This window comes from Paramormyrops kingsleyae, chromosome 19 (genome assembly GCF_048594095.1).
Source record: "Paramormyrops kingsleyae isolate MSU_618 chromosome 19, PKINGS_0.4, whole genome shotgun sequence".
In the NCBI taxonomy this organism is placed as follows: domain Eukaryota; kingdom Metazoa; phylum Chordata; class Actinopteri; order Osteoglossiformes; family Mormyridae; genus Paramormyrops; species Paramormyrops kingsleyae.
This window is the reverse complement of record NC_132815.1, coordinates 24,216,947-24,351,108: the sequence shown is the minus strand read 5'-3', so window position 1 is coordinate 24,351,108 and position 134,162 is coordinate 24,216,947. Positions and strand designations below refer to the sequence as shown.

General features: G+C 41.5%; 1 protein-coding gene across 11 annotated transcripts; it reads right to left on the bottom strand.

Annotated features, from left to right (window-relative positions):
* Positions 1-48,545: 48,545 nt before the first annotated feature.
* LOC111836252 (leucine-rich repeat and fibronectin type-III domain-containing protein 2-like) lies at positions 48,546-127,141 on the bottom strand. Of its 11 annotated transcripts, XM_023797336.2 has the most exons (6): positions 126,448-127,141; positions 113,307-113,392; positions 112,877-112,996; positions 72,495-72,592; positions 56,223-57,623; positions 48,546-50,967 (listed from the first exon to the last, which is right to left on the bottom strand). In XM_023797336.2, exons 3-6 carry the CDS (start codon positions 112,982-112,984, stop codon positions 49,995-49,997), a joined length of 2,580 nt encoding a protein of 859 aa, XP_023653104.1. In that variant the 5' UTR covers positions 112,985-112,996; positions 113,307-113,392; positions 126,448-127,141; the 3' UTR covers positions 48,546-49,994. The 11 variants fall into 11 exon arrangements, with proteins under 11 accessions (XP_023653104.1, XP_023653108.1, XP_072558917.1 ...); XM_023797340.2 differs by lacking the exon at positions 112,877-112,996; XM_072702816.1 differs by lacking the exon at positions 112,877-112,996 and having other exon boundaries at positions 72,532-72,592.
* Between the last annotated feature and the right edge of the window lie 7,021 nt (positions 127,142-134,162).

Here is a 134,162-nt window from a genome sequence, read left to right as displayed (position 1 = left end):
ATTGACACTTTCTGAGCTGAGCCCCTGATATCTTCAGACCAGAGAATCGGCCTTGTGGGAAAGGAACCTGAAAGCAACAATTTAAATGGGAATGTACATTGTTGTAGCTCATTGTTATGTAATATAATGATGAATTTTATATTTTGTCACGATATCCCAGAGCTTTGGCTAGTACCTGACACATTCACATAGCTGATGTAGTACAGTAACTATCCATTTTCTTATAGCTTATCCAGGCCGTTACCACGGGTGATTACTACCAGTTTTTCCCATAAATATAAATTAATTTATGACTGAAATTTTTTTGACCTTCCTCAAGAAAAATAAGGGACGTAACAACAATGCACCGATCAACCACAACATTAAAACCACTGACAGCTATAGGTGAAGTGAATAACATTGATTGTCTTATTTCAATAGCACCTGTCAAGGGTGCAATTATATATTGGGCAAATGAAAAGTTAGTTCTTAATGGTGATGTGTTGGAAGCAGGAAAAATGGGTAAGAGTAAGGATGTGGGCCGGTATGCATAAAACTTCTCAGAGTAAAATTTCACTCTTAAATGCGTCACAATCCTAAGAGTGACGTGATTTTGCTCCTACTCCCAGACTTAAGAATAAGTGGCATGCATAAACATTCTTAAGTGTTAAGACTTTGTCTCAGCTCCTAAATTATTTAAGAGAGCTGGAGAGGACTCCTAAGCCAGTTAGGAGTTCAATGATGGCAGCTCCAGACGGAGACCGCGCACTTTCCGTCAAAGAAAGGACGTCCTGCAGACGTACGACAATAATGAATTGATAAAAAGGTACAGGCTCGATCATGAGGGCATTCTTTTTGTTACCGACCTAATTAGGAACCAGATACAATTTCCTACGTCACCTAAAATGCATTTACAGTTGAACTGAAGGTGATAATGAAGCTACGTTTTTGACAACTGGAAACATATAATAATAATATCAATTATTATTATTATCATCATCATCTATTATAGCGAGGGTCGTACGAGCAATATAAGTAATGACAGAAACCTGTAGCTTGCATGCTTGCTTTATAAACTGTGATTTCCTTTCGCGAGGTCGATAAAACATTATACCACCCTTTTCACGTTTTCTTTTTTCACGTTTTCTTTTAGAATCTAATGTCTTGCTATGAGTTTTGGGTTTGACCCATAATTGATACAACATGTGCATCTATTAGTGGAAATTGATTGGTGATGTGCTAGGTAGATTTTCGTACAATCAATTAAAAGTATGATCACAGAAAGGTATGTTGTATAAAGCTCTACATTAACGGTTTAATGTCAGTAATATATTTACCGTGCAGCTCCTCTATTGGTTGAACTTAGTATTTGGGGCGGGATTTTATTTGTAGTCCTCTTTTCACGATACTTAAATGCTGGCTCCGTCAGCACTTAGGAATTGGGCTTAGACTTTGCTGAAAGTTACTTTTAGCAGCTTTATACAATGCTCTTAGGTCCTACTTTTTGCTAAGATTTTTTTTAACTCTTAAGTCCAAGTGTACGACCATTCTTAAGACCATTCTTAGGAAGTTTTATGCATACCGGCCCTGAGCTAGTTTGATATTCATCCCTCTCACCAGCCACCTCCTCCAGCTCCTCCGGGGGAATACTAAGGTATTCACAGGCCAGCCGAGAGACATAATCTCTCCAGCATGTCCTGGGTCTGCCCTGGGGTCTCCACCCGGTTGGATATGCCCGAAACACCTCTCCAGGGAGCTGTACAGGAGGCATCTTAGGTAGTTGCCAGAACCACCTCATCTGGCTCCTTTTTATGCAGAGGAGCAGCAGCTCTACTTTGAGCCCCTCCCAGATGGCTGAGCTGCTTACCCTATCTCTAAGGTTGAGTCCAGCCATCCTGTGAAGGAAGCTCATTTCAGCCGCTTGTATCCACGATCTCATTCTTTCAGTTACTACCCAGAGCTCATGACCATAGGTGAGGGTAGGAACATAGATCGACCAGTAAATTGAGAGCTTTGTCTTCTGGCTCAGCTCCCACTTCACCAAAACAGAAGGATACATCGTCCACATTACTGCCAATTAATGCTGCAATGATCCATCTGTCGATCTCCAGCTCCCCTTTTCCCTCACTCGTGAACAAGACATTGAGATCCTTCTTCTGAGGAAGGCGTATTAGTGGGATTTAGGAGATCCTCTAAATATTCCTTCCACTGCCCAACTATATCCCCAGTTGAGGTCAACAGTTCTCCATCCCTGGTGCAAATAGCATTGGTGAAGCCCTGCTTCTCCCTCATGAGTTGCCTGATGGTTTGCCAGAACCTTTTCGAGGGCAACTGAAAGTCCTTCTCCATAGTTTCACCAAACTCCTCCCACACCCAAGTTTTTGCCTCAGCAACCACCTGAGCCACTTCCTACTTGGTCTGCCGGTTCCTGTCCACTACTTCTGAATTCCCACAAGCTAACCAAGCCCTGAAGACCTCCTTCAGCCTGATAACTGAAGCAAAGGCTAGCCCATCTGGTCTGATCCCACAGGAGAGCTACTTTAGCACAAATTGCTGAAAAAGTTAATGCTGGCTATGATAGAAAGGTGTCAGAACACACGGTGCATCACAGCTTGCTGTGTATGGGGCAGCATAGCCACAGAATGTGGATGGTGACCCCTGTCAACCACCAAAAGTGCCTACAATGGGCAGGTGAGTGTGAGAACAGGACCATGGAGCATTGGGAGAATGTAGCCTGGTCTGATGAGTCACATCTTCTGTTACATCATCTGGATGGCCAGGTGCATGTGCGGCGTTTACCTGAAGAGGAGATGGCACCAGAATGCACTATGGGAAGTAGGCAAGCCAAGGCAGTGTGATGCTCTGGGCGATGTTCTGCTGGGAAACCTTGTGTCCTGGCATTCATGTTGATGTTAGTTTGACACGTACCACCTACCTAAACATTGTTACAGACCAAGTATTCCCCAATGGCTGTGGCCTATTTCAACAGGATAATATGTTCTACCACACTGTAAAAATTGATCAGGAATGGTTTGAAGAACATGCAAAAGGGTTCAGTGTGTTGACTTGGCCTCCAAATTCCCCAGATCTCAATCTGATCGAGCATCTGTAGGATGTGCAGGACAAACTAGTCCATTCCATGGAGACCCCACCTCAGAATTTACAGGCCTCAAAGGATCTGCTGCTAATGTCTTGGTGCCAGATACCAGAAGACACCTTCAGAGGCCTTACGGAGTCCATGCCTCGATGGATCAGAGATATTTCGGTAGTACAGGGGGACCTACACAATATTAGGCAGGTGGTTTTAATGTTTTGGCTGATTGGTGCATAAGCGACCCCAATAGGGTAAGGCATTCATGAAATCCTACAGGATTTTTCTCCTCTGATCTGAAGTACTAAGATTGTTTTGCTGCAACTGGCCTGGTGTTTGGTTTGGGCTGCTATATTAAACTGATTTCAACCCTGAATGTGTTTTCTTCCCCCTTGCTGTATTACATATAAGCATAAGCTCCATCACTCGGGCCCAGTGGGCACTAATTGGCTTTTCTCGGTTACAGATAAAGAAGTGACGCTCCAATCAAATTGCCTTGTAGAACAGTTTCTTGAAGATATCTCAGATGATATTGCCCTGAATGCAGGGAATACTTAATTTCTTTGCACAAACACCAAAACACAGTGTCTGAATTAAGAGAAGATTGCCTGGTGATGTGAAGGGAATTCATAAGGAAAGAGTGAATGACCATCCTAAATACATAACCCCATAGTAGCACTAGACACACTATATTGATTGATTTTTTATTTATATATGGTTCATAAGATGTAGCCCTACATTGTGCCCTGTGCTGGCTGGGCCCCCCACAGACCCTGAACATAATTTCTGGATGGATGGATTGATCGATGGATGGAATATTTAATGCAACATGTGATAATGTTGTTATTTGTTGTCTCATTTTATCGCCTGGGCTCTCACTCTGTCCCCATGTCTCTCTGTTGTTTGGGGTAGCTCATGATTTTCATTTTCTTTCACTTCCATTGCTGCCATTTAACAGCTGTTTTCCTTTCCTATAAAAATATAACGATAGCAACAGTAGTATAAAATGCAGACCTTACACTCAAGATGTCATAGAATATCTTACACTCATTCTTACACTTAATCTTTGTCTATCTGCTGTCTTTATCTTTTTCCTTGCTTTCATTTTTCTCTTGTCACATTCACAGGTTTTGGTTATTCTGTTGTTTTAAATTCATCCCATTCTTTCTCCTTTCCCCCCTTTATCCTCTTTTCTTATGTTTATGCAATGTAGTCTTCATCCTCATCCTCATCCTCTTTCATCCTCCTGCTCTCTCACCCATTGGAACCATCATCACTGTTTGTAATTCTTTCAATCTCCTGAATTATTAAGGTCTTTTGCTCTTCATTTTTAGAATTTTTAAGACTATGGGTAATTTATAGATACTGTGACTTTACACAGGTTGAGGTACAGTATACAGAGCCCCTTGATATTCCCAGTAATGACCACTAGATGGTAGAATTTCCTTTGTTGTACACCAAAAAACATACCAAATATAAACACAGCACGTTTGGTTTTGCTCACATTTTGCAACAGTTTGAAAAAAATTTGGCACTTTTGTAGGCACACAAAAAGTGTATGCCTTTCAAATTTTGCCAAATAAAAAAGTTTTAAATTTTGTTTTCAGTTTATTAATAATTCATCTACTGTATAGGTGTGGCATATCGATTCATTGATTGAGCAGCAGGATATCTACACAGGTGTCATTTTATGGAGACAATAAAATGCCACTTTAATATATGTGCAGTCTTTGTTGAGGATGGATGGCTGGGTGCAGGATTGTCCACTAGAGCTTTCTTCCGAGTCATGAATGTCCATTTCTGTAGCATAAAGTACCCTCATGCGCTTTTAAACCTTTTGTCAATATGTCCAACCAGCTTCACAATCACAGATCATGTGACCTGCCTACTCTGGATTGACTCATACAACAGCATGCTCAGTCCACAATCGACAACCTGATCAGCTAAGGAGATGTCGTGCTGCGACAGGCAAAAGGTGGCCATGCCAGAAACAAATGCAGGAAGTCTTTTCAACTACCCACCTTGTGTTTACGTGTATCTATGACAAAGAGAGCCTAAGGAATTTATTTCCACCATCAGATTTCCATGTCTTAATTTCTTTTCAATAAAATCACTGAAATGGTTGAGTGTTGCGAGTGTTGTATCTATGCTTTTGTGCAGTATACATATTTGTTATAGCAGAATCTTGTTGTGCTGCACCATATTTTCCCAGAATACCCAGCAGGTAACCGGGTGCTTATGCGAGGTACCGAAGCCCACTCATTACTGAATTTACATATCTCTACATAGTGGGCCAGTTTGGCTCTGCTGCAATAGGTTTGGCTCTGCTGCAATTATAATTTTTTATTTATATACTATTAATATTTATGTATTAACGTTCATGAACTTATGTTTGGTTTTTTTCTGTCTTAATCCATTTCTGTGTCAGATTTGTTTGCTTTGTGGTGCCATGCTATGTTTCTTTTTCTTTTTTCCTATTTGATATGTTTTCATTGTGTCAAATTGTACTGCACTATGGTCAGCTGGGGATGTTGTTAAATGTGCTATATGAAGAAATACTGCCTGTGATAGTGGGTTGGCTGATTATATAACTGCATAATAGAAGGTGTATTTGAAATTTCTGAATTCAGCATACATTTTTAATTCAAGTTTAAACTTTGTCATTTCAAAAGGATTATATATGAAAATTGCTGATGTGATTTATATGAAATTGTAATGGAGTAATGTTACTGTGACTCTGTGGGTAGCACAGCTATGTCAAGTCTGCAGGCAATGGGGTTTGAATCCTGCCGTCTCTTTTGGAGCCTGGAGTGATGTAGCTTTCCTCTGATTACCCTGGAATCCTCCCAGAATCCAAAGACAAGCCATATGTGATTTGATGCTTCTAAATTGGCTGTTAGCAGGGTTTTTGTGTGGCCTGCAATGGGTTGGGATCCTGTCCAGTGTGTATCCCTCTACAGGTTCTCCAAGAGCAGGTAGGATAAGTGGATGGAAGTTGATTCACAGATGAATGGATGAAGTATGGGTTCATGCTTTATTTCATATTTTACTCATTTGTTCCTCATTTTTGCTCACAAATTTTTGTTTACTGATTACATAATGGGACAGTGTGGTGGGACAGTGGTCAGCGGTGTTGCCTCACACCCCTGGGACCTGGGTTTCAGCCTCTGCTATGGCTCCATGCGTGTGGAGTTTGCACGTTCTCCCTGTGTCGACATGGGATTCCAGGTATTCCAGCCCCCCCAGTCCAGAAACAGCTTTGCTGAGATGAATTGAAGTTGCCAAATTGCCCATACAGTAAGTGTAAGTGGTATGTGTGTGTGTGCCCTGCAATGGGTTAGAACCCTGTCCTGGGTTGTTCCCTGCCCTGTGCCCATAGGCTCTGGGATAGACTCTGGACCCCCTGTGACCCTGAATAGGTCACACACTTACAGAAAATGGATGATTATATAATGTAACATGGATATCTATAAACATCAGAACTCATTGTAATTGATAGTGATGTAATATAGTTGATGAATAAGAAAAGAACACTAGAGCAGTAAGCTTGAATGGTCTGCATGTCTGTAGCTCTAGATCATGGGGGCAAATTATTGATGCGATTGTCTAACTTGTGATGACCAAACTACTGTTTTATTCCTCTAGGGAAATCACTCTTGCAACCTAAAAAATCAACAGAGGTATGGTCCTACACAGATGTCTCTCAATACATGCAAAATGTTGGTTCTATGTTAATCTCTTTCATAACTTCATGGCAGATGGATAGTTAGTAGTTGAAAAAATGCAGTTAATTGCAAGTTTGCCAGTATTTTTTTCTTTGCCACAATGATTTTCTTGTAGAGATTCACCTTAGTCATTTTTCAGAGTGGAATCCAGGTCAGAACAGAGAAGTACCCAGACAGAATGGGAACATTAATGTTTGTTTAGCAAACAGTTTTAATTTAAGCAACGCACAAAGTGAAGATCCAAAGGCAGGGTCAACTGAGCCCTGGAGCAATTGGGCTTAATGACTTTGCTCAAGGGCCCAATGGTGATTTTTCAGCAAGTCCCAGGATTTGAACCCACAGCCTTCCCAACACGGGCACCTATCCTGCGGCCAGTCAGCATGAGTGATGCCATGATCTATTTTGGACAAAACAGTCATGAGTTTAAATCCATTGAGTCAGACTGTTGCAGCTAATGTGAACTAAAGCAAATGGATGTTCATACAAGTTGAATTTCTGTGCATGTTTACTATGTGTGAGTACTTTTAGTTTTTTGAATGGCCATTTTTGACCATGTATGACAGATGTTATGAAATTTCATCCATATAATATGTATAATTTTGCTCTAATAATGTATAACAGGACTTTTTTGAAATACTGTAATATGATTCTGATACAGGTTGTATTAAATATGTACAGTACAGTGCAAAAGTCTTAGGCGGCCAAAGAAAATGAAGTTTAAATGATCTTCTTGTTAATGTAAGACTATGCTATTATGCCCGTTAAAGTGTGTTAGCATGACCAGTTTGTAACCATCTTCTAAAATCACCCTAGTATTTGCAGTGACCATCCAACACACCCATGTATTTTTTTACTTGAATATTAGCACATCACGTATAACTAATCAATATCTCATTGACTTTTTAAACTAATTAATTATGTGAGCTGGGGGTGAAATTTGATAAGTAAGTGAAATGGCTGAGGTGCCCCAGAAGAGAGGTTAGGAATCTGAAGTGGTGCTCATCTAGTCATCCAACAAGATACAGTGGTACCTCGGTTCTCGAACTTAATCCGTTCCGGACTCCGGATCGAATCCTAAAAAGTTCGAGTTATGATCGAATTTTTCCCATAAGAAATAATGGAAAACCAATTAATTGGTTCCCGGCCCACCAAAATTACACCTAAATTAAACACAAAATGAACAGGATAAAAAAAGAAGAGCATTTTTTTTTAATGGCTTCCAAAACGATAAAGATCTTATCCCAACATTACCCCTGTCCTGCCCCGATCGTCCGCTCCTTCCGTGTGCCACGCCCCCTTTTTAACCTCGTGTGGGATCCCCATGTGATCAGCTGTTTCTGGTTGTTGTCATTAGTCCTCTGTATTAAGTCCTTGTTTCAGTTTGTTTCCCCAGTCCGGTCATTCGGTGCGTTCGACTTGCTTACAGCGCTGGTTTAAAGCAACGCATTCTGATCCTGACGCAATGCATTACGGTTAGATGCATTGCGACCTCTCACCTGGCTGCATAAACTGGAACCGCCTCCGTGACGACACACCTTTGCCCTTATTGGCTGAAGAGTTTAGTTACACGCATGACGTTTGTATCCCAGGCAGTTCCGATGCGTAATCTGCTATTTCTCCCGAATATTACGTAAAGCAGTGAGAACTGGTTTTCAGTTAATTTACCTGGTAAAATAAAGTTTAAATAAATGACATAAATGCTGTAATAGTACACGTAAGTTAGTGGTTTATTTATTGTTAGTTACTGTAATGTTGCGCTGCTTTATTTGGTTAATCGTCCAGTCTGTGAAGAAGGCATTCAAGTAAGAATTGCTTTGTAGTATCTCGTTTCATGGGGCGTACAATTTATATTAGGTCAGCGTTCACGGTTCGACTTCTGATATTCAGATCGAGTTCTAGGTCAAACTGGTTTGTTCGACTTTCAAGAAATTCGAGTTCTAGTCTAACCGAGGTACCACTGTATCAGTAACTTTGCAGAACGTAATGATTCTTACTAGTTTTTATTGTGTTATTCTTAATTTGCATGTGTTCTAATGCTACGTTTTGTTTTTTTGTTCTGAGGGAAAGTGCACTTGCTACCCAAACAAATAGCTTTGAACATTTCTTTTGACTGCCTTAAGACTTTTGTACAGTACTGTATATGCATTATGCAATGTTTAGTTACAAAATACATATAACATAAATCATTAATCAGATTTGTCTGCTGCATTGCAGGCTGTGTGACCACTTCCTCTGTTTTAGGTCAAAGTGTTCAAAGTGTATCTTCAATAGGTAAATGATTGTTGTGATATTATATGTGTTATAGTAGTATTATAGATACTGTTGTATTAATTTATTTTTACAGAATTGTTTCACAATGTGTAGATAGGTGTCTTAGGTTTTGTTATTCAGACACTTCAAGAGAGGTATTGCTTTTGAATTACAACTTCTTAATTGTGTGTTTGCAGTTTTAATAATAGATAAAGCAAATTCTAGTACCTTCTGTACTGAAATTGCATCGACCTGTGAATCCAAAACTGAGGTGTTTACTGAACCTTGAATTTTGTGTACCATTACATACCTAATTAACAGGCAGTGCAGGAGGTAGCTTGGTGATTGAAGCCTACTTAGGTGTTCCAGACTCAGACACAGGGGGCTCTATGCTGTGGTGACCTTGAGCGAAATGCTGGCCGCGATAAAAGTGTCTGGCTAAATAAGTTGATATAAATAGTAAATCACTGGATAAAAGCATCAGGCCTACTTCAAACCCAGTTAATGAGTGCCGCTCTCAGTGTCTTTAACTGTTCTTGGTAAATTTGCTGTCATACAGAATGCCCCTCACAGCCCTGCAAGTGACACGTTTTAATGTATTTGTAGAGCGACAGGCTTTATGTAGAATTGCACGAATATTACATAAATACTGAATCAGTGATAAGGAAGCTTGATGGCAGAGTTGTTGGTTGTGGTGCATTGTGGATACAAACCTACTACAGCTCCATTTAGTTTGCATTTTCTCTCCATTTTGTATGGATTTCCTTTTGGGATACACAGCTCATTAAAGTGCACTGGTGCCTCTATAGCTTGGTGGGTGAGTCACGGGCAGCTACCTAGGCTGTAGCATGCTTCTATGTCAAACACAGCCCTAGCTGTATACACAGTTATTGATTATGAGAGATGGAAGTTAGATTTATCACAAAGGCTTATTGAACCTCTCCTGAGACTTGAAACCGGCAGCATCAGGTTAGCGACCAGAGTCTTTAACAACCATGATCTGTCCTCTGATCACAGTAATAGACTCAGAAGGTTGCAAAGTTAACACATAATAATGAGACATAATTAATGGGTTACTCAGCTATAGCAACAAATACTGGGTAGGAGAATGCTAGGGAAAATAAACAGTAAACATTCAACTGCAGGCATCAGAGATAGGCAACAAGAAAGTCACATTAAATAATATAGTTTAATTATGTGATTCCTGACCAGATTTGTGTCTAGCAATGAAACTGTAGATCTTTATCTGCAGGTGATTTGACATTTTAAATTGTCTTTGAATGCTGTGTGCAATATGTTAAATGCTCTGTGTTATATAATTTACAAAAATGCGTGATTTAAAGTAGAAGAACACAGACTAAAACAGTTTGTAACATGACCTTACAAATACTGAGGCATTTCTGAAAGTAGATTAAATAAATAAGTAAATAAATAAATAAATGATTATACTTTATAATGGCCAAGGGGACTGCGATGAAAACAAAGGATCTGAATTTGGGCTTATGTTCGATATTATTCAGGGTAAGAAAAGCTGCTAATCCTTTAGTTCCACTAATCTGTAATCCTATTACACCCTTCATCAGTTTCTTTACAGTTGCTAACCATGGCCTGACCCATAATGCAATACTCTGGGAGTGTCCGATTGGTATCTCTGAGAGTTTGTTGCATGTCACACAGCTCCTCCTCTCTGACTGGTCTGTACTCCGACCTATCAGTAGAAGAAAAAGGAGGGGAAGGATTAGGTAAATGGGTCACATTTGTTAGCAGCAGGTTGAAGGCAGAGACTGAGCTATTATGGGCCGGGAATAATCTTGGCATGATTAGCAAGACCTATTATCTATTCTCAAATTTTATTGATTAATGCTTTGAGAGCAGCAATGCATGGTTATGGTACTGGCATCTGTGGGCTGTCTGCTAGATCTTGCACTGCTTCTGAAGCTGTTTTCTTCTGGGGAAGACAGAAAGAACATGTCTTATCCATTGCCACAGCACAGATGTGATATCTATTAGGTCATTATCTTGAGGAGAGGTATAGGCCAAAAACTGTAGTGACAAAGTTATATTACCAGCTGTTTTATTAAACAAAACAGGATTATTTAGGAAGGTGTAAGACAGTCAGAGACAGGAGACTGCTCTGTGGATGTAGACAGACACTAGAAACCGAGCAGCGAGTAGTGAATCACTGCCGGCTGGTATCGTACATACATGCTTTAAACATTGTTTTGTGGTTATATGACCAAATACCATTTCATCAACTTGCAATTAAGAATATACTGGAAAGCCAATTATATGAGCCATTACTCAGTTCCTGGCCTGTCTGTCCCTCTGTCTGTTTCTGTCTCTCTGCTCTTCACTTTCCTCCATTTCAGGCTTGCTGTACACCTGCTAAGTTATGGAAAGGTAACTGGATAATTTCTTGCCATAGTTTTAGTCAATTATTACGTACAAATGTTTTTCGTGAACAAAAACCCTGAAAGCATATTTTATGCACATTTTCTCAAAAATCAAGGATCATTAAAAGCTTCCAGTCTGTGAAGGAATGCAATCATTGTTGGCCATAATTACAATTAAGATTTCAAGATGCAAGATGCGTGTAGACATGAGACAACAGATGTCTGTTCATTGTACAGAAAATAATGAGTCACAAGTTAATGAAATGTATGATTCTGATTGAGGCAAGCTTTTAATTTACTTTTTGTCATTTAAAATATCACCCTCAGTGACTAAGTGAGAAGAGGTACCTATAATTAAAAATATATGAAATTATATCTTTGAGATTTCAATATATGCTGCAACATTTCTACAAAGACACCTGTAACCAAGTATATAAAATGGAATGACATGTTGCTTCTTCATACAAACAAAACCTTTGACTATCTGGAATGGCCAGATCTGAACCCCAAATTATATATTATCACTGCTGTTCACAATTATTTTAATTTGCAGTTCCATGCTACATGAGAATGCTCCTTTGTGGCAAGAGTCTAATTCTTCATGTAACTTACAGGCAGAGTACCACTAAACATAATTTTTAATATCCAAGGGATGTTGCCTTTATTTTATGAATTTCTCACACTCTGTACAGGTTATGGCTGTTCTTGACTGCACTCAACCATGTGTTTCCACACTGATAGGGAATAACAGTGATATATAAGAGACATGCCTGAGACATAGACTGGGGATACTGTGTATTGTTGTCAACCCCTAGTTCATGTGTCATTATATACTTTAATGATAATTAGTTATTACCCAAAGATCCCACCACGGTTTGTAGACTGTGTATTTAAGTTGCAGGCTCAAGTAATTTGTGAGACACTGGGACATCATCTGTAAGAACTTCATTCGCCGCTTACCCCAATGCAGACTCTCTGCTCTGACTCTGGTTAACTTTGGACAAAGCCGTCAAGGACATCCTGGCTAGAGCACTGCCGGCAGGCTTGCGGTCTGAGAGGCATCTTCGTACAAAAGGCTGGGGGCTATATGCAGACAGGGGGAGCTTAGTACGAGGGCTTTCACCCCAAGGCCGCAGGAGTGTGGGGCTCTGGGAGGTAATCCAGGTCTCACGTTCAGCTGCATCCTGGAAGGACATGGACTGCACTGGTACTGGGGCTCTCCTGTCCTCATGGCTGACCTCATGGTTCCAACTTGCACTTGACACACTCTGTGTTGAACTCGCAAGGCTACTGAGCCCTGTCTGACCTGAGGGCAGCAGGGGAAGGTTGAATGGGGCAGAGGAACTAACTTCAGGTGAGCCTATAGCCAGCTGGCTCACAACTAGGGTTCTAGGTAAGTTTTGGGAAGAAGATTTCAGCTTTCTTGAGATAGGGGGGTTAGTTACTGGTTGTCTGATGACAGGCAGAATGGTGGTATCTCCATTGGAATGACCATCACTGCTCCCTTGAGTTCCTACTCTAGATCCAAGGGATAGAGGAATTTTTCGGTCTTGCCCAGTCTGGACAGTGTTCATAGAAGACTCAGCAGAGTCTTGCAGATGTATGATTTTGTGATCCCGATGACAGAGATCATCAGCCTCCTCTTTCTCGGGGTCACGCTCGGATTCCTGCAAGCTGTCAGGTCTGGTCCAGGACCCTGCCACTGTATCCTGGTGGTGCAGGCTGCAGCAGCTGGATGGAGAAGTCACCTTCTGCCGAGATGCGTGCAGGTGTTGGGAAGCTGCACAGGCCCTACTTGGCACGCCATCCTTTCCTTCACTGCCTGGTGACCTGTCTGTCCGGCTAAATGAATTGTCCATCAAGACCTCAGGAGGTGGTGGTGGAAGGGGGTCCACATCTGAGTCCTCAACTTTGATGTATGTCCTACAGCCCATCTGCCAATTGTACTTAGAAATGGTGTCACAGCTTTCCGTTTTACCAGGTTTGTTGGGAGCACCATATTTTCTGGCTCCTTGGGAAATAACAGATACATTAGATGGGTTATGGCTTTGATTTGAATTTTCCCTGCAGTTAAAAGTGTTAATTAGCCTTTTTACAGAACTGTTGCTATATAATTCTGAGGTTTTGTGTGCTGGAGATGGGTGTGGCCTGGGTGGAGGCATGACCCGTAGAGCTCCTCTGTCTCCTTTGCTACCTTTCGTCCTTCCTTCGACATCCTCCTTTTTCTCTTTTTCGCCCATCTCCAGCTCCTGTGAGGAATGCCTCCTGAGACGTGCTCGAGAACAGTGGGAGGTTTTCTTCTGGGAAGGGATACAGGGCAGAGGCACTGGCTGCTGGAGCTGTCTGCCTTCTTCTTCAAATTTCTTGTTGAGCTGGCTGCAAACTGAGTAGCCTGCAGCCGCCCGACTGACCGCCTCGCCCATAGTCCTGCTTAGCTGCTGATGGTGGCACTGCTGAGGCAGTGTGGTGCCCCCTATCTGGTGGCACAGGGACCCCACAGACCACGAGCGCCGAAGCACACTAATTACTGGTGGACTCCTTTTTGTCCCAGTGGAAGTCACCATTTGAAGACTTTTGGGCTTCTCTTCCATTCCCTGCTTTAGCCAGTGAGGGGCAATGTTCCCCAGGCTGGTTGCCCGCATAGCCCTGTTCAAAGACCTTCCATCACCTGCACTGCTGCAGTTGCTGTTGATGGAAACAGATTGATTGCATTCTTGATGGTTGTGCTCAAATCGGTTGAGTTCACTGTTGTCGGCATGACGTTGGGGCCTTTCAAAACCATTCAGCGATTCGCTCTCTGCCCCAATTCCGCTGTCCTCGCTATGCAGGGAACCATCCTCCGGAGCATGCCTTCTTTGTGGGCCCATTGCCCCGACTCGGGCGACTACCTGTGCCAGCCGCTGCTCTGCCGCACGCTTGGCTCTCAGCTTCTCATCTAACAGCGTGGAAAGGGTAGCAAAGTAGACTACCACATCCTCCAGTGCCGAGTAACCCGACCCCCCTGCTGAGTCGACCCCCAGCATTGCCTTCGCAGATGTGCACTGTATCACGTGCTGCAGCTGGTCTGCAGGCTGGATCCTGGCTAAGTTATTTTCGTGTTCCCTGATCATCGTCTCTCCTTCTTCAGCCATGCCCTCCAGCTGCTGGTTTATTTCCTCATAGCGCCGTGCCATGAGGTCTGTCATGGGCTGAAGTGATCGGTGAGTCTGGGTTACTTGATGCAGCAAATTCTTCAGGGCCTCACATTTGGAGACGCTAGGGCTAATATGTCCATCAGCACCGGGATTAGCCTGTGCCAGATCTCTGTCTCTGAAGGACAGTTCCTCTGCTTCACTGTGTCGGCCTTCTTCGCTCTTCCTTGACCTCGTTTCTTCAGCATTTCCTTGCTGTTCCTCCACAATGGTATTCACCTGGGTCCTCCTTTGCTGAGACACTATCCCATCTCCCCCTTCCTGGGTCTCAGAACTGTTCAGTAGCACAGGAGTCAGCTCGACTGGAGATGGACTTTTCTCCTGGCAGGTGACTGGTAATTTTGTATCTTCACATAGGTGACATGCAGAGTCTCCATTTCCTGTGTTTTCCTCTCTTTTGGGCTGGGAGTCCTCCTGGTCGTCCTGCAGCAGCCACCTTGCATTGCTAGAGGGTTCCAAGGCTCCTGTGAAACGTTGGCCCTTGGAAGGAGAGCAGCCCATTTCTGTGAGTTCTGAGAAATTTCAACTCTACACACAAACAGGAAATACACTGGAGCTCCAAACCAGTGTTGAATAATGGGACCTATAAGGCTGCGTCGAGGTATAAGCATTTATCCAAAAGCCCCATCACTTGTTTTGTGGTCTGAAGGCAATTTGAAATCTTCAACAGCATAAAAAATGTCAAATCCAATCCCAAGGTTCCCTTTCCTCATTCCCACTGTATTATCTATGAAAAGTTTCATGTAATTCCTTTTTTCTGGACTCTCTAAAAGCGTTTGGTGTCCTTCCTCTGGAAGAATAGGAGCTGCTGAGAGCATAAAGAGGATCAGAACTCTCCTCCCCTATCTCACAGCATGTGCAGATGGTCACATTAAAGAAAATAAAACCTGGAGCCTAATAAGATCTTAAGCTCATTCAGGTAATCAGCAAGCTTGGCCCTGAGTATTTATAGCCGGCAGTGCCAGAGTGCAACCCTCAACCAGACTTTTGGCTGATTGAGTTACATGTAAATTTAGGTAATTTGCCATGTAGGAAAAAATATATGTAGTCTTTAGTACATTTAAAGTATTCTAATTTAATCCAAAATTTGAAGGAAAATTATGGCATATTTACCAGCTGAGAAAAAGTCAATCATAGGAAAAATAAGAACGTACACAGATTAGTAGATTTGCATAACAATTCTCATTTTGGTACAAACCTTCACAGTTGGGTACAATTTCTATACAATTGTGAAAACAGAATGTGTTTTTAAATTGTTTATTATTAAAACAACAAACAGAATTAGAAACATCTGTAAACCAAACATATGACAATGTGTCTGTTGACATGTCTGCATAACAAAATCTAAGAGATGCTCACTTGCACATTGTCAAAATATATAAAATAACTGAAAATTGAAATCATAAACAATCATAAACTAAGTCCCTTCTAAATCCAGTGTTTGCTGTTACCGAGTATGGCTGTATATCTGTAGCAATAAACACTGATATAGACTTAGGTGTTTTTAGTGCAGCCTGAATTTCCTGGCAGAAGACAAACTTGCAGAGGCTGCTTCTGCTTCTGCTTGCTCTGGTTGTACACAAACACTGATGATGTCGACTCAAACGAGTCAGCAGGTTGGCTCTGTTTCCAGTCACATATCCAAGTTCAGTGTAGCAGAGCTGACACACAATTTTGGTCTTATCAACCACAATATCTCAAGAAGTGTACGTGTAACTTATTGGAAAACCGAAATGTTCTCAAGGGTCTTTGAGCTCTCATTTGCCGTTATGACTGACAGTAACCAGCACTATTTGTAACTAACTTACAGCCACAATAAGTGTCATGTTTTCTGTGCTGAACTTTTACTTGGTTTCTTGGTGCGTACCAAACCAGACATGATGTAACCAAAGGGCACATAATGAATAAGTGTACTGTTATAGTCCTAATAACAATCTTAACTTTTCTCAATTATTATAAACCTATGTGTTTTATTATGTGTTTGTTTTGTATTCCTCTGTGACACTTAACTACTACAACCCTAAATTAATTGCAAATTATTGATGCAAACATTAGAAACATTTTTACTTTTATACCAATGATTTTAAAACTTCACCCAGTTTATTGCCCATCATTCTGTACTAATGCACTGAAACATTCACATAATTTGTCCTGTTTGCTCAGAATACTTATTTAAGAAAATGACTTGGTCAACATTTATGTTACATTTTTCATGGCACAAGTCCTATTAATCTGCTTCCAATATCAGCCAATATCAAATTGCTACTTTTTATGTACTTTATTATTTTTGTACAATTTCCCAGACTTTGAACGTCTTTTTTGTTTGTAGTGTACTGTCCTCTGTGATGTACAAATTTTAAACATGTCAAATGATGGTTAGATTAGCTACAATGTATTGTTGCTAGCTGATTTTAATGATCAGTTTTGTCCAGAAATCTTGCATCTGGACCACATTTTTCATGACTGGAGTATAGACCATGTCGCTATTGTTGCCTACTTGTTTTTTTAAAGATTTGCGGCTGGCAAACTGAGTGTGTGTGTGTATATATATTTTATGTATATAAATCCCCTTGAACCACCCTGTTACAGACAGCTGGAGCTGGGCCTGGTTTTGGCATTGCAAAAGTTAAATTGATCAGAGAAATTCAGGATAATTTACTTAACACAAGAAAATCCAATTAACATTAACACCTGCGTAATAGTCTAAAGCTTTGTTTGGTAATCTCTTACCATGTAATGGCTATCTACAGTATAATTAAATAGCAGTAGTACATTTAACATTTTTGCTTTTTTTCCCTCGCATACAGGTGATTTCCTTTGGCCTGTAGGATACCACCTAGTGAGGAAAACAGTTAACAGTTTCTATTTGTAAATGACACAGTTAAGATCGTATAAGTAACACAGTCTGCCAGCCATTTCCAATCTTTCTACAGTCTTACCATTAGGCCATATTTGGGCTATTGGATTTGTAACTGGAGGACGGCCAATAAGGTAGAGAACAGCAGGGTTTGAATTAATCAAAAAAAATTACTGGACAACAGAAAACCAATATTTTCACAATCTAAAAAGGTGTGAAAACTCCAAGAAAAGTTAAAAGTTAATCATTACCCTCACAAATCCATACACCCTTACATAGTTTCCCAGAAAAACACCTCAGAGTCCCTTTTCTCTGCACAATGACCCTGTTTATCCTCATTAAGGTGATTAACCCAGTCATGGCCAAGTGTGGTGTCTGTACCCGAATGGCTCTGATATCACTCACTATGCTAGCACAAGAAGTCATATTTAGGTTATATTTATTTTGTTAACAGGAATAGAAGGATCAAATTAAGATGATTTAGGAATATCCTGTTCTTTGCATTTTACAGGAATTTTAACAGGCATACTAGGTTATGCAGCTTGAAAGTCTACCGATTGGTGAAGTCTATCAAAAGGGATCGCATCTTATATATGCGCTTCTATGCCAACCGATCATTCGGCCAAAGGACAAGAGATCCCGAGCTACTGGCTGCTGCTGACTCAGACGCTATTCTGCCCTTTGAAACCTGAGTTTAGTGCAGGGCACAAGTTGCTATGGTAACTCAGCCAAGCTCATTCTGATCTTGGTTTCTGAAACAGAAAATCTCAAGTTCTGAACCACTGTATTTCAAGTCAAAGCAAATATACAGTCTGGGCTGGATTTACCTTTTCAGGGGCCCTAATTTTCTTGGTGAAGTCTATTGAATAAATTGATTTCTGGATACAGACCTGCCTAGAGCCCAGGCTGTATCCTTGCTTTGTCTTACAATAAGTAGCTTGTTGCAGTACAGGGTGGAATAGTGTCTAAGTCTGAGTAGATCAGGATCTCATGTCCTTTGGCTGAAGGATCGGTTAGCATAGAAGCGCATGTATAATATGCCGAACACGTAAAGTATGTGTAGCACTCAAAAGGCACTGCATATTTGTTACACAGTACTGTGCACCATAACACTCTAGTAGCAAAACAAATGTGAAGCACCCACAAAATTACCACTACGAAATCACCATATACTTGATGGACCTAGCAAGCTACCTAAAGAGCACATTTCTTATACTGCACTGCTGATGGGGACACATTACAGGTTTCCATTACAGCTGTGATTGAAATACTTCTGAGAAATACGGAGAATACAGAGAAAACAAATCGGTAGCTATGAATAACCTAAACTCAACAAAAATGTTTCTATAGCAGACAACTAAGCAATGCCTGCAGGAGGATGTTACTGAGGCTAGATGCCAAATGTGCATGGAGTATTTGAAAATCTTTACTATCCACAAGCAAAGTATGTGGAACAGCGAGTTGGTTCCAGTAATGTCAGACAATTATAGTGATTGATTGTTCTTGATATAAAACATCACCCTGTATGATAATATTATTATTTAGAAGAATTTACTATGATGTAACTTGAGTAGTAGTAGTGCAACAAACAAATAAAGCAGAGTTTAAAACTACCTAGTTTCAGCAGATGGTTTAATCTTAGCTGGTGCAACCCACTGGTATAGAGCGAGTGTCCATGAGTCTTGGCTTTCCACAAGGGGCCAGTTTTAAGGGTAACAGTAGTAACACAGTATAGCAGTAATAATCCTTCTACACGTCACTCTGTAATCAGTACATCCATAACTTTAGTAGCACTACTATGCTTATTACATTTTTATAGACATCAGTGCTCAGCAGCATACAGTTACAGAGCACACCTTGTGTCCCTAAATTGCCCTTTGTGTGTGTCTATGTCAGTTATTTGTCCTCTGTTGTACTGGGTGGACCCCTGCATAACGCCTATGCTGTCTGGGATAAGCTCCTGCCCCCCCACTGTAACCCTATATTGGGCTGACGGGTGGAAAATGGAATGGCACACGGGAACCCCCCCGCCCCATGTTCTGTTTACACACTCCAGGCCAGTACTTCTCCAGGCCAGACAGGACTGAAGATTCTGCTCCCAACTACACAAACATCACTGGTGTGTTGATATCTCCCAGAACAATGCACAGGCGCGCGGTATTTTTTTTTTTACATGAACTGTGCTCTCCTCCATGGTCCTGTGGTCCTGACCTGCTTTGTAGTCTGGTGCAGATCATGCCAGTGAGCTGCAGGTATAGCCATACTGTTACTAACTGAGAAACAATACTGGTTAATACTTCTCTAATACTTAGCGATAGGAAGAAAATCCATGCGTTGTCCATAAGCACTTCTCTAGTACTGGGTCACAGTCAGCCTGAAGCATGTCTCAGGAAGCACAGGGCGTGGCGGAAGCCCACATGAAACAGGAGAACATGCAAGACTCCGCATACTCAAAACCAGGAGTGGGAAGTGATCCCACAGCCATGATTGGTGAAAAGAAAATCATTATGGTTTTTAAATCTACAGTGTAATTTGGTGTCAAGTTAGGTCGAATTATGGGGGCCCCTGGGTTAGAGACATTTTTGGGGGTGTACCTATACAAAATATTTTGGAATATACAAAATACTAAGTGCTATATGTACAGTATCATTCAGCGCAGCCTTCTTTCATTGACAGCACTCCACTTTGATTTACTGACCCAGACCACACCATGTAGGCAGTTCATTGAGTGTATGGGAAATGTAGGGTGAATCTCAGTACCAAGATCGCAAAGACCGTACTTGTGGTCTTGGCAAGATCGGACTTGCTAACTCGCCTTCCAAGAACAAATGTGGGGTACAATGAATCATGGGATTGGTCTTGTTTGGTGAGGATACAACCGATGTATCCTTGATATTTGGGGCAGAGCAAGGCCAACATCCAGGGATATTTACCATCCCCTAACTGTACTTGTGTTCTTAGTATTGGACCTGGTCTTCGGCAAAGGAAGATGACAAAAAACAGGTACATCAGAACACAAGTACAGTCAAGTACGCATATCGAGAATCACACATAGTTAACTAATCTACTACAGCAGCGTGAATGTAAACATAAAAACTTAGGCAAGATCACAGCATGTTATATTAAATATTAGTCCTGTGTGTCACTATAAGCAAACTATTAATTTTCTATTTCCAAATAATTCCGACCTCTTTTATGGTCTTCTTTCAGTCCTTCCATCACTTTCCCCAAATGTTTGTAAATCTTTACTGAGAATTACAATAACCTTTAGGGAAGCAAATGAGAATGTGTTATTTTTTAGTCCCTGCACCACCTCCTCAGAACTATTGCTGCACGATAGGCTTGTGCATCACCATATGTGATATTTCCACTAGTAATATTGTGATATTTATTCAACAGAAGAGAAGAAATTACCTGAAAAAATATAACCAAATAGGACTTCTTATCTACCTATAGCATGTGCCAGATAAGTTGGTGGTATTAGCGTGAGTTGTATAAATAGGCACAAAGCAGTACCGATGACTGTGATGTGAGTATTGCACAATGAAGATGCTGAGGCAGATTTATCGCGCAGCACTACTCAGGTCATTTGCGGAACTTTAGTAACATTACAGGGGTTTTAACAACATTTAGGTGACCAAAAATTTGGTATCTGGAATACCAGAGCATGTTTAAACTATAAAACAATCATATCCAATGCAAGATATTCTCAGCATTTCAGAACTTATAATTTCTTTTATTGTTCATAGTTCGTAGGAGTCAGAGGGAATGGGGGGGGGGGGGGGGGAATGAGATCCTGAAAGTCTTTTGGGTTTGGGCCAAGAATACCATACCATACCAACTTTATTTATAAAGCACTTTACAAACCCACACTGGACCAAAGTGCTGTACAGAATAAAATAAAAACATAAAAACTAAAAAGCTTAATAGCACATACAGTATAACAGAAATAAACAAAAAACATCAAACAAGGTAGGAGCAACAACTGTAGAATACGAACAAATAACGCAAAAATAGAGTAAATAAAATAAATGAAATAAGACAAATGAGTCAACTGAATGACTCAGATTATGTAAAACAATTATTTTAACAAATTATTTATATTAAACAATTATTTCAGTGACTGTAGTAAGATCTAAAATGTTCTTTTCTCAATTCAGCTGGAATGATCCAAGAAGAACCATCAATAAAAAAAGAAAAGAAAGAAAGAGGAAAAAAAAAGAGAGAACTCAATCACTGTCTTTGATGTGATCTTCTGCAGATGCCCCATGGAACTTCTTCTGCTGCCTGAAAACCATATATAACAATATTTACCAGTCACATCAATTACATTTTAGTTGCTTTTAATTACACTTCGGTGTACTGGCAATGAGGGATATAGCATATTACCCAAATGTGTCCGCAATGTAAAGTGTGGATATGAGAGAAAAGTGAGGTTTTCACTGGTTAGACCATTAACAGATGTCCATGAATCATAAGTGGTAGAAGCAAAGGTTTATTAGAGAGATGGTGAAGGGTAATAAAAGTAGTTACACTAATGTTTTGTATGTTCTCTCTGAGTTGCCATAAAATGCTACACTACCTTGGCTTGTTTAAGTGGAATGAATTTAAAATTGGCATCAATGTGCAGTGCACTTTTGGGCATTAACTGCTCAGAAGAAAAACAAAAATTTACAGGTATTGGCTGGACCTTGGCACGGTGAGGTGCGTGCTTTAGGGCATCCCCGATACAATTTTTTATGTCCTTCTTGCTTGCCCTTGAAAATTGTGCACCAGAAGCTCCTAGAAAAAATGTGGTATTTAATGACTTCTGTTCGAGTACCACTACCATATTATATATATACACACACACACACACACACACAATCTGGTCAGAAGACCAGATACAACAAAATGATCAGAATTGCATGAAAAGAAATTTAGAAAGTGTTTTGTTTAACATACTAGGACAGCACATATATACAGTAGTGTATATAGCATCCTGTCCTAACAATGTGATTTTGTTGTAAATATAACGATGTGGGTCTAAGGAACTAAATACTTAGGTATTTATAAACCAGAAAGGAGTTCATAAGTAAAACAAATCGGTAGTTCATAAAGCCCTCTAGGAGTGATTTAAACAGCAAGATGAAAATGATTATCATCTAGCCTTATAATATACTACATCCAGTTTTAGAATTCAGTACAAAATACCTCGTGCTGTGTTGTCATTCAGCGTTGGTACCAGTGGAAAACCAGCATCCTGAAGCACCATACTTTAAGTACTTCGAGAAAGTTCTAAATGTATGGTACAGTACCTAGTGAGGTGGAAAAGTGCAGTAATTGTTCAACATGGCAGGTAATTCTTTTAGCAATATAAGTGTACACACATTGTTTATGATTTTCTCCTTAAAACAGAGGTATGATTATAAAAGAAAGTGTCTTTTAGAAGCTAACTTAAAACAACATGGTGGAGTGTTGTTCCCATGAAGGGCAGCTTTCCCTTTCTGCCTTTCAAGCGGTAATTTGATCAGGCCTCACTTATAGCTAGATTTCTGAGGATTCTCCTCACGGTGTCCCCAATGCTGCATCCACCCAAAATGGATCAATACCACATATGAAGATAGATATTTAAAAACAAGCATTAGTGCTGCAGTTAGACGAATCCTTTTAAATAGCAATATAGCATATCAACATACCATTTTTTATTTTTGTTTTGGGCCCTCCAACTGTAATCTGAGTCCCTCAGGCTCCTGCACTGTTCTGCAGGGTTACTCAATGCCAATGTTCTCCAGTGATGCCAGGTGATTGTCTTGAATGGCTTGGACCAGGCGTTCAATGCTGTTTGAAATGTCTGCCTGCATCCTTTCTATTGCCATCGTAATTCTTTTTTCATGCTTTATTAATTGATGGAGGTCTGACATACTGAGATAAGAAAAAGATGTTTTAACATTCAGTAATTTGGTCAGTGGTATTCAGTCATAGATGTGGCATTCCAAAAGAAAATGCAAACATCAGCATGACTGTTGTAAGATGCATTGCTATGGCCTAAGGCAACACAGTTCTTTTTTGGCGAGGACTGTGAATAGTAATGAAAAAAGTGCAACCATACATTTACTGCATCCACTGCAAGGCTGGTTTCAATTCTATGGTCTGTCTGTGACACAAATTTGTAAGATAAATTTTATTTTATTGCTATGATTATTGCATGTTACGCAAATTTTGTGACTGAATATTGTCACAGCCTCATACATAAGTCAAATTCTGGTCACAGCCAATTTTATTTAAGGTGCTCACGTTACTCAATATGAAAAATATTTAATGCTACTCAATATTAAAAGTATTTATTACACTGGTCTACAAATTTTTGGAAGTTGTTTGCTTCGGGAATAATTCTGCCAATTCTGATGCATTTTGGTGTGCTGATTTCAAATATAACAATAAAACAGGCTGATTGGCTACCATTCAAAAGATATTTAATCTTTTCAGTTATGTGATCATACACATTGTCAAATACACTATATGCATATTGTATAGTGGCTCATATTCATTTAAATACAGACCCTTTAACTTTTTTTTACAACAATTGGTTTATTATTATTAACATATGTCATGATTCAAAAAGCAAACGCCATCATGTATTACTACGTAATTATTATTAATCAGTCACTGTAGTTACTTATGCAGTGTCGGTGTTAATCGTTATTCAGTGTCTAACCGTCGCTTCTTAGCTTGCCTCTTGTATTCATTAAATGGAGCATCTCCTGTCACTGTCCAGCAATAGTCAACAAGTATTGATTGACTCCATTTGCCTTGATATTTTTTCTCCATGGCTGCAGTGTCTTGGTGAAATCGCTCACCGTGCTCATCACTCACTTCCCCACAGTTTGTTGGGAAAAAATCAAGATGGCTGTGTAGAAAGTGAACCTTTAGTGAAATGTTGCATCCAAGTCTTTCATATGCTCTGAGAAGTTTCTATTCCAGCTCATAATAGTTGTCTGCTTTGTTTTTTCCAAGGAAATTTGTTGCCACTGACTTGAAAGATCTCCATGCAGCTTGTTCTTTGCCACACAATGCACTGTCAAATGTATCATCTCGAAAAAGTTCTCGAATCTGGGGACCAACAAAGACCCCTTTCCTTTATCTTAGCTCCACTTAACCTGGGAAAACTTTTCACTTAGATACTTGAAAGCTGGCTTTGTTTTGTCCAGAGCTTTGACAAAGTTTTTCATCAAACCAAGTTTGATTGCAATGGTGGAAGCAAAATCTTCGTTGACTCCACAATTGGAGGATGCTGAACACTTAATGTACCAGGCTCTAGTGACTGTCTAACTGGCCAGTCTTCCTTACTGTAATGCAGATCTCTTGCCCTGCTATCCCATTCACACAAGAAACAGCAGTACTTTGTGTATCCCATCTGCATACCTTGCAGCAAGGCAACAACTTTCAGGTTGCCACAGAGCTGCCATTGATGTTGATCATAGTTTATGCTGTTGAGTAGTAGTTTAATGTTTTCATATGTCTCTTTCATGTGGAATGCATGGCCAACTGGAATTGAAGGCAAGACGTTGCCGTTATGCAGTAAAACAGCTTTAAGACTCGTCTGTGATGAATCAATGAATTGTCTCCATTTGCTTGGGTCATAGTCGATGTCGGGTGCAGCCATCAGTCCATTGACATTGCGGCAAGCCACAAGATCAACTTTCATAAAAAAAGAATGGTACAAGATGATTTTGACGGTCACGGAACACAGAGACCCTAGCATCCAAAGCCAACAGATTCCACTCCTGCAACCTGGAACCCAATAATTCTGCCTTGACAGTTCCAAATCCCGGACAAGGTCATTCAGTTCTGGTTGTGTTATGAGGTGTGGTTCTGAGAAGGAGCAAGGAAGAAAATCTGGATCATGTGACGTTGATGGCACGGAAGCAGACGGTTCATCCTCATCCTCATCTGACTCAAGTGTGAATGATTCTGGTGCAGTCAGAACTGGCAGCCCTTCTCCGTGAGGTACTGGGTGTCTGGCTGATGGAATGTTTGGATACAATACAGTCCGTTTCTTCTTCTTTGTCAAACCTTTTCCAACAGGAGGCACCATACAGAAATAACAATTGTTGACATGATCTATAGACTCTCCAAACCATGGGTACTGCAAATGGCATTAATTTTCTCTTTCTGTTCAGCCAGTGACGAAGGTTAGTTGCACATCTGTTGCAGCAAATGCGTGGATGCCAGCTCTTGTCTTGGTCACCAACTTTGCAACCAAAGTAAACATGATATGCTTTCTTTACATCAGCAGTTATACTGTGTTTCTGTGATTTGAAGGTAACTTCCCCGCAAATATAGAAAAACTGATCGCCGTAGTTCACACATAAACGAGGCATCTTTAGTCACTCTGAAACATCGGCCTGTATATATAACAAGACTTACTGATCCAGTACCGTACAGTACCATGTCACCCCCTAACATAATAATCATATACTTTAATAATGTAATATCTGTATGATAACATATATGTGTGTGTACTGTTATGTGCATGTATATTTTGCATTGTTATACTTCTAGTTACTGTCTGTCTGCAGCATTCAGATGTAAACAAGCTATGAATTTCATTGTGTTGTCACTGCATGCACAATAAGGGGGCAGTGTGTGGCTCAGTGGGCTAAGCCTGTGTGTCTGTAATCACAAGGTTGCCAAGCTCAAACCCAGCCTCAGCATGTCTATGAGTCCTTGAGCAAGGCCTTTAACCCCCAGCTCCCTGGGTGTCCCAACAGGTGGCTGCCCTTTGTGGACAGCTTACTCTACAAAGAGCAAGTTGAAGGAGGCATAAAAGGAACTTCCCCTCAGGGACAATAAAGGATCAATTATTATTATTAATAGAAGCCATGAGGCCTGAACTGCACAAGGGGCGATAAAAAAAATGCTGAAAAGTATCACCTATCTATGCATGTTATATCACACTTAATCCTATTGATATTCCATTTGCACGTTCTGTACATATGCTCTATATTCCAAACAAAAAATGATATTTATTAATGCTGCACACTTTGACAACTTCACCTTGTCATTGTGTATTGAAAGTTTGATATCAGAAAACATATTTAACTTATTTCATATTATTATATTATATTATTTCACTGTCTTATCCAACATTCATTTCCATTCTTTTACAGATTTATTGTTTTTATGGCACTCCTTCGACTCCATACTGCTCGTTTAAATGAATCTACGATTCGTGGTGGGGGGGGGGATACAATTATTTATATGTCACTCAGGGACACACGCTAAACACGCGAAGCCGGGGCTTCCAGCTCTCGGGCATCCGGCGTGACACTCACGTAATCTTACGGCAAATATGTATAACTGTAACGTCCAACGTGCGGGCAAGCAGACTAGAGAGCCGTAAATAGGACGAAACGGGGTTTATTTTGAGCGGACAGGACAAAGGAGAGCACACGGCAAACCACGTCAATGATAGACCTGGGGAAACAGACCTGAACGCGGACTAAATACACAAGACAAGCAGGAAGTAACAGGCAACAGGTGATCACAATCGGGAATTAACACGAGGTAACGAGGGGGGCGTGGCACACAGGAGGCTCGAACTAGCAGGTCATGACAAAAACAGTACATCCAAAACTCTCGTATTTGCAGCCATCTGTTCCCGTTTTTTGTCTAGACCCTGAATATAAAACGACAGCACTTTTCAGGCGCATTTTGAGGAAGAATCACTCTTATATTCGGCTCAAAACTGCATGTATTAAAATCTTATTTTCATTAAAGTTTTGGTCATTTCCAATAGACTTGCGAACATATATCAATCGCCTCAGGTCTAATTAAAAAAATAACAATCACATAAGCAGGCTTTAATGTTTTAAATAAAAACGAACACCTGATAAAATCTTGACTACCTTAAGAAATGTGCAAACATATTTTTTCTTCTGAGGGGTTGCATCCTTGTCACCTTTTCACCTCTAATGAGTTTGCATCCCTGCTAAATATATTAGTCGCCTCCCCCCAAAATCTTGTGAACCTAACTGGGAAAAAGGAAAATTCCCAAAATTTTAGCCATAGTAACTTTCAAAATAGCAGTTGCATACACACGTATTTCGAGTATACAAACTGATTCTATAATTGGTCAGATAAAGGTTAACTACTACTTACTGTACTACTGTAGTAAAAATACTTCGATTGGGGTAGTAACTAACTTCACCACTAGGGACTCCCATTATGTCATAATAAACTTTTATTGTGATATTTCAACCTGTATGCCGCGGAAGTATATGGAGATAGATTTATGTCTAAAAGTAATCGTACTTAAATGTCACGATGAAATCGTAATTATATGAAACGTACATCCATATTCAGAGTTCAAAATATGTACCTGTGGCTACCACTTAAATTTCATAAGTACAATTCTCATTTTACATTTACAAATCTTAATTTATGAGTTTATGATGTTCAGGTTGCGATTACAAATTTTAGGTTACATTTTTACAACTTCAGCAATACAAGTTACATTGCCAGTGGGGACCAAGCAGACCAGGGCTGAGGACATAGGGAGATTTTTTTTTTTTTTAAGAAAATATCCTTTTATTACAAATATTTACAAAGATAATCCAAAAATAAACTTAAGATCAGACTCAAGTCGAACTATCAAAAATAGTCTTAAGCCAGCACAAAAACTCTGAACTAATACTGACTGACAACTAAGAAAATGACATAGGTATATACTGTATACACAGGCCAGACAGCCTTGGCCGGATCATCAGAAAAGGGGATACAAACAACCAATTAAATCAAAGTAAATCATAAAATCAATAAAGCAAATGTCCAAAAAATATAATCACCAACACTCAACCAAATCAATATCATTGTATATTCAAAATAATAATAATAAAAAAACCTTAAAACTCCATTTGGAGCAATCCAAATTTTTATATTTGGGATGACTCAGCTTTTACCCTACTGCCCCATTTAGTGCCCCCCCCCCCCAACTTAATGTGTACAAAATAAACGACATTGCAGAATAATCAAAATATATGTGCCTTCATCCAGAAATTTATGCTATGAAAGTGTCAATAAATATAATAAAGTGAATGCTAAGAACAAATGTCAAAATGCACTAATTAATAATAACTGCGAATAAATAATAACCAAATAATATTTAAAGAAATTACAACGGAGAGCGAAAGCTTTAATACTGTGTGGCTGGTAGAGCAGTCATCAAGTTCTGATAAGATCCACCCGTCCATCCATCCATCCATCCATCCATCCATCTATTGTGTCCTTCAATTAGTTGATATGCTTCAATTAGTTAATATTAGTTGATATATGTGCAGGTAAGATTTGATGCTGAAAATGTGCCATATTCGCTACCAAACTGATGAAATATAAACTTTCAGTATGACATTTCACTCACAGATGGTTACTATAAGTCCCAAGGGCTTCCTCTAGAATCAAACTGACTTGAAGAACTCTCATGTGTTCTGTCATGCTCTGCCATCTTGGAAATTGTAAGCTAGGAAACAGCCTTCTGCTCCCTTCAGCCTTCTGCTGGCAGAACCAGGTGTTGTGTTCAAATTCTGAGCATTGGTATTTCTTAGTTATGTACAGGTAAGTAATGTCCACTAGAGGGCTCTGTCAGTCTTGTGCTTGTAAGTAGTAACTAGAAGAATTTGGAAGACATTACTAGCCACGGCACAGATTTGTTAGTGATTCTTGCGTTGCGGAGTAAACTATGATGTTGTTCCCTATCTGAGCTGTTTTCATTTTGCCCTCCTCCACTACACCAGAACAGCAGCTTTCTTGTCCTCACTCAAAACTTTCATCTTTAGCAGAGTCAGTTGTCGTAGCATAAACATAGAAAAATATATTTTTTTACAGTTGTTTTAAATGTATTATTGGGAATGTTTTGCCTGGCTCAATGTGTGGAGTTTGCATGTTCTCCCCACATTGTCATGAGGTTTCCTCCAGGTGATCTGATTTCCCCCCCACAGGATAAGAACCTGTTGAGGTGAACTGGAGTTACCACATTGCCCATAGGTGTGCATGTGTGAATGAATGGTGTGTGTGTGTGTGACCTGCGATAGGTTAGGGCCCCGTCCTGGGTTATTCCCTGCCTCGCGCCTGTAACTTCCAGGAAACACTCCGGACCCCCGCAACCCTGAATAAGAGAAGCAGGTATGGAATGGATGTTTATTATCCATTTGGTCCTATTTAAGTCCCCAGGAGGGGTCCAATAGGCAATTTGACAATATTATTGCTAATCAGCAATTATGGACATGTAACACAGTGTCTGAGTCTGACAGTGACTGACTGACAAGCATCGCCTTTGCCAGGGATGTAGGCTTTGGTCACACACAAAATAAGATGGCAGAATGATTTCATTCTGAAAACCACCAAAATCCCTTTCATCACTTCTAAAGGAATTTGATTATCCTATGTGTTGGAAAAGGTGAATGGACTACTGGTTTTGGATTTTAGATTTCTGTGGGTCCCAATCAATTTTCACATTTTAATTTCTATATTACAAATATTCCAAACTTTCGTCAGTATTTAAATTTTATTGGCAATGTTCATTTTAAGAGATTAGGTAACATTTTTGAACTTTAATTACAATTTAATCCCAAAGACTATACTATGATGTATGATCTGGTGCATTTGAATACTTACACTTATACACTGATCTGCATGCACCACAATTGAATTGATTCACTGATTATTTTGAAAGACTGAGGGTGTTGAAGGCTTCTTACTTATTTGTTATAACTTGGTCTCGTGTGTAGGAGCCAAAATTCCATCCATCCATTTTCTGATACCACTTATCCTATTCAGGGTCATGTGGGGTACAGAGCCTATGGCCACAAGGAAGGGAACGATGCAGAATGGGGCACCAGTCCATCGCAGGGCACACTCACATACCATTCACTCACACACTCACATACCATTCACTCACACACTCACATACCATTCACTCAAACACCCATGGGCCATTCAGTAACACCAATCAGCCTGACCATGTTTTTGGACTGTGGGGGAAAATCAGAGTACCCACAGCGACATGGGGATAACATGCAAACTCCACACACACTGAACCCCAGTGGAGACCCAAACCCAGGGCCCAGTAGTGTGAGGCAACAGTGCCAACCACTGCACCACCATACCACCCTGGAGCTGTAATTAAGTTTGCAAAGAATTCTGGAGAATTATATTTTTTCGTTGTATTTTGTAGTTGTGTTTTTTGTTAATTCACTAAATTCACCAAAGTGGTTGGTTTTATACCTATAAATTTTCAGATATCAGATACTTTTATTTTGATAGGACAATAGGAAGTCAGCAGTGTAGATGAAGATGATGTATCCATCCATGGGGATTGGGAAACTGGAACATGTTTTGGAAACCACTGACCGCTTGTAGTTCTTTCCCGCTTTTGCCTTCATCTTTGGATTAACTTTTCTGATTTACTTTTTAATTGTTTCCTTTTGCATGGCTACTTCATATCTACCTCTTTGCTCCCTGCTCTTGCAGGCCTCTCACCCGCCTACCTTGCCATCTACTCGCCAAGACTCACCTGGATACTTAAGTTGTGACCTACATTGAACATCATTGCACATAAGCACCTAAACGACAAGTCAGCACATGTTGTTTGTTGGGATATCATTTGGAAACTGGCATTACAATGCGTTTCCATAAATACTGTGTTTGCTGGATAATGGTTATGGAGCTCATGGTTATATTGAGCCTAACTGCTTTTGGACAGGGTGTCTTGTGACTGTGAAAGCTAGATATCAACTTTTAGAGCCAGTAAAATGTTAATAAAACCAGCTGTGTGGTGGCGCCCAGTGGGGCACTGTGGATCAATGGCAATCCCAGAGCATATGGCTCTTAACTTCCTGTTATAACTTACATGCTGGACCTCTAACTGCCAAGTTTTAGGGAGCCCTGGCACAGCGATTCAACAGATGGATTTAGGAAGATGTGTAATGATGAAATGAAATGATGCTTCACACATATCCCATCATGCTCTCCTTTGAGACGTACGCATACATGCAGGTGAGAATGAAGCTTGGCGTGCAAGCAAAGGGTCAGAAATATGTCTGGTGTCCTTGGAGTGATTTTTTGGGGGGATTAAGGACCATGCTCAAGGGTCCAACAGGGATGTAACTATTCTGCTGTATATGGGAGTCCCATCACTGCTCTGTGCACGTTCATGTTTGCCAAGTTGGATAAACATATTAAGCTCACCAAAATCTACTGGCCCCAGCAGATGAAATGATGTTAAAGTGAAGCAATAATGTATAATAATGCACTTTTAATTTAAAATAAGTATATAAATCATTAAATGTGAAATTTCTGGCAATGCTTAATTAGTTAAATAGTTAAATAATTTTGAGGTATTTATTAGCCAAATATGATGTGCTACTGGTCAAGTCAACAAATACCTGGGCATATAGGATGATGAGTACAAAAATAAGCATTCGCATATCGATACATGTAATATCAGTTATACACCAACATGAAGATGGCTGTTTTAAACTTTTGCACAGTACTGTACGTGTTGTTTGGGCATCTGCTCAAAAGTTTTATCACATGTCGCTCTCCTAGGTGTGTGAAGAGACCATGCAGGGTACCTACATAATATGGGGGGCTGGGGGGTGATGTAAACATATCGTTTTTACTTCCAGTTATCAATGGATGTTTCAGGTCTGTTCAGAAAATAATTAAATCGGTATTCAACATAAATGAGATTTGAATAGTTTGAACAGCAGCGGTTTTTCGTAAAAAATATTAATTTGTTATGTTTTCAGATACAACTCATTAGTTGCAACATAAATTTGTGTATTACCTTCATAATAACATGACATTGAAAATGTTTCTGCATTTTAAAAATATATAGTAATATATAATATATAACAGCTGTTCCTTAAGAAGATGGAAATGTAATATAAAACTACAAAATTTGATATTAAATAGTTTAGTGAAGGATGTTTCTATGACTAATATGCTACTTATGTTCTGTAGCACCTTTGTTATGTTTCTAAAACAATCTTCTAATTGAGTTATAACAATTTCTCGATATCAAGTTCATCATTATGCTATACACAGTTTTTAACATAAATTTCTTAATTTGCAATAAGTAGTAACATTCACAATCAGCCCCCCACCCACCAAAATATCCCAAATTTTCAAAGGTCCCTTGCTGAGCACGATTTTCAGCCAGCTTTCAAAATGGTCGGCAGTGAGTGTGAGCACAAATATGACCGTACAGTATCTTGATGTGCAGTTATCTGATTATCAATCAATCAATCAATCAATCAGTCACTTCATCTATAAAGCACATTGAAAGACACCACATGTCAACCAAAGTTATGTACAAAATATACATTGTGACGCCCTACTTCACTTCCCCCTCGTTCTCTCCCATCGTACGGCTCTAACGAGCCACACCTGTTGCCTGTTTAATTTTACCTCTCCTTACAGCCCTCGTGTGGATCACCCCAGGTGTCTCTCGTCTGCTCCCTCATCTGCCCTGTATAAAGCGTCCTTCAGTTCTGCAATCCCCAGTCCAGTCATTGATGATACTGCCTGCATGTACTCCCCAGTGTGTCCTGTGTCCTGTGTCCTGTGTCCTGTGTCCTGTGTCCTGTGTCCTGTGTCCTGTGTCCTGTGTCCTGTGTCCTGTGTCCTGTGCTCTTGCCTGATCCTCCCTACCCCGTTTTGATCCCTCATGGTCAATTTCCTTTGCCCAGCCTGTATTGGACTTTTTTTTAATAAAGCCCTTTTTGGTCTTCCCCCACGCCTGCCTTTGCCTCCGTCCTTGCCCTTGGCATGACATCAATAAGCACAAGAATAAAATAAATGAGTAAAACAATGACATTTTAACAATCAGGTCCTTCAAATGCTAATAAGTAAAAATATGTTTTCAATTTTGTTTTAAAAGCAGCGATCGATGGTGCAGCTTTAATGTACGTTGGTAGTCCATTCTGCAGGGTTGGTGTGCGTACTGCAAATGCACGGTCTTGGTTTGGTTTGGTTAAAAGGAGCTGACTGGAAGATCACAGTCATCTAGTGCTAGCTTGGAACTGAAGCAATTCTAGCATGAAATTGAAGTAGATATGTAATAAGACATTAAGTTATTGATTAATACATCAAGTCACAGACAAGGTTTTTTATTAATACTATTTGAGAACAAAGATGTAAGTGTGCCTAAAGCATATGTGGGGGGTGATGGTCCCCTTTAATAGGTTTCGCTGACCAAATGAGGGAGTTCCCCTCATTGATTTTGCTGATCAGGGGGTTCCCCTTGGTAGATTGTGCTGGGGTCCCCTTTTGCCAGTCAGGTTCCCTTTCTGGCGATCGGGCCCTAGTTTGCCTATGGCTATATCCAACCCTGATGTTAACCCTATTACACGGGTTTCTGTAGTGTAGCCTGTAGTGTCTGTGTGTGTATACTGTATATATATATATATATATGTATTCATCCAGGGTGCACCTTATCCTTGTGCCCTGCACTGCATAGGCTTCAGGTTTTAGAAATATACTTTATTTGCCATTTGTATGGTATATAGAAATTCTTTGGTTACCACATACTCAATATTGCGTCTTCAAGATTCAAGAGATTCAAGATTCTTTATTTGTCACATACAGTACATAGTTATAACAAGTACAACATGCAGTGAAATGAACCCTGACCGATCCAAAGACTGTGCAAAAAGAGAAAGAAAGAGTATAAAAAAAAAATAAATAAATAAAAAGTGCGGATAAGATAATATAAATATAAAGTGCAGACAATAAGAATAAAAAATTAACAAAATATCCAACATATACAAAATACAAAAAAGTGGCAAGTGGTGACGCCTAAGGTGATGTGCAAAGTGCAGTGTGCATTGAAGTTGCCTTAAAGAGTGGGAAAAAAATATCATACAGCAGTTTACGTATCTGCTGTATGATATTTGAGAGGTAGTGGTGTCATGTCCTGGTTGAGAAGTCTTACGGCATGAGGATAGAAGCTCCTCCTGAGCCTCTCTGTTTTTGCCGTAATGCTTCTAAAGCGCCTGCCTGATTTCAGCAGCTCAAACAGACTGTTACTGGGCTGAGTCGTGTCTTTGATGATCCTGATTGCTCTGCTCCGGCATCTCCTGGTGTATATGTCCCGCAGAGACGGCAGAGCAGATCTGGTGCAGCGCTCTGCTGCCCGAATCACCCTCTGCAGTCCCTTTAAGTCCTGGACACGGCTATTTCCATACCAGGATGTGATGTTCTGGGTCAGGACATTTTCCACGGCACCGGAGTAGAACGACTTCAGGATCCCAGTAGAGACGCGAAATTTCTTCAGCTGTCTCAGGTGGTAGAGACGCTGTCTTGCCTTGCTGCACTGGCTCCGGATGTGTTCTGTCCATGTCAGGTCCTCAGTGAACCTGTAACTGCTCACACGCTCCACTGCAGCCCCGTTGATGTAGATGGGGGAGTAGAAGTGCTCCGTCCTCCTGCTGAAGTCCACTACCAGCTCCTTGGTCTTGCTGACGTTTAGTTGGAGGCAGTTCTCCTGGCACCATGATGTCAGGTATGGTTACTCTCCACAAGAGACCCAGACACAGATGTATAAACAGTTCAGAGCAAGTTTTATGGTAAGACTGTAGAAGTCCTGGATCAGCTGAGGGTAAAGGCCTCACTCAAGGGACCAATGGTGATATGATTACCCTTCTGGCTATAGGATTTGAACCCATGACTTGACAGACATGGACACAGAAAACACCAAACCTCTTGAGCTGAAATAGGATGGGTAGTTTTGATCTCTGATTACAGTCATGATCTTTTGCTGTATTAAATCACAATTACGCTGATATTTACTGTAGCCTAGACTCCTGCAGAGCACACATGAGACATAGCAGCATACTGGTACCCAAAAGATGCAACAAAGTAAAACCTTCTCTTTTGCTGAAAAAAAAATTGATTCTAACTGGTCAATTACATGTTGTACCACCTTTATTACTTTGTGATATTATAAACTGGTGCGGTGTATATGCAGTAAAATTTTGCTAGGTTTAGTTTCACTTACAGTGAAAAGACTGTGGGCTGTATTCCCCCATATACTTAAATTTAAAAAGTGCGTAGCTACATGATTTTTTTCACTTAAGCGTAATGTCCCATTTACCCTACTTAAGGGGAAGTGCATGGAGATACACATTGTGGTGACGTATGTTGACACAAGACACAAAGTGCGTAACTGTATGTGAAGTGCACAGGGATTTCTTAAAAGCAATGGGACATACTTGATACCTGAAAATGTAAACAAGAGACACGCTGTAACTATGTTGTATTTCATGTTGTTCTTCACTGTAGCCTAGGCTTTTTAAAGATTCATTATATATCTTTGCGTATTTAGATCTAAACTTCTTTGGAGGCATGTTGGACTGATTAACTGGCAGACTTCCTTGTGTTCAATTTAAACATTAGTCATTACTGTTGCGGTGTATTGTGGTCTGTATACTTAGTCAAAGACCGTTTTCATACAGTATTTGCCAAAGTGTGGATAAAGTGCACTTGGCTTATTTGAAGAATGGGACATCCTCGAGTACTTTTGCTGTGCACATGAACATGCACGTCAGGTGTGGTAGTGTGTGAGTGTGGAAAAAGTGGGGCAAATCATTGGGCGACCTCCACTGTGGGGCTGGAAATCACCTGAGCTCCACATCTGGCCCATACATGATGCTACTAAAGAGACCTCAGTAGGTTGAACACGTGGAAAGATACCACCTTGTTTCCTTTAAAATTATGAAAATGGATATTTCTCATAATGTCTTAAGCTACACAGAGGTGAGAATTTCACACCTAAATAGCAAATTTAAGTTAGACTATTAAATCCATTCCTGTAGATTTAAATGAGATTAAAGTATACTCCTGATGTTGCACTAATATCACCGAAATAGCAAATATATATTTTAAATGAAACTATTAAAGTTAGTTCCCAATGTTGCGCTAACATCATAACCAGCACTGTTGGGGAGGTCATACGGTTTTGAGCCTCCTAGTGGACATTTCGCCTCAGTTTCTGAAGTCTGCATGACGACAGATCTTGGCCTTGGTGTGGAAGTCATGTGATTTCCTGCCTCACAGTGGAGATCCTCTAAGCTGCACTCAGGGAGATACTGTATGCACTTTTGGAGGAGAAATGCCAAAACATGGGCATGTCACATGTAAATGACCCTTATGTGCATTCTGCCACTGACTTAAATGCACTTAAATGCATTTTTCACTACAGTACGTGCTCTCGAGGGCTGTATTAAGTCATGCGCCTCTATGTGACCAAACACAACATTGCAGTGGTCAGAAAGCTGAACATGTAACAAAACTTTCTATTGCATCATACATTTGCAAACAAATGTTACGATCCAAAATGCATGTGAATAATTCATATAATTATATAAAATTGATATAACAATTTTATATAGGGTGCATCATGTGGTTCCGTGGGCTAGGCCTCTGTGCCTGTGATCAGTTCAGTCTCCCTGCACACCGCTATGGGTAGAGAGCAAGATGGGGGAGATGAAAAGACAAGTATCGATGGCAGAGGGATCAATAACAAGTATCAATCAATATAACACAATAGAATACATAAGCATATACAAAGTATATTACCATTTGCCAGGATTCAAGTGACATCTGCCTTGTCAACAACTAGCAGATAAATCAATTAGGCTAAACAACTGGTCGATTAGAGAAATAATTCTTTGAATTAAAATGAATGAAAAATTGGTTCAATGCAAGTTGTGCGTCCTTGTAATCCCAAGCCACACTGCATGTTCTTGCACTCCTGTGAGCCTGGGACGGACAGAGATGCCCTCATCTTGATTTACTTCAACTGATCAATACTGAATGCATCGCATCTGGATCACGAAATTGTCCTTATTGGATTACGATTCATCCCATATTTTCGCATATATACATGCACTTCATATAAACACAACATACCGCTGGAGTCAGGGGTCCCCAAAGGAACTATATGATCAGGACACTCATCTATTTAGTAACCCTTCTACACTTAATGGGGTAGATGTGTGAGTTTTAGTGACAGGGACTAGCATTTGGAATAAAACGTCACAGCCTACGCTGTAGCATATAAGCTTGTTCGGATTTTGCAGCTGGTTTTATTATTATGTTATCAGCAATGCATTTCAGTCCATGCTACTAATAATAGCCTCCTAACATTTACACTATATCTATTGGTTAGGCCAAGGCCTATTTACGGTCCTGAATGAAGAGGGGAAAAAATCTGGCCTGTAAGGCACAATACTGGGCATTCTCACAAACTCATTACGGTAACAGGCCCATCAGTTTTCTCAAATTTTTTAAATTAGTTTGATGACAGACTCACATTATAATATTGGCTAAAGTGTAGATTTTTTGCCTCTTGTAGTTAATTGGTCGTGGAGTAAAACAATTAACAATACAAAACAGTTGAAGAAGTGAATGTACCCTGCATCTTATAGTGATGATTGTCTATTGGGGTACGGTGGCCGAGAGAGCTCAACGCGCTGCAACTTCAGAAAACACATGCAAACAGAAAAAAAACACAACAAATTAAGAAAACGTCTCCATCAGTTTGACAACACAGGCGCTGCAAATACGGAAACGCGCTGCAAACACACGAACGCGCAGCAAACACACGAACGCGCTGCAAACACACGAACGCACAGCAAACACACGAACGCGCTGCAAACGCAAACGCGCTGCAAACACAAAAAATTTCTCCAGTAGCAGCTTGCAGATCCTCCCAAGGGATTCCCAGTAAACCACTCAAAAGTGATCTGGAAGTCAAGGCCAAAAGATTGCAGTTCTCCACAAACAACACTAACTCCTTCATGCAGGACACCCTTTCATGCTGACTGGAATATAGTCAAATTAAAATCTATGCATTTAATACTTATTTATGACCCAATGGCATATTACAAGGCAGACCAAAAAGAATGTAGTGGTGTGTGATGATATAATGATTTTACCCCTTCTCTTAGTTAAGGGAGGTGACTCAGTGACTCCCTTTAATTCGTTATGGGGGTCGTTCAGTATCTCATCTGCCTTGGCTGCTTAGAAGTAGTATTTTGGCTCTCTTCCCCTTGCAATACCATTTTCTGTTGGAAAAGTTGTACCATTTTTTCTAAATATTTTATGTATGTATCCATGCGGTGGAGATGAAAAGAATGTAAAAGCAATTTCCTGAAATATTCATCGACTTTTTATGATGCTGCCTAGAAGCTGATTTTGCTGAAAACAATGGAAATGCAACACAGAATAAAATTACAGGATATGCATAGGGACAGAATAATGTCACCTGTATTCTTGTAGAGATGGAACTCTCACTTACTCTACACTGGATGAGGCACATTCTGTTCATTGTGAATCTAATGGAGACAATTCACACATTTTAACATATACTGTATATCAGAGTTGTTAACTGATAATCATGTAGCACTCTAAAGTTTTAAAAGCAGCAATGAAAATCCTGATTCAATCCTCAGTCACAATAAATCAATAACTACTGTTTGTATACATGTCTAGAAAAGATGACCATGAAAGCTGAGAAAATGAGCCGCGATGAGTCATCTGGCCATCTGGCATTGATTTTCCAAATGGCTTATTCAGGTGATTGCTCTGGATACAACACTTTTAATATTTACTTGCCAGTCTGTAATTTTCCACCTGGATTTTGGACCAAAGAATATAAACATGCTTGTTAGTTGTTGACTTTCCAGTGAGTATTTTTGTTAATCATAGCTATGTTACCTCAGTTTCTGTTTTCACTGGCGTTACCTTTTAGCATACTAACTGACCTATTAGTATACTAACTGACCTTTTAGCATACTAAATGACTAAACAGAGTATGTTTTCTCAGCAGACACAGGTCAATCAAGCTGCATCTGGATTCATTTTATCATTTTTATTATTTTGTGATCTTATTACAATGTCCATTCCATACATGTTTCACAAGCAGTGATTATTTGATTTTTGAGCAAATACATTTTCAAGAATTATTTACACATTTTAATATATACTTTTCAGAACATAGCTGCTATTGTTTTGCTATTCAAATATAATTAATTTTATCAGTTATTTCATCGGCAGATAGCTATAAAGGTATATTATGCATTACTTTACCTGTGATGTTTGAAGTGAAACAAAATCATTATCTTAACTAATGAATCTTAAGAAAAATACCACTAAATATAATGCAACATTATATAAATACATTTAGTTGCAATGTGATAGAGATTTTGAATAGATAATCATAACATCTAAGGCATTTTGCTCTAACATGCCATCTAGTGGTTGCTACTAGCTAACACTGAAAATGAGAATCAGAGGAATACTGTAGGTACAGAGGTTCGGATTATTCACAAATTCAGGAAGAACAAATAAGTGGGCATCATTAACATGCACACATTTTGTGCTAACAGTAAAACTACAACTTGGTGTTTTATTATTAAATTGTTTGTATACAGAGACAGGAAGAGTCTCATCACAGTGGAGCAAAACAATGAGTCTGCCAACATGGTGCTCACAAATACAAATCACATTTATCACTTTCTATATGAGAGAATCTTCGAAAAGCCAGAAGCAAACCATATGTGAAGACATGGAAGCATCACAAAGTGTACAGGCAACCAGTGTCAGGTGGTCCTTGGTCACTATGCTACACCTGGTCTTTACAACACAGGACATCTTATACCTTTCTTTTATGTACTTTTGGTATAGAAACCATGCATCCAGCCTTCTACAGTGCTATATATAGCTGTGTGAGATTCCTTCCACTAGGGGTTGAAACTCACAATCAGATGATTTTGTTTTGTCCTGTTTCCATTCCTGTATTCAAATAAGAAATCTTTTTCAGTTTGATGAGGGCAAAAAATTGAGAAAACTCAATTGTGAGGGGTTTTTCTTCAGGTAATGGAGTATACAAACACAATGGCTCAGGTGACCCTAATACGGCGGTGTTACACTCCGGTCCTGGGGGGCAGAGCCCTGTGTAGCTTAGTTCTTTCCCTGTTCCACTGCAAATGATTCAGCTCAAGAGCTGTGTGCACATGGTAATCAACATGAGGAGGTACAAGGAGTCGAATCAGGCGTGTTAAATGAGGGGAAACCAAAAATGTGCAGGGCTGCGGCCCCCCAGGACTGGAGTTTGACACCCCTTCCCTAATAGATGCCTTTGCTCCACCATGTGGCCAGGCCTGCATTTAAGGAAGTTGCTAGACCAAAAGGAGATTTTGATATGATCCAGGATGTGTGAAGTTTTCTGCAATTATGATCTAAATATTATAGATGTTTTGGGTAAGATTTTTAAGTGTAATTTAAATGTCTATCTTCATTTTGCTCCTCTTGGAAGTCAAAACATCTGCGTTCAACCATCTGTATATAACTTTTTTTCACTGCTAATTGCAATTTACTGCAGTGTCATTCCAATTAGCAGTGACTAGTGTCACTTGCAAGGAAATATTATTAATGATAGAGCAGCTAGCACCATGTAAAAACAACCTAGTAACAGTGAGGGAATGCATGAATGCAACAGCAGACCAGTGTAAAGGGACTGTTTACCTTCTTGTGATGTTTTAATGGTAAATTAATGGAGTCTATAAAGAAACTGTGAGGATAATAATGAAGACATGGATAATGACTATTTCATTTCAATGAATGTCTGTTCGTTAATAAGGTAATTTGGTAATATCTGTTCTTAATCAGTTAGTAATGGAGGAACTTAAATGCTGTGTTCCGATGTAAGATTTAAGAGGATATAAAATATCCCAAGATCCATTTCAAGCATTTTGTTGGATTAGTTCATGGTGCTTTCGAGATTTGATTTTAGAGTTGCGGTATTGCTTAAATTTTAATATCTGTTTCATACTTAAGGATTTGATCCTATACAACTGCAGTCATTTTTAAGTATTGCAGCTATTTTTTTTGGCAAGTGGCCTAAGCAAAGTAAAACTAAGCAGAGTTTCTGAAATGCTATGTGTGTGTGTGTCTGTGTGTTTGTGTTTATAGAGCAATGTAACTGTTTGTCCTGGGTATGATGTTAAAATGTATCAGGCCCTGCAAGCCGTCCTCGAAATAGCAGGGAAAAATTTGTGGGTTGGTGGTGGGATCGACACTCCAGCCACTGTAAAAACTTCATGCAGCTCTGACAAAAGAGACTGGATTAATTTCTGCTCTCTGTGGGAGTAGCTCTGCTGCAGCCGCCTACAGCAAGGTTGCACACATCATGAAGGGGAGGGGGGATAGCCCCCGAGAGCCTCATCCCCGGAAGGTTCAAAACTGTCAGAGAGCCAATGGGGTCAGGCCTGCTGGGGACCGGAACTGGTGTGGTGCTGAGGCGTCGCCCGCCGCACAACAGCACTCGGATCTTAATCTGAGGAGGCCCATCTGGAAGGTCTTGTCTCTCCAGCATGATGACCATCTTCCTCTGCTGTCAGAGGAGCTTCGTACACTCTGAAATTCAGTGGCAGCACCCTCTGAAGTACGCAGTCCGGAGACTGGCCAGATCTCTGCAGGTGGGTATACCTACTTTTGGTCTGGTCGGTCTGATGGCTGCAGTACTGTTGCTGTGGTAGAGAGGCTCCCCCCGACGGTGTCTGATGTCACTCTTTTCAATGAGTATATTATGAGACTCAGGCTAAGGCACTCTCTGGGTGTCCTGTCTGTTGTCTCAGTCTATGCTCTGAGTGTGGTGCAGGGTTTGTACGGGTACTTGAAATCCTTGAAAATACTTGAATTTTAATGTTGGGTTTTTAAGGTTTGGAAAATGCTTGAATTTTGGATAAAGTGCTGAAAAATGCTTGAAATATATTTCACGATATACAGCACAGTGATCTAAATCAATAGATCACTTATTAAATGGAGAGAAAGAAAATAATTCGGATTAAAAAATGAAATTGCGCCCCCTGACAGGCTTTGCGTCTGGTCTGTGTCACACTGCCCCACAGAGGGCAGTGCGGCGAAACAAGACCAACATGCCAAGAGGATCCTGGGGAGGATGCCGGTTTAATAAGCTTCGGCTGGATACGGTGAAATACTAAGCATAGATAACACTTGGGCCAAATCCACGTTTAGCCTGCCGCAAAATATGCAGAAAAGAAATTCAACCTTTCACCATGGGAGAGTCTGCACTCTCTAATCACATGAAAGGTAAATCACAGCCTACACCTACGTTAGCCATACACCTTATTTATGCTATCCGCTAGTTACATGCTAATGTAAAAACACTGTGTGATATAAATGAGTAATGGTGTTAGTATTGCTTGTCAGTTACGCATTATCATTTATTGGGTATGTAGAGAACAAAGTCAGCTTTTCTAAATGGTAAACTTTGTTAACAGTAGCACAGTGGATATTAGCCCAGTACATAACTAGCAAATGAGTTATGGATAAGTGCCCGTAAATATGTACTGTATGTGAATGGAGCGGTGAGAATTATTAAGGAAGTCCATAGAGGATTCACTTTATTTTCCTTTTCATTTTCCTTAACAAAACATGGCTACGGCCTTGTTCACAACTGTTTTACAGTAGGCCTACTGGAAAAGTTTGAAAGTTGACTTTGAATGTACTTAAAAAGTGCTTGAATTTGACTGTGGAAAAGGTGTACAAAACCTGGTGGTGAGTGTTGTCTTGATGAGAGAGACATTGTATTTGTAACTTTACTCAGTGGTTGATGGGTGCCCACGAGGAGACACTTCTTTGGTCATGGATGACTTTAATGTGACCACTGGCACTGACAGTACTGGCTATGAGGAATTTGTCGGTCCCTACAGGTTTATCTATAGTCTAGCGACCCACATCCTGCTTACAGAGGAATTGAAGCATTACGCACATCCAAATCTGTGCCTCGGAGAGTCGCAGCCAGGGCAGGTAATGAAATGGTCCTTACGGATTACACACTAATCTGTGCCGACCTATAAACTAGTACTGTGAGTGCTGTGCGGAGTGGAGGCAGAACCTCTGTGTTCTTCCCAGTTGATTCTGGGGTTCGTCAGGGGTGCGCTCTTATTCCTACTCTGTTCAGTGCTTGTATGGACTTTTTGTTGGGCAGGGTCATAAGGTGCAACAGTTGTGGGGCATCCTTTGGTGAAGAAAGATTCATTGATCTTGACTTTGCTGATGATGCTGTGATCTTCACGGAGTCAATGGAGGCTCTGATCTGAGCTCTCGAGAGACTGAGCGAGGAGTCTGAGTGTCTGGGATTGCGAATGGCCTGGATACAAACTAAGATCCAAGCCTTTAATGACCTCTTGGGCACAGCCATCAGCAGTGTTTTTGTCTGCAGAGAGAACGTCGACCGTGTTGAGAAGTTCACTTACCTCGACATCAACATTCATGTCTCTGGTGACTCTTCCTATGAAGTCAGCAGATGGCCTGGAAGAGCATGAGGTCACTGGAAAGGGGTGTGTGGTGCTTCCGATATCTTTGTAAGAGGACGGAGGTCTAAGTCTTTAGTGTCCTGGAGCTCCCTGTTTTGCTGTATGGCTGCGAGACATGGATGCTATCCAGTGACCTAAGATGAAGACAGGATTCCTTTGGTACTGTTTCTTAGGAGAATCCTGGGGCACCGCTGGGAAATGAGTAGTTGCTCTGGGAGTCCTGAATGAGGCACATTACCTGCCTTGTGAGATAGCATCAGCTATGGCACTACGGCCATGTGGTGTGATTTCTTGAGGGTGATCCAGCTCGCTGGTTGCTTATTGTTGAGAAGCCAAGTGGCTGAACCAGGCAAAGGGGATGTCCGTGTAACACCTGGCGGTGGCAGATAGACGACCATTTCTGGAGGGTGGGACTGGACCCTGTATCAGCCTGGGGGATTGCCAGCCGGGATGCCAGGATGTTTCGTTGTGTGGTGGGTGCAGCAATGCACTGCAGTGCATGATCCCAAACCTGAACTGACCTAACCTGACCTTACCTGTACCTGTTTGTGTGTAGGTCCCTCAGCACACTTACAGTAAATGTTTTTAACTGTAGCTTACTCTAAATGTGTGCTCAGTGTCACATAAGAGCACACACTTGCATTACAGAGAGATAATGCAAGAAAAATGCAAAAGTGTATTATTGCATTGTTCGCTTCAAGCAGGTGATAATAGAGGTTGTAAATGTAGCATGTTATTAAAAGTTAATTAAATTTCTACTATGAGTGCCTTATAGTTCCACATAGAAAAGCTCCATAAGCAAGACAGTCGACATGGTTGTGAATTATTGCTGTATACAGCTTTAATGGTTTGTTTACGCAACTAGGCCCTTATTATTCACATAGTGCATCATGTCTGTGGTATGAGAGCATCTCAGTTTTTCTTGACTTCTATTAGTGATACACAGATCTGTCTTGTTCTTCATACTTCAGCGGGTGACTTGACTCAATAGCAGACCCAATGGTAATGGTTTGGAGGGTCAGAGAGTTTACACAGGGCTCAGAGGCACACCAACAAAGTAACTACCTTGTATAGGAAGTAGTGGTTTCCCTCCATTCACAAGCCAGGATTCTGTAGGTTTGCATGTGTGGGTGGGTCCTGGCAGCTGGGTTTTCACCGCCTTACCTTCCCACGATGCATTATGCCATATGGTGCATCCATGTCTCATGATTACCAATGAAAACCTGAAGACACAGCCAAATATTTCAGCAAATGTAACAGAAGTATTATAAAATAATCTCTTCTCGATTGTTTTTATTTTACATTATTCTAGAAGGACATTAGCTGAAATATAATATTGTCTGGCTCATCAGATATATAAAAATCATCAGGTTATTATTCTGCTTTTACAACTACTAGATCTACATAAACAGGTAAATACAATAAACACTGAAGCTCTAAGGAGTGTCAGAAATACTTTAGTTTTCCACCAATCATTTCTTCAGCTTCACAAACACCCCCTACCATACCCCCACCCCTTCCTCTGGAGTCTCGTTTTTATGTCTTAAACTGACTGGAGCCTGCAGATATCTCTCCTCCATGGAGTCCTGGGTCCTAGCTCTCCCTTTCATAAGTCCTCCAGCTTCTTTCTTTGTTTCTATTGAAAAATCCCTCTTCATAGATGTATCAGACTCTTTCAGTTCCACTTGACCTCCTAATAACCAAGTTCTAATTGAGCTTTTAATGGCATTTATGAGGAAGCTGGCAATCAATCCACAAAAGAAGGTCTGAAGAGAATTTTTGAAAATGTTGATGGCATCAGTTAAAGGCTTAGTCATGGCCTCAGTACGCCGCATTCCTCGTCACTGGTTTCTAAGAAGCTCTGAGGTTGGTTTATTTAGACGAGTTAAGTCCCAGTGTAATGTGTATTATGCAATCGTCTCCTTATACTCAATAACTAGCGGTGGGGCATTTAACAGCAATGCTTCCTGTAGGTAATAATTCAAATTCCTCAACATCTACAGGGGTCGCACAACTTGAGTGTAGCTTCGATGTACAGTATAGTAGATCTGCGGGGTTATGGATATATATCTTTGCTTCAGAGGTAGACAGGACTCCAGACTAACTTTTCCACCAGTGGAACCAGTTTTCTCAGTTATTCGCACCAGCACATGATTTGGTTGTACCCACTTTTTTAAATTTGGTATTACTGTATGGTTGAAAGTGAAATTATTTCTTTTTCGCTGGCTCAGTCAGTCTCTCACTCTCTGCACCTGTATTTTCACTTGTGTCTGCCTTGGGACTAGGGTTGGGCTGATGGACGATGCCACCATCCATCACAGATGGCTGACAGACATTACCACCATGAGCCAGTATGTTGAATGTCTTTATTGTCACAACCTGGCTGTTATCATCCAAATTTTCCATGTTGCATATGAGTGGCCCTAGTTTAGGCAAACTACCTGTCTAGACTTCAGTGACTTCAAATAATTCATAAAGTTTTTCTGATCGGTTAAAAATTGCTATGAAAGGCTAATAAAACGTTACTATGAATCAAAATTAAAAAATGAAGTTGTTCCCGATCACACCTTTGTTTAGAAAAAAACAAAACAGCATGTTGTAATTATATTTGTGTTTAATCAATTTATAAATGGTCATTTAAAAAGTGTAACAGAAACTATATAAAAATTTACAGTACTTTTTCAAGACGACCCTCGATTTCATCGTCCATCACGATGTTTCACTATAGACATCGTCACATGCCAATTAGGTAGATATGGCCCAGCTCTACACAGGACCTCCCTCCGGCTCTCGCTCTCCACCAGCCTCCTCCCCTTTCTTCTCATTTTGTTTCTTTTAAATAATCAGCTATAGATGGCTTTGTTTTTGGAACCACAGTTAAAGGGATTGTTTTACCTGTTCTATCATGAGTGCATGTATACTTGCATACTCCTGCATGCAGGTAGGGAGAGACCAACTGAGGAAGAAAAAAGCCACAGTGAGCCAGGGAAGAAGAAAAAATATATTTCAATCACAATTCATTAATGCAGTACCTGTGCAGGAGCAAAACATCCTAATGATTACCACATGCTGGCACAGATGTGACCACGTGAAATTTTAACTCACACACTCTAAATAAATGGCTGCATATACAACCATTTCCATTTCAGTCTGGAACCCTTGTGGGTCTTTTTTTTCTCCAACCGTTCTAATGTAGACTGGCCAATGTGTGATCACTGTCTGTTATGTGCAGCTTATGGATGGGTGGCCAGATATTTTATTGTGCAGTTCATAAACTATTGTCAAACTCTCTGCAATGAAGTGATGTTATCCAGGTCCAAATGCAGCAAAGTATTCATAAACCATGAGTACTACCACCATACTTGTTGGCATGAGCTTCTTAATACCAGATGTAGCTCTTGATTTTTACCAGGCATATACAGTATGGACAAAAGTCTTGGGACCTATTCATCCAGAACAGCATTTGTGAGGTCAGGCACTGATGTTGCATGTGAAGACCTGGCTCACAATAATCCATTCTAGTTCATCCTAAAGGTGTTTGATGGGGTTGAGGTCAGGGCTCTGTGCGAGCCAATCAAATTCTTCCACACCAATCTCCCCCAACCATGACTTTATGGACCTTGCTTTGTGCAATGAGGCACACTCATGCTGGAACAGAAAAGAACCTTCCCCAAACTGTTCCCACAAAGTTGGGAGCATAGTTCCAAAATGTACCAGAAGCTTGCCCTAGCCCAACCCCAGAACAACAACCCCATACCCTTATCTCTCCTCCACCAAACATTACATTTGGCACAATGCAGACAGGCAGGTAACGTTCTCCTGGCATCCATTGAACCCAGACTCATCCATCAGGCTTCTTGTCCCTCCACAGAACATGTTTCCACTGCTACAGAGTCCAGTGACAGTGTGCTTTACACCACTCCATCAGTTGTTCGGCATTGCTCTTGATGATGTGAGGCTTGCATGCAGCCGCTTGGCCAAGGAAGCCCATTCCAAGAAGCTCCCGGTGCACAGTTTTAGTGCTGGGGTTAATGCCAGAGAAAGTTTGGAACTCTGCAGCTTTTCAGTCAGCAGAGCGTTGCCGACTTTTACGCTCCTCAACACTTGGCGACCCCACTCTGTTACTTTACATGGTGCCTGAGTTTTTGTTGTTCCTCAATGCTTCTACTTTGCAATAATACCACTTACAGCTGACTATGGAATATCTAGCAGGGAAGAAATTTCACAAACTGACTTATTGCAGAGGTGGCATCCTATGACAGTACCACACTTGAATTCACTGAACTCTTCGGAACAACCCATTCTTTTACAAGTGTTTGTAAACTGATTGTATGTCTAGGTGCTTGATTTTATACAACATGGCAATGATCCATATAGTGTTACTAGGCTCATGTAAGGTAAAAAAAAAATCTACTTGTAGGTCATGTACAAATATTGTTCCCAAGGTGCTAAGCATCAGGTCAGTGAGGAGAATGGAAAGATAGAAACCATAAGTGGATGGAACATGTTCCTTCTGTGTACACTTACCTGATTTGTAATCATCCCATCTCTTCTGCTATATTACTGTTCTTACATTTTTTGGCATTACTAACTAGGCTCTTTAAAACACCGCATTACACACAACAGAAAAAGTTATCTATGACATCAAGACATAAATAAAACACCCAACACATTTTAGAAAGTCTTGATATTTATCGTTTTGTAGCAAAAACAAAACAAGAACAAAAAAAGTGTTTGACCACAGAAACATTTTCAACATGTCCAAGATAGGAACGAACACAAGTGTGTTATAACAATCCAAATCGGGCACCTTCTTCAGGTCTGCCAAACTGAAATATTAATAGTGCTACTGTACAGTAACTTCAGCCTTAGTCTCACTTCATTTTTACACAAAGTCAATATACAGTGCTGGGAGTAGCAATGAGTTAGAGAGGCAGCATGAACAGAAGGAAGTGTGACGAGCAGATTGGGGCCACAAGAGCTCCGATGATTCAGCTAAGAATTTCACACAGTCCCATGAAGATGCCACAAGCAAACCCTCAAATGGATTGTGCTGAAAAAGAGATGTGTGATATGGGAACCGGTTGCATCGTCTGAATCTGTAATCCCATGCAAAATCCTTCATAGTCCAGCTGGAACAGCACTGAAATAAGACATTTATTATTCCCATTCTTCCCTCTATTCAGTGTATTCAGTTACTAATAGCCTGTCAGAATGCTGACACCAACTGTATTAGCTGCTATCCATTCCCTTCTGCATTCAAACTAAAGAAAGTGTTCTGCAAACTGGGTAGTGCAATAAAAATAGCTTCACAGAAAAAAACAACAAAAAAGACATGTTTGGCATGAAATTGTGACAGGAGACACAACTAAAGGTAAAAGAAAATGGATGAAGATGCCTGTCTTTGCCACATGCTCTAAACCCCTTCAACAAGGGAAATAACAGGCTGTAACAGAAATGTCTGACCTGAAAAGAATAAAACATAAAATAAACATATCAGTATGTCAGTTACACTGGGGGTCCAGAGTCTAATATTCAGGCATTCCCCTCCATCGGCGCAATCTGTTCAGCCTGACGGATGTGATGGCAGAGGTGGTGATGTGCAGCAGCATGCCTGCCTTGACCCTGTTTATTCACTCTCCTCTTCCGAGAAGCACCTGTCCCCTACTCAGCATTGCCGCTCACGTGTGGAGGCCACAAAGCTGGGGGAGAGTGTTAATCCCGCACTGCCCACCGTGTCGGCAGCAGTCTTACACGTGTGGGTTAATGTTCCTCCCCCCCGCCCCAACCCATAATCTTATGGCTAGTTATCATCTGGCGACGCCTCCTGACCCCGATGAGGATGGATCATGGATGTGACATCAGTCACGCGACTGAGAGATCGTGAGGATTCTCACGGTGTTTCCGTCCAGTACCGGAGGAGGAGGCCGGGTTCGTGTTGGCTGACTGCTCCTCTTCCCGCTCTGCTCTGGAGTATATTATGGCACAGGGTGGAATCACCCTTTACAGTGTTGTGACGAGGCTGAGATGCGGATTCGGCAGCCCTCCCCTCTATTTGGCTCTCTGGGAAATGGTCTCCTTGGGGTCAGGAAGGTGGCCTTTAGGGTGGGGCACTGTGCTGTCAAACCGTGCTCTCCAGGACCCACTCTGAACCCTCCAGGCTCCCCTTGCCCTCCTCTGCATCTTCATCGCATTGCAGCAGCATCCCGTTCACAGAGAGGCTCCTGGTCCAGACGCTCCTCACCTTGCGGGGGTAGGGCCGTGCCTGTGTACTGGGGGCAGCCGCCGCCTCCCCACCCACATCCCCCATGTCAAAGGACTGGCTCCTTCTGGGCCTGTTGCTCTCCAGTGGGAGTGTAAGCAACCGACTCAGCCGGGAGTCCGTCGGCGTGCCTAGCAGAGGCTCCCGGTCCGTGGAAGGAGCCACGGGAAGCACCCCTGCGGCAGAGGAGCCCGGGTCTCTTCCTGCAGCCTGACCCCTCAACTCCAAGGAGGTGATGGCCCCCAAGAGGTGGTCCAAATTGGGTCGCACCTTGGAGTGGACTGGCTTCCACCTCCTTCCGAGCGAGGTGCCCTGGTTGTGACCATCTCCATTTCGGCCCCCCAGTGAGGAGGAGGACGAGGAGGTAGAGGAAGAAGAGACTGTGAGGTTTCCTTGCAGGGTGCTACACCTGAACGTCACCACCTCCTCCCGCAGTGTCACCTTGGGCTTGGGTGGAGTGGGTGGCGCTCCATTCTGCACCATGCGACTCCCATTAGTCTGCGAGTAAGTATCGCTGACGGCAGACAGCTTGACTGTCACCTCCTCAGCTGGTCCTGCCTTGTAGCGCACCATCAGGATGACGATGAAGACCAGCAGGGTGGCCACGATAACACCACCCACCACGAGGATCATGGTGCCGCCCAGGAGCTGCCCGCGCAGTGCCTGACACTGAGGGTAGTCATCGCGCGTGAAGAACTGCACGCAGCCCACCACATTGGTGGCAGTGAGGGTGGTGGCCGTGTCCTCCCAGGCGGCCAGGACACACAGGTCATAGCGTGTCCCGGACACCAGGTTTGTCACCAGGAAGGCTTTACTGGACGCGGGGATCATCCTTCAAGACCAAAAAACCAGAGAGAAGTCAGCTGCAATGACCACTTTAACACCAAGATCTCAATGGGCGGATGTAACTAAAAGTCTACGATTAAGGTCTAAACACATGCATTTTACACCAACATAAGCTCTGAGTAAACCATTTAACATTCCTGTTCATTCCCTGAACGCTATGAGTGGTCACTCCAACAACCAGCATCAACGAGATTCTGCAATCAGACTCTGCTCTCCGGCATTTTTTCTCAGCCTGGTTTTTAACTGACAGCCAAGGTCCGTGAACCATCTGTGCTGGAGTTCGGCTTAGCTGTCCTCATCACATCTCAGAGTCACGCAACAGAAAAATAAGGAAAAATGGGGCAAGGTGAGTGCTTGTTATAATGTCTCCAAGATTACGCTTTTTGGCAGGTGGAAATTCTCTGCTATACATTTCTCTGCCCCTTGGTCCCTTGTGTCATATACATGTCCAAGCTGATGTTTTCCTAGGGGTTGAAGGAAGGTCATAGGCTGAATCACGGCTTTTTAGAAAGGAGACAAGTTTTTACTGCAAATGAAATGCAGTCTATACAGTACAGGGCTATAAACTTGGGGTCCATCTTTTCAATGTTTGCGGCTCTTTCCGCCCCCCTCCTGTCTAACACACATTCTTTCAAAGTTGACGTGTCTGGGTACAAATAACAACACTGTCACCAAGTCAGAGAAGATTACTAATGACATTAAATGCAGTTTGCACTGAGGGTGGAAGTTTGTGCCGCCCCCAGTGACCCAGTCCTGTCAATCAGATGTGTCGGGAAAAAGTGTGCCTGACGTGCAGTTAAATAGATCAGGGAAGTGTGTCCAGAGACTATAAAGGGGTGTAGACTGGGGGGGGGGGGCTTTATGCATCACCATGACTCCCTGGATGACAGAAACAGAGGGGAAATCCTGTAATGAAACTGACTGCAATTTTAAACCAGAAAAACAATCCAATAAATAATAAATAGGCCAAAAAAAGTCTTCAATGTCTAAAAATGCGGGAATTAATATTTAATTCATGTAAAAAAAACAATCTACAGACATTGCGAAATGCAGCAATTCTTTTTTTTCACTCATGCCTCCTCTGATCGCGGTCATGACGGATTTCAGGCTGTCTGTGTTATTAGATTCATCCCGTTAAATTCAAACACGCTGCCACAAAGCGACACTCAAGAAAATGGCTGGTAAGCCTTATCATAAATCAGATAAAAATGCAGAGCGGAGTGTTTCCCACATAGGGGAGAGCAGGCAGTTCAAAGATGCTCCAATGAAGTTCAGAATGAGCCCAGTTTAAAGTACAGCTTCGGGGGCTGGAGTGGATATGAATTACCAGTCGGAAAAAGGGTTCAGGGCTTTGCCAGAAATAGCAAAATGAGGAAATATAAGATTTTCCATCCAGGATGCAATAAACTGGATTTATAATTACCTCTTTAAGTGACGTTTTCACACATTTGAAGAAAAGGTACAGAAAAGTTATAAAAAACATGTGAAGTCAATCATTTACAAGTTGTCAGTGTTCTGGCACGTTAATCAGGAAGCCTAATGCGGAGCAGGACAGAAATATATTTCAATGTGTACGTTCTTTTGTGATCTCATTTTAAAACTATCCATCCATCCCTCCATCCATTTTCTATACCCACTTGTCCTATGTGGGGTCACGGGGGTCTGGAGCCTATCCTGGAAGCTACAGGTGCAATACAGGGAATGACCCTGGGTGGGGCAGCTACCCGTCACAGGGCTACCATTCACTCACAAACCATTCACTTCTACAGACAACTCCAGTTCATCTTAGCAGGTTTTTGGTGTCAGAAGGGAAACCGGAAGAAACGCAATGAGGACGCGGTGAGAACATGCAAACTCCACACACAGAGAGCTGGGTGGAGACTCAAATTGCCCTCCAACTAAAACTGCAATATACGTTCTATTCCATGCTGTTGAGCATGGACAGATTTTCTTGCAGGCACTTTGAAATATTACATTAAAATATACTTACAGAAGCACAATAAGTAAATGTAATAAGTAAGTGCCTGCACTTTTGAGAAAGTAGAACATGAACAAGCCACTGCAGTTACCTTACAAAGTGTGCGGGATTCTGGGGCTTCTGCCAGATGAACTCAATAGTACCGGAGCCCACTCCTACACCAAGATATTAATACGCAAGTGAATGCACCGGGATCTACTGAAACTATATCACTGTGTACATAGCCTGTTCAATTCATAGACATCATTGACGATGAAGAGATATCAATATGCATCCTACCCTAATCACATCCTTATCACATACACTTCTTTAGAAGGAAAGTACAAAATACTATATATTATTAATAACTGCAAAAATAAATTCCAGTTCTGGTAAACTTATGTACAGATGGCCTACATATGTACTTAAATTCACATTATGACGTACTGATTTTGATGACTATATTTATCTAATCAAAATGTTATTTAATAATTTGATTCCAATAAGATGTTGCTACTGGGAGCTAATAATTAACAGCCCTAATGTCGAGGAAATGGGGCATCATTTGTGAATCAGATTACTGTGTGGGATTAAACAAGAAAACCCCAGGAAATGTAGCACTTGGAAAGGCTACAACACAGCAAATCTGTAGAACCCGCCTGTAGCTTATTTAGCAGCCTGGCTGACAGCCCAATCAGAGCCCTGTACGCCCCTTCCTTATGCTGCTAACCCAAGACAGACCCTTCTGCTGTCCTGCTATAGGCGGACCGCGGTCCGGGTCCGGACCCAGAACCTGTCCCATACGGACCCGGACTGACAGCCAAAACATTTAGTTATTATTTAAAACCTGACGGGGCGCTTTTATTTTAACCGGCGCAGCGTTTGTAGTCTTTTCGGTAGTGGTTTTGCGGTAGTGGTTTTGCAGTAGAACCTCCGTTTCCCACGCCAAGAGAAGGGTCCAGCTGCAGACGCCTGTAGAGTGGAGCTCCACCAGAAATACGTCACCTCCACAGGAAACACGTGGCCTCAACTCTGTGTCACAGCGAATAAACCCTAACCTTAACCTTAACCCTAACCCTATTCATAAACCTAACCCTAACCGGAGCTCCACTTTACGTCCTTAAAGATCACGTATTTCCGGTGGAGCTCCACTCTACAGGCGTCTGCAGCTAGACCCTCTTGCACGCCAATGAAAATCAAACGCCTTTGACCGCCAAGCAAGACGTTTATAGTTCGGCGTATGCAGCCCTTTGTCTGTGCTAATGTGCCTTTCGTGTTAATAGCAGCAGCAAAGCTAACACCCGTAACCAAAAAACGTAATGTTCCTAACAGAGTGGCTGCGCTCTCCTGAAAACGTAAACAATATGTATTATGTAACACGTTGGATAAATAGACGTAGTTTATTGTTGATTTCATGTTTGTTGAAGTTTCTGCATTTTAACATATGTATAAAGTAATGTTATCTGTTATATAAATAAACTCGTGAAACAAAAAATGTACGTTTTCAGGGTTGCCAAATCTCAAGCATCTGGCATGACACTCACACTTTCAGACTCATGCTGGAAATCTTACGGCAAATCTATATTATTCCATTATAAAACCTAAAATTAGCTACGTCAAAAGTGTATTTACACGGCTAAACACAGAAGCAGACTATTTACAAGGTAAGAACTGTCACATGTGTGCAGACATCTCGAACTGAAAATCTCACTCCAGCCAGCTGGCCGAAGTTCTATGTCACGTGACAATAAATAATGTCAAAACGTTTTTGAATTGTACTGAATTAATTTGATTTGACAGTCAGGTACTGATTACATACAATGTTGATGCAACTAATAGGCTACTTAAATATATATCAAACTATTAAATAGTTAGACATTATGATCTTCCGGACCTTTGCTTCAAGAATTTTTCTCTAACTGGACCTCTTTAAATTTTAATTGAATACCCCTGGTGTAGTCAGTCATGACAACCAGGAAACTGGAAGATGCTGGGTGGCAAAAGCCAAAAAACTGTGCCTTCAAGCCTCAGCATTGGTCCAAAGTGTATTCAGACAGTTTGTTACTGCTGTAGCTCGCAAAGTGAACCACCCTTTTGTTTTGCTTGTGTCCTTTAAACGATGATTTTTTTTCCAAATACATGCTTGGAGCGTACAGAGAGCAGAGTCTGCACTCTCCCCGAATGGTAAGTACTCTGTCTGATCTTGCAGTCAACACCTGTCATGTTATCCTAGTATTTGTCTGTCAATAAGCATTGCTTACATTTTTATACAGTAATATTGACACTAAAATTCATTTTCATGCTTATAACTTTGTGATTGCTAGTACTAAGCTTGTCATGGATCGCTGGTGCTATGAAAGGATAAAGAATAATCTAGATATAATCGAGTGAGTAAACTGGGCTACTAGCTGCAAGGAAATAAAATGAAAATTCTGAAATATACGGTGTTCTACCACAAACTTGAAGTATTCATAGTCTTGACATGAGGGAAAAACTAGTTTTGACGCTATCAGAATGAGAGTTGGTGATTCATACTGTGGGAACAAGAGACTCTTTCAGTGGTTGTGACTAGCACTTGATCTGACATGAACGTGTAAAAATCCAGGAGCTGGGAAATTTGGGTTTTTCCTCATAACAAGGAGGATGTTGACCAAAATGAAATACAGCTATGTTCTCTCTGCAGGAGCAACAGAAAGCTGGAGAACATGGACGGATGTACTTAGCTCACTGAATGCAGGAAGCGTGTGTTTGATCTGTAGGTTTTAGCAATCCATTTTCTGGATGTGCTCTGATTAAATGAAATCAACAGAAAAAAGCAGAGCATGAAAGCTTAGGTTACAAATGGGTTAAATCCACCAAAAGTACATTCTTCAGCTGACAGTGGACAATCCATGCATTATGTTGTTTTACAGACAGTATTAATCACCATGAGTTATACTTTGTCATTATCTAATTTGCTGCTTAGTAGAGGCTTTTGTCTAAGGCGACTTAGTGGTTTTCATTTTGTATTTTTTTCTATTTTTCGCCTGGATGCACACAGAAAGCAATTTCACATTAAGTACCTTGCTCAAGGGAGCACAACAGTATTCATGCCAGAAAGGAAACTTTTAACCTTCTGCTTACAAGTCAGGTTCCTCGCCCACTAGTTCACATCACTGCTAGCAGCAGAATTTTGTTAAACCATGTTTGTCAGCATCAAATACATTCTACAAAGGCTCGGAGACGAGGTTCACTGTGAGGTTGGAAGAAATGAACACGAGTCAGTGTCCTGCAGCTTCTCTTACCTGTATATTAGGACTTCATCGTCAGAGCAGTTGTATTGTAGCTGGTACATCTTGACTCTCGGGGCACCACCACTGACGGACCAACTGACTAGAGCAGAGACAGCGGTCACTTCAGACACAGACACCGACCTCTCGGGTTGGCTTTTTCCATCGTTTTTGCCAGCCCTGTTGGAGCTAGTGATGTCAGAAAGGCGCGATTTGGGCTGTGTGGCGCGGTCGGTGCCATTGCTGAGATGGGGTAGCTGGACAACGGACAGCTCCGCCACAGCGGTCGCCTCGCCAGCCACGTTGGCCGCAATGCATGTAAAAGCACCTGAGTCCTTGGTTGTGGTGATAAGGATTTCAAGAGTGCCATTCTCATAGACTACAGCTCGGGTGGAATTACCCACCAGGCGCTCATCAGGAGCCACCCAGTGGACGGAAGGCGTGGGGTCCCCTGCAGCTACACACTTAAGGCTGGCACTCTGCCCTTCTAGCACGAGCAGCTTGTGAGTGTGCTGGGTAATGAGGGGCTGCTCACAGATGAATTCCTCCTCAGCAACGGACCAAAAGTAGCGCCCCTTGAGGCGTGGAGGGGAAGCGCAGGTCTCTAGGTCATCGTCCCTCTCGAGGCGCCGCAGCCAAAGCATCTCGCAGTTGCAGTGCAGGGGGTTCCCGCCAAAGCTGAGAGAGAGCTGCGGCGCATATGGAGTGACCGGCGCCACGCTCTCCTGCGCCCGTGCAAAGATGGGGTCAGGTGGTAGCTTCTGCAGCCGGTTAGAGGTGAGATCCAGGCGGGCAAGGCGCTCGAGGTCAGCGAAGGTGCCCTCGGGGATATAGTCGATGAGGTTGTGGTCAAGGCTGAGCTGGTGCAGGTTGACCATCCGTCGTATGGAATACCATGGCAGTCGGTGTAGGTTGTTGTACGACAGGTCCAGGTCCTCCAGGGAGGGCACGAGGTCATCGAGGGCACGATCAGAGACACGGCTCAGCTGGTTGTTGCTGAGGATGAGGTGCTGCAGGTTGAGCAGGCCGCGCAGGTCGTCAGGCCCAATCTCCGCCAGCCGGTTGTTGTCCAGGTGCAGCGCCCGTAGGTTCTCCAGGTCGGCAAAGGAGAGCGGCTGGATGGAGCTGATAGTGTTGCGTGACAGCGTCAGGTCCACCAGGTCCGTCATGTTGGCAAAGTCCTGCCGTGACACCTTGACAATGTAGTTCCCGCCCAGCCTCAACTCCACCGTCTGTCGGTCCAGGTCCGGTGGCACAAACAGCAGCCCTTTGGATGGGCAGAGCGTGCCCAATGACTCGGACAGGTTCTGGCAGACGCAGTACTTCGGGCAGGCATGGACCATCATCACCGTGGTTCCCAGGAGGAGAAGGTGACGGAGCACTTGGTCCATGGTGAATTCACTCACGCACAGGAACCTAGTACGCGGAGAAAGAGAGAGACCGACAAACATCCAGTTTAAAATAAATTTCACTGTACATTAGATACTTTAAACATGTAATATTGTATTACTGAAACTTTTCATGGTATTATTGCAAGCACAACCACGTTTTAAAAAAGGCAGTTAATAGTCATTCATTTACTGTAACCGCTTATACTATTCAGGATAGTGGGGGGGGTCTGGAGCCTATGGGCACAAGACAGGGCTTAACCCAGGGGGCTAGAACCCATCACAGGGCACACTCACCCCTATAGACAGCTTGGTAATTCCATTTAACCTCAGCATGTTTTTGGACTGTGGAAGGAAACAGAAGTTCTTGAAAGAAACTCTATGATGGAACCGGAAGAACATGGGAACTCCACAGAAGTAGCATTGGTGCTGAGACTCAAACCCAGGCCCCCGAGGTGTAAGGAGACAGAACTAGCCATGGCACCACAGAGCCATATGATTTGGAAATGCTTTCTTTACAAATTTGTGCTAATGAATCTATTCAGAAAATAAACTCCCCTGATTGGGAGGCAGGTAGGAGGGGGTATCACTCTGCCGCCCACCCCCCCAACCCTCTCTGTCCTATTCATCACAGTGGCCTTCTTCGGAGGCCACACACTTGCACATAGAGCTTTTACTTGGCTCTGCCCGGCCGCAGACTGACGCGTCTCGGTCGAGCTGCGCAGCGACCCGGCACACCGTCGACTCTCCAAACTCACTTTCGGGGTGAACAGTCCTGACCGCGGCTCTTTGGTGTACCGCTAAGAGTATGTGTGCACACGTCGGAACACCCGAAACGCCATACTGGGGGCAATTAAGCAGAATTTAAGGAAACTGCTGGAAAAACCAGTGGACATACATATTTCAGAGTGTCCTGACAAGAATGATGCCTTTATACTGCAGAGCCACCACTTTTAAAAACAGCATTCTGGTGCAGTCCTTCAATATATGTGCACAAAAATAAACTTGGTGAGTAGCTGCCTATTTTTCTTACTGAAAAAGGTAACAGTCTAGTGGGAAAAATGCAGCAGGTATATAAATATATATTTAGATACCTCAAATATCACAAAAACAGCAAGAAATCTGGGGCTGGAAGCCAACGGTATCCAAGCTTCTGTTCTAATATAGGTGACAGCTTTTTGCATCTAGATTATACATTCCGTGGGTTGCAGTTTCAGTACTGTGAAGCATATATATCTCTACTTCATAATGTTATCAAAACATCAATTTTTTTTAATTTCATTATTATGGCATGATGTGTGAATTGTGTTATTTGCAACTTGATTTCAGGTTTATTTGCGTGTCAGAGAAATTTCATCTAAGTAGAAGTGGCCCTTGAATTATTTCCAGTGCAGGTGACCCCAGAGTCACAGTGCGGATGACGCACATAAACGACGGTCACCTTCTGTGGAAGTCATGCATTTTTCCAACCCTGTGAGAAAGCAAAATCAACTCTGAAATAAGAATGAACTCTGCACTGAGCAGACGCACAGTCTATGATTAACTATTAATAGACCCAGACCAAATATATGAGCAATTAGCCACTGACGAGATGTTGCTAGTTTTGGCTGACATGACTGAAAGTGAGCTACATCAGCACATCCCTGACATGTGAAGGTGCCTCCGTGAATCACTCCAAATGCCTGACAAATGCCTGACAAAAACAGCCGGGGATCAGTGCTAGCACCCACCGATCTGCCCCTGATCCTTCGTGATTTCCTTTCGCATTTCTCTCCATAACATTATGGCTCGGAATTCACTCATTTAGACATTAAGACCATTCATACAGCACGGTATAATTTAATGCTATTAATTTATCTCTGTAATTAGGTACTCAATTGTTTTACACCTTCAAATAGTTCAATGTGCTTTATCTCTGACTAGATCTACAGCTGTAAAAAGGGTCTGAATAATGAAACTTACAATCTGGACAGAATCTTAAAGAAAACAACATTCTGGGTGCCCAGGTGAATGCAAACAGGCACGCTTCTTCTAAATTGGTCGATAAAGACACTTCTTCAGTTGTCCTGCAGAACCGCTGCTCAGTCAAGCACTATATTAGATGAATGCAGCATGTCCATTAAGTGAGCCACCTGAAGCCCTTTCAAATGGCTTCATTATTATTATTTTGCCGCTTGACTTCCTGTTTCACACAGAGCCAGTTAGGATCTGTCCTTTTATACAGCCGGAGCAGTTCAACACTATCCTATTTGAAGGTGGGAACATGAACATCATCTGTGGGTTCTTAAACAAGCAACCACCCGGTTACAAATTGGTGTCTTTAACTAGCCTTAGTGCTTAAAGGAACTGCACTGTAGGTTTTGCTGGTGTGACAATGAGCCATGTGTATGACATGTACTGTAGGTACATTTAAAATGTGAAATCTGAGTAACACCATGGTGATTATGAGCCTCTTACACGTCCACTACAATGTTACAATGAGACCTTAAAAACAGCCTGAAACCAGCTTTAGTATCAGTCTACATACAGAACAGGTGTATGCCTGCATAAAGTGGAATAATCTTTATATTACAGTATGTATGATGTACTGCAGTGAAATATTACAATAGATCTTACAGTTAGATTATATAATATCTGTGTGTGTGTGTGTGTGTGTATGTGCTTGCACGCGTGTGTTTCTGGGGTTACATTATATACCACTCTGACAGAAAACACACCGCAAGGCAATAAAAAAAAAACCTGAAACTGAAAAGCTGCGGATTTGTGGAAGTCCGTCATATTGGCAGTAAAGATCTGCAGAAATATATGGGGCAAGGAGGCCTGGAATAATGGAACGAGGTTGGGTAGTGAAAATAGATAGATTAGAGAAGATATAGTACAGAACTACATAAGAGGAGGAGTGCAAAATGTAGGGAGAGCCATTCTGTGCAGCCCTTCTAAATTCAACATTTGCAATGTCAGAGGCTGCCTAAGAGATGACGCGAGTGCAGCATGCATTTCTCACCGCAAGATGGGAAGGCTGAGGGGCCCATGTGGCAGATCTTGGAAAAAGCATAATGTCATTGTGTCCTTGTGCCTCGCACCTCTCAGAAATGGAGAACCAGATCAGATGAAATCTCCACTACAGCCTCTTAGCCAGAAGAATGCATTTCCTGCTCATTGCCAAGGAAGTTCATTTCTGATGAAGCCCTAGTACATTAGTCAAAGGGTCACCTTAAATAAGCCTGTTCCTCAAAATCTATTAATATCAAAATTCAGTGCATCAAAAGTCTTCATACAATTATCAAAAGGAGTACAGAAATACTAAACCAGAACATAAGAAATATACATTTCTGAACACACACACACACACACAGGTTTGTAATTATATCGCTGGTCCCCACAATGTAGTCATGTAAACATGACTACACCACATTTTAAGGCTTTCATCCACTACCTTAATCATAACAATAATTAAGGATAGTAATGATAAAAAGTTAAATATCAAGAATACTAATCACCAAAAAGTCATAGTGGTATTTGCCAGTGGAGGTAGTGGTAGTGAGTGCAAGGTGAAGTGCAGGAAAGATAAATTACTGCATACTGTAAGCACTACAAATACTATACAAATGTGAAGGTGATTGGTAGATAAATATATAATTGAAAGTACAGAATACAAGTAGTATATAAGGGCTATAAGGACATAACCAGTGAACACCAGTCCAGCAGTTAATGACAGAGTGAGTAAAGAAGAAGTCAATTTAACAGCAAAAGTCTATTAGAACCTCATCACTGGAAGGAGATTTATAGTCGTATGACCTGGGGGACAAAAGACTTCCTCAGTCTGTCGGTAGAGCAGGGGTGGGACAGCAGCCTGTCGCCGAATGTAAAACTCCTCTGCCTGGTGAATGTACTGCATGACCAGCTGGTCCAGCCGCATAGTGTCCCTCTTCTTAATGCTGCCTCCCCAGCAGACCACAGCAGAGAAGAGAACACTGGCAGAAGATCAGCATGAGCTTCCTACAGATGCTGAAGGATCCCAGCCTCCTAGGGTATAGTGTGTTGGTTTTGGCTGAGCTGTCCAGTCTATCATCCAGCTGCCATCCCAGGTACTTACCCTAACCACTCTTAAAGTCCACCACCACATTAGTATTATTAAACCAAACATCAGCTATGTGTGCATCTACATTAATACCTCTTTGGTGTTAATAACCCTCAATTTCACTGATAATTATATAATTATACATTGACGGCTTTTCTGTGACTGCTTCTGACAGCTCCAAGTCTTACCTCGTTCTGTATTATAATCATTCTAATTAATTCCTCTTTTTGGAATCAGGGGCTACGGAGCAGACTGGTCCCTCATTGTGTGGCTAATTAAGCACGATGCCTACTGTCCCTCTTTATGATCTCATCGCTAATCATCTGAAAATTTTCCTTCAGGAGGATCAAAAATACTAACCACAGCACACACATATACCCAGATCGCAAATACACATGCCTGCATGAACATATGCATATATGAATGCTAATTTTCCAAAACATTGATCCAATACAGGAATGCTCTAAGTTTGGAGGCTATCCCAGAAGAACCCAAATCGGAGCCACCTTGGAAGGGATCCAGGCAATCATGGGGCACCCAAAGACACACACTCAGTCATGCACTAAAGGTAATACAGAGATACCGATTCCCCTAACCGCAAGACTCTGGAATATCGGAGTAAACGTGAGTACCTGTAGGAAACTTACAGTACATACATCACTTTGTAGATGTTACCCACAAAACCAGTATACTACCCACCATAAAACCCCAGTATTTAAATTACCAAAGTGAAACATGCAGTTAAAATTTCTTCTAAGCATTCAGTGATCTTATTATGATAATGTAAAAGATGAAATATTGTCCGCCAGGCATTAAACACAAATCCATGGAGAGCGTTTGTTTAGAGAAAGTGTTGGTGACGGTAATTATATTTCAGAAGTCTCATTGTTTTACCAATAAAATCCTGTGCTACACAGGGGAAATTAGCAGCAAGCACGAATATATTTTTTTTACATTTTTATTTAGCAGAGGCTTTTGCCCAAAGCATCATGCAAATGAAGAATGCTTGCGGTTAGAGAGCAGACCCAGCCAGCATCTAGCTCTCCTGGAGCAGTTAGGGATTAGGGCCTTGCCCAAGGACAGTGCCATTACTCTGCCTTCCACAAGACTCTAACCCGGGACCTTCGAAGCACTGGTAGCACCCCCTACCTTACAGATCTACACAATACACAACTACAAAGAACAATTATGTCAGTATTTATAAAGAAGATGTTTCCAAAAAGATACCATCCATCCATCCATTCATCCATTCTGCTTATTCATTATAGGATTACAGTGCAGTAACCAAAAGAATAGAATTTAAAAGAGTAGTGTTTATACTTTATTGATCTCCGTGGGGAAATTGCCTTTTCACCTATCCCATCTTACTGTCCAGGAGACACACAGACACATATGGAGAACAAGCTTGGGGGTGACAGCACTGGGCAGCCAGCAGCAGGGCTCATGGAGCAAGTGGGACTAAGTGTCTTGCTCAGGGCCTAATGGCGGCGTTAGTCTTCTGATCACAGGCATAGTGTCCTAACTTGCTGAATCATCCCACCCATCCCATACAAGGACTTGAATTATTTTCAGGACTTGAACAGCTAGTATGCAAAGTTTTTGCGCCATAGGGAACGCTTTCAGGGCTTCAGTCAAAGGTTTTCAGTTAACATGCAGAACTTAAACAACTGGAACAACAAATTTATAAAGTGCAAAGGGTTTAACTCACAACTGCACACACACACACACACACACACACACACACACCTCAATATATGCAGTGCTAACTATCGGCAGCAATATTTCCGGAATTCAACCATCACCAAAGAGCCATCAGAACCCTCCTTTCAATCCAAAGTCAGCAGATGGTGTCTATCAGTCCATTAAAATGACTGTCCCTGAAAACCACGCACCACCATCTTCTGTAAATGCTGATGCAAGTGAGGAAAATCTGGAAAGCTGACGACTGGTGCGAGCAAAATATATCGAAAATATCAAGAGAATAATACTGTCTGAAGTTTGACAGTAACTGCGCAGTTGGACTCTGTATTGGATGCGTTTGTAAGATGGGTGCATGTATAGTCTGACGTAAATTGTACCAGTTCATAAAATGATCCAAAAATAAATTGCATATAAATGACTTTCAGCCCGCAGGCCGACTGGGGGTATCAGGCTGGTCTGAGTCACAGTACGACTGAGGTCTGGCCCCTCAGGCGACTCAGAGATCTTCCCCAGAAAGTTAATTAATAAGGTAACAAAAGAATCACACTGGGGGCATGAGGCCAGGGAGGAGAGGAAGCCGCGGGAAGATGGAGCAGAGGCGTGACAAAGCAAGAAGTGACACGGCGGATAAGCTTCCAGTGCTGAACAATCAAATGATGGGGAGACATTTCTGCTGGTTGGGCAGAGAGAGGGAGAAAGAGAGAGAGAAAGAGAGAGGGAGAGAAAGAGAGATCCTCCTCCCCTGACAAGTCGTTCTTAGTCACTCAGCCTCACTCACATGCTATTTTTGCCATAGTGCATTTAAAGTGAGCTGCAGTCTTATTGTGGTGTAGGTGGGGTGAGGAGGGGAGCACCACTAATAACAGTGACTGCCCCCCTCCCCTGTCAGCCCCCCATTTTGCTGCCTGCCTCCCTCCCTCGCCCTCGCAGTCTGCGGAAGAACAGCGCACCCGAGGCCACACTTCAAACGACAGCCTCCCACAAGCTCTCCACGTTATTGTTAACTCCTCGGCCGCCCCCCCCCCCCTTGCTGCACTGCTTATGCCGCCGCTTCAATGGGCCTTATCCGGGAAGAACTGGCCCGCGGCGATCCCCTGCACTACCACAGGATGTGGGAGAGATGCAGAGTCCCGGTTTTTATCAGTCACCACCAGGCTCCTTCCTCTAGCCTCCCGCACAAAGCGCCACAGGCCCCGGTTTATAGCACGGATTCGCTGATGAGGATTCGGCGAGGAGATCCCGCAGCCTGACTGACACTGCGATTCTTTTAGAGATCCGAGCCAGATCTCCGGTGCCGTCTGCGATCGTAAAGTTAACACGCGTGTTTTTCACGGCACTAAAACGGCTACAGCTTGCGACGGCATGATCGCAGAATGTGCGCGGTAGGAAATTAAAAGGCTTTTAAGTTAAACGGTTGAAAACCGAAAATGAGCGCGTGGAAGATTTAAAGGGGTGAGCGAAACGCTCTGCTGGAACCGCCTGCAGCTGCTGCCAGGACTCATAAACGAGGTTCTCGCTCCGCCTGCTCAAAATCACTCCCAGCGAGCTCGGCAGTAGTGGAGCATCTGCAATATTTACATGGAGGCGGCAAGTGGCAACGTGAGACAGAATCGGGTGGGTATGCTGTGCGCTGGTCCACAGAGAAAACAGCTTTTCATTTTCAGGCACAGGTGCAATAGGCATAGCACTGGTGGAAGTGACAATACCCGATTGCACAGGCACTGCAGAGAGCCATTACATTCTATCCTCAACACTACTCTCACAAGGCCGCGCCATATTACAGTGAGTAATGCAGGAGGAAGATCTCCTCTCATGTGAATCATTTCATACCACTGAGCCTAAAATGCATAACTCTCCCTGCAGCAGAATTCAAAGAATTAATTTTAATCCTGAGGAAGGTGATTAATTCAACTGGGTCAACAAACTGAAAATACATTTGAGTTCAAATTGCACAAGCATCTGATTCGAAAAACAGAACTTTTGAGAGTTTGATCACAATGTAGAAGCCGAAGACCTGAAAATGTAGAAGGCCTAACTGACTAACTTAATGGCTTCTCAAAGTGTCCATGGCCTACTTAGCGAATCCAGATAATACCAATGATGAGGACATCCATCACATCCCAGAAGAGCCTGAGTAAAATATGGAATGTTCCACGGGACACAATGGAGGAATGAATAGACTGAAATAAAGCTGTTTTAAAACAAAATTAATTATTTTCATGAATAAAGTTAAATTTTGTCATAGCTATTCCCAGTGTTGGGGAGTAGCTAACTACAATTAGCGATGCTACTAACTTAATTACTTTTTTCAGTAGCTTATTAGTAGTGTGGCTACTTTTAAAACACTGTAGCTTTTCTGCTAATTATTTTTTTTCGTTTGTACAAATTGCAATGTAGCGTGACAAAAAACGCATTCCCGTAAGATGCTCGTTCACTAATCTACTGTTTGCGGTGCTTAAAGTACAGTATACATTTGTAAATATAAAACATAACATGTACATATAGAAATCTCTTTTTTATTGTAACCCTTCTACTTTTCACACAGCAATTGTGAAGTACTCCTGGTTTACACCAAGCAAAGAACCATTTTTGAAACCTTATTTTGATTTGACAGTACATTGTTAACCCTATAAAGCCTGCATTATTAAATAATTGCCAGAAAATTCTAATTTTCTGAGACTGAACTGTTTTCTGGATGCTTTTAACAAAACAAAAAAAAAATTGAAATATGACCTGGATAACCCATTTTTCTTTTTGTATCATATTTGATACAACAGGTATTTCTGGACATGTACAGATCATATTTTGTCAACCATAAAGATACATTTGTGTGCCTTTACAAAACACTTGGCATACTTAAACATGTTTTACAGCATTTGACAACTTTTATGAGTATTTTGCAACATTTTTGGGCTTTCTTTCTGTCTTCCTGGGCAGTGCTTGTATCTCTGTCTTGTTTCCTATGTTAGTAAATGGTCAGTGGCCATCTTTTCTCACATTGATCACATCTAGAGGCATGGCAGTGGTTCATCTTTTGTGTGGGGTGATTTCTCATGCTTACTTTTCATGGAAGGCCAAAAATTTCTGTTTTTGCTTAAACCAGGGGTGGCCAATCTTATCCGCAAAGGGCCGGTGTGTATGCAGGTTTTTGGGATAACCTGTAGGTCAGCTGTTCAAACCCAGGTGTGAGGACTCTTCAGCCAATTAGTCCTCTAATTAGTAATCTAATTAGGGAGTTGCAGCGAAAACCTGCATACGCACTGGCTCTTTGCGGATAAGATTGGGCACCCCTGGTTTAGACAAAGGTTGACTTTGGATCTTGCACAGTAGATATGTGAGAAGTGGCTTCCTGGGCATATCTGTCTTGTTTTACATGTTGGTAAATGGTCAACACAATCCTTTCTCATGTCAAGAGGCACAGCAGAATTTCCTGAATCATTTAATCAGTAATAAACTGATTAAAATACATGCAGGGAGTCCATTCTGAGACATCAACATATCCATCAAACTCAATATTTGGAGGATCAAATGGCACTTTTCTCCACCTGTACTCTTTCTTTTTCACTTTGCCCTGCTGACTGCTCTGTTGTGCTTTGTTTTGACTGTACTGGTGTGTCTGATTCTTCTACACTTTCATCACTCATATCTTCATCACTACTATCTGATCCCTCTTTATTAGGCACTCCCTTAGGACTCCATTCTTCACTACTGTCATCATCTTTCTCCCCTAACTGCTCCAGGTTTCCATCAATTATCATATTCAAGATATCTTCTACACTGTACTTTTTTGCTGTCTAAATATACAAATCAGAATAATACAAAGAATACATCGTTACGTTTACAAGCTATATATTGACTATTTGCGATCAGCATAAATGTCAAATTCTTCTCAAAATGTGTACTAGAAGAAATACTCAAGCTTAAATTGAGTAATATATTAGTTGTTGTTTGTATTATGGTATAAATAATACAAATTTGATCACGAAATTGACTAAAACAACAATTGATGCACTGACAAATAAAATACATTTACATACCCATAGTATCATATTTGATACACAATTTTCACCAACGTTTTTCAATAAAATATTTCATGATATATTAAGTTATTATGAGTTGTTTCACACTAATAAAGGCTAATTTTGAAATATAATCAATTTTCGCTAAATTGCGCATACGGTAACTGTTCCAAAAATAGGACTTCTTATCCCGTGAAAATCCTGCCGGCTACAACCTGCGTGCAGCCGTCTTTGATTCTTTAAAAAAAAGAGACGTTTTCCACCTGCAGTACATAAGTCATCCACCAGGGGGTAAAAGACAGGTATAGGATTATATACAACGGGTTTTTGAGGAAAGGGGTAATCCTATTACTGACGTAGAGGTCTTAGAAATATTTGTATCAAATATGATACATATGGCGCTATAGGGTTAAAAAAAATATAGATTTTCTTATTATTTTTAACATCATGTTTTACATTTTTTTCTAATTAATGTGCTTTAAGAGTATCCTACAGCACGAATATTAAGTATTACAGGGTGAAATAGCTCTGATATAGTTAGCTACTTTTTCGCTGTAGCTTGTAGTGTAGCTAACTACTATAATAAAGTAGTAGCTTGGCGGTACCTTAGCTACTTTTAATAAATAAATTGTAGCTTTAAAAGCTACCTTTCAAAAGTAGCTTCCCCAACACTGGCTATTCCTATGTTGTAGTGCACTGTGTATCATATATGCTCTATTATTGCTCAACCAATTGAATGATAGAATAATTGGTTAATTAATTAAGTGGTTGATTAATCAAACTGATGTTATTTACTATAATGCATCATAGATACATTGATAATGCATTTTAATGATCGGTATACAAATTAATAAAGCGTTGCATAATCTTAATGTATATTGACAGTCATAAGACATTATAGTGTTGACTATAATACTTCATAAACTCCAACAAAGCTTTCATCTTTAATGCTTTATAGATACCTTCATAATGCATTTTAATGGTCGGTATAAGAATTAATAAAGCATTACAGCATCTTCTGTTGACAGTCACACGGCATTATAGTGTTGATTATAATACTTCATAAGCTCCAATGAAGTTCTCATCTATATTGCACTATAGATCCCTTCATAATACATTATAATAGTTGGTGTAAGACTTAAGTATGCATTATACTACATTATGAAGGTATTTATAGTGCATTACAGTATAGATGAGAGATTCATAAAGTTCACAATGCACAATGAACATGGCTGTAATGTGTTATATTTATAATGCTTCACGAATGCATTATAATATGTTATAAATGTGTTCATAGATTTTTATAGACATGGCATTCATAGACAGTGTTATCATGTTATCAATTATTGTTAATCTAAAAATGGATAAAAATATATTATCTATCTCAGAAATACTATCTCAGAAATCTCAGACATCTTGTTATTATTCGACAATGCAAGTATGCCACATGTATTATGTAAAAATAATTTAGCTTTTTAGAATTTCACTTTCACAGACGAGTGGTAGTGTCCAGGGGAAATTAGCTCTGAACAAACCTAACATAAATAAATGGATGCTGGTGGCGTGAGCCTGTTTTTGCAAAGATGCTACATGGACCATTGAGGTAAAGTTAGATATGGTGCCCACTGGGTTTCTAAGTCATTAACTGTCCCATTGAACCATTATCTGCAGCACACACAGCATTCTCCTGGTAATAAGAGCAATTAAACCCAAATAAAATATTAATAAGGACCTTTATAGCTTTACTGTAGTATGCCTAGTCAGTGAATGTAGTAAAAGACCACAGCTAAGCACTTTCGAGATAGAAAATCACTTAGTAATATCTGAAGAAGAAATCACTGGTTCAGGCCTGATATGCTAACATAATTTAAGTAGATAATTGAAAAATATACATGAAGAAACAGGTATTAGCGATTGAGATCCATGTGCGATATAATACTGTGCAGTATAATAATGTAATATAATAATAATATAAATCAGCCATCCATGATTTTTTTCCCCAGTCTTGCCCAGTGGCACAGAAAGGTTACTGTATGTATTTTGTGCATATAGGGTGGGTGGCGCAGAAAAACGGAGTTGGGTGTCAGGTCACATCTCACAGCACATTGTCAGTAAGACCCAGAGAGACACAGGCAATGTCAAGCCACCAATCTTGACACTAAAAGGAAACAATCTGTACGGTGTGGGGAGAGTATGGATGTTTCAGGGAGGGGCGGCGGTGGATGAGGTTGGGTGACAAGCCCGTTTACTGACATGTAATCATCAGGTAATTGTGTGAAGTGAGTTTGCTCTGTAGCTGTGAGAGAAAGAGCCCCAAAAGAGCAGTGGGGGTGGGGCTCTCTGGGTTTCCTGTTTTTGGTTAGAGAGGTAAGGAGTTTCTTTGTATGTTTGCTCGATTCCACCATCCTTCAGGTCCTTGTGTTTGGTGGATCTATTTCTGTAAAGAAACTAAAAGGTACTCCAACTTTCTTGTGATATCCTATTCCTAAACAAATTATGAAAGGAGTGTAATGATTTTTTTCATCCTCCATATCCATCCAGCCTTATTCTGGGCACGGTCGCAGGGGGGTCTGGACCCCATCCCAGGCAGCAAAGGGCACACGGCTGGGGTATAGCACAGATGGGATGCCAGTCCATCGCCAGGCACAGACACGAGGTATGGCATTTCAGAGATGCCAGTTAGTCTACCTGCATGTCTTTGGACAGCAGGAGGAAGCCCACATGATGCAGGGAGAACATGCAAACTCTGCAGCAACAGAGTGGGGGCGCGGTCTGAACGCCCAAACTTGGACGTGGGAGGGAACAGTGCCACCAAGTGAGTCACCACGTCACACCAGGCTACCTTACCCTAGGAGTGCTTGAGTTAATTACAAAGAGAAAGTTTCTTGGCTGCCTCTCTTCAGATGGGGCAAACGAGCTGTACATGGAAGTGGCAGTGCGCATAATGTCTGCTTCCACTCACTCCAGCTAAACTGTGGTGTCACTGTGACTGGTTCCTTCTGCCCCGGTCACAGAATGGCTTTGATAGCCTCACTTTCATCTCTGGTGTGTCTAATTAGCCGCCGGAGTTGATACTGGGCCGGATTCCATTGCATTTAAAATTTAAAAACAACACATCTAATGCCAGTTAGTGTCTTTCTTTGAAAAACATCGTTTTGGACAGTGCAATATATATAGAATTCCAATTAAATGTTCACTTCCCTGTGCAATGTAATATAAAATGAACACTAGAATGCAATGGCTTACATTTAAATTCCGGGCAGTGAAGGGCACCTAATCCTATAAAATTCTACTCTTTTAAGATGGCTTTCATATGAAGATCCGGCTAGATAAATCTATAACCAGACACAATAATTCCTGGAAATAGAAATGTGTATTACGTCCATCCATTCTCCATAACTGTTTATATGGCTGGAGGGCGTCCTGAGGACTATCACAGGAAGTACAGGGGGCAGGGCTGATGGGATGAGATGCCAGTCCACCCCAGGACACACACTCGCATACAAACATACAGTAAGGAAATTCGGAGATGCCAATTAGCTACATTTTGCGAACTGTTGGAGAAAGTGCACATGAAGAAGAGGACAATGTGATAACTGCAGACATGACAGCAAGGCAGGAATCCGATCCACAAGAAGAGTGAGACCTCTGTGACACACAGAAATGCCTGTTTATGAGGGCACTGGAATGTATTCAAGACAAATTGCAGATACACATAATTATCAATAATTTCTGGTAAAACAGGTTTCTTTGTAGGGATTTTACACCTCAGAGACTGATCAGATACCAGCAGTTAATACTACACAGTATCCAGTATCAGAGACATTGGATACCTCAGACATGTGCTTGCAACAATCTGTCTTCTTATACAAGCAGACAACTGACAAACGAAATATTGCAGGGCAGTGAGTCTATGTGACATATATCTCGATATATTTTGATTCACTATGGATGTGAAATTGAAGCATAGATTTAGTTTGGCTGCACATGTATAGAAGATGCTAGAGTTTTCCTGCTTTCATACTGTATCCATCCATCTTCTAACTCTTCATGCAGCCAGAATCGCTCCTGGACAGCACAGGTTAAGCTGGAAGGGATACCGGCCCAAATAACCTGCACACTGACACACACACACACACACACACACACGCACATGTAGGGTAAACATATCCTTATGGGGACCGCTCATTCATTTCAATGGGAAAAATGCTAACGCTAACTACGACAATCTTAACCCCTACCCTGCCCTTATAAACTCTTATAAAATAGAGTTTTCCCTTATGATGACCAGGAAACCGGTTCCCATAAGGAAAAAAAAAACGGATATTTATCACGTTATGTGGACATTATGTCCCCATAAGGATAGGTAAACCCGCTTGCACACACACACACGCACACCTGCACATGCACATGCACACACACACACACACACGCACACACACACACACACACACGAGTTTGTGTTGATATCTTTGTGGGGACTCTCCATTCAGTTATATTGGGAAAACTCTAATCCCAACTTGACGACCTTAACCCTACCCAGCCCTACACCTACAGATAAGTAACTAAACTAAATATGAGACTTGTCATTTTTTCGATTGCGTTCAATTGCAAAAATGGTCCTCACAACGTCAAAATAACAGGTCTTCATTACATTGTGGGGACATTTAGTTCCCACAATGTAACATATACATAACACACATACACACGCACACGTACACAAAGCACAAATCAGAGATGCCACTTAGCCTGACTGTAGGTCTTTAGACAGCAGGAGGAAATCTGCACAGTACAGGGGAAACAGGCAAACTTCATACAGATGGGGGGGTATTTACGCCCCCTTTTCTGGAGGCATGGGGCAGCAGAACAAACCAGTGACCCAATAATGAGCTTCTGTCCCACCCACCTTTATAGATGGTAAGGCATGGGACTGTCCCAAGGTGTTCAATCATTCCCAGTTACAGATCCACAACACAGTAACGGAGAACACATGCCACCTGGAGTCTTTGGAGAGCAAAGAAACTGCCTCTATCCATTAGTGGTCATTTTTCCTGTCTTTCCTTTCCTGACTCCTCTGCTCCTCATGATTTATACCTACCGGTATATTTCTGGATTTCTGCCATAGGTTCCCTTACTTGCAGAGACGTGTCTCTCTTGTTCTGTTAGTTCTGCACATCCAATCACGGAGACACCCCCCTGGGGCAAAAAAAGAACAACAAACAGAATGGAGAAGTGTTAATGCTAAACTAAAGCTTTCACACAGATTTCTGTGATGCTAGGGATCTGACTTAAATAAAGTTATTCGATAGGTGTCTTAGATCAGACATAAACAACGTAATATCTCAAAGCGCAGCAACAGTAGGGATGGGATTATAGATTTTTACTTAATATCCCTACATTAACATGCAACAGAGGTACTTCAGAGGTTTTTCAAGTAACGGAAACACCTGCTTATTTATTTGGGTCTCCACAGTTTCCCTCTTTGATGATGCTCTTTAATAACAGCCATGCCCCGAGACTAAATTCTAGAAAAGCCAGAAATCTCCAAGAGCTCACAGGCCATTTCCGTAAAATGTTGGAAAGGAGATTAGACTGATTTATGGCATTTGAGGAACCTAGAATGCATCACTATCCACATAATGCTGTCTAGTTTAAAAACATCAATGTTTCTATGCATCTCTTACAATAAAATAGATTAGAAACACAAACACCAACAAATGGAGGTTACACACAATTTGTTCCAAGGCCCTCGTGACATTCACTTAAATTTCTGCTCATTTCTGGGTGGCCTCTTCATATATCACTTATAAGTTTTCTGGGCTCCGGACTCAGCCTTGTAACAGAGAGAATTGCACCCTAAATCTCCTAGAATGTGACTGGAAGCCCTCGCTGCCTCCTTTTTCACGTTTTCTTGAATTACATCATTTTTGTGAATATATGTCTTGCATGTGACAAGATGGGTGTATCGCTAAGATCCACGGGCATTCATTGCAGTCTTTTTTTTTATGCTGAAGAGGAATCACCACATTTAATTTGTGTTTATAGCTATAGCATATTGTATATACGACTCTCTTTTTGACAGAAAGGTTTTTTTTTTTCTGTAACTCCGATTTGTATGTTATATATCATTAAACATACACTGAAATGCAGCTACAGTTAGGTCTGCTAACCAATTGCTGCACAAAAATGCGTGGTAATTTTGTGTACTTCTTCAAAGAAAAATAATGCAATTAAACAAAAGACAAAGCGTTCTAATCCAAGGTACTGCAGTGATTGGGAAAAAACAATCTTGTGTAGTAATCTGCCATGTAGTTCATCGGTTTAGTACAATGCCTCAGAATTATATGACAGACTGCATTGTATACCATTGGGTATGTTAACTGTAACTACATGGAAGGGGACATTCATCTGTCTCTATTTATAGTCACCTCTCTGGACTAAATCGTCAGTGGTTGATCTTTAAACATCATTTAAGGACAGTGCTTTCCCAAAGGATGTAGCTGTTTACATTCGGAGCAATCAAATATTTAATGGAGGAAATGGAGAGAAGACCACGCTTTTACTGAAAATAATTTAAGCCTGACCAAGGTTTTAAGAACAACTGTCATCTGCCAAACACTCATTAATCCAATGCTTGTAAACTGTTACTTTTTTCCTGGAAAATATTGCAACATCAATGCCAGGAATCTGAATCCGTGAATGACCATGCAATCAGTAGATAACAGCCAACTTGACATACACTAATCTACGCTCCAATGAACTCACCTGTGTTATCTGATGCTTACAATCTGAGTGAACCATGACATTGTACCTTCAGAAAGCATTCATCCATTGATTATTTCTCATTTTGCTACTTTACAAGGTCAAATTACAAATACATTTGTGAGAAAAGGTTTTTGAACCAACTGCAATTATCTGGATTACTGCAAGACCAGCAGAATCACCCAAAAAATTCCATGATCTGATCTTTATCTAAGTTGTGATAATAGCAAATAAAGACGGCCTTACTTTCAATTAGCAGAGTCTTTTTGGCAATAACCTTAACCAAATGCTTTCTGCAGCTGCTGTTCTGATCTGTGCAGTGGTTAGAAAGTAATTTGGCACATTACTCCATACCAGAGTTTCCCAATCCGGTCCTTGGAGAATCACAGTCGGTCCACATTTTTGCTCTCTCCGAGTTACCTGCCAGATAGTCCACATTTCTGTTCTGGAGTTTGGAGGGAGCAAAAACGTGGACTGTCTGTGGGTCCCCAAGGACAATGCTCTATACAAAACTGCCTCATCTTTACAGTAATAGCATTATATTAAAAATAACATTGGAAAATGAAAATGATGTTGGGGCAGGTGTATTCTATTCTCATAATAGCTCATACTAGAATGTGAATGAGGTCCACCTGTGTTGATCTGGAATCTAAGCCTTCAACTGCCTCATTGCAGAATACATATTAAATACTTTGTGATATCTCACAATTCAAGGAGTAGATAAAATCACCTAAGCTGCCAGTAGAACTTCCCAATGAAAGTGATTGGTGGGAGAAGAATACACAAAGACTGCCAAGATCGGATACAGGAGCACACTTAAGACCTTCATAACAAAACAAGGCGTCACTCCTGAGAAGCTGCCAAGATCAGGCATAACCTCAAGCAACCGGACGAGGAGGGCGGTCGCAAGTGAAATAATTTAGAGGAATGCTACATTGCGTTGTCGCTGCATAGTTCACCGCCTGACATGTGGAAATATTGTCCAGAGACCAATTTCTGCAACACTACACAGATTTCAGAAGAGTGGTCCTGCTGAAGGCACTTGTGGGAAAAGACTATCATTAAGCCACACCTGGAGTTTGCTAGAAGCTGTGAACTATGCCATTTGGAAAGTCAACACTTGTGTCAGATAAGAGATCTGTGGTCAGGGTGAGTATTTAATGTATGTTCCAAGAAGACAATGGGCCAAAAAACATGGCCAAGCCTATAAAGGAATGGCTCAAACCAAGAAGGTCAGTGTTCTGGAATTGCCTAGTAGAAGCTTGCATGTGAATCCCACTGAGAATCTGTGCTATGACCTAAAAGAATTGACTGGAACTCTTTAATTTGGCAGAGCTGGAGAATAATTGCATGGAGAACCTCATTAAAAATGTGAATAAGCATTTTTTTTAAATCAGTGATGTGTTGCATTTTTTTTTCACCCATTCTCTAACAAAATTTTGAAAAGTTTTAAGGGGATACATGTTCCTTACTATTGGAATTGCACTACATAAAAAAAGAAAACCCCCAAACGTCAAACGAATGTTAACGTAGATTAGCAATTAATTATGCAGCACTGTTGTAAAATTCTCATAACCTGTCACTGTACGTCTGATGAGAAAGACCTTGGTGGGTATGTTGATGCTTCCATGTCCCACTCTCGCCAGTGTGGGAAAGCAATAAAAAAAGGCCAATAGGATGTTGGGTTACATCTCTAAGTGTGTGGAGTTTAAGCCAAGGGAGGTGATGCTACGACTATACAGTTCCTTGCTAAGACCCCACCTAGAATATTGTGTGCAGGTTTGGTCACCATACCTTAAAAAAGACATTGCTGCCTTGGAAAAGGTGCAACGGAGGGCTACAAGAATGATTCCTGGTCTTAGAGGAATGTCTTATGAGGAGAGGTTAGCTGAGCTGAATCTGTTTAGCCTTGAGCAAAGGAGACTAAGGGGGGACATGATCCAGGTATATAAGATTCTAACAGGTCTGGATACTGTTCAGCCAAATGGCTACTTATACTTAATAGTATTACTGTAATAATATTAATACTAATATTAATACTTAATATTAGTTTAAATACTAGAACTCGTGGCCATAGGTGGAAATTAGTGGGAGAACATTTTAAACTGAATTTGAGAAAACACTTATTTACACAGCGTGTAGTTAGAGTATGGAATAGTCTTCCTGCTAGTGTAGTGGAAGCTAAAACCCTGGGTTCCTTTAAATCAGAGCTAGATAAGATTTTAACAACTCTGAGCTATTAGTTAAGTTCTCCCCAAACGAGCTTGTAAATTTCGTATGTTCTTATGTTCTTAACATACCCCAGCATGAGATTAAAGTACGATTAAGAATGGTCAACATGCATCATATTTACGATTGGCTTGACAGAGTGCAGAATGTATTTTTGTAGGTACTTTGTTGGTATTTGATGCTGTACATTACTGCATATTTAACATTAGTGGATACAACAGTGTTAGTTAAAACACACTACAGTGCACCCAATTTGGTCCGCTTGCTCTGTCAGAGACACTTAAGCGGTTCCATGACTATTAAAAGTACTTCACATAGTAAAATCAATAGTCAAGTCATGCTTGCAATATTATATGCTTAGGATGCAGCTGCTATTTATGACTAATACAGAAAAAAACACATCTCTTGAGAGTCATATTGAACAAAGTGTTAAACTGGAATTCACAGCCATTAAATATGCCCACAAACTATTTCTAAAATAAAATATTTCCAGCTTTAGTAATGGCACACTCTGGTAGGAGATTTTAACACATTGATCAGTCGTTTAGGACAGATTTTAAACTTAATTCAGGACAGTTTTATTCCCTACACTCAGTGATGCCTACCCTTGTACTGTGTGAAGATCTGTCTAACTTAAACAGGTATGGATTGGTAGACGTTTGTCCAGCACACTATTCCTAATTTTGCTACTCTTTCTCTCTAATTACGTAGGCTGAGCATACCCAGAGATAGGGAGTCAGCTGACTTTGGACCTACAAAAGGTTTTTCTCCTGGACCCAGCTACAGAGGATTTTCCATCTTCTCCTTTTGCCTTCTGAATCTCCACACTTTTAAAATGACATAGTACTTGCTCTGAGTCTCTCTGCATTGGTGTGATCTGTGTGCTTCTCAGGCTAACGGTGGCTAAACAATGTAGGGCAACTATGTTTAAAAGACATGTCACATGGAAACCATTTAATCTGAGCTGAAACCAGACATCAGTTTTAATAGGCAATTCCTTGGTTTTCAGTGTCAAAAATACAAAGAATTCTGGGCTAAATACACAACAATGGTTCTGACACCAAACTCGGTTAATACAGATTTCCTTAGATGCATGATTCTATTTCTCTAGACATATGACTATATATAAAGGTCATTCATACCAATATGGCATTTCACAGAAGTGAGATCAACCACAGTGTACAGTAAGAGCTGTCAATTTACACTTGATGTATATATATGCATATTTATTTTTTAAATTCTGACCTTCTGATAATGACCCACTTTATTCTACTCTGGAGGCTCTGTAAAGTTGGACTGCTATCAGTTCAGCTTCCAGCTCCTTATGAGCGTAAAATGTCAGTTCATACTAAATTATTCTAAACAAATTTCCAAAGGCCATGGAGAACATTATGATGTGGACTTCATATATCCTTAAATTATATGTGCCAAAAATCAAAACCTGTTTTGAGAGGCTTACTGGTGAAAAATTCCATGTTTTAACATAGAGAGAGAGAGAGAGAGAGAGAGAGAGAGAGAGAGAGAGAGAGAGAGAGAGAGAGAACAACTATATACACATACTGTGCAGCACTTAAAAACTTTCAATGGATCATCCTAGATATGATTAAACCAGAGAGAGAAGCATTTGTGACACAGAAGCTTAAAATTAAATATGAAGCTCACACTGTACACTCAGTCCTGTCTCCTGCAGAGTTTGACTACCTACATTTCAATATGAAATCTTTACCTTCGTTCTACCACAGAAAAAGTAATCACATATGTTTATGTCACAACTCAAGCAGTAAGTTGTACACAATACCCCCTTCGCCATACTGATCTGTGTGATTTTGTTGTGCTATCACGTTGTGCAGCAGTTCTAGATACAAACAAGGGCGTGGGAATGGACTACATGCATGCTGATGTGTAATGGAGAACTGTTTGGCTGTTTGCAGCCTAAGACAAGAGCAGAAATCATCTGATCAGAGACACTGGCAAAGAGAAGCATGTAGCTGGAACCATGAATCTCACAGCAACATCTGTGGGGAGATACTTCCGTCGCTTGGGTGCAGTTGGTGGTGAGGAGTGTAATTCATTTGTGACAATGTGACCATTGGCATTGGACCATAGCAACCTTAGCGTGGGAGAGCCGTGGGCAGGCAGAAACGTGTAGAAAATAAAACCTAAGGCATGGAACTATTTTTTCACGTTTAACAAGTGGCTGGGTAAGTGTGAAGGCTTCACCGAGTGGAATAGGTTTAATTCCGAATTATCACTGCTGAACGACTACACAGTGCCGTTATTATCCTTGGCAGATCTGCGGCACAGATACTTAACGCATAACGCAAGTCATAAAAAGACCAAGTCTACTCAAGGGTGCCTTTGCTGTCTAAACATTAATACAGCAGCATTCTGACACACTCGAGAATCAAACAATCCCAGAATCACAAGTCACTCTGTTACTCTGAGGCATTCAAAGCGGGTTATAGAAAGGTGAATAATACAAGCAAACAGAGGAAAGAAATGCAGGTGTCATATGTGAGGGCCTTATTACATAAAAAAATCAGATTACAGGGTTTTATTAAGGGCTGGGGATGCTGGTATTTGAATAGAGTAATTTAAATTCCAACTCAGGCTCCTACTGCGGAGAAACAGCCGGAATAAAACAGGAAGAAAAGCCAGATGGGAGGAATATTATGATTGATATCAACAGCATATTCTGTCAAATAAATAAATAAAATGGCTTTGTTACTAACAGCTAACAGCAGAAGAAATATGTCATATATTAAATGAAGGCGTGACGTGAATTCTTTCACATTAATTTCGCACCTGCAACACTGACCTCTGCTCAGCTTCCCATTTGACGTAACCTTTTGTTGCATAATTGCCCATCCGATGCCCTTATGACTGTGGTGGTCAGTAATAATACGTATACCTGGGAGCAATTTGGAAAAACAGTGCTTTGCCAGCAGTTCCCCATGAGATGCTTACTCTGAGCGAGGCGTCCATAAAGCAGCGGGTGATAATTCAGCACACGGCTTTCACTTTTAGGGCGTCTGCACATATTTCAGTGAGCCTGTCACCTGGAAAGTGCTCCCATTTTGCAAATATATGCAGATCTAAAATTCTGAAAGACGGCCCATGTCTGCAGTAGAAGGTGACAGTAAAATCTAACAGGGTACAATTAAACGGAGTATAGCTTCAAAAAAATGACTTCGGTGACAAGGGGACTGTCCTATTTCCATTCTCTGTCCGTTCGGTGGGAAGGGTCGCTTAGTGGTAGGGACCTTGTAAATGACGAAATGGCGAGCTGAAGACAGAGGTGGCCTGTCCCATTTTTTTTAATGTGCATTTGCATATCAAGTTGTATTAAAAAGATAGTGTTTACAAGGGTGGAAATTCAGAATTGTTGCTACTAGCCAACTATGAGCTAATGCTCAGTCTTTTGTACTCAATCTTCATCTAAATTACTCACCACAGGCAAGTAGGTGAGCTTAATGTCCATCTCTAAACATATAAGAGTTTGCCCTGCAAAGGACTGGCATCCCATCCAGGGTGTCCCACTGCCTCATGCTCCGAAATCCCTGGCATCAGCTCCAGACCCCCCGAGACCCTGTACTAGACCTAAGGATCCAAGACAGAGGGTTTGCTGGCTGTTGAAGAGAATCTCACCTGACCAGGAGGGTTAGACTATCAAACTCCTATTAATTTACAAAGTGAAAAAATAATGTTGAAGATTCAGTAATCACTTGACTGAAATGGATTCTGAGGCATTTTACGCTCCAGGGCTAGATTTAATTAGTTGCACTGGGGGTGTGAAAACACATTCATATACAGGTCTCACAAAGCAATACATGTGGCAAGTCATTTCTATGCTAAAATGCACTTCTTTCTTACATCAATTGGTCAACAGTATGTACTACAGAAGTAGCCTTTCATAATTTTTTCTTGAGCTGCATGACAGAGTATTGTTATTCACAGTTGGGGGGAAAAAAATCACTTCCATTTTGACAAAATTTCACCAAATACATTTTGAGGAGCCCCAACATGGCTGAGGCTCATTTGAACATAGAAAATGGGAGGGAAATTGGTGCGGGAACGACATGGCAAGACAGCTGAGGGAAAGTAAGGGAAAGTCCATTGTCCAGGAAATCTTAGACTGAAGCAGCACAATCCAAAAGAAAAGAACCAAAGCCGGGACCGCCACCGGTTGCCACGTCTTGTGCAAGAATAGCATTTAAAACACTTGACAGCAATACTCTGTTTGTCTCCTGTGGTTCTATTCATTCGGGGGCATATTCAGAAGCTCCACAATGAGGCTGGCCTAAATTCAGCAGAGGAGAGCAGTACCTTTAGAAATTGTGCTGACACGAACTGATATTCACTGAACAATGATTTATGCCTGCGTCGGGGCCCTGGCTGTCCGCTGACAAGCCGAAACCTTATTTACAGCGCATGCTGCTCGACTCAGGAGTGGCCGGACCATATCTTGGAGTGGCAAATGGCTAGAATTCTCACACCGGCGGGAATAAAAATGTAGCCTTTCCCTTTTAATGTTCAAAATGAGCAGGACACTGGATCAAGACCAAGCACATAGAGCATCCCCCTAAATGCTTGCTAATATAGTGATATACATGCATAAGGGTGTTTTGAAACTGATATGGCAGATAATATTGGTATTAATTATAATGTTAATTCAAGCATAAATCCTTACCATAATCTTGTACTTATCACTGGATTGGATTATGTTATCTGCCTATCTGATTGCAGGAAAATGGATTTGAACACTTTTCTACCAGAAATTAATAGCTGGGCATTTATAGATGATCACCAACAGACCTCTGACCCCACTGCTAGTGGGGAATGAGCGATCCATCCTCTTAGTACCACACAAAAGGATGGCTGCTTTGAAGATCAATTGATGACAGATTTTATGTTCTATTTCTAAGTGTTAAAAAAATTAAATCTAAAGCGTCTACTGAAAAATGCATATAATTAGGATATCAGTCTTAGTTTGAAGTCACTCCAAAGGATGCACATGCCCAGTGGGGATGGAGCATCCACCCAGATTTGATACATAAGCATTTCTTATGAAAGTGTAACAGCCATCATGTCACATGCTCTTATATTAAGGCTATGTGCTATTTATATACATATGTATTATTAACAAAGATGCAGCTGGGACGTCCCCAATGGCGAACCAAGGTCTACCGACGCAAGCTTCAGCCTACGGCAAAGATCTGGGTCACATTTCCTCTGTGCTACAATATCCGTCAGTGGCGAGGAGGACCAGACAACACTGAAATGGCTTTTTGTCCCATCAGGAGATATAAATGAAGTGGGTTCTGCCAACTTTTATAGCACTAAAGTGACATTTACTGTTGATTGGCTACCGGGGAGGCTGTGGGCGGGGCTGAGTGATAAGCACTCATCTCCAAGCATGTGAAGTTCCTCAATGAAGCCTGCAACCCATAGAGTTTCAGGTTAGTGAGGCATATATAAATGTATAGCACACTCCAGGATTGGGAGTAAAGAAACAGATAAGGGGTCAGTTAGAGCAGAAGTGGAATACAACAGAACATCTATGTTGAGTCTGCAGGTCCTCTGTACTTTCGCCATGCCCTGAATGGGACAGCTGTCTATGACTGTATAAGCAGGACTCTGTTAAAAACATCTCAATTTAGCCTTTGTTGTCTTGAAAACCTTATGAATAAATATATAAATACATAGGGATGCAATGGTCCACCAGTGAGCTGTCATGCACCAGCAGGGGGCGATCAGCACCACGCAGACCGGTTTCCTCGCAGTTCGCTGCAAAGTCTGCCAACAGGACACGGTGGGCAGCTGCTAATTGCCCCAACCAGGGGGAGGGAGTGTCTTCCACAGTGCAGCTGGGCAGAAAGTCAGGGAAGGAAGAAAGATAAGCAAGTTGCTTATGCCCTCTCTGCCCTCAAAAGAAGACAGCCTGGAGCACAAACACCCTGAAGGAACTGCCACGGTCATTGTGTTACGAGTTTTCCGATAAACTTTTGGAAAATATCATAATTCGTCAATAACTGAGCTTTCAGCAAACAGACGCATTGCTCTACCACTCTGCCTCTCTTTGAATCAGGACTCAATAGATGACACAGCATGACATCACACTTAGTGTGCAATGTCAGCGGCCAATGAGAGTCTTTTCAGGTTAGGCGTCCGTTCCTGTGGCTTTTTCGGGGGAACTGGTGCCAGGGACACACCAGTTGTCACACTCTTCCACCTTTCTGGTGACATCACCCATTGTAGAGATAACAGCATGGTTTGCACTGCAATCACAAAACACAACATGTTAATGGAATTTGGAGGCCTAGGGAGATCTATAGCTTTCTGACCAACAACTTGCCCTTAAAATGGCGTCATTCTTTGTAGGGAAATGAGAGGCTTTTCTCCTATAATTCGATACAGTGAATCAGACATATAGTATTGTGTTAGAATTAGAAGACAAAATGTTGCGGAAGAGCAGGACTGTGACAGTGACACAATCCATTTACTTTCGAGCCAGTGACACAACCAGGGTGCCATCCTGAGGTGGGGCACCTGTTTTTGAAATGTAGTAGAGGTCTTGGTGGGTAGAAGTTGTCAACCAGGGAAGAGGGTGGGGTGATTGTATTAAATAACTAATGAGTGGTTAAATTTGGTCTGACTGTTAGCCAGATGATCCGTTTTGGTAGCGTGCCCCCCCCTGGCCACTGGTAGCTACGCTCCTGTATGGAGCTAAATCTGGAGAGCTGCATGAAGATGTTATCCATCCTCTGGTTATCTACCAAAACCACCCCCACCCCGTCCCCGCATGTACCAAATCCACACCCACCCTGTCACTGCATGTACCAAATCCACCCCCACCCAGTCACTGCATGTACCAAATCCACCCCCACCCTGTCATTGCAGGTACCAAAACCACCCCCACCCCGTCTCCGCATGTACCAAATCCACCCCCACCCCATCACCGTATGTACCAAAACCACCCCCACCCCGCATGTACCAAATCCACCCCCACCCTGTCACTGCAGGTACCAAATCCACCCCCACCCTGTCACTGCAGGTACCAAATCCACACCCACCCTGTCACTGCATGTACAAAATCCACACCCACCCTGTCACTGCAGCTACCAAATCCACACCCACCCTGTCACTGCAGGTACCAAATCCACCCCCACCCTGTCAATGCATGTACCAAATCCACATCCACCCTGTCCCCGCAGGTACCAAATCCACACCCACCCTGTCACTGCAGGTACCAAATCCACCCCCACCCTGTCAATGCATGTACCAAATCCACATCCACCCTGTCCCCGCAGGTACCAAATCCACACCCACCCTGTCACTGCACGTACCAAAACCACCTCCACCCCTTCCTCGCATGCACCAACTCACCAACAGTGCAGTGTAAAATTAAACATCCATATTGGCCTTTATCTTAATTATTATATTACTCACTTAACACTGCAATCAGGTATTGCTGTGGTGAGAACAACCAATTGAACAGAACAAAAAGACTTATAATGAATAATTTGCTATAAGAACATGCATATATGAGCAATTTCATTACTGTTACCGCAGTGTTACCATACATTCTATTACTATCCCTGCAGGAATACCATGAAGATAATCTCCATGTCTGCTGTTGCTATGGGAATATTACATTTTTCCCCCATTCCCACAGATCCTGACAGTATTACCGTTTTCCCCATTCCCACGGATTCCTACGGATTTACCACATTCCCCATTCCCGCGGATGCAAGCAATATTACTATTTTCCCCATTCCCGTGGATCCCCATGATATTACCGCTTTCCCCATTCCTGTGAATCTCCGCAGTATTACTGCTTTCTCCATTCCTGTGAATCTCCGCAGTATTACCGCTTTCCCCATTCCTGTATTACCGCTTTCCCCATTCCTGTGAATCTCCACAGTATTACCGCTTTCCCCATTCCTGTGAATCTCCGCAGTATTACCGCTTTCCCCATTCCTGTGAATCTCTGCAGTATTACCACTTTCCCCATTCCTGTGAATCTCCGCAATATTACCACTTTCCCCATTCCTGTGAATCTCCGCAGTATTACCACTTTCCCCATTCCTGTGACTCTCCGCAATATTACCACTTTCCCCATTCCTGTGAATCTCCGCAATATTACCACTTTCCCCATTCCTGTGAATCTCCGCAGTATTACCACTTTCCCCATTCCTGTGAATCTCCGCAGTATTACCACTTTCCCCATTCCTGTGAATCTCCGCAGTATTACCACTTTCCCCATTCCTGTGATTCTCCACAGTATTACCACTTTCCCCATTCTCGTGCAGCCCTCTACTACAAACTCTTCTCCTTACTGCTGCCCACAGGCCTTGTTGTGTGTTTTGTTCTGTCCTCCTCACAGCATGCTGGTCTTGCCATGAGCTTTGACAATAAAAAATTCACAAACAGGGTAGCACTTCACCTTGCACACACCTTCTCCGGACTGCTGTCAGCTTTCTCGGATGAGTTTATCACTGTGCTCCTCTCTCCCTTTGTCATGGTTCCAGAAGCTTGAAGGTCAGCCACAACATGTGGCAATTTGCTTATAGATTTTTTTTTTGGTAAAATGTCTGAAAGTAAACTTAAAAATTAAGAGCTGTTGCACAATGTCGATATGAAAATAGATGTGACACCTGTGACCGTGGTGCACAATATTGTCAATGAACCTAATAGCTTTGACAAATCACAGTCTTTAAACCTGGCTGTCAGTACAGTCACTATTATATTTGTATCACATTATGTGTAAAGTACAAATCCCTGCCAGTGCCACCGGGGTGCTCTCCACAGACATAGTTTGACAGATGAAGGAAAACCCAGCAAGACTATAGGGCTGCATTACTTGCCTTGTTCCCTGAAACGCACCTATGATGTACTGTGAAAATAAACAGCTTGGCTCACGGCCCCAAGGCTTCAGTTGTCTTTATGAATGCTGGATCGCTGATTGATCGCCATCGTCCTCGTCTCTGCTATGGCAAAAGCAGTGGCGCCGTTTCTTCTGTGAGAGTCTGAAAGGGTGAGACTTGCCAACCCTGTATTCAGAAACTTTAAATACAATGTCTGCCATGTAAAATGAGCTTTATCTTTTTTTCCCCCAGGAAACTGGAAACCTTTTCAGTACATTCCCAATCTGGATGAAATCTCCAGCCAATAGGAGCCCACAATCTTAAGCCACCCGGCAGTACGCTGCTTTTGTGTGATGCCTGTAAATGTAATAGCACCCCATGATGGGTGTGCATGCAACCTTCAATCATATATATTCATTCCTCACCTTAAAATCAAACCAGCAGTGTGTTCCCTAGACAGAAATGCAAATGGAACATACTTACAGACATACATGCTGGAAATTGATATAATTTAAGGAATCTGCCACCGTGGTCCCGTGTAGTTTGTAAATGGTGCCATTTGCAGCAGCCTCTAGTGAGGGGAATCCGCGTCCTTCAAGGCACAGTATTCAAAACAGGAGAGTGTCTCCAATGCAAACAGCTGTTGACTAGGGACACTTCTGTGTGCCCTTGAGCAAATTGCTTTTCTTGCAATGACCCACTAAAATTGTGCCTGTATACACAGGCTACAAACAAAGAAAACTCGAAGGGATTGTAAGTGCCGCACTGACCAAAGATGCCAGATAAACATGCAGCAAATAAACATGCACAACCAGGAAGAGGTGCCTTGCTACCGTTCAGGGCCATATCTAGAAATTCCAGGCCTCTGATAAAATGTTACCTTAGGTGGAGGTGGGTGTGATGGGGGGGGCAGTACATTTTGGAGCTAGCCCCCCCCCCGAATCAGCCAGGGTTTCCATGCCACTCCCTGTCCCGCACGCCTGCTCCCATTTTAGCTACTGTACATGTCTTGTTTCTGAGGTCCTGCTATGTCCTGACAGGACCCTGATCTCGCAGTGCCTCGTCCACAGAGCCAGGCTTTTGGAGATGTCCCACAGGCTTAACGTGAGAGGATAATCAGCCAGCTTTACAAACGAGTGAACTGCCTGCCGGCAGGGCAGGAGAACGCACCGAAAGCCAGAGCGCGGCACGGTGCCACGGGAGCTAATCCCCAGCCCTCACGCCTCTCCGGTGTCCGGCCTTCAAGACGTCAACACCGGCATCACACTTCCGTGGCTTAATTATCGCTCACGCCACGCTGAATAAGCGAATGAGTTTTGCTCCATATCATTTTTTTTCTCCCCTCTGCCCCCCCCCCCACTCCCAATCCAAATGATGCCTCTAGCTGGTTGCTCTGGTTTAATTATCCCGCTCGGAGAGGCAGGGCCGGAACAGGGCTCAGTGGTGGCTTATCGCTGACGGTGCAGTTCAGCTGTGACAGCAACATCCCTGCCATGACTGCGCTCACAACAATCCGGAGCAGCGGTGCATTCCAATATTTACGGTGCAATTACGCACACTAAATTTGAAGCATTTTCTGTTTATTATGCACTCTGGGAAGCTTTTTACAAGACTGCTGTTAGATGTTCAGATTTATTTTATACATTAAAAAAGAAAAGTTTGGCCAAGGTCATGTATGTGTGTTTATTTGAAGGAGAAAAATAATTAAAATGCACTGCAATAAACAAATGCTTATTCATTAGACATTCATAAGAGCCAATTTCAAGAGCCAGTTTAGATGGTAAAGTCAATCTGAAATTCCTAAATGCAATTCTGATCTTTACAAAAACATTTTGGTTATTTTTCTAGTACTGTGTCCTCCGATGTCTCCTCAGAGGTAGAAATGATAATTACAGAGACCACTGTTCAACTAAATCTTTTTATCGGGAAGGCACTAACGTGTCACGCTGATAAGCCACAAGGCCCACAGCAGCGTTAGCAAACATTTAGACCCATTAGCGAAAGTAAGCGGGTGGAGGACAGCAGCACCAGATGACTTCAAAGCCTGTTGTTCCCCCGATCCGCCCATCTGAGGTCCACCGACACCTCCAGGCAGCTGATGTTTGTGTCTGAGAAGGAGGCAGAAATCAGTGTAGAAGCCTTCATCCTTGTTGGATTTCCAGCACAGATCTGTCTTGGTCTAAGCGAGCGTGAACTGCCAAAGCTTCGGAAAGACGGGAGCTGGGACCATCACCATCATCAAAGAGGGATAACAATTAGGCAACTGGCCAAATGTTTAAAAAGTTGGATTCATGCAACACTATTGGAATTTCTAAGTATCCCTTTCTGCACTGTCCTCATTAATAAGCTTTCCTGTCCTTGTTAATTAGCTCATTCTTTTCTCATCCCTTTATAATCATGTGGGACTGGCACAGGCTTTTCATCACTATAAAAATATGTCACATATATTTAGTGTCAGTGTCATTTACGCACGCATAGAGTATGATGAATCCTGACTGTCATTTGTTTAATTTAGTGACATAAAGCAGCTTGGTATAATAAGAAAATATATTTGCTTAAATTTTTTACATTATTTCATAAGACTTTTAAACTGCCAGTCACAAACAGAAGGATAAAGGGGATCACCATTTCTGAAGAGCTCGTGTCAACTCGTTTATACCTAAGCCTGCTTAATTAGCACAGACTAATGGTCAGAGGTATTTGGTGAATATAATTAATGAAACATAATTAAAGAGCTTGTTTATATTAGTGAAAATGCAAGAGGACCGTCATCAATGTACGCTTCCATCATCTTTGTTGCGCCATCATTATTTTAGTTGCGTAATTTGTCCTTAGGAAAAGTGGAGAGTGTGGCCAGGATTGGGGTGTGGAGTATCGATGAGCTCCCCCTGTTCCTTGCAGTGCTGTGCACTGCTGTGACATGTGACACTGGATTAGCTGCCTCAGAGTCCAGGTGCACTATCCCGTGACCTGCGGCCTCTCCCCACCCACCTGCCTGCCCACGCATCCACAGTTTTGGTTCTCATTTTGCTTTTTTGGTCCCTGCTGAAACAGCAAACTCCACATGGCGTCTTCACACACCTCCAGCCACATAAAAACCCGGACTGCACCTTCCCTGCCTGTCACATGGTTCTATTCAGCAACCTGGGCAGTTCTGCAAATATGACTTGCAGTTTCATAATATATTTTTTTCTAAAACCTATGTTGGTTATGTATATACTGACAATTTCACTGGCTATTCTGCATTTGTGGTTTAACACCTATACACCACTTAGAAAAAGATTACATAAAAACACATTTTTATAAATGAAGGACAATAGCAAACTGCCCAACCATCCATCTTTCCATCCATCCATCCATCCATCCATCCAGCCATGTCAGTGTCACAGGGGTGCTTGCAGCCACCCCAAGCAACAAAGTGCAAAAAGGCAAGGTGTACATTGGGATGTCACTGTCACCAAACATTAATATGTCTGTTACCATGAGTTCGACTGGCAATAGTTCTGTATGACACCATCTATTTGAGAACTCTTCTCCCAGCGGAAGTGTCCTTCTGTGTTTTTGTCGTCGGAAAGAGTGACATTTCTAAAGGTCAACCCATTTGGGTTCTCTGTAACCTTTTTCACCTGCAGTGCCATTTGATCCAACTGTCAGCTGTTCAGTACTAAACTTTATTAAGTGAAATCTTGCCCCAGAGATTAGCCTATTGTTGCTCCAACAGAAAAGGCCACATCAACTTAATAGTTTGTTTAAATCTGCATTTGTAAAACAAGAACAAAGTAAAAATAAGTCTTGTCTGTTTACATAATTACTCACTGATTGGGCACCGTATACATATTACAAAGCAACTATACTGTCATACAATAAGAACAGGGTTTTCCTCATGCATTGCCAAGCATTCAGATCACAGTCATAAGCATAAACAGTTTGTAGAGAAGCCAGCATCAGACTAATATAATCAAACAATGTTAAAATCATTTAATGCTCTATCACAGTAACATGATATGTCAAATGGATATATATATATATATATATAGAGAGAGAGAGAGAGAGTGAGCAAAAAGTGATGGATCTAGTATACTGCACATACAAACAAATGTCATACACATCCACACTATCCCATGTGCAGTACTGTATCCAGAAGGTGTTGTAAAACCGTAACTCCGTCAAAGTCACCGAGCACCCCCATATCGGAGCGCCTGACAGATCCGGGGCTGAGAGGTCAGAAATGAAAAGCCTGTCTGTTTCTGACCCAAGCCCCGGTGTGCCGGTGCATGCATCCGCAGAGGCAAGGGCTGAAGGATTCACTCCTTACGCTACACTTCTGCCCTGATACTCTGACTGCATCTCGATCTGCTCTCTGTTTCCCCCTGAATGTATCTAAGTACATCTTTACCTCTGATTCCTGACTATATGACAGTGTTTGTATATATCTTTACATAGCCTGAGCCCTGAGGTACACCTCGTACCTTAACTTGGCGTATCATGTTTTATCATGTGTTTTGGCACTCCCTTATAAGAGATTATGTATGCTACAGACGGCTCATGCATGGGAGTTTTACTCACACAAAAATGTTCTGAGGGCAGAAATAAAAATGGTTCAGAATGATAACCAATCAGAGTGTATAAGTTGTGTATCCAATCAACTAGAGGAGGCGGGACCAACAAATCAGATGTCTTGGTCCTGCCTCCTCTAGTTGATTGGACCCATCTCCTCTATAAACTGTTTGGTTATCTCTCTGAACCAATCAATTTTCATTCTGCCCACAAAACATTTTGTGTAATAAAATCCCCACAAGTGTTAGAGATGTTGTTTTTGTGTTTTTGACTATGTATTTGTCTAATCCTGTAAGTTATTGCAGGGAAATGATCTATAAAATAAATATAAACACAGAAATTGTTCTTGTGGATCCCACATTTGCAAAAACATGATCCTTGACGCAAGGTCACAACAACAGGGTTATTAAATATGCTTTTATCGAGGACTGTCCTTTCTGACAGACGAGAGAGGTGAGGTTTTAATGTTTCTACAAAAGAAAAGACCAAATCAAAATGATCTTACAATGACATAGAGGAGGTAAACTAAATCCAATTAATACTACCCTGGGGCCTGTTTCGGAAAGTAGGATTTCTTGCTTAGCCAGATATCTTGTCGGATTTAATTAAGGTAGTCTGGGCTAAATTTAAGTGAACAAAGATAATGTCCATTTAAACTGGGCTACCTTAAATCCAACAAATTAACTGGCTAAGCAAAAAAAATCCTTCTTTCTGAAACAGGCCCCTGGTTGTTTTTCTCTGCTTCTAAGTATTGTACCAGATGATTTGCTGACCCAGAATCTCTTCAGTGCGGGATATATGGCTATATGGATATATGTTTTTTCCTCTTTACTATTGTATAAATGTGAACTTTAAAAAAAATATTTACTAGGTTACTTTGAAAAATTTGAGTTTAAACTTCCTTTCTGTGGAAGTAAAAAAATAAATAGGAAATGTGTTTTTTCCGCCCCAAACCTTCTCAAATCTCACAGAAGATGTAAAAGCTGCATTATACAGCCAATAACTAGAGTTCTCTTCCATGAGAAGACATTAAAGAACGCAAAATATTATATAATCATATTATCTCATAATGCATCTTTTTCACGTTGACTCACATCATTGTAATTATGATTAAATATAGAAATAAGCAGAATATAATGATGTAGAATTTGCCCCAAACACATATTATGCCATTTAACAATATCAATTCGGTCTGATTTCCAGTAATGACCCATATAGACTTTCCGGCAGCCAAGCAGCGATGGCTTGAGAAGATGAAAGCTGTGCTCCCAGTTTAATGCTAATAGACTCTTGGCAGAGGGCTGGGGAGATCTCTGAGGCAGGGTCCAGCATCTCACTCTGCAAAGTGCCTTTAAACGACTCACAGTGGGATGTGAAAATGCACAGTCCCAACATTTGACTTTCCCATATCCAGCCTTTGAAGGTAACCTTTAGTCCTCGAGAATGAGTAACATGTCCATTTGCAGGGGAAAAAAACGCAAAAGCAGAGCTCTCCTTCCTGGTTTCCTAGTTTCAGGCATGTCTAATCAGGTGGCCTTCAGTGCAACATCAGATCTTTGCCAGATAAAGTCACTTTGGCAGCCCCAAAATCAAAGACCTAAATTCTATCACCTCCTCTCTCTCTATCTCTCCAGCCCTTTACCTCTTTTGTTATTGTAGGCAGGATGCAAATGAACCACAGCTATTTGCCTCTTTTTCGACAAATTTTGGTCAGTTAAATGGCTTATTGGGTGTCTGTTAGTGTTTTCAAAATTGTAAATAACTGCTAATAAAGAAACAAACAAAGGAATAAAATAAAAGCCAAATACTGTACACTGGCTAGACAGTCCATTACCCATTTCAGATGGATGAGAAAAGGCACCTTTTCAGGAACCCATATTACCATTATGGGGTAACTCTAGAAGTAATTCTGAAATACAAGCAAGCTGCTCCATTCTCTTTCTTTCTGTTGGATTTTTGCCCTCTATGGTCCACTGTCATGGTACTGAATGTTTCTACTGATTCAGAGGTTAAAAAAGCTTCTGGTTTGCTTTATTAAACATAATATTCCATTAATGAACTCAAGCATAAAGAAAACCTGCCCATTTGCCTGTGATGTAGTGTTGTAATGCTTGGAAGGTAGATACTGTACAGTAAGTGAATAAAACAACCATCACGGATAAGAATAGCTATCATTAGTGTTTCTTACACCAAGTACATTGGCAAAAAATAAATGTTCCAAATCAGAGTTTTTATATGTGCACTGGGTCCAATAGCTACAGAAAATGAAAGAACACTTGTCATTTCTTGGAATCACTTGGTGTCCCCCATGACTCCATGTGTGTGGAGTTTGCCTGTTCTTGCCGTGTCATCGTGGGGTTTCCTCTGGGTATTTTGGACTGGATTTCCCCCCGCAGTACAAAAACATGCTGAGGTGAGCTGGAGTTACAAAACTGCCCCAAGGTGTGCGTGAGTGAATGGCATGTGAGTGAATGGCCTGTGAGTGAATGGCCTGTGAGTGAACGGCGTGTGAGTGAATGGCGTGTGAGTGAACGGCGTGTGAGTGAACACCTTGTGAGTGAACGGCATGAGAGTGAATGGCCTGTGAGTGAACGGCGTGTGAGTGAATGGCGTGTGAGTGAACGGCATGAGAGTGAATGGCCTGTGAGTGAACGGCGTGTGAGTGAATGGCCTGTGAGTGAACGGCATGAGAGTGAATGGCCTGTGAGTGAACGGCGTGTGAGTGCGCCATGCATTGGGTTGGCGCCCCATCCTGGGTTGCGCCTGTAGCCTCCGGAATGAGCTCCGGACCCCTGCGACCATGCATAAGCAGTTATAGAAAATGGATGGATATATACAAAACTCTATATACCTATCAAACCAAGTGAAATAATTTAGCCCCCTAAGTCTAAAATTACAAATTACATTAGTGTTTTGGTGATACATACAGAATTTCTCCCTTATAAGCAAATAAAACAGAAACATCCTAGAGTGACTCCAACAGAGATTTTTGATAAACAGGGATGTGTGTGTTTCAATGAAAAAGACCTTGGAAATATACCTTGGAGTTAGACCTTGGAGTTATACTCGACACTTACATGAATAACATCCAGTCGTCTTTCTTCTGTAGTGTATAGCCAAGGTTGAAAAAACGCATGAATGACGTCAGGGAAACTAGTGTTCATTACTTGAACAGAAAGTTAATTTTCTGCTATTTGATTGCACAAATTCTTCATTAAAATCTCTTCAGCTACTCCAGGATGCAGCTGTAAGAGTCCCTAGTAGAACTGCTACCAAATTTAGAGCTGAATACAAAATGCTAAAAAAAAATACCTGTCCATGAAACGGCGACACCTCAAGTCAATTCTGACCCGATAACATGAATGGTGAATGATAGCTGAGGACTCTTTTGGAATGTAACACTCTCATCCAAACACATGTGATGCTGTGCTTATAACTGTCAAAGTCCCTGTCTCAGCTTCCAGTTCGCTTCTTGTGCTGGTTGAGCCTCACAGGTAAAATAAACCACGGCACTGTCATATGAATAGCAAGCAGGCATGTGCCACTGCAAGTCTCAGATCCTGGCTGAGCCATGTAACAGTGAGGAACCGTGAAGACCACACAACAACAGTGAAAAAGCGAAGCAGTGCTTCTGTATGCCATAATGTGCGATGGCTCTTTTTGCTTCTCAGAGTGAAACCACATTCTGGTTGCCTGATATGCAGTGGGAGGCGAACGCTGAGGAAATCCAAGTATGGTATTAACAGCACCTCTCCTGCCAAGCAGGGTTCACTGTAGGAGTGACTCCAAAAGTAGGCAAGTGACACTGGATGCTCCTGGTGAGCGTAAACAGGTGCCAGACACATCCCTCTCCGGTCTCCACCCCTCTCCCGTCTGTAGCATGCACTTCTTGTGCTATAAGAAAGCATGCTACCAATCATCTACCAATAAGAAAGCACGCTGCCAATCACCTACCAATAAGAAAGCACGCTGCCAATCACCTACCAATAAGAAAGCACACTGCCAATCATCTACCAATAAGAAAGCATGCTGCCAATCACCTACCAATAAGAAAGCACGCTGCCAATCACCTACCAATAAGAAAGCACACTGCCAATCATCTACCAATAAGAAAGCATGCTGCCAATCACCTACCAATAAGAAAGCACGCTGCCAATCACCTACCAATAAGAAAGCACACTGCCAATCATCTACCAATAAGAAAGCATGCTGCCAATCACCTACCAATAAGAAAGCACACTGTGGCAGCACTCTTCTGCCTGATTTGATTGAGAAATACAGCTTTATTTTTTATCGTCTCAACTAATGGCATAGGATGGGTCTTGATATCGGGGGGCGGGGCACAGCTCAATAATTTAAATATGAAAGAATCCATATTAAATATGTATTTATATTAAAAATGGTTTCTATGACTTTTTTTTGTCACAATGATTGTTGTATGCCTTTAAGAAATTCACATAAAAACCTGGCTATCCATATAAATGCAAACTAACATAAACCTTCAGTACCTTCTGTCCTTGTTGGACTGTCCACACTACATCTGCGGAACTCAAGCTGAGGTATGATAATCTGCCAGCAGGTGGGCCTTCCGGAGAACACTGAATGGGAAAACTAGCTAACTGAGAGGAAAAAAATGCACATATTAACTTGCTACTCTGCTAGTTTTGCTAAAATGAATATATATAAACTAGTGGCCAAAATTGTGGAAACACCATTTTTGGCATTACACTTTAAAAATTACTACACAAATATTGGTGGTAATGTTTATAAACAATCAAAGGATGTTTACAAATATCATATATTGGATGATTAAATGAGTAACTGGAATTAAGCTGGAAGTGTTTTCACAATTTTGGCCGCTATAGTGTACGTCTTTGATTTGAGATTGATGTGAGAAAGTCAATTTCTCCCTCGAATGAGAAGTTAAAAGATTTTTTTTTTAAAAAGAAAGAACAGAAATCATTAGAAGATTAATAAAAAGGTTTCACATAAAAGACCATGCAAAAAGTGACAGGCAGCCAGGCCTCTCTCTCCTAGCCTTACAGGTAGTATTTAGCTGACGACGCTTCTGAAAACAGTCATTAATTGCCTGCCCTTCCCACAAAACAACATGCAATTACACTGAAGGAATTTAATTAATATTCATGAGCTAATAAATTAAGCTGCAGCTAAATGATTAAGGTGGCTGCCCGTGTGAACAATGAGTCCTCAGATCTGACATAATGAACAGTGGGGAGTCTGGCAACTCAGGCCACCACTGACAGCCCTGCAGAATGTTTCTGCGGGTTTTGGACCCGTCGTGCTATACTGTCTCAGCAAGAACAGCCCGGCCTTCAGACACCATACGGACCGGCTATTCAGCGATAGGACTGTGACAATATCAGAGCTGGGGAGAAAGAGTCGGCATGTGAATCTCTCCAGCACAGCACCGTCACATCCAACACGAGTAACTAAGCAACGCAATTGTAAATGTGAATGGCACTTCACGATCTCTCCTCTTATTCCCTCATCGTATGTATGGTTTAGTGGGAGGGACCCATTATGATATTTCACACATTAAGGCTGTTCCGAGCATGTGTGAAACGCAGAGCTGCGCTATGACTCACTGTAACCAGTGCATGAAAGAATCATCTCTGGCACCAATATGTTTTTCGTTTTTCTCTATGATCTAACAAGCAATTAAAATCTGTTTGCAGCAATATTCTTTCGGGTGCCAATGAAACAGTACAGCATTTTTGTGTTTCGTGCCTGAGGTGGTCTCTTACTGTCATTTTAGTCAAGTTAGCTACATAAATGCATTTTTTTGAGATGTCTCTTAGGAGACCAAAACAAAACAGGTAGAACGAACACCTGGGGTTATGACGATAAATTAAGAAAACAGTTTTGTTGTTTCGTACTGTGAGCCTGTTATCACTCTCATTTCACTACTGTCAAATCGGCATATGTGTATGAATCCCCAGCCTGTTCTAATTTGACTATAACATTGTTTAATTATTTAATCAGACTGCAAACACTTTTGCGTGTCATTAGCACTGGCTTGCACCAGACATGACTCAAAATCCCGTTCTACGTTTGGCTATGTTGACAGCATCTGCTGTTGTGTATGGTGATGTCACCACTGACATGCTCTGTCGGCCGAGGACTTACAATGCATCTACCACGTGTCCCTGAATTAGCTCACTTACTCACCTTAATGCCATCTGCTGTCATTAATTACTGAACACTCTGTCAGTGAATACAGCTTATACATAAATTTATGTATACATTTTGTATTGCCTTAAATTAAACAGATATGAAGCATTCATGAATTATTAGTTTTAAATAAATATTCAAGAGGAAAGTCTTTAGACAATTCCCAAAGCAATAAATGAAACTCTGTCTAAATGATGTCACGCACAATCAGCCAAGACTCATTCTAGAACCTTCTCTCCATTAATGAAGACAAAATTTGGCATCTATTTTATAAATGATCAGGCGCAATCCTTCAGCAAACGATATCTATTTAACGTCATATACAGGTACCACCATGTCAAACCCTCAGCATACTACAGTACAATAGCATTAAAATAAGTTATACAAGGTTAAACACTAAATTCTGCTAAATTCTTGAATCATTCAGGTGAGCCAGCAATTTCATTTTTAAAAAGCTTTTGCTGTTCCTTTTGCCCTTTATATCTGCCCGCGTCATTTTTGTTTATGCTTTTGTGACTCTTTTAAGTAAAAGTTTGCACTTCATGCATTCTTCAGTGTTATTTATTGCAGGGTACATGTCCTGGACTTTTCCCTGACTGCTAATGCTGCAGTTGCCTGGTTTTTGGCACGGCTCTGTTATCGTGTGGCAGATGGCCATCGCTCTGAACAGCTGAGTAGAATTCCACTCTCTGTCTCTGGCATCTGACTGTCTAGCTGTCAATAGACAGCATGAGGAGAGCAGGTAGGTGATTGACAAAGTAAATAGCCAACAACAGGACAAGATGCCCTGGAATTCCAGGGTACCGCTGGTGTGCATTGGATAATATGTCAGGGGGGCTTGAGGCCCCACCCTCCCTGTGCAAACCCAGCACACTGTATGTAACCAGAACCCAGAATCTCCAGCTCGGCGCTAAAGGCAATGTGATCCAAGGTTACATTCATGTGAATGTCCTTGAAGAATCCACTCCCACTACTGGTCAAGCAAAATACAGATCAATTCCTGCAAAAAAAGAAAAAAAAGCAAAGTTTACTAGAACTGTAGGTCATTTGACAAGACAGCAGTCTTAGGAATGAATAATGCAATAGGCTGATTTTCAGCTTGCATCTTTTCCATGCTGGGTGGAGGAAAACAAGCATTTCTAGCACAAAACCCCTTGTTACTAAATAACTGTGTCTTCATACATCATCTTCTTTTCTAAAATATATGTTGCTAATGAGTGGCCTACTTGCAGTCTAGACCGAGAGTGTTCTTGCGATGCTGCTCCTCACAGATTGCAGAAAATGCTAATCAAACAGCTGTAGGCCATATGCTAGGAGTCAACGGGTTGCAAAGGATGAATAAACGTATAATACAACAAATGCGCATCTGGACACACATAACTTAAAACAGCAAATAATTTCAAACAATTAATATGCATAGCATACATTATATTCAAGTGTCTATGTAAACAGAGAACTAGGTTGTTTTGATTAATGGCAATTTGACTGACTTGTTCATTTCCAGTCTTTCTAAAGTTGTATGTTTGTGTGTCAACCAAGTTACTGCGTTTCGTGCAGCAAAGCTTATTACTGTAATTTATTATTAAGAAAGAAGCTAAATGAATCTAAATCTGACATTTGCTAGACTGAGTCAACATCTGCTCTGGGATTTCTGTGATTTAAACCAGGTGTCACTGTGTTTAATTTTTAAAATAAAGTCTAAACGTCTGAGAAAGATGCAGTGAGATCCTCCTAACACAGCAGCCACATCTCTCCAAGCACATCGCATTCTCCCGACATGGATAACCCCACAGTTCTTGGCAGGTTTAACTCTGCTGCTCACGGCTTCACACTAGCAGCGCCCCCGCACCTATTCCCAGGCTATGACGCCCTTGTGGGAAATAAACAAGCCCGGCCCCAATGACCAGCTGTGATCCCTCGGGAAGATTCTGAGTCAAAGGCGATATTGCAGTGCTCACGTCAGGCAGCTCCATCAAAGGCAGAATCCAAATGCTCTCACATCGCATGAGAATGCACATCTTTCAGGGGGCAGACTTTAGACTATATGTGGAAATACAGATAAATGCTACAATATCTAACTCCAACTACCAATCCAATATCACCCAACCAAATAACCCAATATTTCTTCAAACACAAATATAAGCATACATATGATGTTTGAAATACATATAAATCTACGATAAATCAATAAAGTCTGTTGTAGAAATTCAGCAAAAAAAATGTACATTATACCAATTTGCTAAAGGCCACAAGAACTAAGATGCAACAATATCCTTCACTCTTAATTTGTTAGATAAATTCAAAACTAAGCTTTTTTATTGACTTTACAGAAACTTTTAAGATTCAGTGATTTAATCGATGGTAAATGGCTTTTTAACGATCTGTTGCATTCATAATGTCGACAGCTTGGATGAAGCACCAGATTAGTGTTTAAACTGAATGACATGGGTCAAGGACATTTCGAGTTACAATAAAAAGCTGAAAATATAGATGAAATCTTCATCTGTTATTAGCTAAATTAGCTCTGACAGAGAAACCCCATGTGGACCCAGTAAATTTGCCTTGGAGATGACTGTAGATGACTGTGGATGACTATTGATGACTGTGGATGACTGTAGATGACTGTGGATGACTACGGGTGACTGTAGATTACTATGGATGACTGTAGATGACTGTGGATTACTATTGATGACTGTGGATGACTGTAGATGACTGTGGATGACTGTAGATAACTGTGGATGACTCCAGCCAAGAAAACCACAAACTGGAGCATGTTAAGCTAGTGTGATTTATCATCTCTGGTCCAACAAAGTGAATTAATGAAGCTTGAGCTGTAAACAACTTCAAGAGGTGATACAGATACTTTTACAAGCACAACAGAATTATTTATATGCTATTAAAAGCAGAGTCTGAAGTAGCTACTGACCATGTGTCTCTGGGAGTTAAAGGCCAGATGTGTTTTTGCTTCCTGTTCTTCCGGATACATGGTGCCATGAGACTCTGATATTCTCAAATTAAAGCTCACTGAGTCTCTGTTACCTGTAACATAAAAAATTAACTCCAGACGGCATTGATCTGTGCGATTACACATGTAGTATAGTGCAGTATCGTGACCCTTTATTTGCCGCCCTAGGGATATTCTCTTTTCACCCATCCCGTCTTGCGCTCCATGAGACAGACACATACAGGTTAGAACAACCTTGGGGGTCACAGCACAGGCTCAGCCAGTATCCAGCGGCCCTGGAGCTGTGGGTTAAGGGCCTTGCTCAGGGGCCCAACTGCACTCATTACAGTCATTTTTGTGTGTTTGTGTGTGTGTGGTGGGGGGGGGGGGTAACTTGCCTTGCATAATTTCACCACTGACTTGTCATTGACTTCCAATTGGAATCTGACTGAAACACAATATGGAATCCCTTATTGATGACATCACAAAGCTGTACCTGTAATCCAGTCAGCAGATCCACTTATACCATTTCTATTGACATACAATTCCTCCTTTGGGATTCCAAACAGCATTAGGCATTCTGAGCAGCATCGCATTACATTTGTTCATATAACTGAGCAGGACTGACTTTCCGCTAGATGTAAGGTTTCATTGCAGTACTACAGGAATCTTAATTTAATACACCCCCATGTCTGACATACTGCATACTTGCAGATACCCCCTCCCCCCCCCCCCCCCCCCAATACCACCACTAATTCAAGCATCACAAATGTATAGTTAATTTGCCTTCCCACTATTATGTATTACTGCTCACAAATTTCAGCCTGAATATTTATTTTTGCATGCATAATTACCATACTGCTTTTCATAAAGACATGAGGAAAATGATCTCTGAAAAAGAGTGACAGCGCGGATGCTGGCGGGCACAGTGGTTTACAGCGGTGTTTCCCATTCCGATCCTCGAGGATCCACAGATAGTCCACGTTTTTACTTTTACCTGCTACTGTGAACTGTCTGGCAGGGAGCTGGAGGATAACAAAAACATAGACTCTCTGCGGGTCTGCAAGAACTGGATTGGCACTGGGATAGAGGAAAGCACTGTGTTCGATTCCCATTCCCAGCTATGTGCATGTGGAATTTGTATGTTCTCCCTGTGCCTTTGATGGTTGCCTCTCGTAGTCTAAACAAGGTCCTGGAGTCTCTACATTTCATACAGTGTGCAAATGCATGCCCTGTACTGGCCTGGCATTTTGTCCAGGGCATCCTCTGTTTAGTGATCTCTGCTTCCCGGGATAAGCGGAAGGCTCTCCCTGACCATGTACTGTATTGTATAAGAGGCATGGAAAATGGATGGATGTCATGCTGTCATTTGAAAGATTTACCCGGAGCATCTGACAGATCTTGTTATTACAACATGCAGCTAATCCAGTTTTCATGACATTCCACTACAACACTAAACTTGCCAGAACCTAGCAAATAAATGTTATGTTCAAGCCTATAGCCTACATAAATGTGTTTAAAATTAGCTGCTCCAGGCTTTATTTAACTAAAATTAGTCTAATAAATTCTATGAGTTTAATCATAAATTCATGAATTCTACCAAATAAATTGATTTTCATATAATGATGGGAAAAAGACCTACTCTGAATTTTATGCTTGAACTAATTTAGATATGTTTGATGTTCACATTGTGCTCATCAAGCCATAATAGTTGATAAAACTAAAAAAAAATACAGTTTGCACTTCTGGATTTAGTGACTTGTGTCATCCTCTTTGGCGATGGCACCTCAGATTAAATATTTCTTGTTAGAGTTTCTCTCACATGGCCTTGGAGGAATTCTACTCCACATTCTACTTCAATGGTGATACTTCTGGTCTTTCCTACAAGCTCAGCTCTATGTAGGTCCCTCTACGGCATCTTTACAGGCTTTGGGTCTGGACTTTGATTTCTCTCTTCCACCCTCTTGAATTCTTTTTTCCCCTGAAATTCTTCCATAGATCCGCATGTGTATTTTGGATCATCGTCCTGCTGCGTGACCTACTTTTGGCTCATCTGCAGATGGTGATGTCACATATTCCTTCAGAATCCTCTGCTATAGTGTGAAATTCATGGCAGACTCAATGACACCAATGCGTCCAAACCCTGAGGCGCAAAAACAGATTCAAACCATCTACCCCCTTCCACAACCATGCTTGACAGTAGGCATGATGTCTTGGTGAAATATAGTGTTTTCTTTATGCTAAACATGACATTTTGCATTATAGCCAAGGACTTCTGCTCTTAAACTTATCTGTCCACATCCTAGGTTTCAAGAGCTGTCTTGCATACATACCATTTGCAATGTTTCTCTTTACTATACTTCATCAATCTTTGCCTGGACTTATAAAATCAACTATCATGGCAAGGGTAGAAAAAACTGGCTAGAACAGAATACTGAATGCAGTTCATTATGAGATCATGAATGGCTACAGTTTTTAATTCTATCTTTTTAAATGACGATTGCGTATTTAAAAAAATGAGTTAATCCTTCTTACCATAAAATGATTGATGTAATTTTGCAGAAACAATTAACTATATTTTCCAATCTTTCAATACCAAACTTGCAAACTTTATGATACTTTATATAAGTGATTTCCCAAAATATAAGATTTTACAATATCCTATGGCAGTGTTCTAGCAAGAGACATTTAAACGCACGCGTCGATGCCAACAATTTCTTAAAGCTTTCTCAATACATTACTATTACAACAAAGTAACCAATTATTATACATTTTTTCCAGAAGTAATCTATAAAAATCCTCTATGCAATGAGCCATGAATCATGCCTAAACAATGAAGACAAATTATACAGGTTTGATATTCAGCATAATTTATTTTCAGTAAGTTGTCACTGTGAGGCATGCCCTGAATTCTGTGGCCCTGCTTCCCTCAATTCGCTGCACGAATCACATGTCTAATTATGTGTACACTGTTCACCTCAAAATGCTGATGACTAATTCTTTTCTCTCAAGCATAAATTATTGCTTTTGCTTTTTGAAGTGACTCCTAGGTAACCATGGAGTCCAAGCTATATATGATGCTCTCCTGCCTCTTAGCGAAGAGAGACTTGTCAATCGTTAAATTACATATTTTATTTCTACATAGCAGATGTGTTTTCTAGTGCAGGTGACCGTAAGGTGACTGTAATGCAGAATACTTACTAGAAAACACAAAGTTTAGATTTTCGTTTCAAACATCTTTCAGTTTTGGTTTTAATGGAAGAGTATCACTCCCCAGTGTCACCAAACTACTGTCCTGAGAGTTAATCATTAAACATTAACACCAAAGGGGCGGCACAGTGGTGCAGTGGTTGGCACTGTTGTCTCACATCTCTGAGACCTGAGTCTCCGCCATGACTCTATGTGTGTGGAGTTTGCATGTTCTCACTGCATCGTCATGGGGTTTCCTCCAGGTACTCCGGTCCCACCCCCCCGTAATCCAAAAACATGCTGAAGTTAACACAAACTCAGAATTTGCCATATTCCTCCTATTCCATGGCAACACAGTCTTGAATATCCAATACTGAAATTTTAATACTTGAGAAAAAGTGTTTTCTTATTGATTGTCGGCTATTTAATATTAGGTAATTATTTACAATTACTTCTTATAATTGAACACACACACACACACACATTCATACATACCTACCTTTTAAAAATTATATTACTCAAGCCTAAATGTAAATCATATAAATACACTTTCCACTGAACTGGTAAGCAGGGCAAACAGCAACCCTCAGGGAAAAACAAACAAATGAAAAGATGCGACAAATGCACGATTCCAGTGACATGTGTAGTTCATTTAAATATTCATTTTCAGCAGCAGATCAGATCAGCACCTGCCGGTAAAGCTCCGAGTTTACACACCAGAGCAGGAAGAGGCACTAGTTGCCCTAACCTGCTCTAATTTGAGATGTAGCTCTCCTCCTGCCTGTCATACTCTACGCATGGAATCAAATCTATCACGCGTAACTACATTTAGCAGTGAGTAATACTTCAGCACATCACAGCCCTTCCGGTTTACGTTGCATACCTCTGAATTCAGCATTCATCCAAACAGGTGCGTATTAAAGCCACGTTCAGGCACCAAGTGAGCTCTCTGTGTGGACAGCTACATGACAGCCAGCTACTCATCCTCTTTTGGCATGCTCTGTGTCCTTGGGTCAGTAGCTCACTCTTTGTGGTGTGAGATAGGGTAGATTCGGCGAATGCAAAGAAGCTTCTGTCAGTTCTGGGTCACCTTTTTAGCAGGATGCCTGAGCATGTGCAGCATACTCCATACCAGCTAACGATCCTCTACCATACAGGTGATTTTGCCTGAGGGCCAGAAATCCCAGACTCGGATGGTACAGCTCAATGGCTGCTGGAGACAGAGAACAGTTCAAAATTTCAAACAAATCCTTTGTTACAGCCATGACCACATATATCTGCTCCCACCATTAGATGTGCAAACCAAAGCTTTTACAGCTGCGACATGGCAGAGTAACCATGCAAGCAAAATGTGAAGGAAAAAACTAGGCTACGTGAGGCATAGCTTAAAGGGTTAATATTATATACTATTTTGACAATTTTTAAGCACATCTTTGGTATCACACCAGTCAGTCACAAATGCTTTACTTCCAATTATACACTATATTGCCAAAAGTTTTGGGACACCTGGCTTTACACACACATGAACTTTAATGACATCCCATTCTTAATACATAGGCTTTAATATGGTGTTGGCCCACCCTTTGCAGCTATAACAGCTTCAACTCTTCTGGGAAGGCTGTCCACAAGGTTTAGGAGTGTGTTTATGTGGATTTTTGACCATTCTTCCAGGAGAGCATTTGTGAGATCAGACACTGATGTTGGACGAGAAGGCCTGGCTCACAGTCTCTGCTCTAATTCATCCCAAAGGTGTTCTGTTGAGTTGAGGTCAGGGCTCTGTGCAGGCCAGTCAAGTTCCTCCACACCAAACTAGCCCATCCATGTCCTTATGGACCTTGCTTTGTGCACTGGTGTGCAGTCATGTTGGAACAGGAAGGGGCCATCCCCAAACTGTTTCCACAAAGTTGGAAGCATGAAATTGTCCAAAATGGCTTTGAATGCTGCCGCATTAAGAGTTCCTTTCACTGGAACTAAGGGGCCAAGCCCAACACCTGAAAAACCACCCTGCACCATAATCCCCCCTCCACCAAACTTTACACTTGGGGCAATATAGTCAAGCAAGTTCCATTTTCCTGGCAGAGTGCAGTGGCAGCGTGCTTTACACCACTGCATCGACACTTTGCATTGCACTTGGTGATGTAAAGCTTGGATGCAGCTGCTCAGCCATGGAAACCCATTCCATGAAGTTGTCTATGCACTGTTCTTGAGTGTCATGTATTGCCAGGGCATGGACCAGGGAAACAGGGACAGGACTTTTGGCATGATACACATTGATATCGATGTCACATATGGGTTAAATGTTTATATATCAATAATAATAATAATAATTATTATTCAGAATGGCAGGTCACATCAAATTGAAAAGGAAAATGCCCTGCCCTGCCCCAGGCCTAATGGTGTTTTAGACATCTGGAAAAAAAACATAAATTGGGAAGCGTAAGTATATATAATTCCTACACGAACATTGCATACTTACATCTATATAATGGTAAACCTGCTGTCGAACCACCCAGATATTTTTATCAGACTCTTTCTCTGTCCCACACTGGACACTGCTGTTGTGAGTCAGAAAGTATTTATTGTTGAAAATAACGACCCATGCTCAGTTCACAGCACCTCCCTTCACATAAGCCTCCGCTTCCTGGCAGGCACTGTGTGCAGATCCCAGGTGACCCTCACTGTAAGGCAAGTCGTCACATTATGCAAAAGGGCTGAAACTGTCAACTTCCTCCATCAGTCTCAATTTACTTCAGATGTTTGTATTGAAAATGGTATTGAAAACGGAAAAATCTAGAATATAATTGTTCTCTTTCAGATGGAAGCTCAGGAAAATCCCATGTGAACTAAAAGCACTCTATTTAAGAACATGGGCACCATTACAGACCCAGGAAATGCTGTACCTTGGCAAAAGTAGCTCTTTCCTGACCTCAAAGAAGGTTTACTGACAAGAAGGTAATATTATCGGTTCCTCTGTTCTCCCCGTGGACCATTAAAGCAGCACTGTCAGTGTTGCGTTGCATTGTGGGATAGCAGACACACACACATACACACACACACATACAGGCGAGCAGGAAACCTTAGCTGCGCTCTTTAATCAGCCGTGGTGCTGTGCGGGTAGACGCTCCTGAGCACTCTATCATTGTGATTCAATCTTGCCAGCCCCATTCCAGCTGTATCTCAAAGCAACGACAGAAATGGTAATTACAAAATAACAAACGTAAAAGCTCCATTCATATTCGCTAGCTTATATTTCCTGTTAACTCCTAGGATTTTTCCACAGATGCCATTTAATAATGGGCTGCTCACATATTGTGTTGCCTCTTGCGCTGATGACTATAAATACTACACCTCTTAGCGGAACAAATAATACTGAGGCTTTTGAGGCAGAATGTATCACCTGTTAGCAGGGAGCATCGGAGCAGTCACTCGCACTGTGACATGCTGTCAAGGCAAATACTATCAAAAATTCAAGGAGTTATCACCTTGGCAATCACCTTCAAATTGCTTCTGCAAACTGAGGAGATACACTCGCATGCGTAACGCGGAAAAAAATACATAAAAGTTAATACCCAGGAACAACGTTCCTCATCTTTCTGCAAGATTGCATGGAACAGCTAGCTAAAAAAACACATTTGAATATTTGGCTTATTTTAAATTCTACACTTTAGTAAGCAATGGAGATGTTTCGCTATGGATGCATCATTTCTTGTTTCCGACAAACGCTTCATCGGCATTTGTCATTTTCATTGTACTCCAAAGCATTGCTGAGTACGTTATTAAAGTTATCCATCGTTAAACTAGAAGGCTTGCCAACGAATGCATTAAAAGCAGAAAGCAAATGATAACTTGATAACAAATGATAAACCCCATAAAAGCCCCTTAGACTATGCAAATAAACTTAATAAGTAATAAACCAATATCTGCTTTACACATTATCCCTACAATAGGTCCAACCATTTATTTAATTTAAATAAAACAACAAATAATAAAACAAGCACTAATGTTCCCTCGCAGGGTAATAAATCACTGAAGCTTGCATACTCCTCAAATACCCCTTGAGTATATTTCCATCATCTGTACTTCTCACGCTTCATGGGAAACTAAGAACTAGAAACCAAAAGAAAACCCTGACTGAGGAGCATAAACATAGCATGTTGGTGCCCAGAAAATAACACATGTGCATCACAGTTATTGCATCAGCTGCATCTTCATCATACCACGTCCAAATCCACACCATCTTCCACCATTTTGACATCATATATGGGGGGTGGGATCGCTGGCAGCAGATGACAGCCGGAGTAATCCCTCTAGGGCCCCCCTAGCTGACGAAAGCCCCACCGCACGCGGGAAGCATTCATGCACAAAAATCGCAGAAGTTTTAAAATTTTAACGGCTGAAAGTAGGTTAAGCACAGGCACGCCAGTGAGCAGAATCTCCCCAACCACGATAACTACCTATATTCTCAGAGTGCACTGTGCGTGCCTGCGAATGATACACACACATTGCAAGATTTTATCCACAGAAAATACAGCTGAGAAGCAAGAGAAATATGGTGGCTATACCATAATCGTTAGTATACTGATACCATGTATGCATTATATTTCATATAGACTTTGAAAATAACAGAAAAATAGTTAAATGGAAAATAATTTTACACACCAGAAGCATAGTATTCAATGGATACTTAATATGCACCAATTTTCTTTTCTTTCAGTCCACCTAAATTTAAAGCTGCAGTGCTATGCAATACCATCCCTGCTTACAGCTGCGCATTTTTGTCCAGGAAGGAACAGAAGGGAATGATGGGAAATTCACTCTCTGAGTCAAGTGACCTCACGTGCATCATGCAATATTAAACACCCCGGTGTGATGTGGGCTCGGCTTGGTTTGTTACCCAGCATGCCTACAATCAGCCTCTGAGAAAAACGAATCATATGTGTGCACTGTATGCAGCCCAGACTCCCATCCACATCCAGACACAGCATCATGCTTTTGACACGTGGACCATGTGCAACTCACTATGATCTCACATCCAGCTCAGCAAAACTCAACTCATTCACTGGCCATCAGTCACTCATGCGAATTATGACACAATCTAGATGGAATCTACAAAAAAGCACAAAGCAGAGAATCATATTTGAAACGTGGGCGGCGTGTGGCTCTGAGAGCTAGGACTCTGTGCCCGTGATCATATGGCCTCCGGTTTAAATCTTGTGATCAGCAGAGTGATTTCACTTCAAGGCCAGTTCTTACAAGGCTAACCCTGCTTTGGCAAATCTTTGTTGCTAAGTATAAAAGCATCGGCTAGATTAAAAATGCATATACTGCCATGACATACAGGGTCAGGCTCCAGGCCCAGGCTGACCCCACACTGGATAAACAGACATTAAAGATGGAGGCACTAATAATAAAAACAATGACAATAATTAAATCTGGCCTCTGCTGTCACATTGGTCTTCCTCCCACAGACTAAAACCAAGCAGGATGTTCCCCTGCCTCATGCCCTCTGCTACCTGGGAAATGCTCCACCGCGCCTCCACCACTCTTTACTTTGTATGTGTGTATATATATAATATTATACAAGAGAACATACATATATTTCCAGCACCATTCCAAAGACTTTATGCAACTAGACTGCAGTGCCACCCAAGGACGGACCATAAAGAGCTGTTAGAATGGTCCTACAGCTCTTCCCCACTGAGGAGCACTGGGTGTACCAGCAGAATGCCTGACATGGCCAGAGAGTGTGAAAGGAGCAGACAGGGAGCCCACAGAGCTGCTTAAAAGAGTGCAGAGGCCCCTCCCGTGGTCAGACACACCGCCACGGCTTCCCTCTCCCCTTTACACACTGCATGTGCCCAAGAAAGCCTTCTGAAGTGCAAATGTAATGCAATTATCGCACATAATACAGAGACGGCGTGATCCTCCTGGCTTAGAGCAAAAAGAACGCACATGATGATAACGAATTAGCCTAGCATGCAGCAGGATAATGTCAGTATCTCTGCACAGAGGATAGAAACATACAGATACACAGTGAGTCCAGTACTAACAATGTATACTAGATTTCCTATCTGCTTTTAAAGGTCATGTTTCACCCTCTTGATAACGAAACAGATTCCCTTTTTATTACAGTGCTGTGCTTTATTACAATTAAACTAGAATCATGTCGTTACATTAATTGGAGTTTTAGATGAGAATTGATGGCATGGCTGACTAACCACCTTATTGCATAGAGCACCTCCCCCCCCCCCCTTCTGATCTTCTGATTGAGAGAGGTTAACAGTCTGCTTTAGATATATGGAGGATAAAAGGAGATTACCAGGTTCGGAAAAGTAGTGATTAATAAAATCCTCAAATCTATTAGTAAGCTGGTGGTCGACCCAGCTACTTAGCAATAACGACGCTGAATACAGAAGACAGAACCATGTTACCTCGATATTTTTATACATTATTTCTAGTTTAAACATCAGCAGCTCCCCTGCTTTCACATTCGAGCGAAAGTCAGTAAATATACTGTCTGCAAAGGAATCAGAACTGAAAAAGGTAATAAAAGTTAATGACAAAATGGAACCTGCAGAGCTGCACCATTAGCACATGTACGTTCAAAGATAAAGATAGCTGACGCTATTAATACCCATTAGTGAGAAGAAATTTGTATAAATATTATTACAATACCTTTGCGGCACTACATAAATCTGACAGGTATTTAATACCTTCCCGTTAATATGTTATTATGTATTAAAAATATTAAGTAGTCCAACAAGGTGATAATGAAATGTAAAAACATTCTTCGATAATGCAGGACAAGGTGGTATTAAAACAGTTTTAGGTGACAAATAGCATTTTTTGCTGCAGTGTATAAGGCTCTTGTGAAATTGCATAATCCTCTTTACTTCAACAAGCTTACTGTCCATACTGATCTCTCTCTGTCTTCAAGGTTAATGTCCATACTGATATCCCTCCTTACTTCTTCAAGCTTACTGTCCAAACTGATATCCCTTCTTAGTTCTTCAAGCTTACTGTCCATACTGATCTCTCTCTGTCTTCAAGGTTAATGTCCATACTGATATCCCTCCTTACTTCTTCAAGCTTAATGTCCAAACTGATATCCCTTAGTTCTTCAAGCTTACTGTCAATACTGATATCCCTCTTTCTTCAAGCTTACCATCCATACTGATAGCCTTCCTTCTGTCCAGTCTGCATGAGCTGCATGCTACATCAAATTACCGATTAGCTCAGCAAACATTTTCGCCCATCACCCACTCACACAGATTCAGGTTCAAGACTATAAAAAGTAACCTTCCGTCAGGCAGATCTTCAGCCATCTGGCTATATGTTGACCATCTTAAAATGCTTTGCTCACCATCACAGATGAAAATTTTTAGTGAGCCACTCTGGGTTAAGTACCCTGACCAGATGCATAATCATCAAATCCTGGAAAAATATGCTGATTTTTTAAGTGCTTATGCTTATACGTCTTCATTCCCATCCACTATGGGACCCACAGAAGGTTTCTGCTGGGCTTCAGATGCAGGATATCTGGCTTGCCAACCTGGACCATGTGTTGATGCCTGACATTGGTGTCAGGCAGTGGGATGCTGGGGTGTGGCTGGGAACTGTGTGAATGCCATTGGGACCGAATGCAGATGTGTTCACTATGTAGGATCTTCTCTAACTAAACTACACAACCTGACTAAAATGCTGTTATTTTATCACTAAGAATAACAGGTAAAATAATCCTCGGAACAGAAATAAAGTGCAATCACGTTTTTATATTTCTTGTTATCAAATAAAAACCATCCAAATTGGTTTAGCCATTTATGCACATTTTAAGTTGCACTTCCGAATTGGGAGGTGTAAAGAGCTAGAGTACTCGTAAACTAAACCAGTAACCAGGCAAGAGGCCAAAGTAAATGGGTGAGACTAAGTGTGGAATTAACCATTTCATCAGGCTGGTAGGATAGACATGAGCCTGGAGCTACTCCAACAATCTGCATGCCAGGTGTGTATGTACAGTGTAACCTGTTAGCAGGAAAGCAGAGTGCAGCAGCCAGATGGGAGGTGTGTAAAGCAGAGATAAGTGTACAGCAGGCTGTGGGCTCAGCTCCCAGGTGGGGCGACCAGACCCAGAACGCAAATGGATACCCAGGAACTAGAGCATCCGGGAAAAGAATGCGGTGATACCCAACATGCAGAAACATTACCCCTGCTAACCAAATACATACTGGTGATATAAGGGACGAAACTACACTGGTGGAACAAAAGTGTCCTTAAACATTCATCATCAATGCTCTGGATTCATGTTAAAAGGCACAAATCTGAAAGAGTCTATGGTTCCACAGGTTAAGACAGGCTAGCTTGCGATTGGAAGGTCACTGGTTCAAATCTTTAGCCTGGCAGATTGATTTCACCATCAGGGAAGGCCCTTAACCCCAATTGCTCCAGGGACTCTGGCTGACCTTGTTCTCTGATCCTCACTTGTACATTTCTTTGGACAAAAGCGCCGGTTAAATTAAAATAAATAAATAAATAAACTTGGACCCCAGGGCCAAATTACCATCTAAGACGGCAGTGTTCACGCAACCTTAGTTTGACATTGTAGGCGCAATGTAATAGCATGGGTCCAGGCAAGCCAAATGATTTCGCAAGGGTGTCTGCGCACCAGCAAAAACGTTATATACAGTACATGCCCCAATTTAGCATAGTCTCTGTTGAAACTGAGAAAATTAGCTGAAAGCCAGGAGGATCTCTGATAGTGTAGGACAGGACAGTTAATTCCTGTGTTAAAAGTCTGACACCTGTGTAAGGGTCACACTTCACTGGAACGAATGCAAGTGTGCACGAACCCCTCAGAGACTGCTACTGGGCTCTCCAGCTAATTCAATGTACTGCATTTTCGATGAGCAGTTTTTAGCCAGAAAATCAGGAATTTGCTGCTACATTTGGGGTGTGGAGTAGATCAATAGGCAGACTGCTCTGCCTTTTTTGGGCCACAGCGTGTCAGAAAGATGCTGGGTGGCGAAATGCATGAGGAGGGTCGTCTTTGAATGACTAAACAGCGGGAACAGACAGCATTTAAAGAGAAACAGCACGTTTGATGCAAGGGGCTGCATTAGTTCAACTGAGGTATTTTCTCAGCATAATATAATGATTTAAAAATGTACTCTGTAACCAAAATGGAGTTAAATTAGCTTTTACCAAAATGAAGGGCCATGATTACCAGCTCTCTGTACAGGTAAATGATTTAAAAGCAAACAGGACAGAAACACAGCAGTCTTCACAGCATGTCGGTTCGTAAATGTCCTGGTTTTCAAAACTTTGGGATCAGGCTTGGAGGACGCTCTGTATGTTGTATTGTGTGTAGAAGATACCCGACATGGAATGTAATTTAACAGGTAATCACGTTCAAAACATTTCAGCCTTCAATTTTTCAATTTTTTTCCTTTAAAGATTGTTGATAAATACACATTTTACAACTGGGAGATTCCAGGGCGGCACCAGGAGTGGGCTGACGGGGATTAAGCCCCAAAAAATCAATTCTACAATCTGTCATGGCGTTATGATACGACAGTATCTGGGCTAAAGACGTGGGTATCCTCTGACCCCAAAAGCGCCCCCTGCTGGCAGAGCAGAAGCAGGTGTGCGGTGTACTGAAGTCTTCGGTTTACCATCAGACTCACAGATCGCTGCCGTTCTCTAATGTTTGTTAATCACCGACTCAAGTAAAACGATTAAACGATGGTGCTTAAATGTCAGTGGTGTGAGAGGCAAGCTACATAGGAGGTGAGCGTGACTCGGCCATTTGCTGTCACCGCGAGATAAAACAAATATCAGACGATGACATAAAATGGTAATGCTTATATAATTTTAGGACATTTATCTTACTTAGCACTACAAACATGACAGAGTTTTGCGGTTAATATGTTTCTCTGATCATCCTGGCCCTGCCAGGTATATTTATTGGTGTATTTATCTTGTTCTGACTTGCAGCTGCTGCTTAGGGTTTCGTATCTGTAAGGAGCAGCAACACCCCATCGCTTACATATTGCAAGCCAAGGTGCTGCACTAGCGGCGGGGAAAGTCTTCCATATCTACACATACAGGGCTTTAATATATCGAGAGCGCACGCAGCGATATTCCGGGTCACTCCCTTTATGTAATGCTTTGAAATAGATTCAGCTTAATAATGGTAATATCACCCTCTTTGTTAAGCTAAAGAAGGGAATCCTGCAGTCCTGTCAAAAGACCTTCTAGGAAGGAATTATACATTTTATATATAAACAGGCGTTATATTTATCTTTACCGCTGAGGGTATTCTTTTACCTAAAGCCACTATGGGCCACTCAAAGAGCTAAAGTAGGTCACATTATGTATTATTAAGTACTTAATATACTTAAAACTGTATATAAGAAATTTCAAAAAAAATTATGCATATGTTACCTATTAATTCTGTGTGTGATCCATATATGACACAAGGTTTTTTTATATCCAGGGGAGGCTACAATTCTGGAAAAAAGGAGGACAATCTGCTGTAAAGATCCTATCTGGCCCCTTTTCTCATATTTGAGCAGGTGGCTAAATCAGCACTGCCTGCAACATGAAAGCAAATGCAATCAACCTTAAAACAATCTTGATCTAATAAACAGAGGAGCTCTCTCATGAGGATCAGTAACTAAATAAAATGCAATCATGTTCCTCCCGCAGCAGATTTTAATCTATTTCTTAGTTAGTTCGACTTACTCTCTCTGCACTCTTCCAGCTGCCTAACTGGCAGGCTTGATTGGTGGTGTTGCGGAGTCCTCCTTGCACCAGGAGTGGCTCATGCACCGGCTGAGTGTTTGAATCCATCACTTCCCCTCTCTGTCACGTAATACACATCTCGCCTTATTTTGAGGCACTTGTGCAAGTTGCTGACTGTCAACACCACTCAGCATAGCATGCATATTCCATCAGTTTTCCCCAAAAATGTCTCAGACTTCCCGACTGTTATGAGTTTGGTATATTTAAGAAAGGTTACCGTTCCTGTGATTGTACGATAAGATGCATTTCAGTATCTGGCTCACTAACAATAAAGACTCCATTTGCTTTGCTGCTGCAAGCTTGCAGAAAGAGGAGAGTAGATGAACGTGTGGGGGAGGCGGCGGGTTTGAGAACCAGGCCCTTCACTCACCTGTGATTAACCACGTGAATGAAGCACAGCTACCAGGCCGTCATCCAGAACGGAAGCAATACTCAGGCTCTTGTGGTTTTTCCATCCTGCGTGTAGAAGTGAGAAGCTTTGTCTTGTGCCGTCTTCAGACTTCATAAAAGTGGCCATTAAACTAAATACCCATTTAAATCAGCTGCCAGTGCTACCTGCAAACGCAGCGCAGGTCAGCTACAGCTACCGAGTGCCACAGCGTTCCTGAGGCTAGCCCAGAAAAACCTACAAAACAGCGTGCAAGGTGGCCATCAGCCTCATTATCCGTTTAAAACACAAACAAAAACTAGCGATTAGCATAAACAAACCCGAGTGATTAATTTGTTTGGAACCCAACAGATTTGGAGATTAAGAGTCCTTGTTCAATTTCGCCACACAACTGTCAGAGGACTTTCTGCCTGTTCTGTTGTATGCTCGAGGAATTTGTACTCGATTCAGTGACATCAACCATTATGCAGCTATTTTTAAGAACATGGGGAACTTATTGTGTTGGATGTGATCTAGCTACTATTTCTGGTCATTGCTGGCAAGCACGTTAAGCATCGTATGACTGTAGCGTTTGTCTTTGTTTATTATTAGGGATGGGACTGAAAGAATAAGAGACTATAACTACTTCAATGGTCATCTATGGTATCAGTGATATACTGTATCGCCCAAATGTTTTTACATCAGGCTACTGCACTGGCTGCTTACCACTGCATGTGAAACCTTTCTGCAGTAAAGAAAAGAGACAGATTTTCACTTGGTTAAGTCATTATCGGCATGGATCACACCAATCCTCTACGTCTCACTGACAGCTACATTAACAAGGCTTGTTGACAATGCAGTGAACAGCTTCTGCCTCAATCCTGGGATCGGACAGTGTGGTGCGGTGCTTTGACAGGGACTCTGCATTCCCAAGAAACCATTCACATCCATTACCAAAGAATTCAGGAAAAATAACAGTGAAGTCCAATAGATCTGCAGTGGAGTGTACAAAGCTGTATAGTTTACTACAGTGTTTACTGATCATTGTTTATTATTTATGACACGGTATCGTTAATTATTTACTGTCTATTAATGTATATATATCTTTTTCACTATATAAATGTGTGTGCTGTGCTACTACAAACTTGAAATCTTCTCCTTCATTTATTAATGAATTAATCAACGTGTTATGTTGGGTGTAAACTTATATTTGGCAATAAATACAAATAAAGCAAGCAGATATACATCAAGACTGGTGTTTATTTAGCCTGTGTTCTCAGGTGTGGGAAGGGGGAAGCGCTGTTCTCTGTGGAGGGGGCTGCCCACACGTGCCCGCTGTCGTGTCCTGCGGTACCTGCTGCTGCTGGCTTTCAGACTGTCTCTGCCCTGTTAGCCGCTCCTCCAAATAAGCTCAAAGGGGACCTGTCTTTGTCTCGCCTTCTCTTTCTTTTAGGCTTTCTAACCTTTGTCTGCCTCCCCTGAGCCTCGAAATACTTTCTCTTGCTCTATGTGTGACCATAATTCGCCATTATATTTTGTGAATCTGGTCTTATCTTGTTTTATTCTATTGCTGGTAGTTTTTTTTTTCAATCTGTGTTTTTGCTGTGACTATGTGCATGGTGACATGCATATCCTTATAAGAAAAATACCAGCATTAAATAAATGTTATATAAGAAAACACCATCATTAAACCTGCCCCTTAATGGGTGATTTTCACCTCTTTGAATACAGAAGTTATTTGTATCACAAATGGGGATTGTAACGAAGTGAATATGAGCTCATATAAAGGGTAATATATATTACACACATCAACAGTGAACACTTAAACGAATGAACAAAAATGTTTTTATCTTTTATTTTTTTGTAATTGTAATTGTATGAGAAATGTTTAAAATGGGGAGGATTTATGGTCCGAAAGACATAAATGTTCCTCTGTCTGCTCTTCCCCTACGAAACACCGCATGCGGTGTCTGCTCTTCCCCTACGAAACACCGCATGCAGACTCTGCTCTTCCCCTATGTAACACCGCATGCAGACTCTGCTCTTCCCCTACGTAACACCGCATGCGGTGTCTGCTCTTCCCCTAGGTAATACTGCTTGCAGAGTCTGCTCTTTCCCTACGTAACACCGCATGCAGACTCTGCTCTTCCCCTACGTGACACCGCATGCAGACTCTGCTCGTCCCCTACGTAACACCGCATGCAGACTCTGCTCTTCCCCTACGTGACACCGCATGCGGTGTCTGCTCTTCCCCTATGTAACACCGCATGCGGTGTCTGCTCTTCCCCTACGTAACACCGCATGCAGACTCTGCTCTTCCCCTATGTAACACCGCATGCGGTGTCTGCTCTTCCCCTACGTGACACCGCATGCGGTGTCTGCTCTTCCCCTAGGTAATACTGCTTGCAGAGTCTGCTCTTTCCCTACGAAACACCGCATGCGGTGTCTGCTCTTCCCCTAGGTAACACCACATGCGGTGTCTGCTCTTCCCCTAGGTAACACCGCATGCGGTGTCTGCTCTTCCCCTAGGTAACACCGCATGCGGTGTCTGCTCTTTCCCTACGAAACACTGCATGCGGTGTCTGCTCTTCCCCTAGGTAACACCGCATGCGGTGTCTGCTCTTCCCCTAGGTAATACTACTTGCAGAGTGTACATCCTCTTGTTGAGTTGACATAGCAAGAAGGCTGAGGCCAGTGATACAGATCAGTTTTCTTTCTAATTCTGATTTCTGACCTTCACAAGTTAGGAAGGGTTTGGCTCATATGCATTGCTCCAGAGCGTTCTTTTTCATTTTCTACCCAAATATACATTCATACATTGATAGGATCGAAACTTGGATTTTTCCCAGCTACCAGCTAAACATTCACGCAGTACACGATCAAGGGCAATCTACTGAAAACCACTGGGCTCCAGTTAGGGGTCTATCACATGCCACACGCTCAAACACATTTGGAGAGGCCAATCTGCATGCCTTTGGGCTGCAGGAGGGCGCTTCTCCAAGACGGGGAGAACATGCAAACGCCACACACACAGTGGCAGGTGGAGCCAAATCCCCGGCCCTAGAGGTCACAGTGCCACCTGCTCAGTCATCCTGCTGCTCTGCTCGCATGTTTCCCCATTTCTCCGTAAGACTGAGAGTTGGTCTCCTCTTCCGGGCCAGCTGCCCCTGCAGCTCTTTTAGTAGGTAATGCCGGTCATTTCTGACAGCTTCATTCTGGTCGGATTGTAGGTGAGTCTTATTTAAGGCTGAGGGTGGAGTGGTGGCTCTGAGGCTAGGGATTTGTGACAGCAATCAGGAGGTTGTTGGTTCAATAGTTCAAATCCCATGTATGCCAAGAGTGCTTCTACTCTGTTAGGCCCTTGAGCAAAGCCCTTAACCTGCAGTTGCTTCATCCTGGGTATGATGTTAATGTACATCCAGCCCTATAAGGAGGCCCTTCAACTTACAGGGAATAACTTGGGGGTTGGTGGCAGGATTGGCACTCCAGCCACTGGGGGAAAAAAAAAAACTCACAGGTCCATTCTGACTAGTGTGGTGCTGAAGTATCACCCACCGCACGGCTGCACTCAGGCTCTCATTCCTGAGGTGGTTTGTCATGTGGTGGGTGCAGAAACACACTGTGATCAGTACCTGCTCCTTGCCTCTGCCTTATTTAAACACATGGAAAATAGGATACCTATTATGCGGAAGCAGCCTAATTCTCTTCAGTATGCATTTCTTGCATGTTTAACAAAGCTGTGCATTATATTTTAACATAATTCTACACAAAAGTGTTACGTTTCTTAAGTCTTTTTTCCAGCTGTATTTGGGTAATTAAGCATCTATCCAGTGTCCATTGGTTCTATAATGGAATCATTATAAAGTCATCACACTAATTTGTTTGCTTAGTATTAGTTATATTCTAACTCTTTTTTTCAATTGTACACAGAGATACAGGCAGTGATATATTAGTGGCATGATATATTGATTAACATCATTATTGGCCAATGTTTGCTAAAAATCAAGACATCAACATCGGTCCAGTGTGTCAATCTTGGTCAATACTGCCAGCCGATATTTAGACTTGACAGGTTAGCTTCTTATCGGTATCGGTATCGGTTATCGGTTATCAGTATCGGTTATCGGTATCGGTTATCGGTATCTGTAACATTAGACAAAAATATATTGGCTATCGGTATGGATCAAAATTTCCATATTGGTACCCCACTACTTTCAGTGTCTGCACAGATATTGTGGAAGATTGTGGCATAAAGTCCTGCCACATGACCAGGACAGAGGCAGAGGAGAGCAACACAGAATAGCGCACAAAATGCTGATGAATAACCCACTAAAAAATCCCAAATAAAAAGAAAAAGAACATTTTCAAATAAAACAATGCACAAGACATTTAAATAAAACCCTAATACCCTAGGCCCACACATACGCTAACACTACACTTTTAGTATCTGCTCGGCTGACCCCAAATAAAGTGCTAACTAATGAATTAATCCAATCATGGATGGCTGGGTTTTATTAATCGAGGGGTCTTTGGGAATGAAGCAGGTAATCAATCGCCATGCTACCACAAACAATAACTCAAACCTAGCCGTGATATTGCTGTGTGTGCCGCTGGGTCCGGATCCCTGAAATCATCCAAGCCCATATAAGGACAGCTGCCGGTGTGCTCCAGGGTGAAATGGTATCGGTTTTCACTCAGATCCATTCACTTTTGAGTGAGGCAAGATCACGATGTCGGTTTTGTCCAGATTTCCTGACAATGATCACGTTTGACAGGACTGTTCCAGGAATGACATTCTGATAGCACATTTCTCTTAGTCCGAGGATCTTTTCCAGCACCCGACCTAATAAATCAGAGCCACCAATGGGACCACTGTGGTCTAGTTGTTGCTATAAAACACATTTTTGGAAAAGTCCAAAGGGTAAAAGATAAATAAGGGAGGGTAAAAAAAAGGCTTTGTTCTTCATGCCTACAGAAAAGCTGCGCTGACACTGTAGTCTTTATCTGGCTTCAACAGGTCCACATCTCTCTCTCTCTCTCTCTCTCTCTCTCTCTCTCTCTCTCTTTCTTTGTCTCCTCCCTCCTGATTCATCTTTATTTCTCCACATCTTCAACCACCTCACATAAGAAGTACCCCTTCTACTATAGCTGGGACTGGAGATGAATTTAGCGACCAGAAAATAACTTATTTTCTTGGTCATTAACTTTTCAGACCAATGACATTTCCTGTGGCTTATGTACAGCTAATATGCGAATGTCATAACATGTAGTTGCATTAGTTAACTTGTTCAAGATCGTTTAAAATTGCTAAGAACATTCACAATGACTGTGACCCTGCACCCCAGGTGTGCTGCTGGTGTCCATACAGGTGTCCTTTTAACTCTGATTAACCTCTCAGCAAAATTAAATTAATAATTGCCCTCAAATTATACAGAGATGATTGTGGGAATGACTGTGGTAACCTGTAGTCTTTAGTAGAAGCATTCTATTGCATGAAGATGACTATGCACATCAAGCAAGCATGGTGAAATAATGAGGTTTAAATTTGACATTTCTGTAGCAAACCCACAATTATGCTAAAAACAAATTGGGGTGAGTTTTTCAAACATTTTGAAAACAGTGGTAAATACTCTTTCTATCCTCTGACCAAAGGGCAGGAATTCAGCCATGTGTACTGTATAGCTTGACCTATCCAACAGCAATGCATGTCTTAATGCAGTAATTCTGCTACTATACTCATATGGCTCCCGCTTCTTGTGATGCGATGTTTATCTAACTCCTCAAGGTAAACAGTGTAACAAATAAATAAATAAAACAAACGCTAACACTTAAATGCAAGTTCTCTTCTATGATTAGCAATAAGCCTTCGGGGACCTATGAGTGAATTTTGAATAACTGGTTTTGACCTGAATCTTGCCACTATTGATTCAAACAGCACTCATACAATGCCATCATGTTGTTTTACAAATAAAATAAACATTAAGAAATACTGCTGAGTATCTAATACTTTCTAAAAGATGAGTGAACTAGTTCTTGCTTGGTCCCATGGTATGGTGAATGTATAACCTATTTGTCAACCATTTTAAGAGCCCTGTGCTGTGATTTTCTGTCCCCATGGTATTGTTCAGGGCTGTAAAATAATTTAGAATGATTCTGAATTAATGATTTAGTCATTACACTTCATTCTGTAAGAGAAGGCAGCAGCTCCGTCGAGGTTTCATTTCAGCATGTGACTGGGTGTCACGCTGGAGGATAATCCACCTTGCATCTTCACTACACCATCGGCTTATACTGTAATTAAGGTGCTCGACATATGAAACAATGTGAGCAGGACATCTCACACAGTGTGTACAAGAAAAGCACAACGGTGAGTGTCAGGGAGATTTTTCAGAGGATGTCCTAGATCCGGCCACAGGAAACATGTAAAATGTTAAAGTTCTGAGGCAGGTAATTAGGGGGTGTTTTACAAGACGGAGATTTTAAAAGACTTTGCAAATGGTGTTATGCAGCAGTCTGACAGCCAGATGTATTGCCCTGTTAATCCTTGGTGAGGCACAGTGGCCAAAAGATAGAGAGAAATGACAGAATAATGAGAAGATAAAGAGAAGCAAAGATGAAGGAAATTAAGCTGACTCTAGCACAGGGAATTCTGATTGGACATCCAAACAGCAGCAAGTCAGCTGACCACAAAGCAAGCACTAAGGACAGTGCACAGCAAACATCCCCCAGATTCATAGCATATATACACTGTTATTTACTGTATTTACTGAGAGAACCATCCAGCAATGAGACAGAACATACTCCAAGGCCTCTCAAGCATCCAACAAACACCATTTCACCCCAGTGACAGATTCCCAAGCAGGAACTGACATTCGACAATTAAGCAAACTAGCAAAAAAGACACAATTGCCTTTTGTACTCTTAGTGTGCTAGAAATTTATTTATTAAATGTATTATCTTGTAATATAAATAACTATCATTTGATATTGATGTTGCTATAGGTGCACAAAGTAATAGACCAAAAACAGTTGCCATCAGCATATTAAATTTCTATGAATGGAATCCTAGATTGTAGCTATATTACCGTCTACATTTCAGTGGTATCCTATACTGCAGCAAGTAGAAAATATGAACTGGAAAAGGTTTCCATGTATACATAATTACTGAAACATCTGAAGACCATCCTTCATTCAAACAAAGAAATATACATACAGGGATTGTGAGCCTGCAAGTGAAAAGCCCTGCAGTCATTTTCCTCATTTTACACTGGCATTTATTTCACTCCACAGCTATGAGCAAATGTATATTCAGATCATTTTATTCCTGGGTCTCTAAATTATATTGCATGAGTCTTGTTGGCTTTAACTATTTCACTACCTCTAAATATATTAACACCGGTTTGTTCATCTTAAGGAGATTTTGTACTTTTAGTAATTTCTAGGAATAGAATTTAATTGACTTAATTTCAGTTATGCTGGAGCATTTTTCATACTGGAACATTAGCACATACCACTTGAAACAATTAGCATTGTTTAACATTCTTTTAACTAAAGCAGGTTTCCAGATTACATTTTGCTTTTCTAGATTAAAAAAACAAACTAATCCAGTTTCCTGCCTACAGTAATGACTTAGGCAGTCAAAGAATATGTTTAAAGGTGTCCGTCTTGGCATCTTGGCATTAAGTGTACATTTACTCAGAGGAAAAGATGCACATTTTAACATTACAACAATTAACATTATGGCAAATGAACAGTAACAGTGACACAATAAAAACTAACAAGAATTTCTATTGTTCTCCAAAAAATTGTTGATAACTTGTTGGATGGCTAGATGAACACCGCTTCAGTTCCCAAACCTCTCCTCAGGGGCACCTCAGCCATTCCATGTGTTGGTTACATTTCAACTCTCTTAATCAATTTACTTAATTAGTTAAATAACGCAGGGAGATATTGATTAGCTAAACATGGTGTGCTAGTAGATTAGTCAAGGAATAGTTACTGCAAATGATGTGGTGTCATTAGGAGAGATTTTGAAATAGCTAAGCTGACACACTAAAAAAAACAGATTACCATAGTCTTACACCAACATGAAGATCATTTACACATCATTTTGACTGCCTACGACTTTTGTACGGCACTATATGTTTATAAAATGTACTCAAGTATCTGTTCTGAGTCCACCTGGGTGCCAAAACCCACATCAGTGCATTGCTAATTAGTTTCCATAAGCTCAAAGTTGTATCACACAACCGCAATGCCACAGTATGCAAAATACTGCTTCAAAGGGTCTCCGGAAAACCATATGTGCTCCTCTTTCTTAGCGCTAGTGGACATGGCCATCTGGTTTCCTCAGACACAAATAGCTGATTTAATTAACAATGAATCTGCATGTGGAATTCACAAAGTCAACCACATAAATCTAACTGGGAGCTCGCAAAATCAAACCATAACCCGCCTATCCCAATAGCTGACAAGCCCAACTTCATAAGAAGTAAGAAGGATTGCTGCTGTGGACAAACTCACAATAGCAAAATCAGATGGAATTATGTGAGAAAATCTATTTTGTACAAATCGTGACAGATGAAGGGACATTTGCTGCTCTGAAATGTCATAGTACTTCGAGCTGTAATTTTTTTTTTTTTTTACGAAAGGCTAAAAGTATGTCCTGGCAACGCAAAAGTCAGCTGTAAGTATATTACGGACATATCTGCAGTACCTTGATGTGAGGGTGACTGCTTAAACAGCAGACAACAAGATATGATGGAGAGGATCTAGAGCTTGCTCCTAAATGGCTCCAGAATACCTTCCTACAGTCCTTAAGCAATTAGGCAATTTACACGTTAAGTGGTCATGTCTTCATTAGGATAGAAAAGAAGAATCGAGCAAGAATCTCTTTGGCACATGTCATCTTACGAACCAGTTGGCAAGGAGTATCTAATGTGCAAAAATGATTATGATCAATTCAGGAGTTTCCGTTATATCCTTGTGCCAAGTACTAAGTTATGCAGATTCTTACTACAGACGATTCCTCAGCTTAATTTTGATGCCAAAAACCAAGATGAGAGCTGAAGTGAAGTTGAATTTGAATCGACAGCCATTATAAGGGCAATCTTTGGAAGGTGACTCATTTCACTGCAATAAGAGTGGTGTTTAATTTTCATACAGCAGTTCAAAAGCTGGCGTATTGTATTTGGTATCGACAATCACCCCACTTTGCTACCCTTCATCAACACATAATGAGTCTGATCAACTGGGCCGGCCTAGAGTATCATAAGAATACAGTCACAGAATTACACTGTTATCAGACCCAAGCCATCATGCGAGATACCTCTGGCTTTAGGCCATCCACACCCACACACATGACCACACAAAAACACCCACATAAACTCACAAAACACACTCAAGCACCTACAGCCGCCCTGAGATGTACGAACACCAATACAAAAATGCCTCCAAAGATATATACTAAATATACAGTACAAACACATACACAATATGGACAAAAGTATTGGGACACATGGCCATTACACCTACAGGAACTTTTATGACATCCCATTTTAAATCCGTCCATTCATTTTCTGAAACTGCTTGTCCTATTTAGAGTCCTGGGGGGGGTCTGGAACGTATCCTGGAAGCTATGGGTGCCTCCCCCTTCTTCTGAAATCCATAGGCATCAATATGGAGTTGGTCCCCCCTTGCAGCTGTAACAGCTCCCACTCTTCTGGGAAGGCTTTCCACAAGATTTTGGAGTGTGTCTGCGGGAATTTTTGCCCATTCATCCAGAAGAGCATTTGTGAGGTCAGGCACTGAAGTTGGATGTGAAGGCGTGACTCACAATCTCCATTTTAGTTCATCCCAAAGGTGTTTGATCAGGTTGAGGTCAGAGCTCTGTGTGGGCCAGTCAAGTTCTTCCACACCAAACTAATCCAACCATGTCTTTGTGGACTTTACTTTGTGCACTGAGGCACAGTCATGCTGGAACAGGAAAGGGCCGCCTTCCTCAAACTGTACCCACAAAGTTGGAAGTATAGAATTGTGCAAAATGTCTTGGTATGCTGAAGCATTAAGAGTTCCCTTCACTGGAACTAAGGGGCCAAGCCCAGCCCCAGAAAAGAAGCGTGATTTGTTACTCCACAGAACATGTTTCCACTGCTCCAGAGTCCAGTGACAGTGTGCTTTACACCACTCCATCCAACACTTGGCATCATGCTTGGTGATGTGAGGCTTGCATGCATCTTGGCATCATGCTTGGTGATGTGAGGCTTGCATGCATCTTGGCATCATGCTTGGTGATGTGAGGCTTGCATGCATCTTGGCATCATGCTTGGTGATGTGAGGCTTGCATGCATCTTGGCATCATGCTTGGTGATGTGAGGCTTGCATGCATCTTGGCATCATGCTTGGTGATGTGAGGCTTGCATGCATCTGCTTGGCCATAGAAGCCCATTCCATGAAGTACAGTTTTTTGCTTTTTTTTTTTTTTTTTGCTGGATTTGCTTAATTCCAGAAGAGGTTTGGAATTATATTGGAGTTCAACAGAGCGTTGGCGACTTTTGTGCACTATGTGCCTCAGCACTCGGTGACCCGCTCTGTTACTTTACATGGTCTGCTACTTCATGGCTGAGTTTCTGTTGTTCCTAAATGCTTCCACTTTGCAGTAATAACACTTACAGCTGACTGTGGAATATCTAGCAGGGAAGAAATTTCACAAACTGACTTATTGCAAAGGTGACATCCTATGACAGTACCACGCTTGAATTCACTGAGCTCTTCACAACGACTCATTCTTTTCACAAATGCTCTTAAACCCGACTGCATGGCTAGATGTTTGATTTTATACACCTGTGGCAATTGGCCTGAATGAAACGCCAGAATTCAGTGATTAAGAGGTGTGTCTATGTATTATTTCTAGACCAATTCATCAGATGGTTTTATCAAAGGAGGTTAAAACAGAGAAAGCAGGGTCTATGAAGCATTTGGGGTTAAGTGCCTTACTAAGGGTCCCAATGGTAAAATCTCTCTACTGACTATGGGATTTGAACCAGTGACCTTCCAATAACAAACTTCTAAACTACAAAGCCACAAACTGACCCAAGTGAATATACAAATATTTAATATACAGTTCTATGATGACATACTGCAGTTTTCACGGACACACCTACCGCTGGTTCACTCCCATGTTAAACACACATTCCTACCACACATGCAGGGAATACTTTGTCCCTCTTTCCCTTTACAGGTACGTACCCCCACATCCAGCACACACACTGACTGCTCAGTCAACATTAAATCTTTCCTGGAAAAACCTATCCAGCAAAAGATGACCTTGAAGCTCTTCTGATTTGCGTAGGTAACGAGCCCAGAATCATCTTTCTGTACATTCCTGTGGCTTTGTGACACTTCTGTAAGCTCGATTTTCAAAGGGCCAGTGTTACATCTGCCTTCATTCTGACAGTTTAATCAAGACTTAATCAGGGAAAGAAAGAAACTCCACATATTCTCCAGGCAAACATTTAAGATGGACTGCAATGCTTCCACTTCTGGCCAGTGTTGCACAGCTTGGAATGAGAAGTTCAAGCATGGTATCAAGTTATTTTTAGGTGACACTTGCATAAAAATACATGAACGCCCTGCCAACTAAGCAAGTCTCTAGGGTCTACAGTTAGCCATTTCTCCATCTGGATGAGGTGAACGGATGGGACCGGGTGACATGAAACAGGCACGCAGCCCACTCTCGTTTCCTGAAACCAGGATATGGGTTACAGAGTATAGATTATGGGTTGCAGACCGTCTGACTGTAATTGGCCTGAATGGTATAAAGTGTTGTTATATACCTCTGCCCTTGTTCTCTATGCCACAGTAGAACTGGTCTTCACACAGACCAGCGGTGGCCAATCTTATCTGCAATGGGCTGGTGTGTATGCAGGTTTTTGGGATAACCTGTAGGTCAGCTGTTCAAACCCAGGTGTGAGGACTCTTCAGCCAATCAGTCCTATAATTAGTAATCTAATTAGGGAGTTGTAGCGAAAACCCGCATATATACACAGCGCGGCCCTTTGCGGACAAGATTGGCCACCCCTGACACAGACTGTCGTAATTATACTATCCATGGTCCTGAAACATGTGTCTCCAGACTGGTTGTGATTTTTAAAAAACGGTGTTTAAGAAGCTGTATTTCAGCTTGACGATCCCATGGAGGAGTGTCTTATCAATAAGGAAGGCATCTCACACCAATCTGTATGCATCTGTAATTATGATTCCGTTTACCATTCACGATTTCCTAAATGTACAGACCCGCATCCTAAAGCGGACGCAGTGTCAATGGATTTTTATGATTTATATATGTTTCATAGAAGTAAGCTTTCTGCATCACTCTCTCTCACACTCACGCCCACACATTTAACTTGTTGCATGTACAGGAAATTCATTTTAAAACGTGAAACGATAGATGTGTTCACATATTTAGAGTTAGAGTAAACTCCTGCTCATAGTACGATGTCCCCAATGCAGGGCGGTCAGGGTACAGCACGGGGTTGTTACTGCGTAATGCGTATACAGATCAGACGGGCGACCAAGATAATGTTTATGCACCCCTGATACCACTGACAAGCCGTATTAATCCCACTTCCTCCAACCTTTACTACCCACGTAAGGAAAAAAACTCATCATTAACAACAAACAAATCCGAATTTCATCCATACAACTTCGAATCATTTTAGATTTCTCTGAAAGGGCTCAACTCTCACTAAGGATTTTTCTTTAATCTCAATATATAACGCACTCTTCGCCAAGTATTAATGGTTATGCAAATTAAAGAAGGAATCCTCAGTTTTGCTCTTAGTTTAAAAAAATATTTCCTTTCGTGTTATAATTCATATATCCCTAATACAAGTGTATTCACAAAAATAAAACATATATGGTTTGCGGAGTGAAATTTAGCTTATTATTTCTGTCACAGGTTAATACTATTTACTTCGACAGTTTAGTCGCCAAAGGGCTTCCTTTCACTGTTTCCAGACAGATTGAGACAGCTTTTAAGGCGAAAAAAAACGCCAGCCTGTGCTCCAGACAAATCCACTTGGAAAACACCATAAAGCTCCTTATACATAAATCTTCAGGCGTGCATCAGCAAACCTCCACCTTACCTTGATAAGCGTTTTATCTACTGCGTCCTATCGAGATCTCACATTCTCCAAGCACGGATTTACTCCGGGGCATCCATCCTCTTCTTTTTTGGAAACAAAATGCGAACCGAGCGATGCTCATCCTTCTTGTAGCCCTCGCCGCAAACAGGGCTAAGACTTCCGTAGTTTTTCACAAGTGCAGTTGAGTTGAAATCGCCCTAAACCGGCCCCCTTGCCCGCAAACAACACAGTTTCTCCAACGGGTTAGTCGCCCTTAAGGATCCGGCAAATATTTCGTATAACGAGATTTTTTTCTTTATCCCGACGCGGTCTTCAATCAGCGTTCGCTATGATCTTGCGGAGTGAGGAACATTTCGTTTGTCTGTCTCGTATAAAAAACGAATATCAGCACAGGGGGGCAAAAAAGAAAAGCAGATGTTTGAAATCATTTTTGACCAAACGAATTCAGATCCAAATCCACGAAGGAGAAATGGGCAGAACGGCAGCCGCAGCGGATAAAACGTGAAAGGGGCATGTTAAGACACTCTCTGAGCGCCCCAGTCTTCAGACTGCACAGCGAGCCTGCACCCCGTATGCAGAAGAAACATCCACACGCACACGTGTATAGTCGTCCTCTGTCCTTCAGTAGCAGAGATATGCAAGCAGGAACGGACATCTTCATTAACTTTTTGCCTTAGAACATTAAGACTTTCATTTTAGTTTATTACGTATGCATTAGAAAAATCCAAACATCTGACATCGATTGGGACTGACTGTACATTGGCGTGGATTAATAGACGAATAATCTCAATTAATTGCAATTCCTGGGAGTTAATTCATAGTTATTTTAATAGCTCCATTGTCTGGTGGGTTATCTGTCTAGGGGCTTATCTGTGTTATGAAGTTTAGAAATATAGTATGTGATAATATATTTATCATTCGGTAGGATGTGACATGTACTGCAGAGTGGGCTGTATGATTATGCAGGGGTTCAGACCAATCCAATTATGTCAGACCTATCCAATTTTTTAGTTCCCCATCACTCACGGGCCCCTGGAATTGTCTTATCCCCCCCCCCAATTTATATATGTGCTCCTGAGTATATGTATACTTAGCTTGTACTATCTCCATTGGTTAAACATATTTTGATCTAAAGGAAGAAACACTGTAAGTTAAATACTCAGGTGAATGCATTTGCAAATCAGATTGTCTAAGAAGCCTCCTGTGTGATAGTGATGCTCCGGCAGAAAATGCAAGGTGAGAGTTTGATGGGCTTCGCTTCATGGTTTATGTGTCACAGAGCAGATATAAATAAAAATGCCTGTCACATCGCGACCAGGCACGGCAAGGCACACACACACACACATATATATATATATATATATATATATATATATATACACACACACACACTGTATAGCAGGTATGATAATTGGCATATAGAATTCTGCAGTAGGGTGTGTGTGTGTGTGTGTGTGAGATGCATCCTAACCAGGATTTACCTTTGCCTTGGCCCATGTGCTGCCTGGGAAGACCCCAGGGCTTATATGAGCCTTTTCAGACTAAGTGCTGGAAGATGAATGGACGGATATTGTTTTTAATTTTATCTCAGTGGACCTGCCAGGGCACAACTTCTGAACCCAGAGTGGGGACCCTACAGTAATAAGCTAATACCTAATATTTGCTGCAGTCCAAATAGGTAGGCGAGTGTGTTTGGTATTGAAAAAAGCGTGAGGATCCCGTTAAGCCACTACAGCTCCACACAGATCTCTCTCCCTGTGAAATCACAAATTAGTTCCCCGCTGGACATATAACTTATTCTTATTTACAGTATGACGGTCATACTAACAGATCCTCTTTTGCGTAAAAGATCCATTGAGGATGGACATCACAAGGCAGACCATGGAACGCTAATCCAGAGCTCGGTGTCGCTGATTTTAAGAATGATGACACGCCTTTCATGTCAGCTGACCAGATCACAGCAGAACCATCCATACCTGCCTCGTCAATCAGGATTCTACAAGACCCCACTGTCTGGACAGTAAAATCCAGAGCGCATGAATTACAGTCAGGGGCATACCTAGAAATTCTGGGCCCTCTGATGAAATGTCACCTTGCCCCTCCCAATAAAATTCACAATGTTGTGTATTCTGTGGCCCCTGTAAAATGCTGGGCCCCTGGAATCGACCAGGGTATCCATGCCCCTACTGTGTCCCTTGTTATAGTTAAAAAAAATATTTTCAAAAAGGAACATCAACTCGCTTCTGCTGTACCCTTGAGAATATCGCTTTTCTTGAAAATAACCTAGATGTAGGCTGCATACAATAACAATGGGCATTAATGACTCTATACACATTTATCATAATTGTGGAGTAGCGAGTGCTTTTTAACATCAACCTATCAATGTATAAAGGTTGGTGTAAATTGACCTGAAATTCATTGTGTGGCTTGGTTTTAAATTTAGTCATTGGAGGGGCAGGTTGTGACCATTCTGCTGTCCTTGTGCTGCTTGGACGCTGCCAAGGATTTCTTGGGAGGGGGGTCTACAGACCAAGAGCATTTTTTCACTCAGCCCACCTGTTCCTTTGTCTCATTCTCCTTCCTCAAGAAACCCAACTAGATATAAAATTTCACCCCTTTTCCTGTGGCTGTGATTTGCTTGCTTTCCTTTCACTGTCTTTTTTCAATGTCATTCTCTGTTAGCCCCCTTCCTGTCCCGCCCCTATAAGCCAGCAATGGGATTCTCCATCCCTGTGTGTCACAGAGTTTTGTTCGCTGGCCAAACTAAAGCCGGTTTCACAGCCACCTGATGACTGCTTTTTCCTTTGCCTTTCAGCTTGCAGTAGACATTTTCAGACACGCTTCATCCATTTAATGTTTAAGCAGCGCAGAGTAATTCCGCAGAATGCTGTAATGTGTGGACATAGATGCATATTGAAATATCCAGTGGGCCATCTCATCAAATTTGTTTCCAGAAACGTAAATATCACATGCTGATCATATCAGCTTAGTGACTCATTTCGTTTGTGATTATGGGATGCCTATTATTTATTCGATGCATGTTTTTTTACTTGTGTTGTACAGTGCTTCAAAAAGAATCCTCATGATGTCTTAAAAAGTTTGACTTAATTTCATTAATTAGATATTAAAGTCCATTATCCTAGTCAGGATAAACAGTTAGAAGATAGATGGATGGATATAAAGTTTTTTTTATCCTGTTAAATATATAGAGTACAGAAGCTCCTCTACTTACAAACTTTCAATTTTCAAACTTTCAGACATACGAACGAAGAGGACTGTAAGTCCAAATTGTGTTCCTTGGGCTCCCGTTTCCTGTCCGCAACATCAATTTATTTTTCTGCACGCCAATTCCTCCTAGTACGACTTCTGGCCGCTACTCCCGCCGCACAGCAGCGTAGCGTGTGTACTCCCAGCATCCTAGTTCTTTGTACTTGTGTATTCCCTTAAAATGATGTTGAATAACGACTTACGAACATTTCAAGTTACGAACGGCTGTTCGGAACGTAACTCATTCGTACGGAGAGGAGCGTCTGTACAAAAAATAAAGACTTTTGAGAATATTTAGTAAGAAAAAAAACACTCCTAAACAAATACTAGTTAGTGTGCTTCTCAGTTATGGAAAAGAGTTCAAAATCAATACATTTCAACATATTAGGATTTTTTCCAACTACTTAGATTAGATATCTGGCTTTTAAATCACTCCATCTATTTTTTATGGTAAATTAACAAACGAGCACGTGACAATCTATTTTCAGACTTTCTAAACAGAGGTAAGTGGCAAACAGGACAAACCCAATTACAGTATCTAGCTTCCATTACAGGGTCACTGGGACCTTGGAAACTTCTGGATGTCTCTCCTCAGCTACAGTCACAAATGAAGTACATGTTCATGTTGAAGTTTGTAGAAGTTTGCATGAAGCACTAACTACAAACGGCATCCGGCAGCAGCCTGGGTTTCCCGGTTCCGCGGAAGGGGGCGGATTGTTTCTGTGAGATGGCTGCCTCTGCACATCCCTGCCTCTTCCTCCTCTGCCTCCTCTGCATGAAATCGGTGACAAAGACAGAGCATGTCTTAATGTGCGCTTTCACACAACCAGTGCAATTGATCTGTAATTTCCTACTTTGACATTTAACTGGATATCTTATTTACGGTTGCCTCTTCATGATGATTGAATATCACCCTTAAAAAGAGACCAGGTTATTTTTTCCAGTCTCATAGATGCTCAGCTGCACTTAGATGTATTTGTGCGAGGACTGACAGTGCCAAGTCTTGTTTATAACTGCTGCTTATCGTATGATAGATGATTGTGAGGCATATTGGATTGGTCCCCATGTCTCTCATCCTTGTGATTGGGATTTGCCAATGTTTTCCCCTTTGCTTTGCACCTGGTCTGTGGCTCAGCAGGTTGGGTCTCTCTGTCTGTGATTAGAAGGTTGCAGAGTCAAATCCCATGCTTGGCAGAATAGTCACATTGCCAGTAGGCCCTACAACAATGACCCTAGCCCCAGAAATGCTCCAGGGCAGCCAAATGAATAATTAAGCCTGCATTCAGACCCCGAGCTTCTCCTTATCTGGGTGTATGTCTCAAAGGAGAGCTCAATCAGATATGTGAAAAGTGGCTTTCTAATGTGCCTGTACAAATGGCAAATAAAGCATGATTTCAGTGACCCCACCATCAGTCCAAAGACCTTTAACCACCCCCAGCTTACTGCCCCTTTTTATTCTCCCCTAGCATCAACATTGCGCTTGTTTTCCTTGGCTTTTTATACATCACTTTGATTTCTGAAACAAGCATCTTTTTCGCCATTGCTGGGAACTGTATTCTACCTGCTACTGGACTGAACATGGACCAATGACAGCCTAAAATGTGGTTTAATTAATGACACTGGCTGGGAGCGGAATGAGACAATTGCTTTGTATTTTGCTGTAAATGGTTTGATTGTTATGGTGATTCATAAGAAACTACCTGTTTGATTGCATTTCTCTGGCATGTGATAAGTGGCAGTTATTTTCTATTGCACTGTTTATGTGTATGGTGATTTAGTCAGTAACATACATGATTATTTAAATGCTTATTATTGTAACATTTTCAGAAATTTGATATAAAACCACAGACTCCTGAGAGACAGTCTGTTGCTGCTGGCCTCTCTCTCTCTCTCTCACTCTCACTCACTCTCTCTCACTCTCTCTCACACTCACAGACACATACATACAAACCTCCTTCAGTTATACATTCCTACAATCACACATTCACCCCAGCAGAGTAGAGGTACTTGTCTTCTGACCTCTCCCCTCCCAGAAACATCCACCCCCCCCATCTTTCATTCAGCACCACTGCTGTTTTCCTTTTATCGCACAGCTCTTCAAACGGTCTCCATAGAACTGTTAGATCTTTGCTTCCCTTTTTTTAAAGGATTACTTCAAGTCTGCCATGCCCACGCTGGCAATCAAAATGTAATTTTTTTATGAGTCACTATCAGTGGTGGAGGAAGTACTGAAGCTTAGTACTTAAGTAAAAGTACAAGTATCCCGCAAAATATGTACTCAAGTAAAAGTAGAAGTGCTACATCAACAATCTTACTTAAGTGAAAGTACTATGTACTTACTTTAAAGTATTTTTTTAAGTAAAAGTACTCACACAATGGTTTGTCTCAACGTCTGGGGTGTGCCATTTTGTAAAAGAATACAATAGTAGATATACTGACTTACGCCTCTACCGATGTCATTGCTCGTAATAATTACAAGCAACTATACAGTATATGTGTATTGTAAGGTTTGGTGTGCTTATTGTGCGTGCACTCTGCAATACTGTGTGTACCCTAACTTAGAATTATGTGGATGACAAGTTATCTACTAGGTATTACCCACTTATATACCATTAAGATAAACCAATCAGGACATGATATATCTTTAAATCATTTATGTACTTGCAAAACTGTTCAACACATCTGTTAAGAGCAGTAAAAGGGAAACACAACAGTAACCAAACACTAGTGGTGGGGTGGCGCCATGTTGAATGTCTCGTCTTCTTGAAATCAAGCCAGTCTACCAGCTCGTGCTGCTAATTGATGCGCGCTCTGCCATCATTGGAACTAATTAAGTCACCCGATTGGTAGGAAATGGCAAACAACGCCAGAACGCAATAGGCTATTTTTTCATGCAAGATTTTGAGGTAATTGTGTTCATAAAATGTAACGACTAACAGCATAAATTGTACAAATGTAGTGGAGTAGAAAGTACAGATAATTGCCGCAAAATGTAATGGAGTAAAATAAAAAGTATGCATTATTATTTTTACGTAAGTAAAGTACAGATACGTAAAAATGTACTTAAGTACAGTAACGAAGTACAAATACTTTGTTACATTCCACCACTGGTCGCTATAGCCCCACCAAACCTTAAAAAGAAAAGAATATTAACAGCTCTGTGGTGTGTCAGAGGAGGTTATTTGATCATCTAAATAACCCTTGTATTGTTATTTGTGAGGATGTGGTAGGCTTTGTGAGGATGTGGTAGGCATAATAGTGATATTACAGGTACTAAGTCATTAATTGGGGTGAAGTCGCCTTTGATAAGCGAGGACTAGAACCTGACAGAGACAGTGCTGCCTGTAGGGGATGAGCAGTCAGCACCAACAAATCCTGACCAAACAGGTGTTAGCAGAGCACAGTGTCAGGATGGCGCTGATTCATGGCATCACAGCCACGGAGCGTGGAGGACGCCAGCAGGGACGCCGCACCACACTTCTGCACGCAGTTCAGTTTCCATCTGATTCACGAAGGCGTGAGGAGATGTAGCAGGGAGGTGGCAAGCGACCCTCGTGTCTGGTGACTCTCTTCTTTGGAAACGCTGTGCTCAATCGGCAGGCTTCTGCATTGTGCAGATCCCACTCATCCCGGGAGACGTCCCCTTTAGGAGGAACAAAACGCTGTGTCAGGAGAGCCACACTGCCTCGCATTAAGACTGGCTCATAATGAAATTAGTGCTACCTGGGCCTTTCTCTGAAAATGGCCCCCTGCACCATTAAGAAAGCAGCAGAGCCTTTTTAATCCAGTATAGAGTTCCTTGGGCTACTACCAGTTATACTTCCATTTATTGAGAACTATTGAAAAACCGGGATATTTTCTGGGCCCTCAGTGCTCCACGCTTAAAACTTTCTGCTCTTGAAAGTAGACGCATTTTCACATATTTTGGTTCACTAAAAACATGCAAAAACAAAAAACATAGGATCAAATCAAAGGACCTTCACCAAATCAAGTGGTGCCTGCTAATCCTACTTTCCCAATGAACCCGGTTCAGACAAACATTAATGTACAGGAACAGCATGACAGGCTGACTGGCCTTTTCTCATGATGTAAGTAGTGAACTAACATAAGAACATAAGAACATAAGAAATTTACAAACGAGAGGAGGCCATTCGGCCCATCAAGCTCGTTTGGGGAGAACTTAACTAATAGCTCAGAGTTGTTAAAATCTTATCTAGCTCTGATTTAAAGGAACCCATGGTTTTAGCTTCCACTACACTAGCAGGAAGACTATTCCATACTCTAACTACACGCTGTGTAAAGAAGTGCTTCCTCAAATTTGTTTTAAAATGTTCTCCCGCTAATTTCCACTTATGGCCACGAGTTCTAGTATTTAGACTAATATTGAAATAGTAATTTGGCTGAACAGCATCCAGACCCATTAGAATCTTATAGACCTGAATCATATC

Excerpts from the sequence above, each read along its gene's own strand:
- LOC111836252 (XM_023797336.2), bottom strand. The coding sequence starts at position 112,984 with ATGGATTCAAACACTCAGCCGGTGCATGAGCCACTCCTGGTGCAAGGA. Across the intron at positions 72,593-112,876 it reads GCTGGAAGAGTGCAGAGAGA|GGGGGTGTCTCCGTGATTGG; the intron begins GTAAGTCGAACT and ends TTTTTGCCCCAG. Across the intron at positions 50,968-56,222 it reads GATGAAGTCCTAATATACAG|GATGATCCCCGCGTCCAGTA; the intron begins GTAAGAGAAGCT and ends TTGGTCTTGAAG.